Below are 131,393 nucleotides of genomic sequence, written 5' to 3' on the forward strand. Positions count from 1 at the left end.
TATAGGGCAGGGCAGCTCCAACCAACATCACCAATCTCATCTAATTGATTGGACTCGAGCTGACTCCTGACTCCAATTAGCTTTAGGAAAAATCATTAGCCTAGGGCTTCACATACTTTTTCTAACCTACACAGTGAATGTTTAAATTATGTATTCAATATAGACAAGAAAAATACAATAATTTGTGAATTATTAGTTTAAGCACACTGTGCTTGTCTATTGTTGTGACTTAGATGAAGATCAGATCAAATTTTCTGACTAATTCATGCAGAAATCCAGGTATTTCCAAATGGTTCACATACTTTTTCTTGCCACTGTAAGTCAGTGTCACAGATTGAAGTTCATCTAGGATGAAGATACATCTGCTTCAAATGATGATATATATGATATACAAATGATGATATACAAACACAACTCAATATCACTTTTTAAATACAACAAATAGCCTATGAACTTTTTCGACAAGTTAACTTCTTCGGGATTGGTGTCTCTTCCACGGGACCGTTGAGCTAATGTAGGCTAAAACGATCTCCTCACAAGTACTTAACAATTGATAAGTTGGATTCACATCTCCAACTGACCAAATATAAAAGTTAAAGAATGGAATTAAGCCAGTGGCTCAGATGGAACTATCCCAGCAGTAGAAACATCTCCTTTAAATGTTGATATTTGGTTGTGTTGTCAACCAAACACAATTCAACCTTACTTTTGTAGTACAGTAAATAGCCTTAATTGTAGGCTCTTACATACTAATGTAACATTTAACTTAAATTATACAACGGGTGGGTCTAATGCTGAATGCTGGTTGGTTAAAACCTCATTCCAGCCGGTGTCTATTCCACAAGTTACTACCGTCTAACTCTATGATATTAAAATGCCTATTTACTGTGTTCCATCTGACTGCACAATCCACTGTCTCATCAGTTTATGGATGTGTCACTGCAACCTTAAAGGTCCTAAAAGATGTCACCATTGCCCTTGATTCAAAGCAATGATGTTCTGCTATTTTTATTTACTGGCAAAGCTTTTGATACGGTAGACCATTCCATTCTTGTGGGCTGGCTAAGGAGTATTGGTGTCTCTGAGGGGTCTTTGGCCTAGTTTGCTAACTACCTCTCTCAAAGACTGCAGTGTATAAAGTCAGAACATCTGCTGTCTCAGCCACTGCCTGTCACCAAGAGAATACCCCAAGGCTGGATCCTAGGCCCCATGCTCTTCTCAATTTACATCAACAACATAGCTCAGGCAGTAGGAAACTCTCTCATCCATTTATATGCAGAAGTTATAGTCTTATACTCAGCTAGCCTCTCCCCGGATTTTGTGTTAAACAATCTACAACAAAGCTTTCTTAGTGTCCAACAAGTTTTCTCTGCACTTAACCTTGTTCTGAACATCTCCAAAACAAAGGTAATATGGTTTGGTAAGAAGAAGGGTTTGGAGTTTGAGGTAGTCACCTCATACAAGTACTTCGGAGAATGGCTAGACGGTACACTATCCTTCTCTCAGCACATATCAAAGCTTCAGGCTAAGGTTAAATCTAGACTTGGTTTCCTTTATCGTAATCGCTCCTCTTTCACCCCAGCTGCCAAACTAACCCTGATTCCGATGACCATTCTGCACGTGCTAGATTACGGAGATGTAAATTATAGATTGGCAGGTAAGGGTACTCTCGAGCAGCAAGATGTTTTTTTACCATTCAGCCATCAGATTTGCCACCAATGCTCCTTGTAGGACACATCACTGCACTTAATACTCCTCTGTAAACTGGTCATCTCTGTATACCCATCGCAAGACCCACTGGTTGATGCATATATATAAAACCCTCTCTGGCCTCACTCCCCCCATCCTCCACATACAACACCCGTTCTGCCAGTCACATTCTGTTAAAGGTCCCCAAAGCACACACATCCCTGGTAACTCCTCTTTTCAGTTCGCTGCAGCTAGCGACTGGAACGAGCTGCAAAAAACACTCAAACTGGACAGTTATTATCTCTTCATTCAAAGACTCAATCATGGACACTCTTACTGACAGTTGTGGCTGCTTTGCATGATATATTGTTGTCTCTATCTTCTTGTGCTGTTGTCTGTGCCCAATAATGTTTGTAAACGGTTTTGTGAGTCTACCATGTTGTGCTGCTGCCATGTTGTGTTTCTACCATGTTGTTGTCATGTTGTGTTGCTACCATGCTGTGTCCCATAGTAATGAATGTGTTAGGAGTTGGGACAAGATAGACAGGCAGGCATCATTTCTCAGCCAGTCAAAATCATGAATCAGCTGGCATAATTTTTATGGATATATACAAAGAAATGTCAATTGAAAAAAGGTAAAACGAAACGAAGTGCAGCTAGTTTGCAATCTTTCCAGCAATCTTTCCAGTTTGTGTCACGACTTCCGCCGAAGTCGGCTCCTCTCCTTGTTCGGGCGGCGTTCAGCGGTCGACATCACCGGATTTCTAGCCATCGCCGCTCCATTTTTCATGTATCCATTTGTTTTGTCTTGTTCCCTGCACACCTGGTTTTCATTCCCCAATCACACTACATGTATTTATTCCTCTGTTCCCCCTCATGTCTTTGTGTAAGATTGTTTGTGTGTTACGTGTCTTTGTACACACTAGGCTTGCGTGCGTTTTTCCCGTGTTATTTCACATAGCCTGTTTGTATACATTTGATGGGTTGTGACTATTTTGCGCGTTTTACACTTTGCCTTGTTGGTTGGAGGTTTTTGGACGCAGCTGCGTCCGTCTGTATATTCTCTCCTGCCGAAATAAAGTGTGCGCCTGTTCACAATTCTCTGCTCTCCTGCACCTGACTTCAGCACAAGTACACACACGCCTGACAGTTTGAAGTGATTGTGTTAGCTGTGTTGTTGGCTAGCTCCACTGAAAAACAGTGTCCTGACGAGTGAGCACAGTTTCTATGCCAGGCGAAATTGCGCCTCATTGTTATGGATGTATCCAAATAAATGTCACTTGAAAACAATTAAGCAAATGCAAAAGCAGCTACTTTGCTGTTATTCTGGCTGCACTTTTTGACGTGACCGTAAGTAAGCCGTAGTTGGCTAGCTAGCAAGCAAGGGATAAGAACGTTGCCAGCCAGTAGAATGAACGACTGGGTCGCGTCCGTAGATACAGAACAAAAGACTGAACAACTGGGTCGGGTCTCTCTCCAATAGAACGAACTCTCAGCCAGCTTGGGTAGCAACCCTACATTTTTGACGGGACTTTATCTTGTGGAAGGATGAAATAGTAGGAATAAATTAAATAACCTTTTGAATGAAATGTCAATCATTATTTGAATATGTTGGTAACCCGTTGTGTAAAAGTGATAATGCCCTCGAAGCTGATGTTTGGAGGATATATTGGCATGGTTTCGGGCCTAACAACACCTGTGCCAATATATCCTCCAAACAGCGGCTTCTCTGACATTATCACTTACAGTGGCTTGCGAAAGCATTCACCCCCTTGGCATTTTTCCTATTTTGTTGCCTTACAACATGGAATTAAAATAGATTTTTGGGGAGTTCGTATCATTTGATTTACACAACATGCCTACCACTTTGAAGATGCAAAATATTTTTTATTGTGAAACATACAAGAAATAAGACAAAGTTAATACTTTGTAGAGCCACCTTTTGCAGCAATTACAGCTGCAAGTCTCTTGGGGTACAGTGGGGAGAACAAGTATTTGATACACTGCCGATTTTGCAGGTTTTCCTACTTACAAAGCATGTAGAGGTCTGTAATTTTTTATCATGGGTACACTTCAACTGTGAGAGACGGAATCTAAACAAAAATCCAGAAAATCACATTGTATGATTTTTAAGTAATTCATTTGCATTTTATTGCATGACATAAGTATTTGATCACCTACCAACCAGTAAGAATTCCAGCTCTCACAGACCTGTTAGTTTTTCTTTAAGAAGCCCTCCTGTTCTCCACTCATTACCTGTATTAACTGCACCTGTTTGAACTCGTTACCTGTATAAAACACACCTATCCACACACTCAATCAAACAGACTCTCCACAATGGCCAAGACCAGAGAGCTGTTTAAGGACATTAGGGATAAAATTGTAGACCTGCCCATGGCTGGGATGGGCTACAGGACAATAGGCAAGCAGCTTGGTGAGAAGTCAACAACTGATGGCGCAATTATTAGAAAATGTAAGAAGTTCAAGATGACGGTCAATCACCCTCGGTCTGGGGCTCCATGCAAGATCTCACCTCGTGGGGCATCAATGATCATGAGGAAGGTGAGGGATCAGCCCAGAACTACACGACAAGACCTGGTCAATGACCTGAAGAGAGCTGGGACCACAGTCTCTAAGAAAACCATTAGTAACACACTACGCCGTCATGGATTAAAATCCTGCAGCGCACGCAAGGTCCCCCTGCTCAAGCCAGCGCATGTCCAGGCCCGTCTGAAGTTTGCCAATGACCATCTGGATGATCCAGAGGAGGAATGGGAGAAGGTCATGTGGTCTGATGAGACAAAAATAGAGCTTTTTCGTCTAAACTCCACTCGCCGTGTTTGGAGGAAGAAGAAGGATGAGTACAACCCCAAGAACACCATCCCAACCGTGAAGCATGGAGGTGGAAACATCATTCTTTGGGGATGCTTTTCTGCAAAGGGGACAGGACGACTGCACCGTATTGAGGGGAGGATGGATTGGGCCATGTATCGCAAGATCTTGGCCAACAACCTCCTTCCCTCAGTAAGAGCATTGAAGATGGGTCGTGGCTGGGTCTTCCAGCATGACAACGACCCGAAACACACAGCCAGGGCAACTAAGGAGTGGCTCCGTAAGAAGCATATCAAGGTCCTGGAGTGGCCTAGCCAGTCTCCAGACCTGAACCCAATATAAAATCTTTGGAGGGAGCTGAAAGTCCGTATTGCCCAGCGACAGCCCCGAAACCTGAAGGATCTGGAGAAGGTCTGTATGGAGGAGTGGGCCAAAATCCCTGCTGCAGTGTGTGCAAACCTGGTCAAGAACTACAGGAAACGTATGATCTCTTTAATTGCAAACAAAGGTTTCTGTACCAAATATTAAGTTCTGCTTTTCTGATGTATCAAATACTTATGTCATGCAATAAAATGCAAATGAATTACTTAAAAATCATACAATGTGATTTTCTGGATTTTTGTTTAGATTCCGTCTCTCACAGTTGAAGTGTACCTATGTGTAACGGCTGTCTGAGGAAGAAGTGGACCAAAATGCGGCGGAGTTAGGGTTCGTCATATTTAATACACGAACACTATGCAATTCACAAAAAAACAACAAAACTGACAGCCAACACAGTCCTGTCAGGTGCAACCACAATGACAAGAACAATTACCCACGAAACACAAAGGAAACGTAGGCAACTTATGTGTGACTCCCAATCAACCACAACCCTCTACAGCTGTGCCTGATTGGAAGTCACACGGCCAAAATCAATGAAACAATAAAACACACACTCCCTTCTGCCATTTCCTGACCCAACTACACTCTCTACTGGTCAGGACGTGACACTATGATAAAAATTATAGACCTCTACATGCTTTGTAAGTAGGAAAACCTGTAAAATCGGCAGTGTATCAAATACTTGTTCTCCCCACTGTATGTCTCTATAAGCTTGGCACATCTAGCCACTGGGATTTTTGCCCATTCTTCAAGGCAAAACTGCTCCAGCTCCTTCAAGTTGGATGGATTCCGCTGGTGTACAGCAATCTTTAAGTCATACCACAGATTCTCAATTGGATTGAAGTCTGGGCTTTGACTAGGCCATTCCAAGACATTTTTAAATGTTTCCCATTAAACTACTTGAGTGTTGCTTTAGCAGTATGCTTAGTGTCATTGTCCTGCTGGAAGGTGAACCTCTGTCCCAGTCTCAAATCTCTGGAAGACTGAAACAGGTTTCCCTCAAGAATTACCCTGTATTTAGCGCCATCCATCATTCCTTCAAATCTGACCAGTTTCCCAGTCCCTGCCGATGGAAAAACATCCCCACAGCATGATGCTGCCATCACCATGCTCCACTGTGGGGATGCTGTTCTCGGGGTGATGAGAGGTGTTGGGTTTGCGCCAGACATAGCGTTTTCCTTGATGGCTAAAAAGCTCAATTTTAGTCTCATCTGACCAGAGTACATTGGATATTTTTTATAACCCAACCCTGATCTGTACTTCTCCACAATTTTGTCCCTAACCTGTTTGGAGAGCTCCTTGGTCTTCATAGTGCCGCTTGCTTGGTGGTGCCTCTTGCTTAGTGGTGCTGCAGACTCTGGGGCATTTCAGAACAGGCGTATATATACTGAGATCATGTGACAGATCATGTGACACTTAGATTGCACACAGGTGGACTTTATTTAACTAATTATGTGACTTCTGAAGTTAATTGGTTGCACCAGATCTTATTTAGGAGCTTCATAGCAAAACGGGTGAATACATATGCATGCACCACTTTTACATTTTAAAATGTTTTGAATTTTTTGAAACAAGTAATTTGTTTCATTTCACTTCACCAATTTGGACTATTTTGTGTATGTCCATTACATGAAATCCAAATAAAATTAAATTTAAATTACAGGTTGTAATGCAACAAAATGGAAAAACACCAAGGGGGTGAATAACTTTGCAAGGCACTGTAAATGAGTAACACATCTATGGTCATATTTTGAGGTTACTGTAACTATACATTTATTCCTATGTAATCATATAGGTCGTCACAGGTCTGTGGAGATCTTCACAATTTATGTAATAATCTGCACAGAATCTTAAATGGTATTAATCACTTGCACCATATACTTTTAATGTAATCTTAACTGCAGTCCAGGTTATTTGGTTCTGATATTCGATGAAGCACAACGATAACAACTTATTCTGAGATGAAAATATGTGTTGTAATATCATTGTCTCAACCAAAACTTACACAATTATCCATGTTGAAATAGTGTGGTGTACCCAGTGGATATGATACAATGATATATATACTGTCTTTCAATTTTGTCACTCCAGTCTCCGCTTGGCTCATGAAGAGTTCATCAAAGGGACATAAATGTCATACCCTTGGTCATCATGGGGTGTAACCATGGAAATGGACAATATAAACAGTCAAAATTGGGTATATCATAAACATTTATGAAATATTTATTTGGCTTTTTGGTCTTAATTTAAGGTTAGAGTTAGGCATAAGGTTAGGTTTAAAATCGGATTTTAAGAAGATAATTGTAGAAATAGCCGGGGTTTATGAATTTGATGTGCCAGCTAGTGACGACCACCGCCCAGGGCTTCATCTGGTAGAGAACACCAGAGCCCTGAGGATGTGGCCTCAACAACAGAAGTAAAAATGTAAAAATGTATACTGAACATAAATATAAACTTAACATGTAAAGTGCGTTTTGCGTCACATGATGCATTTTGGAAAACATTTTGGGACTGTATCAACAGTGGACTAATGAAAAAAATACCAAAGGATAGTTTGAGTGGGTTATTCCTTTCGGACATTGAATAGTGTGAAAACTCAGAAGAATACCCATGTAGTGACCACATAAGACCTACAGCATTGTGTGTATTAGAAACATAATATTTCCAATACTTTACGGATATAAATATTGTCATATATACTATGGATAATATTTTATGTTGCTTTAAGCCCTGAATGAGCATAAATTACAGTTTTTCTCAATTGCGTACAATAACTTTCTGGATCTGTGTTTAAACGTATCTATAGTAGAACAGCAATGATCAAATGCTCAAATACATTTAGAGAACTTCTGATCATTTTCTTGCCTTAGTTCCTGACTTACATATCTTTTACAAAACGTTAAATACAAATGGCATCAGTGTAAATAAAATTCACTGTTAATTAATAATTGATCCTCTTGGAGTTCCCCTAGGATAGGGGGCGCCACAGCGCATTTTGAAAAAAATTCGTGTCCATTTTAAACGGCCTACTACTCAAACTCAGAAGCTAGGATATGCATATAATTAATACTTGTGGATAGAAAACACCCTAAAGTTTCTAAAACTGTTTGGATGGTGTCTGTGAGTATAACAGAACTCATATGGCAGTCAAAACCCCGAGACAGATCAAAATAGGAAGTGGAATTCTGAATTGCGGACTCAACTTCATCACGTTGCCTATTAATCACACCGTGAGCTATGGTTCATTGAGCACTTCCTATTGCTTCCACTAGATGTCCCCAGTCTTTACAAAGTGGTTTGAGCCTTCTACTGTGGAAACTGACAGAATGACACGCTGTTGAAATTGGTCACAGGAGGAGGGCCATCACCATTATGACGCTGGCGGCCCTGTCTACCCCCTCCTTTTGAAACGTTTTGAAACACAATACAATCGTCCCCCTCGAATCTTATTGGCTCTCTTGTTGAAACAGGCCCTGAAGATTTATGTTATACAACGTTTGACATGTTTGAACGAACCTAAATGGGGAAAAAATGTTTTTTTTTTCGAAATTGCTGTCCCGCGCCCGACTGAGCATTTGGATTAGCCTTCAGACGCGCTAACAACAGCAAGCTAATGGAACATTAAGGATGGACTTTTTCGAACGAAAATACATTTGTTGTGGACCTGGGATTCCTGGAAGTGCTTTCTGATGAAGACAACCAAAGGTAATGGATTATTGACAATAGTATACAAGATTAGATGTGATATGCGATTGTTCCAAGATGGTGCAGAGCTGTATTTACTAGGTAATTTTCTGAGTATCGCATCCCCTTTTATCGCAAAGTGTGATTACCCAGTAAAGTTATTTTTAAATCTGGTATTACAGGTGCTTTCAAGAGATATTCATCTATAAATCTTAGAATGACAATATTACATTTTAAAAATGTTTTCGAATAGTAATTGAGTAAATTGGAGCACTGTTTCCCGGGATGCATTTGAGGGAAAATAGTTAGTCAACGTTACGTGCCGATGTAAAATGCTGTTTTTATATATAAATATGAACTTTATCGAACAAAAGAATGCATGCATTGTGTAACATGATGTCCTAGGTGTGTCATCTGATGAAGTTTGTAAAAGGTTAGTGCTGCATTTTGCTGTGTTTTGGTTATTTGTGATGCATGTGGTTGGTCGGAAAATGGCTATGTGGCTACTTTTACGATGTACTCCTCTAACATAATCTAATGTTTTGCTTTTCCTGTAAAACCTTTTTGAAATCGGACAACGTGGGTCGAGTCAGGAGAGGTGTATCTATAAAACGATATGAGACAGTCCTATATTTGAAAAAAATATATATTACATTTCGTTATGCTAATGTCGATAGGAGTTTTTCGCTGGAGCTTCAAGAGTAAGTGTTGTTTCACAGAATATTAACACATAGTTTTCTTCAGAAGAGAAATTGTGTTCTCTGTTTCCGGCAATCCATTCTAGGCAATGGGGACTGTCTAATTGTTATCATGAGTTGGGTTGCTTCTAAGTAACTTTGGGTTGCTCCTAAGTCATAATCTTTGACATTGTGACCTTTCATTATAGAGCTTTGCTTCGGTGTAGTTTGAGGCCTATACATTCATATCAGTTGTGCGCCTTTATTGTATTCACCTTATTTCGATTGTATTTTTATGCTCCAATGGAAAGTCGACAAAACTATGAGCAAACCAGCCTTTGTATTGAATACATGGAATTAAATTGTGATGATACCATTGTATGAATCCGACACAAAATGTGATTTTTCTTTATTGTATTTTTTATCAGGAATAGTATTTGATTTGATGTGTATGAAATTGTTTGCTGAAATATGCATAAAAGGAGAGTAATTGTCAATAATTCTGCACCTTTGGATAGTAGTATTTACATTTTGATAATCACGATTTAGTGACTGCAAAGAAAACGTATTGATCTACTTGGACTCAAGAGATATGGCTGCGTTAATCTTTTTGCAGGCAGTCGTGTTCTTTTGATTAATGTATTTGCTATTTTGACAGTATAGTTTTGATGAATGTATTTGTTTCGTGAAAGCAAATTCATTTTGAAAACACATGTACTGTTTTGCAAAAACCCACAGAGTTCTGTCTTAAATGTTTACATTTACATTTTAGTTGTAGCAGATGCTCTTATCCAGAGCGACTTACAGTAAGTGCATTCATCCTAAGAGAGCTAGGAGGGACAAGCACATATCTCAGCCATAGTAAGTATATTCTTCCTCAATGAAGTAGCTATCAGCAAATTCAGTGCTAGTAGGTGCTGAAAAAGTCAAGTGTCAACTTAATACATTTTCTTTGGGGGAGGTGAGGATGGGGGGTGCTGTGGGATTATTTAAGACACTCTTTGAAGAGGTAGGGTTTCAGATGTTTTTGGAAGATGGGTAGGGACTCTGCTGTCCTTGCTTCAGGCGGAAGCTTGTTCAACCATTGGGGTTCCAGGAGAGACAAGAGCTTTGACTGGGCTTAGTGGGAGCTTCCCTCTCGTAGGGGTGGGAGGGCCAAGGGACCAAAGGTGGCAGAACACAGTACTCAGGTTGGGGTGTAGGGTCTGAGCATATCCTGAAGGTAGGGAAGTTCCGTTTTTCTTGCTACTCTGTAGGCAAGTACCATCTTGTGGATTCTGTTTGGAAAATCGACAACACTGTTTAAAAAAAATGTTTTTACACAAGAGAAAAACTGTAATGGAGCATGTATTAGTAGTCTGCTGATGTAAAGAAAAGCTAGAGGAAGGAGAACAGAGCAGACAAAGACCTTGGTTAAATTATCCATCGTCAAGCTGTGAGCATCAGTGATGACTCCCATGGTATCTAGCAAAGTGGGCTGGGAGTGTCAGAGCACCTGTGGGGTTCTTAAAAGGTAAGTAAATAAGAATAACAACATAATGATAATATTGATAACAATTATAATTGGGGGGAGGGTCAGTAAGTCAGTTAGTATGACACTGGAGAAGTTGGCTACAGTACCGACATAGACACAGTACAGTAACTATGCAAGGCACACACAAGCTGAGTCCCAAATGGCACCCTATTCCCTATACAGTGCTCTACTTTTGACCAGGGCCATATGGGCCCTGGTCCTAAGAAGTGCACTACAAAGGGAATAGTGTGCCATTTTGGGATGCACACCCAGACTGGGGAGTTGGGGCTCTGGCACCAGCTGTGAGTCTTCAGTAAAGGTGTTTAAAGATGCTGTTCAAGTGCGGGTTGTAAAGCCCAGAGGAAGGTCTTTCATCACTGCTAAGGGGATCCATCCTCATCCAGACAAGCCCAGACAGGCTTGGTGCTGCTACTGCTAAGGTCATGGGACAGGGAGCTGACAGCCTCACACACCCATACATCCCATGAGGGTGCTTGCGGTTGGCAGGGAAGGGGAGAGACTGGTTCGGCAGGCTGGTTCGACAGGTCCCTGTATACCATGCACAGTATGATGAGAAGAGATCACTGATCCATGGATAAAGTGTAAAGTATAATGAACAATCTATAATCGCAACATGTAAAGTGTTGTTCCCATTTTTCATGAGCTGAAATAAAAGATCCCAGAAATTTGACAAATGCAAAGAAAAGCTCCTTTCTCTCAATTTTTTGGGCACAAATTTGCTTACATCCCTGTTAGTGAGCATTTCTTCTTTGCCAAGATAATCCATCCACCTGACAGGTGTGGCATATCAAGAAGCTGATTTAACAGCAATATCATTACACAGGTGCATGTTGTGCTGGGGACAATAAAAGGCCACTCTAAAATGTGCAGTATTGTCACACAATACAATGCCACAGACGTCTCAAGTTTTGAGGGAGCGTGCAATTGGCATGTTGACTGCAGGAATGTCCAACAGAGCCGTTGCCAGATAATTAAATGTTAATTTCTCTACCATGAATCTTTCTGCGTAGCCCTGTCTCATTCTGGTTGTAATTTAATAATTTCTGATTGTTTCCGAGAGGGGGAACAAAACTCCCTTATCTGTTACTTGAAAAAAACTATGTTAATGTATTTTAAGTTAGTTCATGGAAAATGTTTTTTATTTTTGTTTTAGAGAATTTGGCAGTACAAATTTGGCAGCACATCCAACCGGCCTCACAACCGCAGACCACGTGTAACCACGTCAGCCCAAGACCACTTCATCCGGCCTCTCAACCTGTGGAATCGTCTTAGGGGGGGTGCTGAGGAGTATTTCTGTCTTTAATAAATCTCTTTCGTGGGGAAAAAATAATTCTGATTGGCTGGGCCCACCCATGGCTGTGGCCCTGCCCAGTCATGTGAAATCCATAGATTAGGGCCTAATGGATTTATTTAAATTGACTGATTTTCGTCTATGAACTGTAACTCAGTAAAATCTTTTAAATTGTTGCATGTTGCGTTTATATTTTTGTTCAGTATAGTTTATGATGTGTGAGATTCTTAGAATGGCCTTATTATTCATTCTTGGAACAAGGGTTAACATGATTTGTAATATGTGTTCAGGACTATGTCATAAGATCTTTACAGACCCCTCCTGAACATGTGACAGGAGAGCTGATGGAGTGTCTAGTAATTGGTGCTGGCTATTAAAGGCTCCATGATCAGAAATGGAGGGGGAACGTAGAGGCCATTGTTGAGAGCAGGGAGGAGAAGAAAGGGAGTAATCACTGCTATTTTATGTAACAAAAGAGCTCTCGTAGGTCTCAATTAGCTACCATTTGGCAGACTAGCAGACTGGACTGTACTGTAGGGGTGTGTCCCAAATGTTACCCTATTCCCTATGTAGTGACCAGAACCCCATAGGGCTCTGGTCAAAAGTAGTGCACTATGTAGGAAATACATGTGTGCCATATGGGATGTAGCCAAGGCCTAAGTATTTTCTTGAAAGCTCAGAATGTGATTGTGTCTTTTCAAATACAGTCAGGTCAATAGTTATTGGCACCCTTGATAAAGAAGAGCAAAAAATACTGTATAAAATGAATAATGCAAAAACTGAGCTATGTTGTATGCTCCAAAAAAAAAATATACTAAAAATATTTTATACTAATACAATTGCTCAGAGAAAGATATTTTGTTTAACATGTACTTTTTAAAATCTCAGAACGATAGGGATCAATATTATTGGCACCCCATGTTTCAATACTCGAGTACCCTCCCCTTGCGAGGATAATGACACTGAGAATTACATTTAAAAAAAAATGAGACTGGAGAACACTTTGGGAGGGATCTTAGACCATTCTTCCATATATAATCTTTCCAGATCCTTGATATCCTTTGTCTGCTCTTATGGACTGCCCTCCTCAATTCAAACCACAGGTTTTCATTGGGGTTCAAGTCGGGAGACTAAGATGACTATTGCAAAATGTTGATGTTGTGGTCAATTAACCATTTCTTTGTGGATTTTGATTAGTGCTTGGGGTTATTGTCTTGCTGGAAGATCCACTTGTGGCCAAGTTTCAGCCTCCTGGCAGAAGCAACCAGGTTTTTGGCTATAATGTCCAGGTACTTGGTGAAGTTCACATTGTTGAACCTTAACAAGGGGTCCAGGAACAGTGGAAGCAAAATAGCCCCATCACATCAAAGATCCACCACCATATTTGACCAAATGTATGAGGTACTTTTCTGCATACTGTATGCTTCTGTTTTTCAACGCCACACCCACTAGTGGTGTGCGTTTCCAAAGAGCTCTATTTTTATGTCATCTGAACTTAGCACCGGTTCCAATCCAAGTTTCTCAAACTCCAGGCGGTGCTATGGTCAGATGACATGAAAATCGAGCATTTTGGAAACGCACACCACAGCTGGGTTTGGAATCGGAAAACGGATTTGACTACAAAGCCTGTGCGTTAGGACATTTCATGGTACATCTTTGGATATTTCAGGGTGTGTCTTGAAACACTACTGTAAACAACGCTATGCCCTGGTCAGAAGACAAGGGAGCATTTGTAGTGGCTTGAACAAAACACATCAGTAAATTAAGTGAAATTCAAATGTTCTCCTTGAACTGTGTATTTAACTCACCATTTGAAAATAATAATTCCATGCCTAATTCAATTCCAATTCAACATCAAGAGTTATTAAGGCCTGTCTATAGACATCTTCCTTTTGATACCTCAAGACAGTTGGTAGAGCATCGTGCTTGTAATGTCAGGATTGTGGGTTCGATTCACGGTGCCACTCATATGAAAACAATTCTGCACGCATGACAAGCGTCTGCTTATTTACATATATTGTTATTATGTTATGACTTTGTTTAGGATGACATCTTCACAGTGATGGCTAGGTATGTACAGTGAGGGGAAAAAAGTATTTGATCCCCTGCTGATTTTGTACATTTGCCCATGGACAAAGAAATGATCAGTCTATAATTTTAATGGTAGGTTTATTTGAACAGTGAGAGACAGAATAACAACAAAAAATCCAGAAAAACGCATGTCAAAAATGTTATAAAATTATTTGCATTTTAATGAGGGAAATAAGTATTTGACCCTCTCTGCAAAACATGACTTAGTACTTGGTGGCAAAACCCTTGTTGGCAATCACAGAGGTCAGACGTTTCTTGTAGTTGGCCACCAGGTTTGCACACATCTCAGGAGGGATTTTGTCCCACTCCTCTTTGCAGATCTTCTCCAAGTCATTAAGGTTTCGAGGCTGACGTTTGGCAACTCGAACCTTCAGCTCCCTCCACATATTCTCTATGGGATTAAGGTCTGGAGACTGGCGAGGCCACTCCAGGACCTTAATGTGCTTCTACTTGAGCCACTCCTTTGTTGCCTTGTGTTTTGGGCCATTGTCATGCTGGAATACCCATCCACGACCCATTTTCAATGCCCTGGCTGAGGGAAGGAGGTTCTCACCCAAGATTGGACGGCGCATAGCCCCGTCCATCATCCCTTTTATAAGGTGAAGTTGTCCTGTCCCCTTAGCAGAAAAACACCCCCAAAGCATAATGTTTCCACCTCCATGTTTGACGATGGGGATGGTGTTCTTGGAGTCATAGGCAGCATTCCTCCTCCTCCAAACACGGCGAGTTGAGTTGATGCCAAAGAGCTCCATTTTGGTCTCATCTGACCACAACACTTCACCCGGTTGTCCTCTGAATCATTCAGATGTTCATTGGCAAACTTCAGACGGGCATGTATATGTGCTTTCTTGAGCAGGGGGACCTTGCAGGCGCTGCAGGATTTCAGTCCTTCATGTCGTAGTGTGTTACCAATTGTTTTCTTGGTGACTATGGTCCCAGCTGCCTTGAGATCATTGACAAGATCCTCCCGTGTAGTTCTGGGCTGATTCCTCACTGTTCTCATGATCATTGCAAGTCCACGAGGTGAGATCTTGCATAGAGCCCCAGGCCGAGGGACATTGACAGATCTTTTGTTTCTTCCATTTGCGAATAATCGCACCAACTGTTGTCACCTTCTCACCAAGCTGCATGGCGATGGTCTTGTAGCCCATTCCAGCCTTGTTTAGGTCTACAATCTTGTCCCTGACATCCTTGGAGAGCTCTTTGGTCTTGGCCATGGTGGAGAGTTTGGAATCTGATTGATTGATTGCTTCTGTGGACAGGTGTCTTTTATACAGGTAACAAGCTGAGATTAGGAACACTCCCTTTAAGAGGGCAAATCATTTTATAACATTTTTGACATGCGTTTTTCTGTATTTTTTTGTTGTTATTCTGTCTCTCACTGTTCAAATAAACCTACCATTAAAATTATAGACTGATCATATCTTTGTCAGTGGGCAAACGTACAAAATCAGCAGGGGATCAAATACTTTTTTCCCTCATTGTAAAGAATGCATGGTTCTGTATCCTGTCCTGTACATATTAATAATATTCTACTTCTTATAGAGAGGAAGTTATCATTTCTAGGTACAGTAGTAATCCGTCTTTACTCTAAGGCTCCTCAGGCTACTCTCTATGCTTGTACTCGCAAGATATGCTGATGGCTTCTGTCTAGGTCTTACCAGGACACGGAGCCAAGTCCATGACGCACCGGCAAATCCTTACACAATCCTCTTTATTTAATTACTGACCCGCCTAATCACATTGGGTCCAATGATTCTCCCTATCAAATCTCACTTATCAGATAATTTCTCTCTCTCCACAGTCAGCTCTATCTCCGAGGGGTCATTGTGTGAGCAAAAAAATCATCCAAATAGATTTACCCTTTCTAGCCACAAATCACATGCCAAATATAGCACACACACAACAACAAAGTGCATAGATGTGATATACACAGACTAGAATGAATTAATGAGAGCAAGTCAGTTCTAGTTAAGCTTTTAACAAGGATGAAATATGATAACTGATTTATAACACCTGTTATAAATATGCATTAACTATTAACCTATTTTTATGTTTTCCATTGAACCAAACATATAAAGTACCAGTCAAATGTTTGGACAGACCTACTCATTCAAGGGTTTTTCTTTATTTTGACTATTTTCTACCTTGTAGAATAATAGTGAAGACATCACAACTATGAAATAACACATATAGAATCATGTAGTAACCAAAAAAGTGTTAAACAAATCAAAATATATTTTAGATTTTAGATTCTTCCCTTTGCCAGCTTTGCACACTCTTGGCATTCTCTCAAGCAGCTTCACCTGAAATGCTTTTCCAACAGTCTTGAAGGAGTTTCCACATATGCTGAGCACTTGATGGTTGCTTTTCCTTAACTCTGCGGCCCAACTCATCTCAAACCATCTCAATTGGGTTGAGGTCGGGGGATTGTGGAGTCCAGGTCATCTCATGCAGCACTCCATCACTCTCCTTCTTGATCAAATAGCCCTTAAACAGCCTGGAGGTGTGTTGGGTTATTATCATATTGAAAAACAAATGATAGTATCACTAAGCACAAACCAAATGGGATGGTGTATTGCTGCGGAATGCTGTGGTAGCCATGCTGGTTAAGTGTGCCTTGAATACTAAATAAATCACTGACAGTGTCAGACCTCCTCCATGCTTCACGGTGGGAACCACACATGCGGAGATCATCCGTTCACCTACATTGTCTCTCAAAGACACAGCGGTTGGAACCAAAAATCTCAAATTTTGAATCATCAGACCAAAGGACTGATTTCCACCAGTGTAATATTCATTGCACGTGTTTCTTGGCCCAAGCAAATGTCTTCTTCTTATTAGTGTCCTTTAGTATTGGTTTCTTTGCAGCAATTCGACCATGAAGGCCTGATTCACGCAGTCTCCTCTGAACAGTTGATGTTGAAATTTGTCTGTTACTTGAACACTGTGAAGCATTTATTTGGGCTGCAATCTGCGGTGCAATTAACTCTAATGAACTTATCTTCTGCAGCAGAGGTAACTCTGGGTCTTCCTTTCCTGTGGCGGTCATGAGAGCCAGTTTCATCATAGCGCTTGATGGTTTTTGCGATTGCACTTGAAGAAACTTTCAAAGTTCTATTTATTTTCTGGAATGACTGACCTTTATGTCTTAAAGTAATGATGGACTGTCGTTTTTCTTTGCTTATTAGAGCTGTTCTTGCCATAATATGGACTTGGTCTTTTACCAAATAGGGCTATCTTCTGTATACCACCACTACCTTGTCACAACACAACTGATTGGCTCAAACTCATTAAGAAGGAAAGAAATTCCACTAATACATTTTTATCAAGGCACACCTGTTAATTGAAATGAATTCCAGGTGACTACCTCATGAAGCTGGTTGAAAGAATGCCAAGAGTGTGCAAAGCAGTCATCAAGGCAAAGGGTGGCTACTTTGAAGAATATAAAATATAAAATATATTTTGATTTGTTTAACCCTTTTTTGGTTAATACATGATTCCATATGTGTTATTTTATAGTTTTGATGTCTTCACTATTATTCTACAATGTAGAAAAATAGTAAAAATGAAGAAAAACCCTGGATTGATTAGGTGTTCCAAACTTTTGACTGGTCCTGTAAATCAAACTGATACTACAGCACAACAGGATTGGAGAAAGATACTGTAAATAGGTTTACAACATATCACATTCATACCTGTACATTTTCCTCTTACTTTCAGCCACTTTTTGTTTATCTGCTTTCGAAGGTGATCAGATTATTAAGTGGCACTCTGGCACCATTAACTGACATGATCTGGCTGCCAAAAATATCTTCTGAATATCAACACCACTGGAGTGGAAAATTAGGAAATAGCCCAGAGAAAAATAGAGACACAGGTCATACTGACATAGAACAGCATAACTCAAAAACAGGCCCTGTCATTCTCCAACTGTTACTGTTGTTAATGAATTACCACGAAACCAATGACAACACTTCATGACTTCATCTTCTCCCTCTAAAGCATAGCACTTGCTGTGATATGATCTACAGGCAGACGCCATGCTCTGATTCTTGTCATGCTGAAATAACAATATAAATATACCATTTAGCAGACACTTTTATCCAAAGCGATTTACAGGCATGCGTGCATAAAGCCACAGTGGGAATCAAATTATCCTTGGCACTGTAAGCACCATGGCTCTACCAACTGAGCCACATGAGACACCTGTAGGTAAGAGCCGGCGTCAAAAATGAATCAATTGGATGGGCATTTGATTTATATAGGCGGCCCGTTTATTTCACACATTTTCGTCACAAATTCTGTTAATGGGTGTTATAATAAAGACCATAGGCAGCTCAGGAGTTTCAAGTTTGGCTAAACTTACAATTGATTCGACCATTTCTACCTATCTGCGTACCATTTCTGATTATTTTTATATGCACATGTTTATGGAAGTTTAATTTCAATAATAACTTTTTTGTTTTTAAAAAGTATTGTCATGTGGTTAAAATGATAAAAGTTAAAATTCCACTAATGCAAGAGCACCAGCCTTTTCCATATGGACATATTGATACACTATTGGCGGCTAAAGAAATTAGCGCATGGAACTCAGAGATAGCATATAGGCCAATGCAGCGGTATGCCTATAACTTATATCATCAACTCAGTTAAATACATAGACCTAAAGCCGACAAATAAAAACAGTAGTAAAATATAGTAAAAAAAAAAGAAAAGTTCAATATCTTGATGAAAATTCTAGTTCTTTCAATCACAAGAATCTCTCTACTCTGCCTGTCTGTCTCCCTTTCTATCTGTCTTGATTTGAGCTATCTCTAGTGAAGTGCAACATTGTATCAACTCAGCTGGTTGGTGTGCTCAGGTGCACGCGCTCCCTCAACATTATCAGAACAGAGAAACAACACACATGCTCATTGCTCACGTGGAGCCCTCCAAACAAAAGACAATGATAACATTTACAAAACGCCTAAATGATGGTTATGAACAATGTTCCCTCTAAGCTGCGAGCGTGCCCGGGCGCTCATCTCCCCTGGACTGCCACAGAGAAGCTTGAGATTTAACTTTCTAGTTAACACTATCAACGTTTCCCTCTAATTGCCAATGTTAGCCACTTTCAATGCAACATACCAAAACAAAACTAACTATGCAAGATTTAGTATGCAAAACAAACTATGCAAGACATTTTCTTGCAGGCTTCTATTGCATTGACAGGCTCATTGACAGGCTCAGCCTGTACTCTACAGACCAGTGCGGCATAACCAATCAGAGCTGCAGTATCCCTATATGCAAATAGACTGTTGCCATTTATGGATCTGTGCCATTCCTTTGAAATGGACTGTGTTTACATCATGAGTGGTTGGGAGTAGATGCGCTTGTTTGAGATCAAGGTGAGAGCTGCAAGTAGCCACGTGTGCACGTGTTCACATTATTTTCTAATAAATGAGTTATTAGCCCAGTTATAGCTAATTTCTTAGTTACAATCTTGTCTCATCGCTGCAACTCCCGTACAGACTCGGGAGAGGCGAAGGTTGAGACCCACGCGTCCTCCAAAACACAACCCAACCAAGCTACACTGCTTCTTGACACAATGCCCACTTATCCCGGAAGCCAGCCACACCAATGTGTCAGAGGAAACACCGTACACCTGGTGACCGTGTCACCATACACTGCGCCCGGCCCACCGCAGGAGTCGCTATTGCGCGATGGGACAAGGGTATCCCTGCCGGACAAACCCTCCCCTAACCCAGACGACGATGGGCCAATTGTGCGCCGCCCCATGGGTCTCCCGGTCGAGGCCGGCTGCGACAGAACCTGGACTCGAACGCAGAATCTCTAGTGGCACAGCTAACACCGCGATGCAGTGCCTTAGATCACTGCGCCACTCGGGAGGCCCCCAGTTATAGCTAATTTCTAGTCAGCAATGGGTGAGTGGTTGCTTCCTACAAGAGCACAAAATGTGTGCATTTCTTACCATCTTTGAAAAGCGAGTCAGGTAAAGAGCTTTTTTCTGTCTTAAAAAGGCAGTGTTGTATATTGAAACAGGCTTGAATAAGCGAAGTAGCCAATAAGCAGAGGGTAGCATAATTCCTGTAATAATGGTATGGGAATAATAATTAACTTTATTTTGTAAAGTGGTTTCTTGCATCAAACAACACATTTTCAGTCACCTTGTCTGAAGGACAATTGGATAAACAGGTTAATGTCAAGTCTCACGGAATGTAGGTCTACACTGAACACCACACATTGACTGCTACTGTAGGCTGAATGATAGAACAGCTATTTCCATGTTAAAATGTTATGGGATGCATTTTCTCCATTGTTTTTGATGGTAGGCCACTCTGATAGGCCTACATTATGATCAAATAGCCACAGTAACCTACTTGGCCACTGTTGTAACTGTAACTTAAAGCAGGTACAGCCTCAGTGTTCACAATAAACATGTGCCAGAAGTTGAACAGAATCTTCACTGACATTTGTTGTGCCGACATTCCTTTCTGGGAACACTGGTTATGAAATAAGCCAAAATGTATTTCTCACAAGTGTAGCAGGTTGTGAACTCCAAGAATGAGAACGGTAAATGAGTAATACATGCATTAAGAGAAATGTATATAACCAAATGACAGGGATTAATGGTACATTTACTAGGCCTACTGGTTACATATGTAATGGGGAATTTATAAAAAATAAAGAATCAAAGGGAAAACAATTCTCACAATGAAACAATGAATGTGCAAGAATTGGCAGGAGACAGCAGAGCACATTCTGGAGAGCTGAGTGCATGGTTTCGGGAGAGAGATGCCCTTATCTTTGCCACACACCCCTCCCCTTCTTCTTGTCTCAACATTTTAAATTATACTCAAGACACATTATCTTCACACATTTGAGATGCTTTTCACTGACAGCCTTAACTCAATAATCAGTTAGGCCTACAGCCATGCGCGCTGCCCAAATTGCTGGCTTCCCAAATAGGCATAGGCCTAGGCACTTTTTGAAACAATCCACAGCTATTTTTTTTAAATAAGCTAATGATCCTCTGTGGCTAAGTACAGCTCTCTGGTAAAGTATTTTGAATAATTTAATTTAGAAAAGAGTAATTGAAAAATGTTGGCGAAACATCAATTTACTTTAGGGGAAGCCAGCATCCAAACCGTACACTGTGCAACCGTTTAATTTGCAAGTGGCTGAAAACAGAGATCTGTATATAATGAGGAGATGCTCATGTCTCCACCCTAACAATGCGAGTCATTGTCCCATGGCAGGAATGCAGGCGACAAGCTTAGGTCGGCATATTATGCCCATTAAAACGCATTGGGTTTACGGCTCATGTACATTATTATGTAGTAAATTACTGCGTGCTGGTCCGGCCGCCCAGAGTGGCTCGCTTGTAGGTGTGCTAGCAGCACGTTAGATTGTGCGTCAAGAATTCAGCATAGCAAGTATGTATGAAGGTCTGTTTATTAAACGGGTAAATAGTTTAATCCATTCCCCGTTTAATGAATATATTCACAGGTAAATAGTAATACGCTCTAAACCGCATCTAAAGACTCTCAGACCATTACAAACAATATTATCTGGTCTGATGAAACCAAAATTAAACTCTTTGGCCTGAATCCCAAGCGTCATGCCTGTTGGAAACCTGGCACCATCTCTACGGTGAAGCATGGTGGTGGCAGCATCATGCTGTGGGGATTTTTTTCAGCGGCAGGAACTGGGAGACTAGACAGGATCAAGGGAAATATGAATGGAGCAAAGTACAGAGAGATCCTTGATGAAAACCTGCTCCAGAGCGCTCGAGACCTCAGACTTGGGCGAAGGTTCACCTTCCAACAGGACAACGACCCTAAGCACACAGCCAAGACAACGCAGGATTGGCTTCGGGACAAGTCTCTGAATGTGCTTGAGCGGCCCAGCCAGAGCCCGGACTTGAACTCGATTGATCATCTCTGGAGAGACCTGAAAATAGCTGTGCAGCAACTCTCCCCATCCAATTTGACAGAGCTTGAGAGGATCTGCAGAGAAGAATGGGAGAAACTCCACAAATACAGGTGTGCCAAGCTTGTAGCGTCATACCCAAGAAGACTCGAGGCTGTAATCACTGCCAAACGTGCTTCAACAAAGTATTTAGTAAAGGGTCTGAATTCTTATGTAAATGTGATATTTCAGCACTGTATATCAGCTGTGTCGGTGAACCCCTCTCGCATCTGAACTGGCTACATAGAGTGCACAACATGATCAGACGTGAGAGGTCACTTGGTTGGGTCAACAGGAAGTATTATTTAAAATATAGAGATGTAGTAGTCCCAGAGTTAATGATCCAAGATCAGTTTTGCATTTCACCTCCTGATGATTATGATGACTGACAGTGCTAGAATAAAAAGAAACACAAGGCTTAATCATGCTCTCTCTCTCTCTCTCTCCATATGTCTCATCTTTAGCTGTGTTTCGATAAGAGAGAAGCATCGTCGGCATCGAGTAATTGTCTCTGTCCCCCTCCCAGTTAGGGGGAGTGATGAGCTCTACAGCAGAGTCTCACAACTCAATGGCTGGTTGAAAACTGTTTTCTGCCCCTCCCAAAAGATAGAATTTGTAGATAATTGGCCCTCTTTCTGGGACTCACCCACAAACAGGACCAAGCCTGGCCTGTTGAGGAGTGACGGACTCCATCCTAGCTGGAGGCCTGCCAACTTAGTGGAGTCTGCCACTAGCACAGTCAGTGTAGTCAGCTCAGCTATCCCCATTGAGACCGTGTCTGTGCCTCGACCTAGGTTGGGCAAAACTAAACATGGCGGTGTTCGCCTTAGCAATCTCACTAGAATAAAGACCTCCTCCATTCCTGCCATTATTGAAAGAGATTGTGATACCTCACATCTCAAAATACAGCTACTTAATGTTAGATCCCTCATTTCCAAGGCAGTTATAGTCATTGAACTAATCACTGATCATAATCTTGATGTGATTGTCCTGACTGAAACATGGCTTAAGCCTGATGAATTTACTGTGTTAAATGAGGCCTCACCTCCTGGTTACACTAGTGACCATATCCCCCGTGCATCCCGCAAAGGCGGAGGTGTTGCTAACATTTACGATAGCAAATTTCAATTTACAAAAAAAACAACGTTTTCGTCTTTTGAGCTTCTAGTCATGAAATCTATGCAGCCTACTCAACCACTTTTTATAGCTACTGTTTACAGGCCTCCTGGGCCATATACAGCGTTCCTCACTGAGTTCCCTGAATTCCTATCGGACCTTGTAGTCATAGCAGATAATATTCTAATTTTTGGTGACTTTAATATTCACATGGAAAAGTTCACAGAGCCACTCCAAAAGGCTTTCGGAGACATCATTGACTCATTGGTTTGATCCAACATGTCTCCGGACCTACTCACTGCAAAAGTCATACTCTGGACCTAGTTTTGTCCCATTGTCATAGGCATCGTAAGGGACAGACCAAGGCGCAGTGGGTATAGTGCTCATCTTCTTGCTTTATTTAGAGAGAACACTCAAACAAAATAAACAAATGACGAAACAGTTCCGTAAGGCACATAGGCTATACCGAAAACAACCACCCACAAACCCAAAGGAAAAAACAGGCTGCCTAAGTATGGCTTCCAATCAGAGACAACGAAAGACACCTGCCTCTGATTGGAAACCATACTCGGCCACACATAGAAAATGAACATAGAAAATGAAAACTAGAGCCAATCCCCTCTAAACAAACCAACCCCAAAACACACAAAAACAACACCCCCTGCCACGCCCTGACCATACTACAATGACAAATTTACTGGTCAGGACGTGACAGTACCCCACCCCCAAAGGTGCAGACCCCGACTGCACCTCAAAACAAAAAACCCCACAAAAACAACCCCAAACCTAAAGGGAGGGAAGGGAGGGTGGCCACCGTCAACGACGGTTCCTGTGCTACACCCCCCCTTCGCCAATCCTCCCACTACGGAGGTGGCTCTGGCTCTGGGCGTAGCTCCCGTTCTGAAGACTCTGGGCTGCAGATCACCGCCGATGGCTCTTGGCTGTAGACCACCGCCGAAGGCCCCTGGCTGCAGACCACCGCTGAAGGCTTGGCTGCAGACCACCGCTGAAGGCTCCTGGCTGCAGACCACCGCTGAAGGCTCCTGGCTGCAGACCACCACTGAAAGCTCCTGGCTGCAGACCACTGCCGAAGGCTCTTGGCTGCAGACCACCGCTGAAGGCTCCTGGCTGCAGACCACCGCTGAAGGCCCCAGACCACCGCCGAAGGCCCCGGGCCGCTGACCACCGCCGAAGGCTCTGGGCCGCAGACCACCGCCAAAGGCTCCGGGTTGCAGACCACTGCTGGAGGCTCCAGACTGGGAGGCGTCGCTGGAGGCTCCGGGCTGAGGAGCGTCGCTGGAGGCTCCTGACTGTGAGCGTCGCTTGAGGCTCCAGGCTGAGGAGCGTCGCTGGAGGCTCCGGGCTAAAAAGCGTCGCTGGAGGCTCCGGGCTGAGGAGCGTCGCTGGAGGCTCCGGGCTGAGGAGCGTCGCTGGAGGCCTCCTGCATGGAGTTGGGACCGGTCTCCCCGGACTGACTTACAGGAGACTTGGTGCGCAGAGCAGGAACGGGGCACATTGGGCCGTGGAGGCGCATCAGCGGTCTGGAGCTCAGGGCTGGTACTTGGCTGAATGGTCACTGTAGCCCAGCACGGGCGGAGCGCTGGCACAGGGCAAACTGGGCTGTGCTGGAGAGTGAGGGCTGCCGTGCATAGAGTAGGTGCAAGGTAAGCTGGACCGAGGAGACGTACTGGTGGCCAGATGCGCTGCGCCGGCACACTTCTCCCTGGCTGCCGGCCAACTCTCGCCCGGCAACGCTGCGGAGCCCGTACTGACCGCACCGGACTGTGCGTGTGTATGGGCGATACCGTGAGCATTTCCGCATAGCTCGGTGCTCTCCTCATCACCCGCTCCCCACAGTAAGCCCGTGTACCCCCCCCAAACATTTTTTGGGGGGGCTGCCTCTCGCACTTGCCTCTTGGCTTATACAGCGCCTCATAGTAGCACCGCTCTGCCTTCGCTGCCTCCAGTTCCTCCTTCGGTCGACGATACTCCCCAGCCTGCCTCCAGGGTCCTTTCCCGTCTAAAACCTCCTCCCACGTTCACGACTCCAAATACTTCTCCTGCTCCTTACCCCGCTGCTTGGTCTTCTTTCGGTGGGTGGTTCTGTCATATGTGTCGAAATGAGTAGACCAAGGCGTAGCGGGTATAGTGCTCATCTTCTTACTTTATTTAGAGAGAACACTCAAACAAAATAAACAAACGACCAACCAGTTCCATAAGGCACATAGGCTATACCGAAAACAACGTACTCGGCCACACATAGAAAATGAAAACTAGAACCAATCCCCTCTAAACAAACCAACCCCAAAACACACAAAAACACCACCCCCTGACCATACTACAATGACAAATGACCCCTTTTACTGGTCAGGACGTGACACCCATGGAATAAATGTTGTGGATCTTAATGTTTTTCCTCATAATCCTGGACTATCGGACCACCATTTTATTACGTTTGCATTTGCCACAAATAATCTGCTCATTCCCCAACCAAGGAGCATCAAAAGTCATGCTATAAATTCTCAGACAACCCAAAGATTCCTTGATGCCCTTCCAGACTCCCTCTGCCTACCCAAGGACGTCAGAGGACAAAAATCAGTTAACGACCTAACTGAGGAACTCAATTTAACCTTGCACAATACCCTAGATGCAGTTCCACCCCTAAAAACTAAAAACATTTGTCATAAGAAACTAGCTCCCTGGTATACAGAAAATAACAGAGCGCTGAAGCAAGCTTCCAGAAAATTGGAACGGAAATGGCGCCACACCAAACTGGAAGTCTTCTGACTAGTTTGGAAAGACATTACCGTGCAGTATCGAAGAGCCCTCACTGCTGGTCGATCATCCTATTTTTCCAACCTAATTGAGGAAAATAAGAACAATCCAAAATTTATTTTTGATACTGTCTCAAAGCTAACTAAAAAGCAGCATTCCCCAAGAGAGGATGGCTTTCACTTCAGCAGTAATAAATTCATGAAATTCTTTGAGGAAAAGATCATGATCATTAGAAAGCAAATTACGGACTACTCTTTAAATCTGCGTATTCCTCCAAAGCTCAGTTGTCCTGAGTCTGCACAACTCTGCCAGGACCTAGGATCAAGGGAGACACTCAAGTGTTTTAGTACTATATCTCTTGACACAATGATGAAAATAATCATGGTCTTTAAACCTTCAAGCTGCACACTGGATCCTATTCCAACTAAACTACTGAAAGAGCTGCTTCCTGTGCTTGGCCCTCCTATGTTGAACATAATAAATGGCTCTCTATCCACCGGATGTGTACCTGTCACGGCTGTTCAAAGGATCGGACCAAAATGCAGCGTGTTCGTAGTTCCACATATTTTATTTACCAGTGAAACTAATTGCAATACACTAAATACTTGAATACACAGAAACAACAAACCGTGACGCAAAGAGGAAAACACACTACTCAAAAATTATAATCACCCACAAAACCCAGGAAGAAAAACCCCTACTTAAATATGATCTCCAATCAGAGGTAACGAGGACCAGCTGCCTCCAATTGGAGATCAACCCCCCCCCCAAAAAAACCATAGAAATAGAAAAACCATAACCTAAACGTAGAAATAGAAAACATAGAAAAACACAAAACACCCCCTGTCACTCCCTGACCTACTCTACCATAGGAAATCACATCTTGCAAGGGTCAGGACGTGACAGTACCAAACTCACTAAAGTGGCAGTAATAAAGCCTCTCTTGAAAAGCCAAACCTTGACCCAGAAAATATAAAAAACTATCGGCCTATATCGAATCTACCATTCCTCTCAAAAAAAATTGAAAAAGCTGTTGCGCTTTAACTCACTGCCTTCCTGAAGACAAACAATGTATACGAAATGCTTCAGTCTGGTTTTAGACCCCATCATAGCACTGAGACTGCACTTGTGAAGGTGGTAAATTACCTTTTAATGACATCAGACCGAGGCTCTGCATCTGTCCTCGTGCTCCTAGACCTTAGTGCTGCTTTTGATACCATCGATCACCACATTCTTTTGGAGAGATTGGAAACCCAAATTGGTCAACACGGACAAGTTCTGGCCTGGTTTCGATCTTATCTGTCGGATAGATATCAGTTTGTTTCTGTGAATGTTTTGTACTCTGACAAATCAACTGTAAATTCCGGTGTTCCTCAAGCTTCCGTTTTAAGACCACTATTGTTTTCACTATATATTTTACCACTTGGGGATGTCATTCGAAAACATAATGTTAACTTTCACTGCTATGCAGATGACACACAGCTGTACTTTCTACTTTTAAACTCGGACAAAACAGAGATGCTTGTTCTAGGTCCCACGAAACAAAGAGATCTTCTGTTGAATCTGACAATTAATCTTGATGGTTGTACAGTCGTCTCAAATAAAACTGTGAAGGACCTTGGCGTTACTCTGGACCCTGATCTCTCTTTTGACGAACATATTGTCACGACTTCCGCCGAAGTCGGGTCCTCTCCTTGTTCGGGTGGCACTCGGCGGTCGGCGTTGCCGGTCTTCTAGCCATCATCGATCCACTTTTCATTTTCCATTTGTTTTGTCTTGTTTTCCTCACACCTGGTTTCAATCCCCGCAATCACTTGTTGTGTACTTAACCCTCTGTTCCCCCCATGTCCTTGTGTGGGATTGTTTATTGCTTCATGTATGCGCACGTTAGACTGGTTGCGCTGGGTTATGTCAACCCGTATTGTATTTCGTGTTCGTTGTGCCGTGTGTTTTTGGTTCACCTAAATAAAAGGCTCCATTTGCTACCCAATATCTGCTCTCCTGCTCCCTTACAGCCATTTACGCATACCTAACACATATCAAGATTGTTTCAAGGACAGCTTTTTTCCATCTGCGTAACATTGCAGAAATCAAACATTTTCTGTCCAAAATTGATGCAGAAAAATTCCTCCATGCTTTTGTTACTTCTAGGTTAGATTACTGCAATGCTCTACTTTCCGGCTACCCGGATAAAGCAATAAATAAACTTCAGTTAGTGCTAAATACGGCTGCTAGAATCTTGACTAGAACCCCCAAAATGTATCATATTACTCCAGTGCTACACTGGCTTCCTGTTAAGGCAAGGGCTGATTTCAAGGTTTTATTGCTAACCTACAAAGCATTACATGGGCTTGCTCCTACCTATCTTTCCGATTTGGTCCTGCCGTACATACCTACACGTACGCTACGGTCACAAGACGCAGGCCTCCTAATTGTCCCTAGAATTTCTAAGCAAACAGCTGGAGGCAGGGCTTTCTCCTTTAGAGCTCCATTTTTATGGAATGGTCTGCCTACCCATGTGAGAGACGCAGACTCGGTCTCAACCTTTAAGTCTTTATTGAAGACTCATCTCTTCAGTAGGTCCTATGATTGAGTGTAGTCTGGCCCAGGAGTGTGAAGGTGAACGGAAAAGCACTGGAGCAACGAACGAACTGCCCTTGCTGTCTCTGCCTAGCCGGTTCCCCTCTCTCCACTGGGATTGTCTGCCTCTAACCCTATTACAGGGGCAGAGTCACTGGCTTACTGGTGCTCTTCCATGCTGTCCCTAGGAGGGGTGCATCACTTGAGTGGGTTGAGTCACTGACATGGTCTTCCTGTCTGGGTTGGCGCCCCCCCCTTGGGTTGTGCGATGGCGGAGATTTTTGTGGGCTATACTCGGCCTTGTCTCAGGATGGTAAGTTGGTGGTTGAAGATATCCCTCTAGTGGTGTGGGTGCTGTGCTTTGGCAAAGTGTGTGGGGTTATATCCTGCCTGTTTGGCCCTGTTCGGCGGTATCATCGGATGGGGCCACAGTGTCTCCTGACCCCTCCTGTCTCAGCCTCCAGTATTTATGCTGCAGTAGTTTAGGTGTCGGGGGTCTAGGGTCAGTCTGTTATGTCTGGAGTATTTCTCCTGTCTTATCCGGTGTCCTGTGTGAATTTAAGTATGCTCTCTTTAATTCTTTCTTTCTTTCTCGGAGGACCTGAGCCCTAGGACCATGCCTCAGGACTACCTGGCATGATGACTCCTTGTTGTCCCCAGTCCATCTGGCCGTGCTGCTGCTCCAGTTTCAACTGTTCTGCCTGCGGCTATGGAACCCTGACCTGTTCACTGTGATTACTATTATTTGACCATGCTGGCCATTTATGAACACTTGAACATCTTGGCCATGTAGTGTTATAATCTCCACCCGGCACAGCCAGAAGAGGACTGGCCACCCCTCATAGCCTGGTTCCTCTCTAGGTTTCTTCCTAGGTTTTGGCCTTTCTAGGGAGTTTTTCCTAGCCACCGTGCTTCTGCACCTGCATTGCTTGCTGTGTGGGGTTTTAGGCTGGGTTTCTGTACAGCACTTTGATATATCAGCTGATGTAAGAAGGGCTATATAAATACATTTGATTTATTATGTAATTGTGATGAACTGAGAGAATATTCAGTTTAGTAGCACTGTAATTCATTAATCATATGATGTGCATTGAAGTACAGACTGAACTTGTATTTATAATATATTACAATTATAATATTTATAATGCATGTATTATGTATTTATAACACTTGGATAAATAACTTCTTTCAATACCGCGTTTCACATTCTCTTCTGGTTGAAATTAACCTGTTTTAGAGTATTTACATGATTCATAGGAAGTGTAGGGTATTGTTTTTTAAATTCTGTTTCTATATATATGAATTACAAATTAGCCTTTAACGAGTTAAATCATGTTATTAGTCTATTGCATAGTTACAATGTGTAACCATTGATGTCCCAGGATCAGGATTGGTAAACACTGTTGAAGTGTCTAATTGTAATATATACATGCAGACACAGCATCATTCAAAGACTAGAGTTTGATTCTCCTGATATTGGATATGATTGGATATATTGGATATGATTGGATATATCCATAAGCATACAGGCATTTTTATCCTCATACAAAACAATAAGCAAGAAGATAGTTATCTAGCTACGTTACTTCAGCTGCATTGCATGGTAAATATCAGCAAGGCAAGGTTACAAAATTGTACATTCAATTTGTAGTAAATGCTTTAGCAAGCTAGATTCTTTAATTCCACAAGATGCCAGTGTCACGGTTGTCTAAAGGATCGGACCAAAGTGCAGCATGGTTGTAGTTCCACATATTTATTTATTCCGTGAAACGTTGCAATACACAAACAACTTGAATAACAAAAACAACAAACCGCGACGCAGAGTGAAATAAACACCACTCAAAAGATAACAACCCACAAACACAAGTGGAAAAAACCCTACTTAAATATGATCTCCAATTAGAGACGAGGACCGGCTGCCTCTAATTGGAGATCATCCCAAAAAACCCAACATAGAAATAGAAACCTAGAATAACCACATAGAAATAGATAACATAGAAAACCACCCAAAAACACCCCCTGTCACGCCCTGACCTACTCTACTATAGAAAATGACATCTTACAAGGGTCAGGACGTGACAGACAGCCTGGTTTGCTGGTTTTCTCAGGAGACCCTAAAACATTGAACACATTACAATTTCATAATGATGTCACAACGCCCATAAAGCTAGCTAGCTAGCTGGCTAATGTTAGCTAGCCTGCATATTCCTCTCAACTGTACATTTTTTACATGATTCGTTATGATGTTATAATTATTTACATTTGCTTCCATCCCAGTATTTCGTCTGCCATCTTCGATGAAGAAAGTCTCCAGCGTTTGCTCGCATAGTGTCAAATTCTTCATGGGAACCTGGTGATTTGCATAAAGGTGAGAAATGCTGAACTTTTTCACCGCCTCCCATGCCACGTTCGCGCCACCCAACGGTTCTCACCGCTTTCCTTCCGTTGAAAATGAATGGGAAGCGGTGATTCACCACGTGGCACCGCATGCTAGTGTACGCAAAGGGTTATTCAGGACAGATTTTTGTGAGAGTTTTCCTCTTCCTCTCTGCTAAAACTAATGAGAACAACAGCACCTCTCTGTCTTACTTTAGTAGCCCATGTATCTGATACTGTCTGGACAGAAAAAGTATGACATGTCATACTCCGTTTGTCTAGACAGCATCAGATACATGGTCTATACATACGGAGGCAGAGGGGTGCAGTTTAGCACGCTCTGATGCTTTATCCGAGATTGATGCATCTTTCTGTCCGCGTGCGTCTCGGTCAAATAAATTATCAATAATTCTATATTTAATTTGGACGAACAATGAGGTACGGTAGAGCGGTCCAGGCACCCTAGGGCCTGCTAATAACGCAGGCCCTGCCATAGGTCATGTTGCATTGCCATGCGACTTTTTCTGTTCTCTTTCTCTGCTACGATGAGATCTATAGTCAAACGGATTTATCCTATTGCCTGCTCTGCTGTGTCTTTGAATCTGTGACAGCTGGATAGACTATAGACAGTACATCCCCATACTTAAACCAGGTCTGCCTAATTGTAGATGCAAATATTAGGATTCTGAACTCTAAAATGAGCCTGAGAGACACAGCGTAACAGTGTTCTCTTCTCTCAGCCACTGTGTCTGTGCCCCATTAGAGCGATAGATTGAGACATCATCAAATGTGATTATGGAGGAGCTAAATGTGATCTCAGACCAAGGTCTTGACACAAATTGAGCCTCTTTTTCAGAATCTCCTGCTAGACAGATTGTAGATCTCTTTAATCCTGGTAATATTTTTTTTTCTTCAGTTTTGCAGCCTTTTAACATCATTAACATACTAAGAACAATTTTGACATTTTGGAAATATATGCAGATGCAGAAGGCAGATGGTTCGAGTCTCAGAGATGTATTATATACAAGGGGTAGGCAAATGGCAGGTCCAGGACAGTCAGAGATCAATAATCCTAATGAGAGTCAGGCAGGTGTAGAACGGCAGACAGGCTCAGGGTCAGGGCAGGCAAAAACAAGTCGGAACCAGGAGGAGTAGACCACAAACTAGAGTGTAGGAAAACCATGCTTGGGACAGCTTGATGAGACAAGATGAACTGGCAACAGACAGAAAACACAGGTATAAATACACAGGGGATAATGGGGAAAATTGGAGACACCTGGTGGGGGGTGGAGACAAGCACAAGACAGGTGAAAAAGATCAGGTGTGACAGGAGATAGTACTCAGCGGTGTTCTCAATTTGCTCTTGTTTGACAAAAAACTCCAGTGTCTACACACTATTTTAGTAAGATTTTACTTGTGTTATGACTTTTCACATAAGATATTTTTCAGAGCTGATCTGATTGGGCAAAATACCAATTTGTGAAAAAAGTATCAGAATTGGGTTGCCTGTGTAAATGCAGCCTTATACATGGCAGACAAGGTGTGAACTGTGGCTAATTGCTCATGTCTTGTCAAAAGTATTATGGTGTATTTGAATGCAAATCAGAAGTTGGTCTTCTTATGCATGATCTAAAAATAACACCCAGCCTGTGGCAGCAAGACCAGCTTGTTCTCTGTATTTTCTCTGGCAGTGCTTTTTGACCAATGTGAGCGTTCTTTCGTGTGATCATACATGTGGGTGTGCCAGCACCCAATGTCTTTGTTGCTTCCAGAGACTTGGGGGTTCAGTCAGTGGCATAATGAAGAAAGTGTGATTTACATCCATAAAACACCATAAGGCTTACAAGGATAACGTGGCAGTGGCATGCGTCACCAATCTGATTCAATGTGCTAAAATGCATATAAAGTGAGAAGTTGTATTGAGGGGGGTGATCGAAACCTCCTCCTCTCAAAGTTCTTGACTGGCCCTTTGAACAAGTACCTGATAGGTCAACGACCAAAACTCCTAAAAGAGGGGACAACATGCAGCTCAAAGCCACAGTGATGTTTGTCTCCCATCACAGTCCCCTCCTCCCCATTTCATATTTTCATTTCATAGAAGATTGTGTGAAATATTACATTTACAGACTTTCTTTTCATTGCTCTTTCCTTAAAAAGCGGGCATACTATGCTATAATAATAATATTATATGCTATAATAATAATAACAGTAATATTAATAATTGTGTTTGTATTGCACTTTTCAATACAAGTAACAAAGTGCTTCACATCATAAAACAAAATAGAATTACTAACAAAGAAACAAAGACAGGAGGAAAGAGAATGAATAAAGATAGCAAATTAAAATTTTACATCTTTATAAAAGTGTATCTTTAGCAGGGATTTAAAAAGAGGCACAGAATCTGCAAACCAGATCTCTGGCAATTTTTCATCTTATATTTCCTTTTGTTTTCAACCAAGACTTAGGAAGAGTCAACAATGCCCTGCCAGAGGATCTCAGGCTACATCATGACTCTTAGGGAGAAATAAGATCCGAGATATAGGATGGGGCTAGACTAGCCTTAAATGTGACTAATAAAATGTTAAAATCTATTCTAGAAGTGACTGGTAGTGTAGAGGAGCAAAAATACAGTTGAAATTGGAAGTTTACATACACTTAGGTTTTAGTCATTCAAATTCGTTTTTCAACCACTCCACAAATTTCTTGATAAACTATAGTTTTGGCAAGTCGGTTAGGAAATGTACTTTGTGCATGACACAAGTAGTTTTTCCAACAATTGTTTATTTCACTTATAATTCACTGTATAACAATTCCAGTGGGTCAGAAGTTTACATACACTAAAGTGACTGTGTCTTTAAACAGCTTGGAAAATTCCAGAAAATGATGTCATAGCTTTAGAAGCTTCTGATAGGCTAATTGACATCATTTGAGTCAATTGGAGGTGTACCTGTGGATGTATTTCAAGGCATACCTTAAAACTCAGAGCCTCTTTGCTTGACATCATGGGAAAATCAAAAGAAATTAGCCAAGACCTCAGAAACAAATTGTAGACCTCCACAAGTCTGGTTCATCCTTGGGAGCAGTTTCCAAATGCCTGAAGGTACCACGTTCATCTGTACAAACAATATTACGCAAGTATAAACACCATGGGACCACGCAGCCGTCATACCGCTCTATCTCCTAGAGATGAACGTACTTTGGTGCGAAAAGTGCAAATCAATCCCAGAACAACAGCAAAGGACCCTGTGAAGATGCTGGAGGAAACAGGAACAAAAGTATCTATATTCACAGTAAAACGAGTCCTATATCAACATAACCTGAAAGGCCGCTCAGCAAGGAAGAAGCCACTGCTCCAAAACCGCCATCAGAAAGCCAGACTATGGTTTGCAACTGCACATGGGGACAAAGATTGTACTTTTTGGAGAAAGGTCCTCTGGTCTGATGAAACAAAAATAGAGCTGTTTGGCCATAATGACCATCGTTATGTTTGAAGGAAAAAGGGCTACGCTTGCAAGCTGAAGAATACCATCCCAACCGTGAAGCACGGGGGTGGAAGCATCATGTTGCGGGTGTGCTTTGCTGCAGGAGGGACTGGTGCACTTCACAAAATAAAAGGTATCATGAGGCAGGAAAATGATGTGGATATATTGAAGCAACATCTCAAGACATCAGCCAGGAAGTTAAAGCTTGGTCACAAATGGGTCTTCCAAATGGACAATGACCTCAAGCATACTTCCAAAGTTGTGGCAAAATGGCTTAAGGACAACAAAGTCAAGGTATTGGAGTGGCCATAACAAAGCCCTGACCTCAATCCCATAGAAGATTTGTGGGCAGAACTGAAAAAGCGTGTGCAAGCAAGGAGGCCTACAAACCTGACTCAGTTACACCAGCTCTGTCAGGAAGAATGGGCCAAAATTCACCCAACTTATTGTGGGAAGCCTGTGGAAGGCTACCCGAAATGTTTGACCCAAGTTAAACAATTTAAAGGCAATGCTACCAAATACTAATTGAGTGTATGTAAACTTCTGACCCACTGGGAATGTGATGAAAGAAATAAAAGCTGAAATAAATCATTCTCTCTACTATTATTCTGACATTTCACATTCTTAAAATAAAGTGGCAATCCTAACTGACCTAAGACAGGGGATTTTTAATAGGATTAAATGTCAGGAATTGTGAAAAACTGAGTTTAAATGTATTTGGCTAAGGTGTATGTTAACTTCCGACTTCAACTGTAGGTGTGATATGGTTACATTTTCAGCCTTTTAAAAGCTGAGATGCAGCATTTTAAACTAACTGTAGACGTTGGAGTGATTTCTGACTGAGACATGTATACAAAGCAGTGGAGGCTGCTGAGGGGAGGACGGCTCATAATAATGGCTGGAATGGAGGCAATAGAGTGGTATCAGCCATATGGAAACAACATCTTTAATGTGTTTGATACAATTCCATTGACTCCATTCCAGCCATTATTATGAGCCATCCTCCCCTCAGCAGCCTCCACTGATACAAAAAGTTACCATAATCTAGGCCTGAGTAAATAAAAGCATGCATAACTTTGTCCAGATCAGTGACTAAAATAAAATACTTGACTTTAGCTATATATCTTAGATAATAAAAGCAGTATTGGACAACTTTCTTTACATGCAGCTCAAGGTTTAGGTCAGGGTCAAAGAAGACACCAAGGTTTTTGGCTGTAGGCTTTATATTGGTGGACAAATGACCAAGATTATTTACAATCTGGATTCTAGCCAGGTGGGGGCCAAATAAAACAACCTCTGATTTGTTATCATTGAGCTGTAAAAAATTGTCAGACATCCAACATTTGATGTCAGCAAGACAGTTGTGAAGGGTAGCTACGCTAGCTTGGTCACTGGGTCTGATTAGTAAATAAAGCTGTGTGTCATCCGCATAGCAGTGAAATGGAACGTTATGATTGCGGATGATGTCACCAAGGGGAAGCATGTATAGGGAAATAGGATGGGGCCCAGAATTGACCCCTGAGGGATACTATAGTGAATATGTGCTGGGGACGATACTGAACCACCCACGCTCTACAAAACGCTGGGTTAAAAGCAATTTGGTTAAATATTGGACAGAACACATGTTGTGCTATTTTTACCTTGCCAGTTGGTTTACAAACAACCCAATGTTTTCTTTCAGTTGGGTTTTTGATGCCGGGTTTTTGAGCTATGATCCACCGGGTCAGATCAGAAGACTGGAGGCTTGGCTTAGTAGGGAAGTGGCTTTCAGATAGTTAGCAACTCATTTTTAGCAAGCACCATTAGCTACAAAAGTGTCAGTGCTCAACCATAACATGTACTGACAATAGAACAGAACAGGTGAACCAGAATGACATTTACTCCCCCCCTCCCCCTACTAAGCCATACCTCTAGTCTTCTGATCTGACCTGGTGGATTATAGCTCCATAAGCCAACTAAGTGAACCAACTGGCTGGGTCAAAAATAACCCAATGTATGTTCTGTCCACTATTTACACAGCTCTAAATATGACCTGAACCAGTTGAGGGCAACGCTGGAGATTCCCACCCACCTCTCCAGCCAGTCAACAAGGATGTTATGATCAATAGTATCAAACGCGGGGAGCTGGCAGGCCTCTCTTTGCTAATTTAAGACAATGGCATGACTGGGAGATTCAGCCGACTGGCATGAAAGCACCATTGTCTGTGTGAGGGAGAGAACCAGACCTGGAATGAATGTTCTCAATCAGCCACCCCACCAACCAGGCCTCACGGCCGCAACAACATTCCTCTCAAAAAGGAGTGGAGAAGTTCCAATGTTATTAGACAGAAAGGGAACAGAGGAGTGAAGGAGATGTCATGAAGAGAAGGAAAGGAAATATCTGGTCTCAATTGAAAAAAGAAAGAAGAGGGGAAGAAGGGACTCTTGGGAGTCTGATGGCAGAAAAAGCAGGAGAGGGGAAGAGACAGAAGAGAGGAGGAAGAGGAGGATGGATAGTCATCTGTTTCCCATTTCCAGCCCAGATATCATATTCCAGTGTCTCCTTCTCTAGGGCCTGTCATCATACAGAATTTCTAGATTTGTATTGATTAAATATTGTCCTTTTCTTTAAGGGGTGAAATAATTAAGAATGCAATTTAGGGCAACAACAAGAACCTGTGAAAGAGTTGCAGTCGAGAGTGGGATGGTGTGACAACAGTACAATATGACCATGGGTAAGATGGGTGACTCTTTGCATCCTTACATTGAACTACATCAGTCATCTTTCCATACCGCCTAAAATCTTTCAGCTAAATATTATTTAACCAATTGACAGGCCAGAAGTCAAGTTTCACATCATGCAATTCATCTTTCTCCACTCTCAAATATTTCCTCTCTAGCTGTTTCTGCTGTCCAGCTCAATGTAAGGAGAACAACCCATATGTTGAATCCAAATCATTACAATACACCTACTATAGTTTGGATAAAAAAAGTCATTTTAAACATACTACAACTTTCAGATGGTCAGTGTTATTTTAGGACAGTCTTTGCTCAGAAGCAGAGAACCAGACACAGTGCAGATTTCCAGATCAGATCAGATATGTCCAGTCTGCTGTATGGGTGGTCAGAGAGGAGAGTCAGTCATACAGTTTTACACTGAAAAAATATATAAACGCAACAAGTAAAGTGTTGGTCCCATGTTTCTTGAGCTGAAATAAAATATCCGAAAAATGTTCCATCTGCAAAAAAAGCATACGGTGCATTCGGAAAGTATTCAGACCCCTTCCCTTTTTCGAAATGTTGTTACGTTACAACCTTATTCTAAAATTTAACAACACATTCCCCCTCATAAATCTACACAAATGTATAAAAAAATTTAAATACTGAATTATCACATTAACATAAGTAACCCTTTACTCAGCACTTTGTTGAAGCACTTTTGGCAGCGATTACAGCCTCCGGTTATTGAGCATTTCTCCTTCGCCAAGATAATCCATCCACCTGACAGGTGTGGCCTATCAAGAAGCTGATTAAACAGCAATATCATTACACAGGTGCACCTTGTGCTGGGGACAAAAGGCCACTCTAAAATGGACAGTTTTGTCACACAACACAATGCCACAGATGTCTCAAGTTTTGAGGGAGCATACAATTGGCATGCTGACTGCAGGAATATCCACCAGAGCTGTTGCCAGAGAATTTAATGTTATTTTCTCTACCATAAACTGCCTCCAATGTCATTTTTAGAGAATTTGGCAGTACGTCCAACCGCCCTCTCAACTGCAGACCACGTGTAACCACGCCAGCCCAGGACCGGCTTCTTCAAACTGCGTGATTGTTTGAGACCAGCCACCCGGACAGCTGATGAAACTGAGGGTTTGCACAACCTGACAACTGTCCAAAAAAGTATTTGGGAAGCTCATCTGTGTCCTCGTTGTCTTCACCAGGGTCTTGACCTGACTGCAGTTCGGTGTCCTTATATGGTTCCTTATATGAATTGTAACTTAGTAAAATCTTTCACATGTATATTTTTGTTCAGTGTAATAATGAAGATATTGTCGTGTTGACAGTTTTAGAACACGTGAGGTCTGTGCGTATGTACATGTGTGTTTCAGGAGGAGTGTGTGTTTCAGGAAGAGTGAACTCTAACTTCTTGGGAGTTAACAGCTCTTCATTTCTTCTTGGGTAAGGAAACACAGAGGCCCTTTCACTCACCGAGACGAGCGCCGACAGAAAGACGCATCAGTCTCAGATTAAGCATCCGAACGAGCGAAACAGCGCCCCTCTGCTTCCATATTTGTAGACTATGAATCTGATGCTGTCTGGACAAACGGAGTATGGCATGTCATACTTTTTCTGTCCAGACAGAATCAGATACATGGGCTACATGTTGTAAAACAGTGGGACGCCGATTCGCTCGCTAGTTTCAGCAGAGAGGAAGTGGCTAACTCTAGCGAAAATCTGTCCTGAATAAGCCAAATGTGTTTCTATGGGCATGATATGCAGACCTAAGCTTGTCGCATGGATTCCCGCCTTTGGGACATCGACTCGCATTGTTAGGATGGACACATGACCATATCGTCATTATACACAGATCTCTGGTTTCAGCCACAGGCAAATTAAAAAGGAAAGTTGAGAGGTGCACGGTTCGGATGTTGGCTTCCCCTAAAGTAAATTGATGTTTTGACAACATTATACAATTACTCCTGTCTAAATAAAACCATTCAAAATACTTTACCAGAGAGGAAGACTAATCAGCGAGGCCAACTGCGAGCATGGCAGTAGGCTAGCTGATTACTGAGTTAAGGCTGTCAGTGAAAAGCTTCTAAAATGTGTAAAGATAATTTGTATTGAGTATAATTTAAAATGTTGAGACAAGAAGAAGGTGCGTTGCGAAGATATGGGAGTCTCTCCACAATGTGCTCCGCTGTCTCCCGCCAATCCTTGCACATTCATTGTTTCATTGTCTGAATTGTTTTCCCTTTGATTGTTATTTTTTGTATAAATTCCCCATTACATATGTAACCAGTAGGCCTAGTAAATGTACCATTAATCCATGTCATTTGGTTATATACCTTTATCTTAATGCATGTGTTACAGTCATTTCCTGTTCTCATTCTCGGAGTGGAAACATTGTTTGCAGAGTTCACCACCCACTACACTTGTGAGAAATAAGTTTGGGTTCATTTCATAACCACCATTTAGGAGTTTTGTAAATTTTTTCAGTCTTTCTGTTTGGAGTGCTCAATGTGAGCAATGAGCATGTGTGTGGTTTCTCTGTCCTGATAACGTCGAAGGAGGGCGCAAGCCTGAGCACGCCAACCTGCTGAGTTGACACAATGTTGCACTTCACTAGAGATAGCTCAAATCAAGACAGATAGAAAGGGAGTCAGACAGGTGGAGTGGAGAGATTAATGCGATTGTAAGAACCTGCATTTTCATCAGGATATTTTCTACTGTTTTTATTTGTTCATTTTAGGCCGATGTATATGAATTAGTTGACGATGGAAGTTATAGACTTACTGATGCATTGGCCTGTAGGCTATCTCTGAGTTCCATGCACTAATTTCTTTAGCCGCCAATGGAGCATCAATGTGTCATTTTAACTCAGATTGTTATGATTAACCACGTGACAACACGTTTGAGAAACGAAAACGTTATTATTATCATAACTGGCACGCAGATAGGCAAAAATGGTGAAATAAATTGTAAGCTTCACAAACTTGAAACTCATGAGCTGCCTATGGTCTTTATTATAACACCCATTAACAAATGCATGCACAAGCACACAACAGGTCCCGTGAACAAAACGGGCCTGCCTATAGAAGTCAAATTCCCGTCCAACTGATTAATTTTGGTGTACTAAACCATGTACTAAACAGCATGTTGACATACAGTATATTATATAGAATATAGCATAAGATTAGAAAGGGAGAGATACAATCTAAAGATCGTGTACACTAAGCATTTAATGGATAATACTGGCTAGTTTCCCAGGACCAGATTAAACCTTCTCCTGGACTAGAAAGCATGGTCAGTGGAGGATCTCCATTGAAAGTGCTTTTTAGTCCAGTAATATGCTTAACCTGGGTCCAGGAAACTGCCTGAAAAAAATATCTAATTTATGGTACACATACTGTGTACTATATTCATGGATGTGTTAATATAACTTGCTATTTCTTCTTACCCTATGCATCCCCATCCATCTATGTCCTTCACAGCTGTCCACACCTCAGTGACAGCAGTGAATTGATATCTTTACAGAACGATGGTAATTCAGTTAGTGGGTTGTCATGACAATCGAGGTAAAATTGAAGGGGCCATGTACACAAAACGTTACTTGGAGCAAAGGGTTACTAACCAAAAGTGTAAAAAGTGGGCCACTTATTTCCTTAGGGAATGCTCAGTGAGGAAAAACCCTTGTGTCTTGTACCACCGATCTAAAAACAGATATATGTGTGATATACTTAAGCAATAAGGCCCTAGGGGGTGTGGTATATGGACAATATACCATGGCTAAGGGCTGTTCTTAAATCAAGATGCAACACTGAGTGTCTGGACACAGCCCTTAGCCGTGGTATATTGTCCATATACCACACCCCCTAAGGCCTTAGTGGTATATTGGCTGTATATCAAACACCCGAGGTGCCTTATTGCAAAACTGGTTACCAACGTAATTAGACCTGTAACAATAAATGTTTTGCCATATCCATTACTGTTTTGTCATACACTTAGAAGACACACAGTGAATTTATAGAGCCTTCGCTTAGTGTGACTTACCTTACTGAGCCTTAAGGCTAAGAATTTGATTGATAGATCTAGAGCTATACTAGAAATAGAAGATAACCAAATGTGTAGCCAATGTGTTCTACACACTGTGTTCCAATGGTATGCCCCAAGACAGAACATTATCTTTATCAAGACTGGGGTAGATGAATCGTCTCTCAAATTTACTCAAGTGGTATTAGGAGATCTGTATCTGGGTCAAGCAAGGGTCAAAGGCAGGCGGATCCAAACCCAACCCCTTACCGGTGTCTGGTGTTACGAGATGTTGCCTACTGAGTACAGTAGATGGCGCTGCTGTTATGTGTAGCTTGGTTTGGTACTCTGTTGTATGAGTGAGCCAAGTAAGGTGTTCGAGCTGATCAATTTGCCTTTCAAAGTGTGTTGCATTATGGTTATAAATAGTCAGATTTGCGACTACATGTTGACTGCATGAACTCTACAAAAATCATGTGATCAAAGGTCATGCAGTTTTTGATGAAGTCGCATTCAAGTCGCTGCAGTTGCTTCTCACCAACCGCCTGCATTGTGGGAGGCAATATTTGTCGACCAACTATTACGGTGTTTTTGTTTGACCCTCACCAAAGACGTGACAGAAACAGGAACCAACTTTGCCGCTATTCTTAAGCTACAAGTGCCACCAATGAAAGTGATATGAGACCTCTCTAACCATTTAATTGTACACACATTATGTTTTCAGTTCCTGTGTGTGTGATATGAGGGTATAGAAAAGTGTTCCACATTTATACAGAAAAACGTTTATAAACGATAGCAGCTATGTTGACACTGCCATGTTGATCTGAGGCTTGTGGTTGGAAAACCACCACAATGTCCGACTTTCGGCAGAAGCACCTCCCCCGACTTCACTCACCTGACTTTCGTCTACAGTCGCTTATACCCTGACTACACTGCTCGCGTCGCATGCGCAAGCGTTGCAAAATACATTTAGGAATATATGTTATTCAATTATTGCACCCACACTGCTCGCGCGCACCAACGACTGTCTGCGTTAACAAGGGCTAAAATAGAAGTAATTCCTATTTCTGACGCAGATCGCGCTGCAAGTCCTGCCTCTCCCATCTCCTCATTGGTTTATAGAGGCAGGTACCCATGTGCCATCTCCTCATTGGTTATACCCACGTGGGTGATTGAAAGACTAACTGTTTTGCCGGTTGTCATGGTAATACTATGAAAGTGTAGATGCCTATCACCATATAAGTTCAAAGATGAAAAAGCCTGGAAGGAGGAGAGATGACTAGAAACGATTCGGTTGACCGTTTTATGTGTGGATTAATTGTCGGAATTGAGGACCTTGTGCATTTCAGGTAAAATAACAACTAAATGTTTATATCCCAGGACAAAATAGCTAGCAACAGCAAGCTAGCTAAATAGGACAAATTAGCTAGCAAGTGCAAGCTAACTAGTTAAATTGCCATACATGTTTAATGCTTTTTGACCTGTCCCCAAATTAATGTAATTGGTTCAGAGTTTGTTTTGATATTTTAAACTGCGTGTCGTGATTGCGTTTGGTGTAGGGGGACAAAATAAATGTATGCACGATAGCGCACGATGGCGTACCCGCGCAGCCGGTTTGGGTTCCATGGGGTTGGCAGGTTTACGGTCATGAAATATTGTGCGGATGAAGGGCAGGTGGGTGGCGGCAGGTTGAATAAAGAGAAAACAATACATAATAAAATTCATTCATGTATAATTCTTGTACACTTTATATCTCTATAGGTTACATTGAGATTTTGCTTTCATTATTTTTACTCTATCTGGCCTTAGTATGCAAGCCTAAGTTTTAGGGCCTAACTGTAGCCTACGCGAACCAAGTAGTCTAAACGCCAAACGCCATATGCTTTTCGGAACTACAGAAAAAGTTCATGTGGATCCACTGAGGAAAAAATGTCAGTTTAATTCAAGAGAAAATCTGCGAAGTAGAGTGATGAAAATAAAGAGAAGGGAGGGCCAGAAATGTAATGTTTGGGAAAGATTTGGTGAAGTGGTAAAATAGGATGTTATGTGTGGTGATTGTGAGGCTAATTTTTGTATTTTTTATTTAACCAGGTAGGATAGTTGTGAACAAGTTCTCATTTACAACTGCGACCTGGCCAAGATAAAGCAAAGCAGTTCGACACATACCGTACAACAACACAGAGTTACACATGGAATAAACAAACATACAGTCAATAATACAATAGAAAAAGTCTATATACAGTGTGTGCAAATGAGGTAGGATATGGGAGGTAAGGCAATAAATAGGCCATGGTGGCGAAATAATTACAATATAGCAATTAAACACTGGAGTGATAGATGTGCAGAAGATTAGTGGAATCTGTGTGGGTAGCTGGACAGGTAGGACGACTGACAGTGAGGGTGAACAGGTGGTCACGGGTCAGGTGACAGAGGAATGGATGAGACTGAGGCAGGAATTCCTTTAACCATAAAGTGGTATATTTACGGAGTAGTCTGTGCTGCATAACAAAGGAAACAGAATAACATGTATCCAATCAAATTCATAATCACGAAGATCAAATCATAATAATCATTCATTATTAACATAATTTAGGGAATTCAACAATCCAGTTCATTAATAAGTCAATAGGAATCATCGGTGAGTAATTTAGGCTCATAACCATTTATCATAAATCATGAAAGAATAATACAAACAGTGATCGGTTATTCAATCTATAATCGCCATTAGTTGGATATCAGAGTCGATCAGGTCAACAAACAATGACTTTCTTATTTCACCCTTTCAAGTGTCTTCATGTGTACATGTAATTTCATTACATATTAACCATATCGATTGCATAATTGGCCTATTATAATCCGTAGGGCCGTGATCATTGACCATTCACATTACACAATATGTTTGGAGCGTGCGCTCCAAGCCGCGCTCCGCGGTAATAACTCTAAACAACAACTGATGGCCCACTCTCCCGATCGCAACAGATACCTTTCATCTGAACTAACAGATTCGGTGGACTTACATGGATTCATGGATGCACAGAACTTCTGGATTAGACAGAGTGAAGGAAGAGAAAGCAGGCGATGGCGATTTCCTCCTTTTATGGAGTGGAGATCTGTCGGACATTTCCACCTGACCTAATTAAAGCACCCCTGGCCCAGCTGAGTAAGCGGCAATGAATTAAAGGATTATTCCACCAACTCCATGGGCCTTTTCTACAATGAGTGTGCAAGTAGAGATACTGGGATGCAAAGGAGCTAAATAAATAAAATAAATACAGTATTGGGATGAGGTAGTTATTTACAGATGGGCTATGTACAGGTGCAGTAATCTGTGAGCTGCTCTGACAGCTGGTGCTTAAAGCTAGTGAGGGAGATATGAGTCTCCAACTTCAGTAATTTTTGCAGTTTGTTCCAGTCATTGGCAGCAGAGAACTGTAAGGAAAGGCGGCCGAAGGAGGAATTGGTTTTGGGGGTGAACAGTGAAATATACCTGCTGGAGCGCGTGCTACGGGTGGGTGCTGGTATGGTGATCAGTGAGCTGAGATAAGGTGGGGCTTTACCTAGCAAAGACTTATAGATGACCTGGAGCCAGTGGGTTTGGCGACGAATCTGAAGCGAGGGCCAGCCAACGAGAGCATACAGGTCGCAATGGTGGGTAGTATATGGGGCTTTGGTGACAAAACAGATGGCACTGTGATAGACTGCATCCAATTTGCTGAGTAGAGTGTTGGAGGCTGTTTTGTAAATGACATCGCCGATAGTCAGTTTTACGAGGGTATGTTTGGCAGCATGAGCGAAGGCTGCTTTGTTGCGAAATAGGAAGCCGATTTTAGATTTAATTTTGGATTGGAGATGTTAATGCGAGTCTGGAAGGAGAGTTTACAGTCTAACCAGACACCTAGGTATTTGTAGATGTCCACATATTCTAAGTCAGAACCGTCCAGAGTAGTGATGCTGGACGGGCAGGCAGGTGTGGGCAGCAATCGGTTGAAGAGCATGCATTTAGTTTTACTTGCATTTAAGAGCAGTTGGAGGCCACGGTTGTATGGCATTGAAGCTCATCTGGAGGTTGGTTAACCTCTCTTGGGCAGGTGGGATGCCACCCACGGTTCACATTATTCAACAGCCAGTGAAAAATCAGAGCGCCAAATTCAAAACCACAAAATGTCATAATTCAAAGTTCTCAAATATACGACTATTTTACACCATTTTAAAGGTACACGTCTCCTTAATGTAACCACATTGTCCGATTTCAAAAAGGCTTTATGGCGAAAGCATAAAGTTAGATTATGTTAGGACAGTTACAACACTAGAAAAAGCACACAGCCATTTTCCTAGCAAGGACAGGCGTCACAAAAACCAGAAAACCAGCTAAAATGATGCACTAACCTTTGACGATCTTCATCAGATGACACTCCTAGGACATCATGTTACACAATACATGCATTTTTTGTTCGATAAAGTTCATATTTATATCCATAAACCCCGTTTTACATTGGCGCGTGATGTTCAGAAAATATTTTGCCTCCAATACTGCCGGTGAATCAGCACAACAATTTACAAAAATACTCACCATAAACGTTGATAAAATATTAAACTGTTATTCAAAGAATTATAGATAAACATCTCCTTTATGCAAACGCTGTGACAGATTTCAAAAAAGCTTCACGAGGAAAGCACACTTTGCAATAATCTGAGTACTGCGCTCAGAAAAATACACTAGGCAATACAGATACCCGCCATTTTGGAGTCATCTAAAATCATAAGTAGCATTAGAAATATTCACTTACCTTTGATGATCTTCATCAGAAGGCACTTCCAGGTCCACAATAAATGTTGTTTTGTTTGATAAAGTCCATAATTTATGTCCAAATAACTCCATGTTGTTTCCGCGTTCAGTTAGCTACTCCAAATGTAGGAAGCACGCGGAAAATGTCACGACGAAAAGTAAAAAAAGTTATATTTACGTTCGTTCAAACATGTAAAAACGTTGTATAGCATCAAACTTTAGGGCCTTTTTCACTTAGAACTTCAATAATATTCCAACCGGACGATTGCAATGTCTTGAAAAACGTTTTGGAACACAGCTAACTCTCACGTGGATGCGCGCCAATGAACGCCAGTACTTTCCTGAGTCAACAACTTCCTCTGTTCGCTCTCTGTTCACCATAGACGCCTCAAACAACTTTCTAAAGACTGTTGACATCTATTGGAAGCCTTAGGAAGTGCAAAATGAACCCTAAGCCACTGTGTGTTCGATAGGCAATGACTTGAAAGGACTACAAGCACCAGAATTCCCACTTTCTGGTTAGATTTTTCTCAGGTTTTTGCCTGCCATATGAGTTCTGTTATACTCACGGACATCGTTCAAACAGTTTTAGAAACTTCAGAGTGTTTTCTATCCAAATCTACTAATAATATGCATATTCTAGTTCCTGGGCCCGAGTAGTAGGCCATTTAATTTGGGTACGTTTTTCATCTGGCCGTGAAAATACTGCCCCCTACCCTAGAAAGGTTAGCACAGTGTCCAAAGAAGGGCCAGAATTGTGTCGTCTGCGTAGAGGTGGATCAGAGAATCACCAGCAGGAAGAGAGACACCATTGATGTATACAGAGAGAAGAGTCGGCTCGAGGGTTGAACCCGGTGGCACCCCCATAGAGACTGCCAGAGGTCCGGACAACAGGTCCTTTGACACACTGAACTGTGTCTGAGAAGTAGTTGGTGAACCAGGGGAGGCAGTCATTTGAGAAACCAAGGCTATTGAGTCTGCCGATAAGAATGTGGTGATTGACAGAGTCGAAAGCCTTGGCCAGGTCGATTAATACAGCTGCACAGTATTGTCTCTTATCGATGGCAGTTATGATATCGTTTAGGACCTTGAGCGTGGCTGAGGTGCACCCATGGACAGCTCGGAGACCAGATTGCATCGCAGAGAAGGTACGGTGGGATTCGAAATGGTCGGTGATCTGATTGTTAACTTGTCTTTCGAAGACCTTAGAAAGGCAGGGTAGGATAGATATAGGTCTGTAGGAGGTTGGGTCTAGAGTGTCTCCCCCTTTGAAGAGGGGGATGACCGCGGCAGCTTTTCAATCTTTGGGGATCTCAGATGATACGGAAGAGAGGTTGAACAGGCTAGCAATAGGGGTTGCAACAATTTTGGCAGATCATTTTACAAAGAGAGGGTCCAGATTGTCTAGCCTGGCTGATTTGTAGGGGTCCAGATTTTGCAGCTCTTTCAAAACCTCAGCTATCTGGATTTGGATGAAAGAGAAATGGGGGAGGCTTGGGCAAGTTGCTGTGGGGGGTGCAGGGCTGTTGACCGGGGTAGGGTTAGCCAGGTGGAAAGCATGGTCAGCCGTAGAAAAAATCTTATTGAAATTCTCAATTATAGTGGATTTATCAGTGGTAACAGTGTTTCCTAGCCTCAGTGCAGTGGGCAGCTGGGAGGAGGTGCTTTTATTCTCTATGGACTTTACAGTGTCCCAGAACTTTTTGGAGTTTGTGCTACAGGATGCAAATTTCTGTTTGAAAAAGCTAGCCTTTGCTTTCCTAACTGCCTGTGTATATTGGTTCCTAACTTCCCTGAAAAGTTGCATATCACGGGGGCTATTCGATGCTAATGCAGTACGCAACAGGATGTTTTTGTGCTGGTCAAGGGCAGTCAGGTCTGGAGTGAACCAAGGGCTATATCTGTTCCTGGTTCCACATTTTTTTGAATGGGGCATGCTTATTTAAGATGGTGAGGAAAGCACTTTGAAAGAATACCAGGTATCCTCTACTGACGCAATGAGGTCAATATATATCCAGGATACCCGGGCCAGGTTGCTTAGAAAGGTGTTTTGGGGAGTGTTTGACAGAGATGAGGGTTGGTCATTTGACCGCAGACCCATTACGGACACCGGCAATGAGGCTGAGATCCTGGTTGGAGACAGCAGAGGTGTATTTGGAGGGCAGGTTCGTTCGGATGATATCTATGAGGGTGCCCGTGTTTACGGATTTGGGGTTGTACCTGGTAGGTTCATTGACCATTTGTGTGAGATTGAGGGCATCAAACTTAGATTGTAGGATTGCCGGGGTGTTAAGCATGTCCCAGTTTAGGTCACCTAACAGCACAAGCTCTGAAGATAGATGGGGGGCAATCAATTCACATATGGTGTCCAGGGCACAGCTGGGGGCAGAAGGTGGTCTATAGCAAGCGGCAATGGTGAGAGACTTGTTTCTGGAAAGGTGGATTTTTAAAAGTAGAAGCTAAAATTGTTTGGGCACAGATCTGGATAGTAAGACAGAACTCTGCAGGCTATCTCTGCAGTAGTTTGCAACTCTGCCCCCTTTGGCAGTTCTATCTTGTCAGAAGATGTTGTAGTTAGGGATGGAAATTTCAGGGTTTTTAGTGGTCTTCCTTTGCACACTCTTGGCATTCTGTCAACCAGCTTCACCTGGAATGCATTCCAAAAGTCTTGAAGAAGTTCCCACATATGCTGAGCCATGCTGGTTAAGTGTGCCTTGAATTCTACATAAATCACTGACAGTGTCACCAGAAAAGCACCTACACACCATCATACCTCCTCCTCCATGCTTCAAGGTGGGAACCACACATGCAGAGATAATCCGTTCACCTAATCTGCGTCTCACAAAGACATGGCGGTTGGAACCAAAAATTTCAAATTTGGACTCATCAGACGAAAGGACAGATTTCCACCAGTCTAATGTCCATTGCTTGTGTTTCTTGGCCCAAGCAAGTCTCTTCTTATTATTGGTGTCCTTTAGCAGTGGTTTCTTTGCAGCAATTCGACCATGAAGGCCTGATTCACGCAGTCTCCTCTGAACAGTTGATGTTGAGATGTGTCTGTTACTTGAACTCTGTGAAGCATTTATTTGGGCTGCATTTTCTGAGGCTGGTAACTCTAATGAACGTATCCTCTGCAGCAGAGGTAACTCTGGTTCTTCCTTTCCTGTGGCGGTCCTCATGAGAGCCAGTTTCATCATAACGTTTGATGGTTTTTGTGACTGCACTTGAAGAAACTTTTACAAGTTTTTCTTCATTGACTGACCTTCATGATCTTACCCTTCTTTTCAATTTCCACTTAAAATGACATACCCAAATCTAACTGCCTGTAGCTCAGGACCTGAAGCAAGGATATGCATATTCTTGATACTATTTGAAAGGAAACACTCGGAAGTTTGTGGAAATGTGAAATTAATGTAGGAGAATATAACATATTAGATCAGGTAAAAGATAATACAAACCAAAAAACATGGATTTTCTATACTTTTTTTGCATTATTATAATGGGACCCTCAGGATGACAAATCAGAGCAAGATAACTGAATGTATGTACATGATTTACCTTCAGAGGTAAATGTATCAAACCATTTGTCGTGATAAAAGTGTTTTGTTGTTGTGCGCTATCCTCAAACATTAGCATGGCATTTTTTTGCTGTAATAGCTATTGTAAATTGGACACAGCAGTTAGATTAACAATAATTTAAGCTTTCTGCCCATATAAGACATGTCTATGTCCTGGAAAGTTGGCTGTTGTTTACGACATCATTCTAGTCACAAGATGGCGTAACAGTAAGACGTGTTTGTTTTTGCCCGTTGTACAGACTCAGGTTTTACTAATTTTTTGGGGTATACATTTCAATATCTTTAATCCATTTTCGGATTAAATATACCTTCCTGCAATCCGCCTCATCCAATGTTGTACGGATCTGCTATTTTTTATACCTTATAACTGGAACCTCCATCAGCAGCTAGCCAGCTAATTAACTACTAGCTATTTATTCATTGTTAGCCACTGCTAGCGGTCTTTACCTTTAGCTCAGACACCAGCCGCTTTAGCCCGAATAATACTTGCCAGTCTGCGATATCCGCCCTGAACATATCAGACTGCTTTTTCCCACTACATCACCAGATTCCTGCCGCACGCTCTGGACCATTACACCGGATCATCGCAGTGAGCTAGCTGCTACCGAGTGGCTATTGTGGCTAATGCCCTTGTCCAGAAGCAAGCACCAGTTAGCCTCGAGCTGGCCTCGAGCTAGGCCCATCTCCCGGCTAGCAAACAAAGTACACCAACTACAATACCTCTCTTGCCAATTGGCCTGGACCCTTTGTCGACACGGAGCCCTGCCGATCCATCACGACTGGTCTGCTGGTCTGCTGACATAATTCGGCCGATGTGCTCTCAACCGGCCTCTGCGTCGTGGATGTCAATGAAGACCCATCTGCTAGCCCCGGCCCACTAGCTTTCTGAATGCCGTGTCTCCCGCTCACCTAGCGTAGTAACGACTACTGAATGGCTCCCTGTTTCATCAATTACTGCTCATTGGACCTATGATCACTCGGCTACACAGCTGATGCCTGCTGGACTATTCATAGCCTGGTTCCTCTCTAGGTTTCTTCCTAGGTTTTTGGCCTTTCTAGGGAGTTTTTCCTAGGGAGTTTTTCCTAGCCACCGTGCTTCTTTCACATGCATTGCTTGCTGTTTGGGGTTTTAGGCTGGGTTTCTGTACAGCACTTTGAGATATCAGCTGATGTACGAAGGGCTATATAAATAAATTTGATTTGATTTGATTCATTAACACGGTACTTCATTTTGTTAATCTGTCGGCCCCAGCCTCGAACTCAGGCCCTGTGTGTAGCTAGCTGACCCTCTCTGCCCATTCATCGCCATTTACCCGTTGTTGTTGTCTTAGCTGTTTACCCGTTGTTGTCTTAGCTCTCCCAATCAACACCTGTGATTGCTTTATGCCTCTCTCTAATATCAATATGCCTTGTATACTGTTGTTTAGGGTAGCTCTCATTGTTTTATTTTACTGCGGAGCCCCTAGTCCCGCTCAACATGCCTCAGATATCTCCTTTGTCCCACCCCCCACACATGCGGAGACCACACCTAGCTTAACTGGCGCCTCCAGAGATGCAACCTCTCTCATCATCACTCAATGCCTAGGTTTACCTCCACTGTACTCACACCCTACCATACCCTTGTCTGTACATTATGCCCTGAATCTATCCTACCATGCCCAGAAGTCTGCTCCTTTTATTCTCTGTTCCCAACGCACTAGACAACCAGTTCTTATAGCCTTTAGCCGTATCCTCATCCTACTCCTCCTCTGTTCCTCTGGTGATGTAGAGGTTAACCGAGACCATGTGTGTCCCCAGGCGCTCTCATTTGTTGACTTCTGTAACCGTAAAAGCCTTTGGTTCATGCATGTTAACATCAGAAGCCTCCTCCCTAAGTTTGCTTTATTCACTGCTTTAGCACACTCCGCCAACCCTGATGTCCTAGATGTGTCTGAATCCTGGCTTAGGAAGGCCACCAAATATTCTGAAATTTCCATCCCCAATTAAAAAAATCCTGTCAAGCTAGAGCTGCTAAAGGAGGCGGAGTTGCAATCTACTGTAGAGATAGCCTGCAGAGTTCTGTCATACCATCCAGGTCTATGCCCAAACAGTTCGAGCTTCTACTTTTAAAAATCCATATCTCCAGAAATAAGTCCCACACTGTTGCCGCTTGTTATAGACCCCCCTCAGCTCCCAGCTGTGCCCTGGACACCATATGTGAATTGATTTCCCCCATCTATCGTCACAGTTCGTACTGTTAGGTGACCTAAACTGGGATATGCTTAATAACACCCCAGCCGTCCTACAATCTAAGATAGATGCCCTCAATCTCACACAAATTATCAAGGAACCTACAAGGTAAAACCCCAAATCCGTAAACATGGGCACCCTCTTAGATATCATCCTGACCAACTTGCCATCTAAATACACCTTTGCTGTTTTCAACCAGGATCTCAGCGATCACTGCCTCATTGCCTGCATCCGTTATGGGTCCGCGGTCAAACGACCACCCCTCATCACTGTCAAACGCTCCCTAAAACACTTCTGCGAGCAGGCCTTTCTAATCGACCTGGCCCGGTATCCTGGAAGGATATTGACCTCACCCCATCTGTAGATAACCTTGTTGTTCTTTAAAAGTGCTTTCCTCACCATCTTAAATAAGCATGCCCCTTTCAAAAAATGTAGAACTAAGAACAGATATAGCCCATAGTTCACTCCAGGCCTGACTGCCCTTGACCAGCACAAAAACATCCTGCTGAATACTGCACTAACATCGAATAGTCCCCGCGATATGCAACTTTTCAGGGAAGTCAGGAACCAATACATACAGTCAGTTAGGAAAATAAAGGCTAGCTTTTTCAAACAGAAATGTCCATCCTGCAGCACTAATTCCCCCCAAAATTGGGGACACTGTAAAGTCCATGGAGATTAAGAGCCCCTCCTCCCAGCTGCCCACTGCACTGAGGCTAGGAAACACTGTCACCACCAATAAATCCACGATAATTGAGAATTTCAATAAGCACTTCTCTACGGCTGGCCATGCTTTCCACCTGGCTACCCCAACCCCGACCAACAGCTCTGCACCCCCGCAGCAACTGGCCCAAGCCCCCCCCCCCCGCTTCTCCTTCACCCAAATCCAGACAGCTGATGTTCTGATTGAGCTGCAAAATATGGATCCCTACAAATCAGCTGAGCTAGACAATCTGGACCCTCTCTTCCTAAAATTATCCACCGCCATTGTTGCAACCCCTATTACTAGTCTGTTCAACCTCTCTTTCCTATCGTCTGAGATTCCTAAAGATTGGAAAGCAACCGCGGTCATCTCCCTCTCCAAAGGGGGAGACACTCTAGACCCAAACTGTTACAGACCTATATCCATCCTGCCCTGCCTTTCTAAAGTCTTCGAAAGCCAAGTGAACAAACAGATCACCAACCATTTCGAATCCCACCGTACCTTCTCCGCAATGCAATACGGTTTCCAAGCTGGTCACAGGTGCACCTCAGCCACGCTTAAGGTCCTAAACGATATCATAACCACCGTCGATAAAAGACAGTACTGTGCAGCTGTCTTCGTCGACCTGGCCAAGGCTTTCGACTCTGTCAATCACGTATTCTTATCGACAGACTCATTAGCCTTGGTTTCTCTAATGACTGCCTCGCCCGGTTCACTAATTTAATCTCAGATAGAGTTCCGTGTGTCAAATCGGAGGGCCTGTTGTCCGGACCTCTGGCAGTCTCTATGGGGGTGCCACAGGGTTCAATTCTCGGGCCGACTCTTTTCTCTGTATATATCAACAATGTCGCTCTTGCTGCGGGTGATTCTTTGATCCACCTCTAAGCAGACGACACCATTCTGTATACATCTGGCCCTTCTTTGGACACTGTGTTAACAAACCTCCAAACAAGCTTCAATGCCATACAACTCTCCTTCCGTGGCCTCCAACTGCTCTTAAATGCTAGTAAAACTAAATGCATCCTCTTCAACCGATCACTGCCCGTACACGCCCGACCGACTAGCATCACTACTCTTGACGGTTCTGACTTAGAATATGTGGACAACTACAAATACCTAGCTGTCTGGTTAGACTGTAAACTCTCCTCCCAGACTCACATCAAGCATCTCCAATCCAAAATGAAATATAGAATCGGCTTCCTATTTCACAACAAAGTCTCCTTCACTCATGCTGCCAAACATACCCTCGTAAAACTGACTATCCTACCAATCCTTGACTTCGGCGATGTCATTTACAAAATAGCCTCCAACACTCTACTCAGCAAATTAGATGTAGTCTATAACATTGCCATCCGTTTTGTCACCAAAGCCCCATATACTACCCACCACTGCTACCTGTACGCTCATTGGCTGGTCCTGGCTACATATTAGTGGCCAAACCCACTGGCTCCAGGTCATCTATAAGTCTATGCTAGGTAAAGCTCTGCCTTATCTCAGCTCACTGGTCACCATAGCAACACCCACCCGTAGCACGCGTTCCAACGGGTATATTTCACTGGTCATCCCCAAAGCCAACACCTGCTTTGGCCGCCTTTCCTTCCAGTTCTCTGCTGCCAATGACTGGAACGAATTGCAAAAATCACTGAAGTTGGAGACTTATATCTCCCTCACTAACTTTAAGCATCAGCTGTCAGAGCAGCTTACCGATCGCTGCAGCTGTACACAGCCCATCTGTAAATAGCCTATCCATCCAACCAACCACCTACCTCATCCCATTTTTGCTTTTCTTTTGCACACCAGTATTTCTACTTGCACATCCTCATCTGCACTTCTATCACTCCAGTGTAAATTTCTAAATTGTAATTACTTTGCCACTATGGCCTATTTATTGCCTTACCTCCTTACTTCATTTTCACACACTGTATACAGATATTTCTATTGTGTATTGACTGTACGTTTGTTAATCCCATGTGTAACTCGGTGTTGTTTTTGTCGCACTGCTTTGCTTTATCTTGGCCAGGTCGCAGTTGTAAATGAGAACTTGTTCTCAACTAACCTACCTGGTGAAATAAAGGTGAAAAAAAACAAAAACATTATCGCATATTGAGCAACAGCTGGCCCGATTTCGGGACACCGATCCAGTAGTAATGATAGACTGTAATTTCTCTTTGCTTATTTGAGCTGTTCTCCATAATATGGACTTGGTCTTTTATGAAATAGGGCTATCTTCTGTATACCGTAGCAACCCTACCTTGTTACAACACAATTGATTGGCTCAAACACATTAAGAAGGAAATCAATTCCAAAAGTGTACTTTTAGCAAGGAAAGGAAAGGAAAGCGAGGATACCTAGTCAGTTGTACAACTGAATGCCTTCAACTGAAATGTGTATTCAGCATTTAACCTCTGAATCAGAGAGGTGCGGGGGGCTGCCTTAATCGACATCCACGTCTTCTGCGCCCGGGGAACAGTGGGTTAATGCCTTGCTCAGGGGCAGAACGACAGGTTTTTACCTTGTCACCTCAGGTTTTGAACACCTGTTAATTGAAATGCATTCCAGGTGACTACCTCCTGAAGCTGGATGAAAGAATGCCAAGAGTGTGCAAAGCTGTCATCAAGGCAAAGGGTGGCTACTTTGAAGATTCTCAAATATAAAATATATCTTGATTTGTTTAACACTTTTTTGGTTACTACATGATTCAATGTGTTATTTCCTAGTTTTGATGTCTTCACTATTATTGTACATTGTAGAATATAGTAAAAATAAAGAAAAACCCTGGATGAGTAGGTGTGTCCAAACTTTTGAGTGGTACTGCATATAGCCTATCATAATTGATCTAATAGGCCTATATTTAGATCATTGACTGTTTCAAGAGAGGGAGAATCCACCCATGAATATATTCAAACAGTGCCTCAGATCAGCTGCTTTGCGCATGCAGGAGTTTTTTCTGAGTTGCCTCTCTTCCCACCCCTTCTCCATTGTTTATTCCTACGCGGCCGTTGTTTATGCCTATAATTTACTTTCACTTGCCCACTGTGCAATGTACGATTAGCCTACAGGTTAGGGTACTCAATCTAATGTGCCGCTATAAGTTTATAATGGGCTGCAAAATAGCGGTGTTGTAGCAAATTTGGAGAGCAGTTTGACATGGAGAGCAGGATGCCAAGATAATTCATTTTATTGGGTGTGCTCACGCAGCCTACTAGCCTATAGTCGTTAGAAGGATAGTTGCAATAAGACTGAAATACTACTGTTGATAAAACACCATGGATAAGGTCGTTAATAGTTGCCATTATGCACAGATTTTTTCGCCTAGGCTACGCAGCAGAACGTTGTATGGCGAATTCGGAGGCAGACTGAAAGGGACTTAACCCCAGTTCTTTTCGCATTCAGTGACAGTGACCAAAACAATTTTTGTTTGTGCTCTTAACCCACCATCGCCGTTAGAAGAGTTTATGCCTTTAGTCTGACATTAACAGGGTTAAACTTGGTGTATGCGTGCGTGTACATGCCAGTTATTGGATCATTAGATTGATAAGCGTGAGTGGACAGTGATGCCTGTTTGAACGAGTGTATTAGATAATTAGATTGATGTCCATTAGTTTTATATTGCCCTACTTTCAGCCTGGTCTCATACACTAGACGTAATATAGTAAATGTAAATCAGAAATACTGAAATTAGTATAATATGTTACGTTTTGTATGGTTACATAAGACAGATGGTTATTTCATGCAAAACAAAAGTAGGGTGGTTGGTCAGGTGTACCAAAAGTTTGCGAGTTCGAATCTCATCATGGACAACTTCAGCATTTTTTGCTAACTAGCAACTTTTCAACTACTTTTTATTTATTTCACCTTTATTTAACCAGGTAGGCAAGTTGAGAACAAGTTCTCATTTACAATTGCGACCTGGCCAAGATAAAGCAAAGCAGTTCGACACATAGAACAACACAGAGTTACAATAAGTCTATATAGAATGTGAGAAAATGAGGTGAGATAAGGGAGGTAAAGGCAAAAAAGGCCATGGTGGCAAAGTAAATACAATATAGCAAGTAAAACACTGGAATGGTAGATTTGTAGTCCAGCCAACAAGAGCGTACAGGTCTCAGTGGTGGGTAGTATATGGGGCTTTGGTGATAAAACGGATGGCACTGTGATAGACTGCACCCAGTTTATTGAGTAGGGTATTGGAGGCTATTTTGTAAATGACATCGCCGAAGTCGAGGATCGGTAGGATAGTCAGTTTTACAAGGGTATGTTTGGCAGCATGAGTGAAGGATGCTTTGTTGCGAAATAGGAAGCAAATTCTAGATTTAACTTTGGATTGGAGATGTTTGATGTGAGTCTGGAAGGAGAGCTTACAGTCTAACCAGACACCTAGGTATTTGTAGTTGTCCACATATTCTAAGTCAGAACCGTCCAGAGTAGTGATGCTGGACGGGCGGGCAGGTGCGGGCAGCGATCGGTTGAAGAGCATGCATTTAGTTTTACTTGTACTTAAGAGCAGTTGGAGGCCACGGAAGGAGAGTTGTATGGCATTGAAGCTTGTCTGGAGGGTTGTTAAGTAACCTTCTGTCTTATGTAACCATACCAAACGTAACATATTATATACATTGGATTGTCGTGGATTTACCTTTACTATGTTACGTCTAGTCTGAGACCAGGCTGTTCGTTTTTTCCTTAAATAACATTTTGTCTCATGTAACCATACCATATGTAACATACTAAATTGGTTGTTCCGGATTTAAATGTACTGTGTTACGTCTAGTCTATGAGACCAAGCTGCAACCGCAGTAGGCAAACAGAAACCAACCCTCATTCTGCTGCTCACAGAATAATTGTGTTCAAGCCGACGTCGTCGTCACTCACTTCGAAGCCAAGGAATGTTGCTCTGGTCGCTGCATTGGGACAGAGGTGTTTTCAGTTTCCCGTTAACTCCAGAACGCGGACCGCTTTGCCTATAGTAACTGAGCGAGTTTGACATATTGGATATTTTTTTTTCGATAAACGAGAGCTGTACCGACGGTGGGCACTTTATTGAAGTCTTGTTGCTCTGCTCTTTATCAATTACATTGAACTTTGAAATCCACCTCTCACCTACACGTTTGGGATCACGTTGAGGAATTGAAACGTAAGATTTTTGAAAACTTTCCCTTGCGTTACAAGAATAGAATAGAATGCTCGACACAATGTATGTTTGCTTCGAAATTAAGTGCCTATGGTGCCGAGATGAAAGGAATTAGGAAATATCTATGAACACACGGACATCTATGCCTGAGCGGTAATTATGTTTATATTTAGAAACTTTTGTTATGGAAATAAACACTGCAGACTTGTCAGGCCATTACATTCTAAAAATAGCCTTGATTGCCTTGGGTTATTATTAGTAGGCTATGGCTTAGCACGTCTGCATTTTAAAGCTTATATGCAGTATTGTAATTATGTAGGAAGCTATTATAATTATTACCTATGTCAATAATTACAAGTATGTATTGTTAAAATGAATCACCCGTTGAAATTAAGGGCACATTAACAAAGTCAAGAGTTGCCACTTGCATTATTTAATAGCACTGTAAGTCTTAGCCCAAATTGTAAAGATGTTTTGCAATTGTGAGGTTCATAGTTTATGATCCCTTAATCTGATGTTATTTCCCATGGGGTACTAACCTTCATGTATCCAGTGACAGTATAGTTGTTTTTCCTGTCTGTACCTCAAATCCAACTCTCTCTCTCGGTCTCTCTCTCCCTCACTCGGTCTCTCTTTCTCTCCCTCTCACTCGGTCTGTCTTTCTCTCCCCCTCACTCGGTCTCTCTCTTGTCTTGCTCCCTCGGTCTTTCTCTATCTCTCCCTGTCTTTCTCTCTCTCTCCATCGGTCTTTCTCTCTCTCCCTCTCTCTCTCACCAGGGGTCATCGTACAGAGAAGAGGCTGGATGAGGAACACTGCTGGTGCTAGCCTGGACATTATTCATCAACAACAGAGCTGCTGATAAAAGCAAACAACTTCTGTGGGATAAAAATAAAAAAAACATTTTTTTGGGTCATCGTTGTTGCTGGTCACTGAGATACTGAGATATGGGTTCTAGCCTGACATGTGCGGGCGTGGTGTGGGCTCTGCTCTCCTTCCTGTGTGCGGCGGCCTCCTGTGTGGGTTTCTTTATGCCATACTGGCTCCTAGGGTCCCAGATGGGTAAACCGGTCTCCTTTGGGACCTTCCGGCGGTGCTCGTACCCGGTGCGTGATGAGGTTCACCAGGCCACGGTGATGCTGGAGCAGTGCGGGCGTTACGCCTCGTTTCAGGGTATCCCCAGTCTGGAGTGGAGGATCTGTACGGTGGTGACAGGGGTGGGCTGTGGCCTGCTGCTCCTGGTGTCCCTCACGGCCCTGATGGGCTGCTGTGTGTCTGACCTCATCTCCAGGACCATTGGACGGGTGGCCGGAGGCATCCAGTTTGTAGGGGGTAAGTTAAAATCATTGCGCTGTTTGGTTTTTAAGTGATTTGAAGATTGGATGGGTGGAAGGATGGATTGATGGATGGATAGATACAATAATGAGTAGACTGACTCCTCCACCAATGGGTGTAGAATGTTATCTTTGAATGATTTAATAGAATGAAGCTGGGCTGAACAGCGACTCCACAACGTTATTCTTGGTTTCACTGTTTGTCTTATTTTTCGGACCTTGGGGGTCTGAGGAGAGAGAAATGAGGTGGTGATGGTGGGGACTTCCTGATCCAGATGCAACACACTCAACATGTGTTGTGTGTCCTCTAAAGAAAAATGCCTCTTATAGAGGAAAGGCCTCAGCATTAAATCAGAGCATACTGCTTCTCTTCCCCCTCATGCACTCATCCCCCTCTCCTCCATCTGTATAAAGACTTTGACCGCTATTTTCATTCAGCCAGTGTGGGGGACTGGGGTTGATTAAGTGTGACCTCTTCATGCTTGCGTATCAGGGCCTCGGATCCTCGCTCTGTCTCTCTCAAATTCGGTATGCTTTAATGGCATGAATGACGAGGGCAATGTTGCCAAAGCGATACACATAAAAAGTATGAAAACAACATGGACAAGAATGAGAATATTAGCTATAATACTAAATATACAGGCATCTGCCAAATAATGGAAACCCCTACATGAAGTGTCTTAATAGGGTGTTGGGCCGCCACAAGCCAGAACAGCAATGTGCCTTGGCATAGATTTTACAAGTGTCTGGAACTCCATTGGAGGTATTGTTAGCAATTTATGTTATTCTTTAATAACACAGACCACAAGGCAAATCAGGGGGAGGAAAATAGGTGTATTCAAAAAGGACAAATCATGCTTGGAAGTAGATGGTCATGCTCCCCTGTCCTCAGTGATGCTCTTAGTGATTCTCTCCAGTGGTTCTCTCCAGTGATTCTCTCCCCAGAACAAAGGGACAACATGTAGTTTTATAACCCAGCCCTAGCCTGTGGTTGACCAATAAGAATTCCTTGCAATAAAACTAGCCAATGGTCAAATAACAAGTATCCTATTTCAGAAGACATATTCCTCCCATGTTTCTGAACCATTGCTCATTAATCCCCTATTACAGAAAAAACACTTTCCATTGATCGTTATTACTCTTGACTTCTCGTCCTTTTGACCTTTCGTCCTTTTGACCTCTAGTCCTCTGTCTCTGCGTTGTGTATTTATCTTCAACATATTCTTACAGTATGTTACACCATTCTTCCACCAGAAATTCCATCATTTGGTGTTTTTTTTTATGGTGGTGGAAAATGCTGTCCAGAATCTCCCATAAGTGTTCAGTTGGGTTGAGACAGAGAGGAAGAGGCCAAGTGAGAGGTTTTACTCCACCCTAAATTTGTCCACAAAAATAAGCCCATGAAGTGAGGAATTTTTGTATGGAGGTCAATGAGGAAGTGTTGAATTTGGTCAACAAAAAAATGTAATTGCCAATTTGCTACATAAAGCTTATTTGATCGAATAGACATTTTGTAATGGTTAAGTTATAAAAGCACTGATATATTACTGGATGCACGTGGTGTTTCGGCGACGTTAAATACAACTTATCTGGGAGTTATGCCTTCTGTCATAGAGATAGAGGAATCATCATGGATTTAACCAGTGGCAATTTTTAGCATGTAAATCTTGGGGGGCAAAAAAAAAATATTGTGGGATGCATGCCAGCAAAGCCACTACACAATACATTAATTGCACTATAATGGCGACAAACGGTGCCCATAAACTGTTAGGGCCTACATAAAGCTGTCCCAACAGCAGAGTACCAACAGCAGTCCCAACGGCAGCAACCACTGCTACACCTGGCTATCAGCGGAGCCTTGTCTGGCAGCAAAATAGTTCATTCAGCCTTTAAAAAAAACATAGCTGATATGGCTGACTTGCTTACACAAATATGGTTTCTACTGACAATCGCGGTGTACAAAATATGGCATAAGGGGACAACAAGCGGATAAGAGACATTGAGCGAGCTAAGACGGACGTAGTCAATATAAATTTGTTCAGCACTTTTGAAATGTACACCAACAGAATTCAGAACATGGGCTGTTCTTAGTCTTCTACCTGTACACCAAGTCAGAACTGTAGGATAAATAAAGGGGGCATATAAACAGACAATGAAAGCTCTTACAATGTTCGATGATTACATTTCTCAAAAACAGTCTATAGGCTACATGTACACCACCAAGTCAGAACAGTAGGTGAAATTAAGAGGTGAAAATAGACCAAATTATTAGGGTGAGGCACATGGGCTACTAACAGCTTACTACACAACATACACTTATTATTACTTTCTTAGCTACAGTATACATATCTCCCTGGCATATTACATAATTTATGCAGCATCATACAAGACATTTTTGGACTCACCTTGTTGTGCTGTGCTCACTTGAAGGTGGCGCGGCGGTCCTTCGTGGGCAAACTTTGTCATCAAAGTCTGGCATTCTGTGAAGGTATGGTGCTTTCAAGACAACTGGGAACTCGGGGGGGGGGGGGGGGGGGGGGGTGTAGAATCATGATGATGTCAGTGATCTTCAGGTCGTAGATCTAGAAAGGAGCCCGAGTTCCGAATTTACAATTCTCAGTTGAATGAAAGTTTTCCCAAGTGCCCAGTTGTCTTGAACTCACTGATGTCAGATTTTGCAGTTCTGAGTTAAGTTGTTGTTTTGAGCGCGGCACAAATCATGCTTCATTGACAGCATGGCCAATGTTCAATGTGGAAAAAAAATTTAAACTAGGAAAAGAGACCCTTTAATCTTAGACTTGTGACCACACTGCTAATCCACTAAATAGCAGGCTAGTGATTGCTTTGCAAGCCACTGATTCCTTCCAAACCACTCATTGTTGAATTCGCGATTTCCAACTTGTTGTTTATGGCCGATGAGCACCGATGCGTTTTATCTATCATTTCTTCATTATTTCTCTTCATATGACAAGGATTAAAAAGGATTTGCCAGGAGATTGTCGACTTGATTCATGATGATCAATATCTCAGCAAGCAGTTAAGTATGATATTGACATGATCAGTACAATCAAAGCCACTAGATATAACGTGATTTGACATAATTTTATCTGTGGCCAATGACCTTGTGCCTTCTTGGATGGGCACTTCTAATGTAGCTCTACCCTTAGACTTGGCGGTGATGTACTGTCCCCATGAGTGACAGAACACTGAGCCAATCATGTCGCAACGCTCTGTATTTTCTGCTGGCTTGCATCACCACCACCACCACAGAAAGCACTGAGATAGCTGCCTTACTCAAGAAAACAAAAAAAGAGACCATGTTTGTATGTGGCTTTATTAACTCAATGATATATATATTTTGTTCTACATTGTTTACAAACTAATATGTGACACGTATTAATGCCAAAATAACATGCAAAACCGGGAAAGCCCCCCCCCCCAATGAAATGTGGCCCACCTGCCCTGAATGACGGGTCGCCACTGGATATAATCGGTTTACCATGCACATTGCCATTGAGGGCTTCCACCATTTTTTAAAGTTGTCAACTGGGTGGGGATTCCTATGAGTTGGTAGCAATCAGCCAATGAAGAAGAAAATGGACTAAGCCTCAATGGTGCTGCCCATGCTGTCACAGACACCATTGTGGCACAGATACAAACATGGCCTGTTGTTCACACACGTATCTGTCCTTTCATTGGCTAGAATGGTCCCACCTGATCTCTCCTCCTCTTGCCTGCCTTCTATCTTTGAGGACATCTATTTCCATTGTTAGAGCTGTCTTGTCAATATAATAGACAATCTTTGGTTGAGATCTGGTGACTGAGATGGCCATGGCATATGGTTTACATCGTTGTCATGCTCATCAAACAATTTGTGACAACTCGTGCCCTGTGGATGGGGCATTGTCATCCCATGGAGGCATAGCCATGGTACAGTGGGGGAAAAAAGTATTTGATCCCCTGCTGATTTTGTACGTTTGCCCACTGACAAAGAAAGGATCAGTCTATAATTTTAATGGTAGGTTTATTTGAACAGTGACAGACAGAATAACAACAAAAAAATCCAGAAAAACGCATGTTAAAAATGTTATAAATTGATTTGCATTTTAATGAGGGAAATAAGTATTTGACCCCCTCTCAATCAGAAAGATTTCTGGCTCCCAGGTGTCTTTTTATACAAGTAACGAGCTGAGATTAGGAGCACACTCTTAAAGGGAGTGCTCCTAACCGCAGCTTGTTACCTGTAAAAAAGACACCTGTCCACTGAAGCAATCAATCAGATTCCAAACTCTCCACCATGGCCAAGACCAAAGAGCTCTCCAAGGATGTCAGGGACAAGATTGTAGACCTACACAAGGCTGGAATGGGCGACAAGACCATCGCCAAGCAGCTTGGTGAGAAGTTGACAACATTTGGTGCGATTATTTGCAAATGGAAGAAACACAAAAGAACTGTCAATATCCCTCGGCCTGGGGCTCCATGCAAGATCTCACCTCGTGGAGTTGCAATGATCATGAGAACGGTAAGGAATCAGCCCAGAACTACACGGGAGGATCTTGTCAATGATCTCAAGGCAGCTGGGACCATAGTCACCAAGAAAACAATTGGTAACACACTACGCCGTGAAGGACTGAAATCCTGCAGCGCCCGCAAGGTCCCCCTGCTCAAGAATACATATACATGCCCGTCTGAAGTTTGCCAATGAACATCTGAATGATTCAGAGGACAACTGGGTGAAAGTGTTGTGGTCAGATGAGACCAAAATGGAGCTCTTTGGCATCAACTCAACACGCCGTGTTTGAAGGAGGAGGAATGCTGCCTATGACCCCAAGAACACCATCTCCACCGTCAAACATGGAGGTGGAAACATTATGCTTTGGGGGTTCGATTCCCACGGGGGGCCAGTACAAAAAAATAAATAAAAAAAAGGCATGAAATGGTATGACGTATGTATTCACTACTGTAAGTCGCTCTGGATAAGAGCGTCTGCTAAATGACTGAAATGTAAATGTAAAATGTTTTGCAGAGGGGTCAAATACTTATTTCCCTCATTAAGGGCCTTGGTCACCTCCCTGACCAAGGCCCTTCTCCCCTGATGATTGCTGAGTTTGTCTGGGCAGTTCCAAACTTCTTCCATTTAGACGTTTGGTAGCCTAGTGGTTAGAGCGTTGGGACAGTAACCAAATGGTTGCTAGATTGAATCCCCGAGCTGACAAGGTAAAAATATGTTGTTCTGCCCCTGAAGAAGGCAGTTAACCCACTGTTCCTAGGCCGTCATTGAAAATAAAAATGTGTTCTTAACTCAATTGCCTAGTTAAATTAAAAAAGAATGATGGAGGCCACTGTGTTCTTGTGGACCTTCAATGCTGCAGAAATGTTTTGGTACCCTTCCCCAGATCTGTGCCTCAAACACAATCCTGTCTTGGAGCAATCCCTTTGACCTAATGGCTTGTTTTTTGCTCTGACATGCACTGTCAACTGTGGGACCTTATATGGACAGGTGTGTGCCTTTCCAAATCATGTCCAATCAATTGAATTTACCACAGGTGGACTCCAATCAAGTTGTAAAAACATCTTAAGGATGATCAATGGAGACAGGATGCACCTCAGCTCAAATTCGAGTCTCATAGCATATTTGTGTAAATACGTTTTTTTTGTTTAAAAATGTTAATACATTAGCAAAAATTTCTAAATAACGTTTTTTGTTTTGTCGTTATGGGCTATTGAGTGTAGATTGATGAGAGAAAAAATGTACCTAATCAATTTTTGAAGGCTGTAATGTAACAAAATATGGAAAAAGTCAAGGGGTCTGAATACTTACCGGGTTTCTAGGATGATTGCGGCACGGTAGTGGGTTGAGCTAAAGGAGCGAGCAAGCTAATAATTCTACCCTAGGTCTGGGCGATATGGCCAAAATAACATATCACAATATTTTTCACATTTTGGCCAGTATGCTGGTATTTTATGTTTTCGAATAACATAAGTTAAACATTATGAGGTGTGCATGACCCTAGGGTGGCAAGACATACAGTACCAGTCAAAAGTTTGAACACACCTACCCATTCCAGGGTTTTTCTTTAGTTTGACTATTTTTTTTCTACATGTAGAATAATAGTGAAGACATCAAAACTATGAAATAACACATGGAATCATGTAGTAACCAAAAAAGTGTATATTTGATGAGATTTTAGCCACTCTTTGCCTTGATGACAGCATTGCACACTCTGTTTACTGCCACGTTGAGCTGCACGATATGGGCAAAAAATGTTGGCCTTGTTGTTTACCAAATATTGTAATTGCGATTTGACTTGCGATTTAGATCAACACTTTTGGGTGAACTGTTGGAATCAAGGAAATAGAATGATTTTTGTCATTCTTAATCAATTCAATGTTTATTGGTCGTGTACACAGTTTTGCAGATGTTATCACAGGTGCAGCAAATTGCTTATGTTTCTAGCTCCAACAATGCAACATTCTATAGTTCAAATGTAATAGAGGGCACTTTGAATACAGTGTTGTTTGACATGAAACAGCCAAGAGGCTGGGAATTAGAATACTAGCTAATAGGATCTCATTTGAGGCATTATTGTGACAGGGTAGGAACAAAAGTGTTGGTCAGTGTTTCCAGGGGAGTAGGACCATATAATCTTTGGCTACAATAAATGTTTCCTCTTTCTTCATGTAGCTAACATATTCATGCTTCACCTATTCCTCTCTGATTTAGAAGATACCATTGCACAAACAACATGCTGGCCTACACCAGCACTTGTGTGAGGCTGTATTGACTCAGTACATTTATTAGCTAGCTAGCTAAATTAATAGCAATTAACATAAGCAGCTAACACAATTTATTTTAGCAACTTGATAAGAATAGACAAACTAGCTGTTTGCAGACAGTAAGATACACAAACTAATAGTATAATTATGGAACACTTGAGGATTTATATTAGGAAGCAAAGTGGAAAGCTGCATTGTTGTCATCAACATATTGTTGCATCTGCTGTAATCATGCAGACTAAAGAGTGAACGGTCAGCAAATGATCTCGTGGTCGAGCAACAACAACTGCGCTCATTGAGTGACAGTGGGTGGGGCTTGATGAGAGAAGGAGAGAGCCGATGCAAGTAGCACAGTAAACTATAAAAACGGAGTGGTGTATCACTTTAATAGGGCTATATGTTCTGTTCTGTTTTGCATGCTTGAAATCCTAGTATGAAGGATGAGGTTCAGATGGAGCCTTGCATAGGTAATATTTCACTGTTTCAGACGATTTACGAGTTATCCAGAAACCAACAGCAAAAGCTAAACCAAAGCTGTGAAATTGATCCTATTCGCTTAAGAAGCTATATCATATATTATTGTATGGTAAAGCACAAAATATGTGCTCTTGGAAGTATTTCTCTTCTTGGAAGTGAGAGAGAAGGAACAAAAAAGTCATATTCTGTCTGTTTATTTTCATGCTTCTCACCGTCTGTCTGTTCGGTCACTCTGTCTATCAGTTCTTCTATCAATCTACTGCATCATACATATCCACAGGTGCCAGGTGGTACTTGTCTGCTCATCTCCCACCAAATCCCTCTTGTTTCTCTTTCCTTCTCCCTGGTCTCAACTCGGTTTTTTGAAGTATAACACTGTTCTCTCTGCAATCAATCTCCCATTCATTTCCCACAAAGGGCCCCATACCTCCAGTCTCCCTTATGTATGGCCCGGCAGTTCATCAAAAGAGGGAGAGATAGGTAGTGGAGGGGAGTAGAGAGGGGAGGAAAGAGACAGAAGGACAGAGAGAGGGAGGTAGAGAGAGAAAGAAATGGAGAGAGAGAGCATGAAGGAATAGCAGTAGAGTAAATCAGTGACCTGAAGACAGCATGGACTGGGTTGGCTCAAAGTTTGGTTCCACAAATAGAGACTGAACGTGCTGCTGTGGAAATTATACCCTTCTCAACTGGAGACTCACTCATGTAAATATGTCAATTATCCTCCAAGAGAGGTCATCCTGTCAAAACAAAGGGAGATTTGAAGGAAAACACATTCATTAATTGCTAAAACAACAAACAAGTTTCTTTCCCAGAAACCAGATCTGTGGCTTGTTTTGTCCAAACTGATCAGGCAAAAGCCACATATATATATATATATATACATATACATACATACATACATGCATGCATACACACACACACACACACACACACACACACACACACACACACACACACACACACTACCGTTCAAAAGTTTGGGGTCACTTAGAAATGTCCTTGTTTTTGAAAGAAAGGCAAAAAAAATTAACATTAAAATAACATCAAATTGATCAGAAATACAGTGTAGACATAAATAACGTAAATAACGATTGTACCTGGAAACGGCAGATTTTTTTATGGAATATCTAAATAGGCGTACAGAGGCCCACACCAGTCTCAACGTCAACAGTGAAGAGGCGACTCCGGGATGCTGGCCTTCTAGGCAGAGTTGCAAAGAAAAAGCCATATCTCAGACTGGCCAATAAAAATAAAAGATTAAGATGGGCAAAAGAACACAGACACTGGACAGAGGAACTCTGCCTAGAAGGCCAGCATCCCGGAGTCGCCTCTTCACTGTTGACGTTGAGACTTGTGTTTTGCGGGTATAATTTAATGAAGTTGCCAGTTGAGGACTTGTGAGGCATCTGTTTCTAGACACTATTGTACTTATCCTCTTGCTCAATTGTGCACCGGGGCCTCCCACTCCTCTTTCTAGTCTGGTTAGAACCAGTTTGCACTGTTCTGTGAAGGGAGTAGTACACAGCGTTGTCAGAGATCTTCAGTTTCTTGGAAATGTCTCACATGGAATAGCCTTCATTTCTCAAAACAAGAATAGACTGACGAGTTTCAGAAGAAAGTTATTTGTTTTCTGACCATTTTGAGCCTGTAATCGATCCCGCCTATGCTGACGCTCCAGATACTCAACCAGTCTAAAGAAGGACAGTTTTTAATTTTTTTTATTTAATCAGAACAACAGTTTTCAGCTGTGCTAACATAATTGCAAAAGGGTTTTCTAATGATCAATGTGGAAAAAGTAAAGGGATCTGAATACTTTCCGTATGCGTGTGTGTCATGGTGTCACTGTCCATTCCATTCTTGTGGGTTTTGGAGAGCGTGTCAGGGGCCTCTGAGTCTGCCTACGGAATGTTTGGAATGCCTTGGAATTCACATAGAATGTCAGAGTGCAGGACTTTCTAAACCCTCCCCGCCACCCCCCACCGTCTCACCACTCCAGAATATAAAGCCGCCTACAGCTGCCACTTTCCATGGCCACATAATAGGTTATGCTGCCTTGCTATGTGGCTGTGAGGGCAGGCCATGCTCCAGTGCTTAGGGTGGGCTTCTGTATACTGTTTTGGTTGGCTGCTGCCTGCAACTGCTCTCATTTTCACTATCAGACATTAGATCTTCTCAATTCATTTATGTGTGCAGCGAAAGCTGATATCTATGGGTACACTCACAATACCGCATCCGCAAATGATTTAGCTTTGCAGTTTTTAGCAATCAGTTGGCAAGAAGAAACGGATCTGTTGTGCTGATAAGATCTTCCATTATAGGTTTTTATATCCTCGTGATTTTTGCCATGTTTTTCACTTTGAGTGTTTCCCTGCCTCATTCTGGTTCTGTTTAATCTGAACATATCCCCCAGACAACATCTTGTGTTTGCTAATACTGTCATTCCTGGGCTGAATTACTGTAGCAGCAGGCAGACTCTGTGAAAGTCTGAAGATATAAGATATATAATCACTACGCAAACACCCAAGGTTTAGACAGAGATTCCAATCCACCCTTTTATCAACAGTCTTTATAGGAATACATTAGCAATGAGGCCAACTTGTAGCAATTATGGAAATGTGAGATTCAGAGAATTTTTTTTTAGATATATTGCGTCATCACCCTTTGCTTAAATTCCAGTTATTGCCAATTTTTTTTAAAATTATACAAACATCACCAATTGGGACGTTTTAGAACCATCTTAACAAGTAAAAGACACAGTAAAAGGGTTCAGTCCAGAGAGAATGGCAAATGTATTGGGACCAGTCTGTTTAGGCACAGTAGGGCTACTGGCACGCTGGATGCAGCCCAGAGGGAGATCTTTGAAAGCTACACAGTCTCCTTTGTTCTCCAGCCTCATGGACGTGCCAGTGACATTATGCCTCCTCTGACCAACCACCTTCAATGGAAAATCTATTAGCTTTCATTATGTTATAGCCTGTAAATACAGACAACTTTACTTCAGTTGATCCCTTTCTCTCTATAGCTGTCAAGGTTAGTCTCAGACAAGGAGGTAAGTCTCAGACGTTGTTCGGAATCCTGACCCCATATGCACGCAGGCAAGCGAACCAGACAAACACACACACACACACACACCACAGTACAGTCATTTAGACATCCAATATGGAGTAAATCACTGCCTCTCAGGCAGGTTGTTAAATATGCAGAGTGGTTGCGTTGCATAATTAACAGCTGTAAATTGCCTCGTGACCAACTTTCTCATTTCCCCTCATTTGAAAACCATGCTGCCTGGCGGACACTGTCTGTCTGCCTGTCTGTCAACACTGCTGCTGCACACACTGTCCTGCTTTTAGAAGCCAATCACAGTAGATGTTTTATTCTCCTTGGTTATAACAGTTTGGTTGGTGACTGTCTGAAGTTCTTTACTCTGTGGTCAGTGTTCTGTAAGGGTTCTAGAAGGCTAAATGGAATGGTGCTGGGCTGGTTGACTGCTATTCTTACTGTGTGGTCAGGGACAGAGTAGGGGTGGGTTGGTTGATTGCTGTGCTGTTCTGACTGTGTGGCCAATGGTCAGGGTAGGTGGGTTGTTCAGCTAATACATTTTGTACAGTTTGCGTCCCTTTGATATTTTAAGAAGAAATTGTACACCAATATTGCGTTTTAAAAGCCTGTTATATTAGATGAAGTGCCCTTTAGTATAGACTACATGGAAAATTAAATAAATCAGATTTTTTATTTCAATAAAGACTTGCTAAAGTGCCAAAAATCTCAATTTTAACATGTCCCTTGTCATGTTTTTACGACTTCTAGGAAGGTTTTAACCCACTTAACCCCCAAATTTCTCCATGTTTTCACCATCATTGTAAAGGGATGTTCTTGCTTTGACAAGTCATTTCTGAATAATTTTTTTGATTTCAAGTGATTAGTGATTCATTTACAGCTGTCCCTCAATACTGTTACGTGAACTGAATTCTAGTTTTAATAAGGTGAAACGCTTCCTTTAATAAACAAATTAGGCACATTTGGGCAGTCTTGAAATTTTTAAGAGAAATGCAATGGTTTATTGGATCAGTCTAAAACTTTGCACATACGCTGCTGCCATCTAGTGGCCAAAATCTAAATTGCACCTGGGCTGGAATAATACATTATGGCCTTTCTCTTGCATTTCAAATATGTTAATATTGCATTTCAAAAGAACGGTTGTTTTATTTCTTTGTATTATCTTTTACCAGATCTATTGTGTTATATTCTCCTACATTTCTTTCACATTTCCACAAACTTCAAAGTGTTTCCTTTCAAATGGTACCAAGAATATGCATATCCTTGCTTCAGGGCCTGAGCTATAGGCAGTTAGATTTGGGGATGTCATTTTAGGCAAAAATTGAAAGAAAGGGGTCGATTCTTAAGAGTCATCCGCATACATAGGTTCGGTTTGCGCCCAGCAGAACTTGGCTAGGTGAAGCGACTGTATGTGCTCGCATACTCCCTAAAGACCTTTGCTTGAAAAACTTGAAAGAAAACGGCAATATTGCTGCTGTTAATTGCTCTTGAGCCACCGTGCAACAACATAACTAGTAATGCTTCCTCAAAATTATCAGAATTGATCTAAGATAAATCAAGAGATCTGTAATGTTTACATTTTTGCAGAGGATGTCTTAGTTCCACAATTTTACATCTAGCTAAGATACTTGGTGCAGTACTTCATGAAATCTAGTAGGGCGTAGCTGCTGCTGTGCTCTCGTTCAATGACAACAAACACTTAATGGAAGAATCCCGTCCAAAGTTCCCATCCCCTACTGTTGACCAATCACCTATGAAAGGTCGTAGACTTTGGCTACCGAACTTCGACTTTCCTCAAGAAAAAATGTTGTGTGCGCGAACAGCCGGGAAAAAAACCCCTGCCTGACATCAAAACGAACTAAAATGTCATCATAATACACTGCTCAAAAAAATAAAGTGAACACTTAAACAACACAATGTAACTCCAAGTCAATCACACTTCTGTGAAATCAAACTGTTCACTTAGGAAGCAACACTGATTGACAATATAAATTTCACATGCTGTTGTGCAAATGGAATAGACAACAGGTGGAAATTATAGGCAATAAGCAAGACACACCCAATAAAGGAGTGGTTCTGCAGGTGGAGACCACAGACCACTTCTCAGTTCCTATGCTTCCTGGCTGATGTTTTGGTCACTTTTGAATGCTGGCGGTGCTTTCACTCTAGTGGTAGCATGAGACGGAGTCTACAATCCACACAAGTGGCTCAGGTAGTGCAGCTCATCCAGGATGGCACATCAATGCGAGCTGTGGCAAGAAGGTTTGCTGTGTCTGTCAGCGTAGTGTCCAGAGCATGGAGGCGCTACCAGGAGACGGGCCAGTACATCAGGAGACGTGGAGGAGGCCGTAGGAGGGAATCAACCCAGCAGCAGGACCGCTACCTCCGCCTTTGTGCAAGGAGGAGCAGGAGAAGCACTGCCAGAGCCCTGCAAAATGACCTCCAGCAGGCCACAAATGTGCATGTGTCTGCTCAAACGGTCAGAAACAGACTCCATGAGGGTGGTATGAGGGCCCGACGTCCACAGGTGGGGGTTGTGCTTACAGCCCAACACCGTGCAGGACGTTTGGCATTTGCCAGAGAACACCAAGATTGGCAAATTCGCCACTGGCGCCCTGTACTCTTCACAGATGAAAGCAGGTTCACACTGAGCACATGTGACAGAGTCTGGAGACGCCGTGGAGAACGTTCTGCTGCCTGCAACATCCTCCAGCATGACCGGTTTGGCGGTGGGTCAGTCATGGTGTGGGGTGGCATTTCTTTGGGGGGCCAGAGGTAGCCTGACTGCCATTAGGTACCGAGATGAGATCCTCAGACCCCTTGTGAGACCATATGCTGGTGCGGTTGGCCCTGGGTTCCTCCTAATGCAAGACAATGCTAGACCTCATGTGGCGGGAGTGTGTCAGCAGTTCCTGCAAGAGGAAGGCATTGATGCTGTCCAGGAGTTGGTGGATGCTTTAGTCCAGGTTTGGGAGGAGATCCCTCAGGAGACCATCCGCCACCTCACCAGGAGCATGCCCAGGCGTTGTAGGGAGGTCATACAGGCACTTGGAGGCCACACACACTACTGAGCCTCATTTTGACTTGTTTTAAGGACATTACATCAAAGTTGGATCAGCCTGTAGTGTGGTTTTCCACTTTAATTTTGAGTGTGACTCCAAATCCAGACCTCCATGGGTTGATAAATTGGATTTCCATTGATTATTTTTGTGTAATTTTGTGTTCAGCACATTCAACTATGTAAAGAAAAAAGTATTTAATAAGATTATTTCTTTCATTCAGATCTAGGATGTGTTGTTTAAGTGTTCCCTTTTATTTTTTTGAGCAGTGTATATGCTCAAACTGTTTCGACTGGGATGCATGCGACAGGCTTTACACAAACGTAGCCCACGTTTGCTGTTTTTCTTCCTACCGTTTCTTCTCCCACTTCTGATTTCTCTAAAGCTCATCCTTTGCAGTCTTTTTAATCCTACAATAATTTATATCCCTCTCTCTCTCTTAAACCCACAACCATAAGTCTATATTGCTAACTTTATCTTACTCTCACCTCCTTAAAGGCCCATTGGAGTCAAAAACATGATTTCTCCTGCGTTTTCTATACGGTGAGTATACCAAACATTAGGAACACTTTCATATTGCTGAGTTGCACCTCCCCCCCCCCCATTTGCAGAGTGGTAGGCCATCATTGTAAATAAGAATTTGTTCTTAACTGACTTGCCTAGTTAAATAAAGGTTAAATACATTATTCCATTTTTTTTTTATTGTCCAGAGATGGACTCTAAAAGGTGTGGAAAGCGTTCCACTGTGATGCTGGCCCATGTTGAATGAAATGATTCCCACATTTGTGTCAAGTTGGCTGGGTGTCCTTTGGTTGGTGGCCCATTCTTTATACACACGGGAAACTGTTGAGCGTGAGAAACCCAGCAGCATTGCAGTTCTTGAAACAAACCGGTGTGCCTGGCACCTACTACCATACCTCGTTCAAATGCACTTACAATAAATCTTTTGAAGGTCACACATACACAATCCATGTCTCAACTGCAGCTAGCGACTGGAACAAGCTGCAACAAACACTCAAACTGGACAGTTTTATCTCCATCTCTTCATTCAGACTCAATGATGGACACTCTTACTGACAGTTGTGGCTGCTTTGCGTATGTATTGTTGTCTCTACCTTTTTGCCTTTTGTGCTGTTGTCTGTGCCCAATGTTAGTACCATGTTTTGTGCTGCCACCATGTTGGGCTGCTGCCATGTTGTGTTGCTACCATGCTGTGTTGTCATGTGTTGCTGCAATGCTATGTTCTTTTCTTAGGTCTCTCTTTATGTAGTGTTGTGGTGTCTCTTGTCGTGATGTGTGTTTTGTCCTATATTTTGATTACATTTTCTATCCCAGCCCCCGTCCCCGCAGGAGGCCTTTTGCCATTTGGTAGGTCGTCATTGTAAATAAGAATTTGTTCTTAAATGACTTGCCTAGTTAAATGAAGGTTATATAAATGAAATAAAAAAATGGTTTCAAGGCTTAAAAATCTTTCTTTAACCTATCTCCTCCCCTTCATCCACACTGTTTGAAGTGGATTTAACATATCACATCAATAAGGGATCATAGCTTTCACCTGGTCAGTCTATGTCATGGAAAGAGCAGGTGTCCTAAATGTTTCATATACTCAGTGTATATTTCCACACGATAAGGTTGGAATAATACTGTGAAATTTGAAAAGAAATATGACCGTGCCCTTTTAGTGTCAGGGCTGTTTGAAAAGACCAACTGAAATGTCAGCCTTTTTTGACATCACCATGCAGTAAATTAGTTAATATAGCAATAAGAAAGAGATTTACAAACTTCTCGGACAATTTTTTTCCCTAACCACTAAGACGAGTCCCTAGCAAAATTCTTGCTTGAGAAATTGATCTTAGCTAAGAAGCTATTTTTGTTTCTTTTTGGCCATTTTAACTGAAAACAATCACAGTAAGATACTTAATTGTTACCCAGAAATTATTATATTGAGATAAAAATGGCTGCATTGGACCTTTTTTAAAGTGTGCCATGCTTGTGCAGCTCAAGACTTTCTCTTCCAAGCCAAATTATGACAAACTTAAAGTTGATCTTACACTGACTAGGATACAGTGAATAAATCAACATATGAAGCTGTAACTTACTTGGCACATTCCTGCCTACCTAAAGGCAGGCCATTTTTATATTGATCAAAAATAATTTTGGGGTATTACCTTACTGTAGGGGAGAGTTGGGTAAGTTGAGCCACCCTTGTTTCTAGGAAACCATACACAGAATGAATCATGTGACCAAATATTTAGGAAGTGGCCATCATTTCATGGAGTTTGTGAAGGAAGACGCCACATGGACAAAGTGGTAAGCAGGTTAGGTCCAAAAAACATATTTTTACGAAGTTAAATTAATTTGTGTTAGAGGTTTCATGATGCTTTTATCTAAACCAAAGTAGATAATTGTAAGACTATTCTATACATCAGTTAGGGTCTCTATAAGATTAAATATTAGGTCCTAAACCTAGCATGAAAGTGCATCCTTGAAACTGTGTTGGCTAATATAGTCAAAATGTTTGCCTTTGGGTGAGTTGAGCCAATGGTTGAGCAAGTGGCAAGTTGAGAAAATGTAATTGTTTTCTTCCCAGGCGTAATGCATGGCATTACCGATGAGATATGATGCAACAACAGGGCCTGGCCTACAGTGGGGGAAAGAAGTATTTGATCCCCGGCTGATTTTGTACGTTTGCCCACTTACAAAGAAATGATCAGTCTATAATTTTAATGGTAGGTTTATATGAACAGTGAGAGACAGAATAACAACAACAAAATCCAGAATAACAACAACAAAATCCAGAAAAACGCATGTCAAAAATTTTATAAATTATTTGCATTTTAATGAGGGAAATAAATATTTGACCCCTCTGCAAAACATGACTTAGTACTTGGTGGCAAAACCCTTGTTGGCAATCACAGAGGTCAGACGTTTCTTGTAGTTGGCCACCAGGTTTGCACACATCTCAGGAGGGATTTTGTCCCACTCCTCTTTGCAGATCTTCTCCAAGTCATTAATGTTTTGAGGCAGATGTTTGGCAACTCGAACCTTCAGCTCCCTCCACAGATTTTCTATGGGATTAAGGTCTGGAGACTGGCTAGGCCACTCCAGGACCTTAATGTCCTTTTTCTTGAGCCACTCCTTTGTTGCCTTGGCTGTGTGTTTTGGGTCATTGTCATGCTGGAATACCCATCCACGACCCATTTTCAATTCCCTGGCTGAGGGAAGGAGGTTCTCACCCAAGATTTGACAGTACATGGCCCCGTCAAATGATGCGGTGAAGTTGTCCTGTCCCCTTAGCAGAAAAACACCCCCAAAGCATAATGTTTCCACCTCCATGTTTGACGGTGGAGATGGTGTTCTTGGGGTCATAGGCAGCATTCCTCCTCCTCCAAACACGACGAGTTGAGTTGATGCCAAAGAGCTCCATTTTGGTCTCATCTGACCACAACACTTTCACCAGATGTCCTCTGAATCATTTAGATGTATTCTTGAGCAGGGGGACCTTGCGGGCGCTGCAGGATTTCAGTCCTTCACGGCGTAGTGTGTTACTAATTGTTTTCTTGGTGACTATGGTCCCAGCTGCCTTGAGATCATTGACAAGATCCTCCCGTGTATTTCTGGGCTGATTCCTCACCATTCTCATGATCATTGCAACTCCACAAGGTGAGATCTTGCATGGAGCCCCAGGCCGAGGGATATTGACAGTTCTTTTGTGTTTCTTCCATTTGCAAATAATCGCACCAAATGTTGTCACCTTCTCACCAAGCTGCTTGGCGATGGTCTTGTAACCCATTCCAGCCTTGTGTAGGTCTACAATCTTGTCCCTGACATCCTTGGAGAGCTCTTTGGTCTTGGCCATGGTGGAGAGTTTGGAATCTGATTGATTGCTTCTGTGGACAGGTGTCTTTTATACAGGTAACAAGCTGCGGTTAGGAGCACTCCCTTTAAGAGTGTGCTCCTAATCTCAGCTCGTTACCTGTATAAAAGACACCTGGGAGCCAGAAATCTTTCTGATTGAGAGGGGGTCAAATACATATTGACCTCCATTAAAATGCAAATCAATTTATAAAATTTTTGACATGCGTTTTTCTGGATATTTTTGTTGTTATTCTGTCTGTCACTTTTCAAATAAACCTACCATTAAAATTATAGACTGATCCTTTCTTTGTCAGTGGGCAAACGTACAAAATCAGCAGGGGATCAAATACTTTTTTCCCCCACTGTATGTTAAAAGTGTTAAAAAAGTACAAAGTATTTGTTAGGTGTTAAGCCTGTGTTAAAATATGTGTGTGATTTAAAAAAGTGATTAAAAGTTATTAGAAGTCATTTGTAATTTAATTCATTACAGACATTTGTAGGTGGCTTAACTTACACTGTCCCACGTCTCAATGTAGGCCTACCCCATACCCGAGACAACTTTGTTTTGGACAAGCTATGTTTTCAAACTGTAATGTTTACCTGAATTCTTTATCTCCAGGGATACACAACATCCTGAATTATATGTAGATATCCTTGTTAGAAAGAATTCTATATTTCCCTTGACAGATTGATGCTGATTGTTAAAAAATGGCTCAATTTACCCCAACGTGCCCTACTGCTTTTTGTCTAAACTTTAAGTTCCGGCCTTCACCCAAAGTGTTTAAGGAAATGTGATTTCTAGTTCGCTTGACTGCAAAGGAGCTACAGTATGCAACATACCAGGATAACCTCTGCTTCAAGCCCAAACTTGGAATGAACTAAACATCCCAATCAGACACAATGTTTGTAATTGTATTATCTGCAAGTGCAGTAACTCAGTTCTGGAATGTCCAAAGCATTTGATACATCTAGGATCACAAGAATGCTGTATATACAATATGTTCCAAATCAGAAATGTACAGTATGTCCACTGTAAACCAGTATAGACATTGTTTACTTGATGGATATCCTGTGTTGTAGCAACACTATCTAATGTTGTAAATATGTTGAACCATCCTCCACGGTATGATATGAGATCTCTCACAATCATCTAGGATTGTTATTCCCATAAAGCTCTCCTTCGTCAAGCATTTCGCAGCTTTGAAATGAATTCATGAACATGCTTGAACACACACGTGCGCTCTCACCGTCACCCACACATACTATTGTCTCAATCTGAGCTCAGTGGAGTGATTTGAGAAGACTCAGTGCCTCTGTCTCTCTGACTGGCCTTATTGGGGCCTGCTGACAACCGTGAAGTCTCTCCCCCATTGCGGAGAGAGGCACCGCAATGGGGGAGAGAGGCACCGCAATGGGGGAGAGAGGCACCGCAAATGTGGAGAAAGGTACTACAATGGGGGAGACTAGACGTAACACAGTAAATGTAAATGCAGGACATTAGTATAATATTTAACTTTTGGAATGGTTACATAAGACAGATGGTTACTTAAGGCAAAAATGTAAGTAGGGTGGTTGGTTGGTGGGTATATAACGCAAACGTCTAGCAACCCAAAGGTTGCGAGTTAGAATCTCATCATGGACAACTTTAGCATTTTAGCTCATTTGCAACTTTTCAACTACTTACTACTTTTTAGCTACTTTGCAACTATTTAGCATGTTAGCTAACCCTTCCAACATATCAGAATGAGTTTTTCCCCACAAAAGGGCTTTATTACAGACCGAAATACTCAGTTTCATCACCTGTCCGGGTGGCTGGTCTCAGATGATCCCGCAGGTGAAGTCCTGGGCTGGCGTGGTTACACGTGGTCTGCGGTTGTGAGGCCGGTTGGACGTAGTGCCAAATTATCTAAAACAATGTTGGAGGTGGCAAATGGAAGAGAAATGAACATTTCATTATCTGGCAACAGCTCTGGTGGACATTCCTGCAGTCAGCATGCCAATTGCACGCTCCCTCAAAATTTGGCATTGTGTTGTTTGACAAAACGACATTTCTTTAGAGTAGGCTTTTATTGTCCCCAGCAGAAGGTGCACCTGTGTAAACTTCATTCTGTTTAATCAGCTTTTTGATATGCCATACGTGTCAGGTGGATGGATTACCTTGGCAAAGGAGAAAGGCTCACTAACAGGGATGTACAAAACACATTTGTGAAAAACGTTTGATAGAAATAAGCATAAACAAAAAAATAATCAGCTCATGAAACATGGGACCAACACTTTACATGTTGTATTTATATTTTTGTTCGTAAGAAATGGGTGACGGACATCCACAAATGAATACATACCATATGAAACGTAACATATCATACTAAACGTAGTGTTTCAGATTTGTGTACAGAATAATACGAAATGCTCTGAGACAACGTTGGGGAGAGAGGCACTGCAAAGGAGATGTCATTTCAGACCAGGGGGAAGAAACCCAATTACACCCTACGGTCATGGTTTGAAGATTGGAGATGCTCTATCCAAATCACACTCCCTATGTGGCTTGGAAACTTCTGCTCTTCCAACATCAGACTGGAGTTGATACCAGTTGAAACAGTCTCCCTCTTTTTTTTCTTCTTCTCCATGTAAAGAGCTGAGCTTTACAACACAACAACCTCTGACAAAAAAACAGGCAAAAGCAAGACGGCTCCCTACTTTCATCTGAGCAGCAGACTGACAATTTCAGAATACAACTTCAAAGACTCGCCGAAGGGTGTGAAAAAGAAACCAGAAAGAAAGAAAGAATGAATATGTATGAGTCATGGTGGTGAGACATCTAGAGGCACAATAATTAAGAATCCTCGCAGGGGGTGTCCTGATTTAAAACAGAACTGTGCGGGCTAAATGAGAGTACCTCAACATTGTTTTGGCAGACGAGAGGAGTTATGGCTACCTGACTGATTGAAGGACATCCGCTCAGTATTAAACCAGCAACTACATGTTATTCAGTGTTTGGCATTTAGGTCGGGATACAATCCCATCATGCCGTGTTACGCACTTGACATTGGATTGAATCCTGCCCTTAGTGTTTGTGTTGTGTATACAGTACCCATAACCGAAGTGAGACGAGATGAAGAGAGAATGTTATTGCTTTAGTTAAAAGGATGCCATCCCCATAAGATAGTGTAAGAAGTCTTATACGGTGCCGGATGTAAACACAGAATTTTCTCCTGGCACCTATTCTGCCGGTGTGTTGTGGCCTATGGCACTTCAGAGGTTTGTAAGAAGACATCGACCCATGCTGTGCTCTGTAGTGCTGCCGCTACTGCTCAGTTCAGTCAGCCAGTCTTGACCTAATTTTCCCACTCACACGTATCTATTCCCAGCCTCTATAACCATAGTCACAGACTCACTGTATACCGTCACACTATATTTCCTTCCAGCTTCATTGCACCCCCGTGTCTCTCTCTCTCTCTCTCTCACACACACTCTCACTCTTTCACTCTCTCACACACACACCTCCTAATCTACGAACACTTCATTATCAGTACATACTGAAGTTATCTTCTCCCACTCGTTCACAATCTCCTCCTCACTCCTTTCTCTGGCACGTTGTTCTGATCTTTTCCAATGGACACAGTCAAACTCCTTCCCAGTTAGTTTTTTCACCAAAATATCAACATTTTAGTTTGGAAGTTAAACTGTTTACATACACTGGGATCAAATTAATATGACAGAAAATAAATAGTGCTATAAAATACGCGGACTATACTGTAGATGTCTGCAATAGTGAAATTTGATCAGAGGAATCATGCCCTTCTCTGCTCCTTTCTCTTCCCAGCATTATGCAGATCTGCAGTAGAGAGCCCGAGTGTTATAATCTCTGGTATGTGGTGTTTTAGATGTTGAAGTCGTGAGTCTCTGGGACTATCCCAAATAAAAACCTATTCCCTATTATAGTGCACTACTTTTGATGAAAAGTGGTGCACTATAAAGAGAATAGGGTGCCATTTCAAACAAAATCGAATGTTATTTGTCACATGCTTCGTAAACAACAGGTGTAGACTAACAGGGAAATGCTTTCAGGCTCTTCCTAACAATGCAGAGAGAGACAAATAGAAATAATAGAAAAATAACACAAGAAATAAATACACAACGATAACTTGGCTATATACATTGGGTACCGGTAACCGAGTAGATGTGCTGGGGTATGAGGTAATATGTAAATATAGGAAGGGATAAAGTGACTAGGCAACAGTATAAATAATAAACAGTAGCAGCAGTATACAGTATGTGATGAGCCAAAAGTTGCTGTTCAGTAGCAGAGAGAACAGTCTATGACTTGTGTGGCTGGAGTCTGACAATTTTTTGGGGCCTTCCTCTGACACCCCTTGGTATAGAGGTCCTGGATGGCAGGGAGCTCGGCCCAGTACATCACTACGCACTACCCTCTGCAGCGTCTTGCGGTCGGATGCCAAGCAGTTGCCATACCAAGCAGTGATGCAGCCAGTCAAGATGCTCTCAATGGTTCAACTGTAAAACTTTTTGAGCATCTGAAGGCCCATGCCAAATCTTTTCAGCCTGCTGAGGGGGAAGAGGTGTTGTCGTGCCTTCTTCATGACTGTGTTGGTGTGTGTGTGTGAACCATGATAATTCCTTAGTGATGTGGTCAACGAGGAACTTCAGGCTCTCGCATTTTTCAATGAATTCTATAAAACAATGCAAATGCTAATTCCGTCAGATAAGTATTACCTTGTGTTATATCCTGAAGCTGCCCAGGCTGGCCTTATCATGACCATTGCATTGGCCTGTATTTGGCCTGCATAGCTCTGCCCTGCCTAAAGGTGGCTTTGCACTCCAGACTAGAACTCATCAAAGCCAACTGCAGGGCCAGGAGGGGTGAAATGGCTGGAGACCTTCCAACTATCGCAGACCAACTGTACTTCACCCACTGTTGGTCTGCCTACATCACCACCAGCATCTTCAGAGGGACCTATGACTTCAGAGGGACAGTTGTCTCCTTTTGAAATACATTGCTATTGCTACAGCTACATACATAATCAACAACACTGTCTCCAAGTGAGTGTCAGGGGTGACGTGATTGGCTGCCGGTGTGGTGATACTGATGATTTGTCTCCACAGATGGTTTGTTTACATAGCAGGTTAGGATAATTAACGTGGTAGATTAGGTGAATTAACATAGGAGGTTAAGAGAATGAGGTTAATGTTAGGAAAAGGGTTAGGCTTAGCTACAATGCTACAGATAGATAGATAGATAGAGCTGTTGTAGGCCTAGCTTCTCCATCTAGCCACAATGGTAGAAGCATAAACAAACCTTCTGTCATCAGTTATCATAACACCAGGACAGGCAACTTGTATCAACAAATAACTATTAGAAAATGTTTTGTGTGGTAATAATTTATTTATTTTCTGTTTTATTCACGTTTTCAAGTACTGTTGACTAATCAAAAATTTTGATTCTTGCATAGATTGTAATGGACACGTGTGTACAGTACTTTTTTGAAGGTTGTACTGATTTATGATGAGCTACTGCTAAGCTATTTGCCAGCTATGTGTGAAGCCATGTTTGTTGACATCATTCAATGCATTCTGGGTGTCACGTAAATGTCTGTCAGACCAAAGATGTTATAGCCAAATGAGGTTTAGGGATGGTTCACTCGTCTTTCAAGCAAACTTCCAGAAATTAAGGATGGGAAGTGAATGAAGGTAGACGACACACCCCCTTCGCCTTCAACATGCATTCTGCAAACAAACCCAACTAATCTTCTCATCTTAGATTGATGAAGAAAAACAATCATGGCGGCGTGCATAAACTACCCACCATAATTTTACTCAATTATTTCGATCACTGGTGAGCTCACCCATGATGTGATGAATTGTAAATAGTAATTGCTATACGCTAATTCATATTATGGTTTCTATCACCCAAGAGTTGGCTAAATATGACCGCTTGTGTTATCTCACTCTTTACTCGGTTGCAGTCTACATTTTTTTCAGATTTGGTTGAGAATTGTGTTATGCTGTTGCTACTTCTGTGAATGTCTGAACATCTGCATCCAAAAATAAACTGTTCACATTGAGGACACAATGTTGTAAAGACTGAGTTTGTGCAAAATGTTTCTTTGAAAAAACAGTGTGGCGAGCTCAAACGCTGACTGTTTCGTCAATCATAACTAGACGTTTTAGTGAAGTGTTCTAATCACACCGGTTTGAGCGTACACTGCAGGGACCACTGCAGAATGATCACACCGTGTGTTCGTACGTGTCAAAGGATTAAAGGTCTTACTCACATCGGAGGTCGCAGCTGAATTTCTTATCATTTCTTATAATCCGTTTTGTCACCAAAGCCCCATATACTACCCACCACTGCGACCTGTACGCTCTCGTTGGCTGGCCTTCGCTTCATAATCGTCGCTAAACCCACTGGCTCCAGGTCATCCACAAGACCCTGCTAGGTAAAGTCCCCCCTTATCTCCGCTCACTGGTCACCATAGCAGCACCCACCTGTAGCACGCGCTCCAGCAGGTATATCTCTCTGGTCACCCCCAAAGCCAATTCCTCCTTTGGCCGTCTCTCCTTCCAGTTCTCTGCTGCCAATGACTGGAACTATAAAAATCTACAAAAATCTCTGAAACTAGAAACACTTATCTCCCTCACTAGCTTTAAGCACCAGCTGTCAGAGCAGCTCACAGATCACTGCACCTGTACATAGCCCATCTATAATTTAGCCCAAACAACTACCTCTTCCCCTACTGTATTTATTTATTTAGTTTATTTTGCTCCTTTGCACCCCATTATTTCTACTTTGCACTTTCTTCTACTACAAATCTACCATTCCAGTGTTTTACTTGCTATATTGTATTTACTTTGCCACCATGGCCTTTTTTGCCTTTACCTCCCTTATCTCACCTCATTTGCTCACATTGTATATAGACTTATTTTCTACTGTATTATTGACTGTATGTTTGTTTTACTCCATGTGTAACTCTGTGTTGTTGTATGTTGTCGAACTGCTTTGCTTTATCTTGGCCAGGTCGCAATTGTAAATGAGAACTTGTTCTCAACTTGCCTACCTGGTTAAATAAAGGTGAAATAAAATAAATAAATAAAATAAATAAGCATCCGGATTAGTGTCCCGCTCCTTGAAAGCGGCAACTCTAGCCTTTAGCTCAGTGCGGATGTTGCCTGTAATCCATGGCTTCTGGTTGAGATATGTACGTACAGTCACTGGGGGGACATCGTCGTCGATGCACTTATTAATGAAGCCGGTGACTGAGGTGGTAAAAATCCTCAATGTTATCGGATGAATCCCAAAACATATTCCAGCCTGTGTTAGTGAAACAGTCCTGTAGCTTAGTATCCGCTTCATCGGACCACTTCCATTTTAAGCACATCACTGGCAATTCCTGTTTTTGAGTTTATGCTTGTAAAAAGGAATTAGAAGGACAGAGTTTTGGTCAGATTAGCCAAATGGAGGGCAAGGGAGAGCTATGTATGCGTTTCTGTGTGGGGTAAAGGTGATCTAGTTTTTTCGGATGCATTTGGGATGCATCCTCGACAGGCTCTGGCTGGCTGGATATTCTTCTGTGACCATATGGCCTGCCAGCTCCCCTGCTGTCTGCTTCATGCCTCAATAGGGGGGATGAATATTATCTTATCTGAGCCTGTCTCTTTCCCCCGGTCCTCTGCTTCCACTGCTCAGTCAGGCCAGCAGGGTTAGGATCTGGGGGCTGCAGCCACAGACAGGAGAGTCATTGCATGTCACTTCAGCAAGGCATTACACCCACCATCACAGAATGTTCCGAAATTATTTATGTAGTTAGAAACCGGTAAGATTGGCATTCTTTAAACATTATTTTGTGAAAATTGAATTTCATCTCAGAGAAATTAAGCTAATTGATTGCACCCAAATTGTCCATTTTCATTTATAGGATTCAGATCATTTTAAATAAATATAGTACCGAACATCTGATTTGGATTCACCTTCTTCCTACCAATGAGTAAGACATGAGGAATTCCCCCAAAAATGTAAAAACCACCCACGGACCCCCCACGTCAATCCCAACCTAACAACCAGTATACAGTATCAGTTCTCTGTTTGACAAGTAGTATGTCATTTCTGTTCATTATGTTAAGTGTACATACTGCATTTAATTTAGCAGATTTTTTTATTTTGCACATTCTAGAATATTCAGATTATTTATTACATATTATAATAATTTATACAACCAAATTGCATATTAAGGTATACCACCTTGTTGCATCACAACAATGGGATTTACATAGGCTTTTAGGGAACGTCATTGAAGCTCAACCTTAGTTCAACCTTAACATGTGATAACTATACAACAGAACAGATTAACAGGATTGACATTTACCCCTACTAAACAATACCTTCAGTCTTTTGATCTGACCCACTGAGTCATATCTCAATAACCAAGCACCAATAACCCAGCATCAATAACCCAAGCAGGTCAGTCTACGAAAATGGTGGTTTTCCATATTTAAGTGTTTTATTATTAATAAAACATATGTAAGACAGTTATATTGCAAAAAATGTTTTTATATATTGTAGAGCACGCAATTTACAAGTAATAGCTGTCCCTCAATTTCATGTCACTTGTGTTAAAATGTATGAAAATGCAACATCCTTACCAAGTTCTTCCTGGGTCAAAGGTTAATTGGAGATGGGACTGTTTTGAAAAGCACATGGTGAGTGTGCACTCTCTCTTCATATGTCAACAATTTCATGTGGGGACTTAAGATGTGTCACTTGTGTTATACAGTTTATAGTAAGGGGAAAGGATATTGGATTCAAATTATTGATAAAATTGCATGATTAAGTCATTTATTTACAATTTAAGAAGTGTGATTTGAGCCACAGTGGCCACAATCTTAGATATGCCATCTTGTCTGCAGATTTGTCACTGGTGTTATCGTCACTGTTCTTGCTGGTAACCCTAGTGACGATAACGCCAGTGACAATCAATAACAGCACAAACTTTTTTCTCAACGTAATGTTTTATAAAACCCTCAACAATTATATAAAAAAAATACTTTGCATTTTATAACTGTTTCAATATTCTAATCACACATCACTTGCAAGTATGATTCAGAGATCCAGTCAGTTCACTTCGGGGTCACACAAGCAAGTGACGCTCCACACTGGTGTCCTCTATGTGGCAGAGGAGCCCCCGATCTCCTTCTGCACCATCTCACCCAGCAGAAGGCATTATCCAGCAACCATATGGGCTCACCTGGACCCCATTCTGGACATGATAAAACACAAGTCGGTTAGGACATCTACTTTGTGCATGACACAAGTAATTTTTCCAACAATTGTTTACAGACAGATTATTTAACTTGGAATTCACTGTATTACAATTCCAGTGGGTCAGAAGTTTACATACACTAAATTGACTGTGCCTTTAAACAGCATGGAAAATTCCAGGAAATTATGTCATGGCTTTAGAAGCTTCTGATAGGCTAATTGACATAATTTGAGTCAATTGGAGGTGTACCTGTGGATGTATTTCAAGGCTTACCTTCAAACTCAGTGCCTCTTTCCTTGACATTACGGGAAAATCAAAAGAAATAGCCAAGATCTTAGAAAAAAAAGTGTGATTAATCCTTGGGAGCAATTTCCAAACGCCTGAAGGTACCACGTTCATCTGTACAAACAATAGTATGCAAGTATAAACACCATGGGACCACACAGCCGTCATACCGCTCAGGAAGGAGTCGGGTTCTGTCTCCTAGAGATGAACGTACTTTGGTGCGAAAAGTGCAAATCAATCCCAGAACAACAGCAAAGGACCTTGTGAAGATGGTGGAGGAAACAGGTACAAAAGTATCTATATCCACAGTAAAATGAGTCCTATATCGACATAACCTGAAAGGCCCTCAGCAAGGAAGAAGCCACTGCTCCAAAACTGCCATAAAAAAGCCAGACTACGGTTTGCAAATGCACATGGGGACAAAGATTGTACTTTTTGGAGAAATGTCCTCTGGTCTGATGAAACAAAAGTAGAACTGTTTGGCCATTGTTATGTTTTGAGGAAAAGGGGGAGGCTTGCAAGCCGAAGAACACCATCCCAACTGTGAAACACGGGGGTGGCAGCATCATGTTGTAGAGGTGCTTTGCTGCATGAGGGACTGGTGCACTTCACAAAATAGATGGCATCATGAGGCAGGAAAATTATGTGGATATATATTGAAGCAACATCTCAAGACATCAGTCAGGAAGTTAAAGCTTGGTTGCAAATGGGTCTTCCAAATGGACAATGACCCCAAAGTGGCAAAATGGCTTAAGGACAACAAAGTCAAGGTATTGGAGTGGCCATCACAAAGCCCTGACCTCAATCCTGTAGAAAATGTGTGGCCAGAACTGAAAAAGCGTGTGCAAGCAAGGAGGCCTAGAAACCTGACTCCGTTACACCAGCTCTGTCAGGAGGAATGGGCCAAAATTCACCCAACTTATTTTGGGAAGCTTGTGGAAGGCTACCTGTAACATTTGACCCAAGTTAAACAATTTAAAGGCAATGCTACCAAATACTAATTGAGTGTATGTAAACTTCTGACCCACTGGGAATGTGATGAAAGAAATAAAAGCTGAAATAAATCATTCTCTCTGCTATTATTCTGCCATTTCACATTCTTAAAATAAAGTGGTGATCCTAACTGACCTAAGACATGGAATTTTTACTAGGATTAAATATCAGGAATTGTGAAAAACAGAGTTTAAATGTATTTGGCTAAGGTGTATGTAAACTTCCGACTTCAACTGTAAATAGAAGGGCAACTTTTGCATAGTTTACACAGATCCTTACATGAAGGGCTTCCAGGGGACTACGTGGAACTTTTTTGACGCCAGTCACGGAAAAGGTGCTCCGGGTGGAGTGGGGGGTTCATTGAAGAGGTCAGCCGACTTCTTGGTCGGCCACGGGAGAGACATAACGGATGCAATGTCTTTCTACCAGGAGTTGAGGGACTCTGGCAGTCAAATACAGTTGCATTATGTCAGCGAGGAAGAGGTGGAAAGAAAGGCACAGAGGAAGTATCTCTGGTTACCATAAAAGGAACCATGCGAATGCACCAGGTTGTAAGTAATCACTGCTGGCATCCTAAAATATAGAAACATAAGTTGTCTCTGCCAAGCATGTGGGACTGCCCATGTTACGGACTCCAAGAAGTCACCCTCCCGACAATGACGGCTAATGGCCATGATCTCTCACCTCCACAACAACCAGATGTCATTGACCTGGATACCTCAGCTCTACTTCGTCCACATGTCATCGAGTCTCACCACAGTGGACAGTGGCGTATCGTGAACTACGATGAACAACCATACCCTTGCATTGTACTGGAGGTTGAAGAACATAATGTCAAAGTAAAGTGCATGCACAGGAATGGTGTCAACAAGTTCTACTGGCCAAGCCCAAGAGATAATATAAACTGGTATGGGGATGACCAGATTGTTTGTCTGATGCCAAAGCCACTGCAAGTGAACAAAAGATCAGTTCAAATTTGTCACAGTATCTGGAAGTACTTGGAAGAGCACCTGACTGTGTGAAAGTGGCATATGTGAACTGGCTACTAGTGAAGAAGCCGTCAGTAGCTAGAAAGCAATGGAGATGATAAGAGATGGATGTGACACAATAACTTGGCAAAGACAAACGTGTCTGAAGTAAAAGTGAAGAACAATACAGGAAAAATTCCATGAACATGTTTTACTGCATACAAAATGTTTATCAGTGTGGTTAGGAAACCAGTTTTAGTTTATGTAAAAAATGTTGTGTTTCTAATGTTCTAGTGGACATGTTTTATATGATGACAATGTTGTGTTATGAAAGACACATTTTAGTCAATAGGCTTCATCTTTTGATCTTAATCTTTGAACAATAACCCTCATTTTATTGTTCATATTAAATCAACCCATCTTATGAAATCTGAAATGATTTGTAATTAAAAATATTACTAATGAATTGATAACATTTGTTTCAAATAATCTTATGTTTGCCATTGGTTTCACATTGTGTTACTGGTGTTACCTTGCGTCACTGGTATTGCGTATTGGTGTTCTGGCATCAGAGTGGCCCAATTGAATATGGTTTTTGTATCTACCTAACTGTTGCTACATTCATTAGTAAACATTTTAAGGATATGATAATTCAATTTTGATGACTCAACATCAATTATTTCTAATGTTACCAACAACAAAAATCAATGGTATAAATGACAAAATGTCAGACAATATAACTTTACACATGCATGTTGACAATGCTTATGCAGTTCTACTACGCAATATATTATTTACAAAATGCTGCGTTAGACAGGATTACCTACACATACTGACCAGCTCAAGTAGACAGAAGCATGCTACATGGCAGACCAATCCGAACTCATCTCTCAGCATATCTAGCCCACTTATTATCTCAGCCAATCATGGCTAATGGGAAGATTGCCACCTTTTTCTGTGGCTAAACCAACTACGCTCGTAATATAACAATTGTTTAGTATTTACAGATTGCATACAAGTTTGTTATTAAGGCACATGAAAGTTCATATGTTCCAGAAGGCATTTCTGCCCAAAAACGCATTTTGATGAAAAAAGTTTATGTTGAAATGGTCTCCTGTAAAGTAGTGACACGCGACATACGCCTGGTTTCCTGAAACGCGTCACATATACAAAAGTATGTGGACATCTCTTCAAACTAGTAGATTCGGCTATTTCAGCCACACCCGTTGCTGACAGGTGTATAAAATCGAGCACACAGCCATGCAATCTCCATAGACAGCAGCAGCAGCGTAGCCTAGTGGTTAGAGTGTTGGACTAGTAACTGAAAGGTTGAGTTCAAATCCCCGAGCTGACAAGGTACAAATCTGTCGTTCTACCCCTGAACAAGGCAGTTAACCCACTGTTCCTAGGCCGTCATTGAAAATAAGAATTTGTTCTTAAATGACTTGCCTAGTTAAATAAAGGTAAAAAAATATTTTTTAAATAGACAAACATTGGCAGTAGAATGGCTTTACTGAAGAGCTCAGTCACTTTCAACGTGGCACTGTCATAGGATGCCACCTTTCCAACAAGTCAGTTTGTCAAATTTCTGCCATGCTAGAGCTGGTCCGGTCAATTGTATGTGCTGTTATTGTGAAGCAGTAACGTCTAGGAGCAAGAACAGCTCAGCCGCGAAGTGGTAGGCCACACAAACTCACAGAACGGGACCGCCTAGTGCTGAAGAGCATAGTGCTTAACGGTTGCAACACTCAATATCGAGTACCAAACTGCTTCCTGAAGCAACGTCAGCACAAGAACTGTTTGTCGGGAGCTTCATGAAGTGGATTTCCATGGCCGAGCAGCCGCACACAAGCCTAAAATCACCATGCGTAATGCCAATGCATCGGCTGGAGTGGTGTAAAGCTCGCTGCCATTGGGCTTTGGAGCAGTGGAAACTCGTTTTCTGGAGTGATGAATCACGCTTCACGATCTGGCAGTCCGACGGACAAATCTAGGTTTGGCAGATGCCAGGAGAATGTTATCTGCACGAATGCATAGTGCCAACTGTAAAGTTTGGTGGAGGAGGAATAATGGCCTGGGGCTGTTTTTCATGGTTGGGGCTAGGTCCCTTAGTTCCAAGTGAAGGGAAATCTTAACGCTACTGCATACGATGAAATCCTAAGCGATTCTGTGCTTCCAACTTTATGGCAACAGTTTGGGGAAGGCCTTTTCCTGTTTCAGCATGACAGTGCCCCGATGCACAAATCCAGGTCCACACAGAAATGGTGTCGAGATCGGTGTGGAAGAACTTTACTGGCCTCCACAGAACCCTGATCTCAACCCCATCAAACACCTTTGGGATGAATTGGAACACCGACTGCAAGCCAGGCCTAATCGCCCAACATCAGTGCCCGACCTCACTAATGCTCTTGTGGCTGAATGGAAGCAAGTCCCTGTAACAATGTTCCAACATCTAGTGGAAAGCCTTCCCAGACAAGTGGAGGCTGTTATAGCAGCAAAGGGGGGACCAACTCCATATCAATGCACATGATTTTGGAATGAGATGTTCGACAAGCAGGTGTCCACATACACTACATGACCAAAAGTTTGTCAGCATCTGCTTCTTTGAGTCCTGTAATCAGTGAGACTTTTCTTACAACTGCAGGCTTCCCCACTCTTCACCTTTTACCAATGTGTTTCTAGTTGTGGTGCTTTTGGCTGCACTAGCTATATTGTGTTAAGTTAGAGCTTGAGTGTGTCCAGATGTTTCAGATGGGTTTTTTAAGAGAAAGAGAGCACTGTCCCCCATACAAAGAAGGCCAAGCTACTTTCTAGGTGTGGTACTTTTGGCTGCACCACCTCATGTGTTGGAGCTCAAGTATGTCCAGATGTGGGTTTCTATTGGTACAAGTGGTGAATTAAAACATTGTCCCCTATCATATTCCTGTACCAGAGATCCTGGCTGTAAGGATCCTTCATGTCTAGTATGGGAAACTCTATCTGCTGCTCAGTGCTCACTGGAGACATACTGTAAACTGAGTTTACAAAACATTAAGAACACCTTCCTAATATTGATTTGCACCCATTTTTGCCCTCAGAACAACCTCAATTAGTCCATGCATGGACTCTACAAGGTGTCGAAATCGTTCCACAGGGATGTTGGCCCATCTTAATTATATCAAGGCTTTAAAATCCTTCTTTAACCTGTCTCTTCCTCTTCATTTACACTGACTGAAGTGGATTTAACAAGTGGCATCAATAAGGGATCATTGCTTTCATCTTAGCTTTCACCTGGATTCACCTGGTCAGTCTCTGTGTATGTCTCTCTGTGAAGTCTGTATACACTCAGTGTATACAGACTTCACAGAGAGACATACAAAGATGTCAGAAAGACTGCGTTCTGTTCACGGAGGCCGTCAACATCTGTCTGGGGAATCTCTTTAAGGCTCAAGTCTACTTTACAGCTGAGTTCTATTTGTGTCATATTCCGTTTCTGAGAGGAAAGCTTTATTTCTGTGGTATTCTAAGGGAGAGAGTGAGTGGTCTTCTGCGAAATCATTTTAATCACAGCATTTTTGTGGTGGGCTACTTTATGCTTCTCTCTCACACACTCACCTCATTATGCAGGCATAGCTACAGTACTGTCTATATTTACAGAAATATACACAGAAGGTGCTTACACTCAATTTCAGGGGGAGGCAGTTGGTGGATTATGTAAAATCCTGACTTGGTTTAAAACTGCAAAGCAGCAGTGAATTTATCACAATCTTTTTCCTCGCTATCCTTACTTTACATGTCAGCAATGTCAGGATTTTTAAGATAGAAGCAGGGAAGATTGTGATATCCAAGTCATGACAAACATAAATGCGCTTTCACTACGTTTTATTATCAAGACTGTTCTTTAAAAGGGATAGTGGTCTGTTTTTTTTTAATCAAGCCCTTTTTCTATTTACCCGGCTCCTTAAAAGGTCATTATACATGACTGTTGGGAGTGCGGTGCCATACCTTTAGATCCCAGGTGAAGCAGAGCTGACACGAAGTTGTGGCAGATGTCTTGACCACCCTCCGACTGTTCTCTAGACAGCGATAGAGCTGAAGGCGTCCCAGGCACTGTTTGTGGCCACGTCACCTCCCTCAGAACCAGTGAAGATCTCCAGGTTCTTACAGTGGAGCATCAGCATAATCTATAGAGAGGGCAAAACAATACAGAAGATGGAATTAGATTTAGCATGGAATCGAAGTCCCAACTTGGACAATCCATTAACATTGGTAAAAAGATAAACAAAAGAAGGGTACGGGAGTTTGTGGAAGATGGAGCGATACATATGTGCTGAGTTGTGTAGGGCATAAGTTGAGTTGGTGACTCACTGGTCCAAACTTGAGATCCTCTGCCTCATTCGTGTAGTGGTCCAGGGTGATGAAGTAGAAGCCTGACTCCACCTGGTCAAATGTGTTCTCTACACACACTGACCTGTCTCCTGAGAACAGCTGGAGTGAACGAGAGAGAGGAAATAAGATGACAGGAAATGTCGCAAACAGAGTTCAATTAGAGTTAAAATGTTTTAACATCTTAAAGTTGCATTCAAGGTAACAGTCCATTTTAAGACAGCTGTGGCTGTATCAAAAGAGGCAAATATTGCTAATCATTTAGCCAAATAAGTGATAACACACTGTGGGACTGAGCTGTAGGGCAATTACATGTTAATAGAGTGATCCCTCAGATTTGTACTTTAAAATGTATGTCAAACAAAAAACTCTGATTTCAAAATGTAACAAACCATACAACTCTATGAACTGTTAACAATTTGCAATTATTGGTTTGTTTGACATACATTTTAAAGTGGAAAAACCTGAGTCTCAGCATCACTCTCTTTCCATGGAATTACCCTGTTCCAATCCACGCCACTTGTCAGTCAACAAGGCTCAGTATTAAACAGCCTGCTGTAATTTCATGCCCAACCTACCTTGTGGAGAGCTTCATCCCTTACCTACATTCCACATATTGTTGAGCAATGACTATCCTATACATTCAGTATAGAACCATACTCTGTATAGTACCATCTTTCTAACCAATAGACAGCAGCTGGTCATCATTATCATCATCTATACATAACAAATGTCCTATATACGATGCCGTCATACACCGTCAAAGTAATTAGAGGAACTCTCAGTACCACTAATGATTAAGTTATGAGGGTGATTGGTGGGTGGCGTGGTTACCTGCAGGAAATCTCCAGAGTGCTGTGCATAGAGGAGGGCCAATGTAACCTACTTGGAACAGAATGGACTTCTGTATCTCCTATCTCTGTCAGCTAAGCAGAGAAAAACTTCACTACCACATATTAGTGACAGTGGACCTGGATGGAGAGATAAATGGTTTGACTTCATTTATTGTAACTGCACAAAAACTGACAGACTAAAAGTTATCAAATCTTTATTTGGTTTGGCACTTGACCTCTCTTGGCTCCCCCTCGTCAATCAGTGCCTTAGACCGCTGCGCCACTCGGGAGCCCTAGCCTTAGCTACAATGCTTTTAGTTAAACCAAAGACGGTATAGAAAACGAAACCACCTTGGCTTTGGTTAAACCACAGGGTTAAACCTTAACTAGTTAGCTAACGTTAGTTAGCTTCCTAGCTAACTGACGTTAACCTAGCTTGCCTCATCAATTGCTTTCTTTAAGAACAAGGACCAAATAGCTATCTACTTAAATTTCAATATTGTAATCCTAGTTGGTTAACTAGCTAGTTCGTTGTTTAGCTAGTTTCTCTACTAAAAATGAGCAAACTTACCTCTTTGTCAGCCATCATTCACCTTTCACCATCCCCATTCATCTGTGATTAAAGAAAAGGGCAGTAAAGCCGGATTGGTCCAAAACCTGACCAATTGCGTTTCAGTTGACTGCTACAGGCTATGTTCATTGGCTAGAATTTTCCCCTGATATAAAATTATAGTAAGCAGTTGAGAGCAAAATGGATTTTGGAGAACAAATTGGAAAATTGGTGTGAGAGGGAGAGGAGACATTGTTTGGGAATCTGGTGTATTCGGGAGAGTTCAGCAATTTCTGAGTCTTGACAAAAACAAAAATCGCTCCTCCAATGAATTTACTACATGCAGCAATGCAGTTCTGCTCACTCAAAGTCCCACTCACAAGCTCTGAAGTTTAATTTGCGTGCACCACGCTGGCCTGCGCTCGCTGGACCATCCTTTGCTTGCTCTACCACATTTCTTTTCTCTCAACTCAAGTATTTGCTCTGGCAATGATGTTACATCTTGCTCGCATGCGCCATCTCGCTTCCGTTAGATTTTTTTATCGGATTTGACTCCATACACTTGCACTAGTCTTACTGTATTTGGAAAAAAGTACACTTGAGGTGCAGTATGCCCTTGCTCTTTAAGGAATGACTTTGCATTTTCTCTCTCCTTGTGGAGGTCGTGGACCTGTCCTGTTTATTGAGGAATCCCGAAACTTTAGACATTTTTTGAAGTGCATCAGGTTTAAATAAAATAAACTTTGACAAGCCTAAGGTGTCGCCTCTCCCTTAATAGTATTTGTTTTAATGCAGCCATCTGCAGCAGCTTGTATACGTGAGCCAGGATTTCACCGGCGTCTGGTAATGAATAATGAGCAGAGAAGGGTAGCAGGACACAAGACTCCCTAGCATGTTGAAAGGAGTCATATTAAAAAGTAACAGAAAACTAAACACGAAAGGGATTGGAGCCAGTAGGACTGATACTACTTCAACTTTTTTTTTTACACTTTGTGTCTTTGGCTGATTGAGTTAGCCCAGTGGTATTCAGCAAGGACCCCATTTTTTTCCGCCAGAATTTCTGGGGACCCCATTTTTTTTCACAATAATTTCTCACAACCCCACCCCAAAACTAATGACACAACCTTAAAATTGTGAATTTCGATTTTTACATCAACAGATAAACTTCAATCCATTACATTTTCAAAATGAAAAGAAAACGAATACATTTACTCTAACATTTTATTTTTCAAAATGATCTTTCACAAAAACGTTTGTATATTGTCCCATACAATAATCTGTACTCTTATTTTTTGGTTTAAAAAAAGCCTCAGCTTTGTCATAGAAAGTTGATGGATGATGTTTGTCTATTGCCTAAGAAGGGAAAGGCTCTAAAAAGGGTAGAAGAAGAGAGATGTTTTTCTGTTACCGCTTTGACCGGAGGCTCTATATTCACTCCAATATAGAAATGGGTAAAACAATCACTTCAACATAACAAAGACAAGGAATTGTAGGTCAGTGGCACTAGAATTCCACACTGGACCTTTTCAGCAGAAAGGCATTTCTGTTGTGACGTGAGCAAGCAGGTGTGGAGTTGAGGCCTCACCTATCTAATCTAAAGGGTGTGTGTTCTGCTCTGTGACTGGAACAAATTATGTTTTTGCGGCTGACAATAGATCTCCCTCCCTCATCCCCCCTCCCTCTCCCAATGGGGTGAGGTCACCAGGTTCTGATACAATAGCAAGGTAGGAAGTGAGCTGTTTTGACTGTTCCAGGTCAGCTTGAGGTTAAGGCTGGGTAACAGTGAAGGGTTGCTGCAGCTCCTCTGTGCCCCATTTTAATGACTTCATGCGCTGTTGGGCAGTTCAGTTAGCACAAACACTAAGGTTATCGTAGGTTAGCCACCTGAAGTGAGCTGCATTAACAATATGTTGTTATTGTGAATTCGGAGAGAACACTATTGTGTTGTTTTTGTGAAAGTCACCTCAGTTCTGCTGAATATATAGAATGTCACTAATCAAAACAGGCTGGAATTGGAATCCCCAAAGGGAGTTGCTAAGCAGTTAAAATACACTAATAATGTCACTGTGTATCTTATTCCATTAAGACAAGGTCCTTTTCCTGTATCCAAAAATAGCACTTGGCAGCTTCATAAAAGGGCAACATCAGAGTAGCTATGACGGCATATCAGTTCTTTATTTAAGCTGATTCATACAGTAAGCAGATGGCTGTCAGAGAAATGTTATAGCCAAACTACAGTAGTGCCGTTAGGGGGCCTCTGGGTTCTGTATGAGCAATATTGTGCACTTGTTCTGTAATAATTTTGTCAAGATTCGCTTAAGCAGCTGCATGATCTATTTCAGGGAAGCAAAATCTTCAAAGTGGTTCCATTGGCACTGGCATACCTAACAGATCTTATCTGTTACAGCCTGATAAATTGCCAGTAAAGTTGAGGATTTTGTATGCATTTGGCATATTCATATCAGGTCGAGGAAATAATGAAAAGGGTTCTCCTTTGAAGATTATTTCCTACCAAATTTGGAGCACTATCCTTTTCCAACCATTATAAACTCAGCAAAAAAAGAAACGTCCTCTCACTGTCAACTGCATTTATTTTCAGCGAACTTAACGTGTAAATATTTGTATGAACATAAGATTCTACAACTGAGACATAAACTGAACAAGTTCCACAGACATGTGACTAACAGAAATTGAATAATGTGTCCCTGAACGAAGGGGGGTTCAAAATTAAAAGTAACAGTCAGTATCTGGTGTGGCCACCAGCTGCATTAAGTACTGAAGTGCATCTCCTCCTCATGGACTGCACCATATTTGCCAGTTCTTGCTGTGAGATGTTACCCCACTCTTCCACCAAGGCACCTGCAAGTTCCCGGAAATTTCGGGGGGGAATGGCCCTAACCCTCACTCTCCAATCCAACAGGTCCCAGACGTGCTCAATGGGAATGAGATCAGGTCTCTTCGCTGGTCATGGTACAACACTGACATTCCTGTCTTGCAGGAAATCACACACAGAACGAGCAGTATGGCTGGTGGCATTGTCATGCTGGAGGGTCATGTCAGGATGAGGCTGCAGGAAGGGTACCACATGAGGGAGGAGGATGTCTTGCCTGTAATGCACAGCGTTGAGATTGCCTGCAATGACAACAAGCTCAGTCTGATGATGCTGTGACACACCGCCCCAGATCATGATGGACCCTCCACCACCAAATCCATTCCGCTCCAGAGTACAGGCCTCTGTGTAACGCTCATTCTTCGACGATAAACGCAAATCCGACCATCACCCCTGGTGAGACAAAACCACGACTCGTCAGTGAAGAGCACTTTTTGCCAGTCCTGTCTGGTCCAGCCAGTCCTGTCTGGGTTTGCCAGTCCTGTCTGGGTTTGTGCCCATAGGCGACGTTGTTGCCAGTGATGTCTGGTGAGGACCTGCCTTACAACAGTCCTGCTTCTCTCAGCCTATTGCGGAAAGTCTGAGCACTGATGGAGGGATTGTGCATTCCTGGTGTAACTCGGGCTGTTGTTGTTACCATCCTCTACCTGTCCCGCAGGTGTGATGTTCGGATGTACCGATCCTGTGCAGGTGTTGTTACACGTGGTCTGCCACTGCGAGGACGATCAGCTGTCCGTCCTGTCTCCCTGTAGCGCTGTCTTAGGCGTCTCACAGTACGGACATTGCAATTTATTGCCCTGGCCACATCTACATTCCTAAGGCACGTTCAAGCAGATGAGCAGGGACCCTGGGCATCTTTCTTTTGGTGTTTTTCAGAGTCAGTAGAAAGGCCTCTGTAGTGTCCTAAGTTTTCATAACTGTGACCTTAATTGCCTACCGTCTGTAAGCTGTAAGTGTCTTAACGACCGTTCCACAGGTGCATGTTCATTAATTGTTTATGGTTCATTGAACAAGCATGGGAACAGTGTTTAAACCCTTTACAATGAAGATCTGTGAAGTTATTTGGAGTTTTACGAATTATCTTTGAAAGACAAGGGCCCTGAAAAAGAGACGTTTCTTTTTTTGCTGAGTTTAGAATCCATATTGCTTTTGATGTTCAGCTAAACTATTTTTCCCCAGACAGAATTGTGGGGGTTGTGTTTTCCTTCCCTACTTTCCAGCCCTTGGCCCAACCTCATTCCATGTCTCCCCATGGTCTCTTTTCCTAGAGTGAAAAGAAGGTCGTGGGAAACACTATAATACACTCGTTGCTGCAGGCAATGCCAATAGACAATGACAATTGACCTTTAATTAGTATTTTAGAAAGTCTTCAAAGATGAAGTCTTCAAAAATGAATCAGACAACGATAGATTGGTTGTGGGAAATTACTTTTGCAGCGATGTAGCAAAGCTGAAATGTGTCAGACACTGAGGATGGAAAAGTCTTACCATAATCACAGTAAGTTAGCCCAACTATTGTTATCCTTATCCCTCTAGCTAATTTCCTCATTGTTCTCCCCCACATGCTCTCAAAGGCATATCCTTGGTTTGTTATTATCATTCACATAGCTGTGCTTAATGCAAACACTGTATCATTCCCTTATCTTTGAGAGGGCTAAAGAAGAATATAGAAAGTTGAGTCAGAGTTCATGCTGGATGAAAATATTATCTTGTTATATGGTGAAAAAGTTAGCTTGTGTCAAGTTATTAATAGTTCAAGTTGTACAGTGTATTGAGTAAGAAAGTATGATCTTTCCCCACTCTGCATTGCTCACTGCATACTATGCATACAATTAGTCTTGTGAGTGGAGTAGGCCTGTTTGGGTGAGTTTTATGAGAGGAGGGCGGTGTGAAAGATGCTTCTACATCTGCTTCTACATGTGAGCAAGACAAAGGAGCTGATTGTGGACTATAGGAAAAGGAGGGCAAAACAGGCCCCCATTAATATTGATGGGCATGTTTGGCCCCCGGACCATGACCCGTATAGCGGGTCAAGAGTTTCATGTTCCTTATCCATACCACCAACAAACTATCCAAACACACCAAGACAGTTGTGAAGAGGGCACAACAACACCTTTTCCACCTCAGGAGACTGAAAAGATTTGGCATTGATCCCCAGATCCTCAAAAAGTTCTACAGCTGCACCATCGAGAGCATCCTGACAGGCTGCGTTACCGCCTGGTATGGCAACTGCTCGGCATCTGACTGTAAGGCGCTACAGAGGGTAGTGCGTACGGCCCAGTACATCACTGGGGCCAAGCTTCCTGACATCCAGGACCTATATAGTGTCAGAGGAAGGCCCAAACAATTGTCAGACTCCAGTCACCCAAGTCATAAACTGTTCTCTCTGCTACCGCATGGCAAGCGGTACCGGAGCGCCAAGTCTAGGACCAAAAGGCTCCTCAACAGCTTCTACCCCCAAGCCATGAGACTGCTGAACAACTAAACTAATAAACACCCCCACCCACTCGCTGTTTATTATCTATGCATAGTCACTTTACAAATGACCTCGATTAACCTGTACCCCCGCACATTGACTCAGTACCGTAACCCCCTGTATATAGCCTCGTTATTGTTATGCACATTTCTTGTGTTCGTTTTTGACTTTAGTTTATTTAGTAAATATTTAATTAAATCTATTTCTTGAACTGCGTAGTTGGTTAAGGGCTTGTTAGTCAACATTTCACGGTAAGGTCGGCGCATGTGACATAACATTTGATTTGATTTTATGTGTACTTGCTGTTTGGGGTTTTAGGCTGAGTTTCTGTATAGCACTTTGTGACATATTCTAATGTAAAAGGGCTTTATAAATAAATGTGACTGATTGATTGAAAGTACATAGTTCTAGCATTCACACAGAGATGTCCTGCATGGTTTCTTTAAAGTATTGAGAGACGGGATTCTCTAGTGATGACCTGAAGGTCTTGTGCTGAATACTCTGCAAGTATCAGGTGGAGTCGGTGGTCTACGGTAGTGTTTTAAACAACACACAGTTGTCATTCCAGCTGTCTCTATGTTGTTTGGGGCTCTTGTGTTGAGTGAACAGTTTTAAGGTCCTGTCAAGCTAGTCTTCGACTGCAGAGCCTCTTGACGGTGCGGTGCACCACCTGTTTCTGTAGAGACGTCAAGTTTAGTGAACAGTTTTAAGGTTTGGTTGTGCTGTCGAGCGACTCCGACAGAGGGCTGCCGACAGCATGCCACCTGTTCTGTAGTGAGATCAGAGAGCTGTCGGTAGGAACTCTCTCTGGGACACAACAACGGCTCGACGTTTGAACACACTCACTGCAGAGAGGGCAGCTGTTCTCGTGGGTCATCAGGCAGTTCTCCTTCCAAGACTATTTAAAATGTTTTATTTAACCTTTATTTAACTAGGCAAGTCAGTTAACTAGGCAAGACTATTCTAAGGGGTGCACAGATAATGACTCAACTAAAAGGAATGAACTTGCCAGTCGTGAGGATTGGAAGGAAAATCTGCGGTGAAAATCTGGTCAATGTTTCTTCTAAGAGCTAACATAGAGCTCTTGGAAATCTTAGTCTGAGAGACAAAATGTTGAAGTGTGTGTGTGTGTGTGCGTGCGTGTGTGCTCTCCTAAAGAGTGGTAGAGCTCAGGACTCTGGCTGGAGTTCTTCACTGTAGTATGCATTTCACCATCCTGATAAGTTCGGAGCTGTAGATAAATGTTTACCAAATCACTCAAGAGTCAGTATAATGTTAATTAGGCGTGACTCACTTTTCCCTAAACCTTCACACTATGCAGACACCATTTAAAGGGACACCACTACTTTTTAACTTCCTATCATCTCAAGCACCATACCATTGTCTACATAAGTAAAAACGTTTTCTATGTTTTGTAGTCCAAAAGATAAGAAAAGGTCCTAAGAAAATTATTGTTTAATTAAAATAGTGAAGTGTCGCTTTTAATATTCTGTGATTGTTATCTGTTCTATTTTGTTCTATTTTTCACCCTCTTTGTTTTTCCCACTTTGGTTTTGTTATCTGTATTATCTGATAACGTTCACAGACGGACCCAACCTCTATTGTATCACCTTGTTCCTTTATGGCATCCCTCAGGGCATAATAACCTATAGGTCATGTTCAGGGTGTGGTTTATTCCCAGACAGGCATTTCTCTCCTACTACTCTCTCCTGCTCTCATATACTGCAGTCAGTAGTCTGTGGACATTTCACAAAGCCTTTTAACCCAGATGAAAATGCCTTGAATGATTTGGGATTCGATTGTAAAGAGTCTAAAATGACACATACTGGATTTTCTGGGGTTGTATTCATAAAAAATGGAGGGAGACACTTAGGCATGTGTGGAATGTCTATAGAAAGGATTCGATGCATACAGACAATAGGGGCTTAGAGAAGACACGATGATATAGTGGGCCTGGGCTGGCAGCAAACTAAGAGGATGATTTGAATACAAGACATTGCAATGTATCTATCTATGCATGTGAGTGGTTTCTACTTGTGTCAGCTGGCTGAGTTATATTCGAAAAGTTCTTCAGAGGGCTCTTGAATAAAATACCTCTCCCTAAGCTCCCAATGAATTTGCTTTTCAATAAGAGCAAAACATAAATTCTTCTTCTCAGGTCAGGGTTTCTGAATATTCAGAATAATTGCCATTCCCATAACGATATACTTTGTTAGATATAGCCTACTGCTGGTGACACTGCATTCATGCTTTCATCTGTAACTTCTTACAACCTCCCGAAAGAAACAGACAGACAGTCAAAGACAAACAGCATATCACCATGCAGACTATCTGTGGTGTTTCTGTATTTGACTCCAGGTTATAAACCCAGACCACAGTGTCTGTGTGCGTCCCAAATGGCACCCTATTCTCTATAGAGTGCAATACTTTTAAACCAGAGTACTATGGGCCCTGATCAAAAGTAGTGCACTATATAAGGAATAGGGTGCTATTTGGGACACAGCCCCAAGTCCTCCTGCCACATGCTCCAGTTGCTTGGACCTCCACTATCATCTCACCCACATACTCACATCACACCTTCAAATCAACACTTTCAGTCGGGTTTAGCTACTACCATCACCGTTAAAAAATACACAGTCAGTTAGAGGGACATTTACTGCACATAAAGTGAGATACAGTGGTGTCCAACTTTTCACACAGTTTGAAAAGGAAGTAGCTATAGCATTTCACAAAAACAATCCTGACACCTTTTCATGTGGTAAAGCAATAAGCTACAGCTGGCAGGATCATGCACAGTGCCTTCAGTTCAGTGCCTTCAGAAAGTATCCACATCCCTTGACCTATTTCCAAATGTTGTTGTGTTACAGCCTGAATTTAAAATGGATTAAATTGAGATGTCTTTGTCACTGGCCTACACACAAAATAGTGGAATTATATTTTAGGATTTTTTTTAAAACAAATTATTTAAAAATGAAAAGCTGAAATGTCTTGAGTCAATAAGTATTCAACCCCTTTGTTATGGCAAGCCTAAATACGTTCAGGAGTAACAATTTGCGTAACAAGTCACATAATAAGGTGCATGGACTCACTCTGTGTGCAATAACAGTTCATATTATGATTTTCGAATAACTACCTCATCTCTGTACCTCACACACAATTATCTGTAAAGTCGAGCAGTGAACGAAGGACACCTATTTGTAGATGGTTTAAAAAATAAAAAAAACAGACATTGAATATCCCATTGAGCATGGTGAAGTTATTAATGACATTTTGGATAGTGTATCTATAAATCCAGTCACTACAAAGATACAGGCGTCCTTCCTAACTCAGTTGCCGGAGGGGAAGGAAACCGCTCATGGATTTCACCATGAGGCCAATGGTGACTTTAAGACAGTTACAGAGTTCAACGACTGTGATAGGAGAAAACTGAGGATGGATGAACAAGATTGTAGTTACTCTACAATACTAACCTAATTGAGAGAGTGAAAAGAAGGAAGCTTGTACAGAACAAAAATATTCCAAAATATGCATCCGGTTTGCAAAAAGGCACTAAAGTAACGCTGGATACAATGTGGCAAAGAATTAACATTTTGTCCAGAATACAAATTGTTATGTTTAGAGCAAAACCTAATACAACACATTACTGAATACAACTCACACTATTTTCAAGCATAGGGATGGCTGCATCATGTTATGGGTATGCTTGTAATTGTTAAGGACTGAGTAGTTTTCCAGGATAAAAAAGAAATGGAATGGAGCTAAGCACAGGCAAAATCCTAGAGGAAAACTTGTTTCAGTTTGCTTTCCACTAGACACTGGCAGATGATTTCACCTTTCAACAGTACAATAACCTAAAACACAAGGCCAAATCTACACTGGAGATGCTTACCAAGACTGTGAATGAATTAAATTTGCTTTGAAATCTATGGCAAGACTTAAATGTCTGTCTAGCAATGATCAACAACCACTTTGACAAATATTATACAATCCAGGTGTGCAAAGCTCTAAGAGATTTACCCAGAAAGACTCGCAGCTGTAATCGCTACCAAAGGTGATTCTAACATGTATTAACTCAGGGGGTTGAATACTTATGTAAATAAGATACTTATAGGTATTTTATTTTCATGAATGTTTTACATATGTTAGAATTTCTCTTCCACTTTGACATAACTATGTTTTTGTGTAGATCGTTGACAAAAAATTACAATTAAATAAGTTTTAATCACACCTTGTAACACAACAAAATGTTGAAAAGGTCGAGGGGTGTACTTTCTGAAGGCACTGTGTGTATTTCACACTACAGTGGTTCCTCCTTTAAAAGTTGCAGCACACCTTGCGGGCTGCTGCAGCATTCTGTGGCACGTTATCTATTTGTCAGCCATTTCTTTTGTTAATGCAAGTTATTGCTAGTTTGACCACCAGAGGGCATCTTTGAGAAGCATTTGATAGTCTTCCATATTGCAGGCATGCAGGAGACAGGGGCTCAATCCCCCAACGGAGAGGAAGGAGTAGGCTGTCCTTGTAAATAAGAATTAGTTCTTAATTCTTAGGGATAGCCCCCTTTTTATCCAATTTTCACCTAAAATGACATACCCAAATCTAACTGCCTGTAGCTCAGGCCCTGAAGCAAGGATATGCATATTCTTGGTACCATTTCAAAGGAAACACTTTGAAGTTTGTGGAAAGGTGAATTGAATGTAGGAGAATATAGCACAATAGATCTGGTAGAAGAAAATACAAAGAAAAACAACAACTGTTTTTTTGTATTTTTTCAACCACCATCTTTGAAATGCAACAGAAAGGTCCCAAATCTAGCCATCACTTTGGTTGTAATTCCGATGGTGTCCACAAGTGGGCAGCAGTGTATGTGCAAAGTTTCAGATTGATAACTTGAAGTATGAGCAAGCTACATGACATTTAGTGTGAAGTCACCCAGGTACATTTGGGCAAATCGTGAATGACACATTTACATTACATTTTTCTGCAAGAATATCGTCAAATCTGTATACTTGGAATTGTTTTAGCTTTTCCAGTATTAGTAGCCATATTGTAAGTTCAACATTTGCAAAACACCCAGTTGTCATAACTTCATAACTCTCCATATTTTAAGCAGTTTTTGTCCAAAAGGAAAAGGCTTGCAGTCGCACAAGGTTAGCAGCAAAATTGTGTGACAGATACAGGGTTCCGCATACTCCGGTAAAGCCCAGCTCATTGCCTATCTAGCCAGCTTTGTTTGACCCCGATTGGTGCTTATTTGACAAAGTTATGTCAATCAAAGTGAAGACCACCCGTATCATCGGCGCGCCATGAAGGCGTCGCACTCTGACCAGATTTGGTGTCCTATAGGATATACTACACTCCTAATGATATAGTGAAGTCTGGTTACATTCTAGCATCTCTGAGGAATAAATACGAATGTAATTTGACTGGTTGAAACAACATTTAAGGTTAGATTTTCACAGATTCCTTTCTTTGAAAATTAGACGAGTGAAAATACAAAATCGATCGTGTATGCTATATGGACCTTTTTAGGATAGGAAAAATGATTTTATCTAACAAAACAACACTTCATGTTATCTCTGGGACCCTTGGGATGATAAATCAGAGCAAGATTTCAGAATGTAAGTACACATTTCACCTTCAGAGGTGAATTTATCAAACCTATCGTGGTGAAAAAAGTGTTTTGTTGTTAGGAGCTCTCCTCAAATAATAGCATGACATGGCTACTGTGAATTGGACAGTGCAGTTATATTAACAACAATTTATGCTTTCAGCTGATATAAGACACTTATGTACCGACATTTGTTGTTTCTCTAAAATCTGCAATCGTGACACACGGCGCTGGATGATTTACAACTGCCCCGTTGACTGAATGCCTATTCCTAAGAAGTTTTTAACTGATTCCATATGTGTTATTTCATAGTTGTGATGTCTTCACTATTATTCTACAATGTAGAAAATAGTAAAAATATAGAAAAATCCTGGAATGAGTAGGTGTGTCCAAACTGACTGATACTTTCTTAATTCATTTGATTCATATTATGGTATTTCTATTCCATGAAAAATGAAAAAACCTCGAGTTTCTGGATGAAACTGAAAATATGGTGCTGTACAACATGACGGTCGGCAGTACAGTACTGGGCTATTTAGCTGAAGAATCCCTGTGTCGTGCGGACCGGATGGGAGACCAGGGTTCAATTCCCCCTCTGGGTAAATTCAGACCATTTCGCTCTCGGACGTTCAGGCCGAGGAGCATTCTGGCCTTACAATGGCAGTCAAGCACCCAAGCTAACATTAGCTAGCTTGCTAGCTACTTCCAGACACAAATGAGACCACTCTGACCATTTTACTCACCCTAGCAGAGCTGGTTAGGCAGTTTTCGTGTTAACCAGAGCGTTGGTCACTGTAACTGTACTGCTGGAAACAATTTAATTATGCTTTTTTGCCTACGTTTATTGACACCGGCCATATTCAACGTGTGTTGAGCGCTCCTAAATGTATTATTCTGCGCTCTGGTAAACTGACGAAAGTGCTCTGAAATCGGAGTAGATAGCCAGAGCGAATTTACGAAGGCACCCGAATGTCCATTGAGAACTCACAACGACTATACCATTTAGCTAAGCTAAGAATGACGGTAATAATCAAGTCAATAAACGTTGGGTAGTTAGATAGTCTATAGTTAATATCCTGTCAAGTTTGATGTATAACTACTAACGTTAGGTGGATAGCTAACATACCGGTACATACTGCTGTAATGATATGCTATGTAGTTCGTAACGACAGCGTAGCTAACAAATTGTCAGCCAACATAAACGTGTAAGGTAACGTATTTGAAAAGTCATTACTTTATTACATTGAGTAGCAAGCTACCGCGAGGACGCGCTCTATTGACTTTGCGGCTTGAGCATGCTTTTGGTGCACTGTCGATAGCGCGCTGGACTTCAGGCAAGAAGGTTGAGGGTTAGAAACCTGCTCCCTGCTTGTTTCATTTCAAGTCCTGCACATTTATCAGTTGATTATGTGGTTTATATTGCCCATTCATTGTCAGTTAGAGACACAGTAGTGCATTGGGACCCAAAAGTATAATCAATGCTCTAACTCCCCCATGGTCGTTAGGGAAAATCTGGTCTATGATAGGACGGGTTTTTTTCACACCTAGCTCGGCTATTCTTTAGTAAATGTTGAATAGTCTATTGTTCCGCTATTAGCACCCCTCTCCAACTTGCAACAAATTAATGTATTTTTGTCGAGAGCAAAACTTTTTTATTTTCAAGTCACAAATAATTGTTCTGAAAGCAAAAACGAGGCTTCAAAGTGAAAACATTTTTTGCAGTCAAATATTTTGTAATAGAGAGCAAAAGTTTATGCATTTTATTCCCCCAAAATATTTTCAGAACAAAAAATGTATTTGAAAACAAAACTCGCTATCTACCGTCCTCCATTTTGGCCATTTTTTTGAGTGTCAGTTTGGCTACAACCAATACTGTTCAGCTTTTCTTTCCGACACAAAGGAAGTCATAGCGGACACCTACGAAGAAGGACTGTGTGGTGATGGCATCTCAGGTAAGCAGCACTGGGCGTTCTTCTGTCCAACTTTTACATAGCTAGTAGTTAGCTCCTACCATTCAGTGTCAGTTCATAACATTGTACTATATTACATACATACCGTATAATGATAAATCATGCAATTATTAAACTAACCAAAAGCATTTAGCTACGAATGCCTGTTCTCACCATTTTCAGTTGAATTAATCAAACTTTCTTTCATGGCAACTCATAAGCAGGCCATGTCCTATTTGTTTTATAGTCGATAGATAATCATATTTCATGACAGTGTAACGGTTAGCTTTTTTTACAGAAGGATGAAAGAACACAATATGTCTGTCAGGGAATGCTATTCTGATATGTCAGATGAAGAGTTAGACCAGAAAGTCAGCACCATTAAGGCAAGGATGCCCCATCCCCATGCTGCACCCCTGTCTCTCATCCACATTGATACAAATCATAAATTGATAAGGTATTAAGATGTATAATGTCTCCATCAAATCTAAGAAGTTATTTTAACTTTTTTATTCTTACTTATTCCTAGACAAATTTTCAATGATGTATGAAATTGGAATTGTTCTTCATCAACTGGTAATACATAAATAATGAAGCAGGTTAATAGGTTAAACATTTCACTTTTATTCTAATGCTTTTTTTCACGATACAACAGGTAAGTATATTATTTTGTATACATATTGCATATTTCCCATCACCTATTGAACAACCACAATACCAGTCTGGTGTTAAGCTTTCTGTGCTGTATTGACGCATCCTGAAAATGGCATCTGCTGCTTTAGATTGAACATCATATCTCAGTTATTGTTTTCATATCTACAAAAAATAAGATATTTTCTTTACTTTCAGAGTGCCGAGCTGATAAAGGAGTCGAAAATGTAGATTTTTCCAAACGTTCACTGTCCGAGGAACAGGCCATGGAAGCTTTATTGCTGGCAAAAGTGTCCATAACCAGAGGTAATTAAACTGTTCTGTGTACTTTTTCTCTCTTCCTCTCTGCCTGTCTTGTTGTACATGGTACCTGTCTCACATGCATAGTTTAGAGGAAGAAGGATACCTTGACCTGTCGAATTCTATCCACCTCTTATGTGTGGGATATGTGTTCCTACCTCGTCTGCGGGCAGATCTGCAGCATTTCACAGAGAGTTGGAATAATCACCCTTTAAGTACAGAGGCGAACCTGACGCCTCACCAGCTGTGGCATATCGGAATGCTCCAAACATCTGGCACATTTTGGTTTTTGCCTTAACACTACACAGCTGATTCAAATGATCAAGTCATCACCAAGCTTAAAGTGGTATTTATGTCTAATAATGACATTATCTTCTATTGTTTGTCCTCATGTGTCTGTTTTTCAGCATAAAGTACTCTGTAGCCACTTAGTGTGGACACCAGGTGAGACCACGCACACACACACACACACACACACACACACACACACACACACACAATAACAGTCTCTCTCCTTCACTTCATCCCTCTCCCCCTTCTCCCTAAATCCTCTAGGTTATATCAGCTGTGTTGGTGAACCCCTCCCGCATCTGAACTGGCTGACACAAAGGGCACAGCATGATCATAAGTGAGAGGTCAGGTCAACAGGAAGTATTATTAAAGAGATGCTTTACCTTGAAATAGAGATGTAGTAGTCCCAAAGTTAATGTTCCAAGGTCAGTTTTGCGTTTCACCTCCTGATGATTATGATGACTGACCGTGTTAGAATAAAAACAAGGCTTAATCGTGCCCTCTCTCTATTCATCTGTCTCTTGTCTGCAGGTATGTTTTGATGTGAGAGAGGAAGCCAGTCCCGTCATCGCCACCTCACCCGCTCTTAAGATAACCTTCGGGCCAACTGGGGGCCCAAGGCTGGTTAGGAGACACCGCTAGAGACACTGTAATTGTGATGAACTGAGAGAATATTTAGGTAGCACTGTAATTCATTAATCATATGCTGTCTGCCTCTGTTCTTACCTCTTTCCCTTTCTGTCTTCTACACCGTCTTTCTTCCTCGTTTTATAATGCACACCATATGTGCATTGAAGTACAGATTGAACTTGTATTTATAATATTACAATTATCATAAGTAGAATGCATGTATTATATATAACACCTGGATAATTAACTTCTTTCAATAAAGAGTTTCGCATTCTCCACTGGTTGAAATGAAGTATCTCATTGAAATACTATCCAGTGTCCTCAGATTAATTCAGATGAAGGGAGTTAGATATGCATAGTTTTGTTTCTGTATATATGAATTACAAATCAGCCTTTACTTAAATCATGTTTCAAGTCTACTGCATAGTTACAGCATCATTGAAATGAATGGAGTTTGATACACCTGCTGTTGGATATGACTGAAAAAGAATGTCTCACAGAGATTCATACCTGAACCACACCTTTATTTGCCAAGGAAGAGTACATGATCAGTGAATGTATTCAATGTACAGGCTACAATGTGGGGATCTCATGTGTGGTAATAACTACAGTACATGTATATAGAACTTGCTTCCTTGGCACAATCAAGTTATTATATTCTACTCAATCCATAGGCTTCAATAATGCCATTCAGACTTGAAGTTACATTTAAGTAATTTAGCAGACTCTCTTATCCAGAGCGACTTACAAATTGGTGGATTCACCTTATGATATCCAGTGGAACAACCACTTTACAATAGTACATCTATATATTTTAAGTGGGGGGGGGGGGGGGTTAGAAGGATTACTTTATCCTATCCTAGGTATTCCTTAAAGAGGTGGGGTTTCAGGTGTCTCCGGAAGGTGGTGATTGACTCCGCTGTCCTGGCGTCGTGAGGGAGCTTGTTCCACCATTGGGGTGCCAGAGCAGCGAACAGTTTTGACTGGGCTTAGCGGGAACTGTGCTTCCTCAGAGGTAGGGAGGCGAGCAGGCCAGAGGTGGATGAACGCAGTGCCCTTGTTTGGGTGTAGGGCCTGATCAGAGCCTGAAGGTACGGAGGTACCGTTCCCCTCACAGCTCCGTAGGCAAGCCCCATGGTCTTGTAGCGGATGCGAGCTTCAACAGGAAGCCAGTGGAGAGAGCGGAGGAGCGGGGTGACGTGAGAGAACTTGGGAAGGTTGAACACCAGACGGGCTGCGGCGTTCTGGATGAGTTGTAGGGGTTTAATGGCACAGGCAGGGAGCCCAGCCAACAGCGAGTTGCAGTAATCCAGACGGGAGATGACAAGTGCCTGGATTAGGACCTGCGCCGCTTCCTGTGTGAGGCAGGGTCGTACTCTGCGAATGTTGTAGAGCATGAACCTACAGGATCGGGTCACCGCCCTGATGTTAGTAGAGAACGACAAGGTGTTGTCCAGGGTCACGCCAAGGTTCTTAGCACTCTGGGAGGAGGACACAATGGAAGTTGATACAACAACTATGATAGCTGTAGCTAGCTACACATGCATACTGTAGCTAGCTACACATGCATAGGCATACAGTTATTTGTATCCTCCACTACACAATAACAAGTAAATAGTTAGCTAGCTATGTTACTTCAGTTGCATTGCATGGCACGGTAAGCTTACACAATGGTACATTCTATTTGCAGTAAATGCTTTGGCTAGCTAGATTCTTTACATCCTCTGTTTCCCGAGACGACAGCCTGGTTTGCTGGTTTTCTCAGGAGTCCCTAAAACATAGCCAGATTATGCTGCATATGATTTTGAGCAGTGACGCTGTAGGTGTGATCGAGGCATAAGTGTCACTTTATTCGTGTCTAACTAGCTAACATTAAAAATAGGCACTAGTTGGTTACTAGTCCAACGCTCTAACCACTAGGCTACCTGCCGCCCTGTGCAATTCACTATCTACAAGCAAACACCTTATGATTTGTATTTGTAAATCGAGGGCCTTAAGTAAAATGACTGCCATAAAGATTTGCACATAGGAGAGATATGCGCAAACATGACAGATATGGCAAACCTGCAACTTTATGTTTGGAAGCGCTTAGGTCACCGCACTTTTGGCAGGGATTTAACGACAAGAAAAAGACAAGAAGTTCTCACACGTAGACAAGAAGTTCTCACACATAGAAAACAAGTTCTCACGGTAGAAAGCGATTTGTAGTCATAGAAAAAAGGTTTGTACCCATAGAAAGCGATTTCTATAAACTGCTGGCAGCCTCTCGTTCGGCCATTTTGATGCCTGCCTTTCAAGGCTGCATAAATTATATTATTGTAACCATAATATTGTCACGTCCTGACCATAGTGAGTGTTATTTTCTATGGTAGAATAGGTCAGGGGGTGTTTGTCTGGGTTTTGTATGTCTATGTTTTGGTTCTAGGTTTGCATTTCTATGTTGGTGGTGTTTGGCATGAACTCCAATTAGAGGCAGCAGGTTGTCGTTGTCTCTAATTGGAGGTCCTATTTAAGTTAGGTTTGTCCCACAGGTGTTTGTGGGTGATTGTTCTTCGTGAGGTTTTTGTTCCTCCAGCGTCACGGTTTGTTGTTTTATATATACTTGTAATGTTTAATGGTTGCATTCGGTTTCACTGTGTCACGTCCTGACCAGTTAAGGGGTTATTTGTTATTGTAGTTTGGTCAGGACGTGGCAGGGGGTGTTTGTTTTATGTGGTTCGGGGTTTGTTAGTATATGTGTTTATGTAGAGGGGTGTTGGTTTAGAGTATTCCGGGGTTTTTAGTTATGTTCTATGTTTTGTATTTCTAGGATCTGTCTATGTTGTGTATTTCTTTGTGTTGGCCTGATATGGCTCTCAATCAGGAACAGCTGTACATTGTTGTTGCTGATTGAGAGTCATACTTAGGTAGCCCTGTTTCACCTGTCCCTTTGTGGGAAGTTGTTGTTGCACTGCTGTGTGTTAGCCTGCAATACTGTTCGTTCGATCGTTTTCTTGTTTTGTTTGTTACGTGTTCACCACATTATTGCGGTGTACACCCATTCATCACCCAAATAGTTCAATTAGCTGGCCAGTGTGATAGCACATGTCATACATTGTAAGTGATTATAATCCATCTGCTGTCTCATGTTGCACAGACGATGAGCATTAAGGAGACATAAGTATTCCTGAGGCCTCTAACCATTTCCCCAGGAGAGGCATGTAAAAGGGAGAGGGGAGGTGTAGGATATGGGATCAGACTTTGTAACAGTATTGCTTCAGTCCCTCTCCTCGCCCCATCCTGTGCTTGAACCAGGGACCCTCTACACACATCGACAAGTCACCCTCAAAGCATCGTTACCCATTGCTCAACAACATTCCGCAGCCCTTGCAGAGCAAAGGAAACACCTACTTCATTGAAACGCTATTAGCGCACACCGCTAACTAACTAGCCATTTCACACCGGTTACACTCACCCCCTTGTTTCCGCACCAACGAGTGATCCTGGTCAACAGCATCAATAGGATCAACTTTTTTTATAGACTACAAATCGCTTTCTATACGTGCTAACTTTTTTATACGCGTGATAACTGTTTTCTACGACTACAAATCGATTTCTGCCATGAGAACGTTTTTCTAGGTATGAGAACTTCTTGTCTTTTTCTTGTCATTGAGTCCCTGACAAAAGTCCAGTGACCTAAACTCTTCCAAATATGGAGTTGCAGGTTTGCTATATCTGTCATGTTTGTGCATATCTCTCCTATGTGCATATCTTTATGGCAGTCATTTTACTTAAGGCCCTCGATTTACAAATCAAAATGTGTTTGTTTGTGGATAGTGAACAGCATTTGTGGATAGCGATTTACATTTGTTGAAAATGATTTACATTTGTGGAAAGTGATTTACATTTGTGCATTGGTGATTTACATTTGTGGAAAGTGATTTACATTTGCGAATACATTTGGCATGATATTGATCCCGTATATTATGCATTTCAAAGATGATAAAAAATAGAAAACGCATGTTTATTTCTTTGTATTATCTTTTACCAGATCTAATGGGTTATATTGTACATTAATTTCACATTTCCACAAACTTAAGTGTTTCCTTTAAAAAGGTATCAATAATATGCATATCCTTGTTTCAGGTCCTGGTGGACCATTCTTGATACACACGTGAAACTGTTAAGCGTGAAAAACCCAGCAGTGTTGCAGTTCTTGACACAAACAGGTGCGACTGGCACCTACTACAATACCCCATTAAATATCTTGTCTTACCCATTCACCCTGAATGACACACTTACACAGTCCATGTCTCAAGGCTTAAAAATCGTTCTTTAACATGTCTCCTCCCATTCATCTACACTGATTTGAAGTGGATTTAACAAGTGACATCAAAAAGGGATCATAGCTGACACCTGGTCAGTCTATGTCATGGAAAGAGCAGGTGTTCTTAATGTCTTGTAGACTCAGTGTAAATCTACACAGAGCACGTCAACATGCCTTGCCTTCTGCTGACAATTACATCATCAAAATGTGTTGTAGCCAAAATAATGTAAAGGGCTGTCTGGTAGCATCAATAAATAGACAATGATTTGTAGTCGAAGTCATTGCACTACTATATGTACATATCTACCTCAATTCCCTTGTACCCCTGCACATCGACTTGATACTGGTACCCAATGTATATAGTCAAGCTATCATTGCTCATTGTGTATTCATTCCTCGTGTTACATTTTTTTTCATTATATTTTGTTTTTACTTGACTTGAGACTTGACTTGAAAAACTTGTCTTGACTTGACTTGCCCTTAGAATGCACGACTTGGACTTGACTCAACCCATTCTACTTGGGACTCAACTTGAGACTCGGAGCTTGTGACTTGAGACTTGCTTGTGACTCGAATAATAGTGAACTGGTCCAACCCTGCTACAGACCATCAGTAACATTTCTACCTACTAACCTTAGCTCTAGCCGTAACCCTTATCCTAACCCTAAACTTAACCCTAGCACTAACCTTAACCTTAACCCTTACCATTACCCTTATTTTAAACTTAACCCTGACCTTACATATTGTGCCATGGTATTCATTTCCCAGTCACAGAGATGTGGATGTAGGAGAGAATGGATTTTTAGAGACCAATGGTACCTGGTAAGACTTATTACTACCTGACTTTTCTCTGTCTGTATTTTCTTCCCTGCAGGTACCACCAGTCTTCTCAGTAGGGTTAGGGCTACCCTGCCCTCCATGAATAGTGGCTACCTGAAGTTCACAGCACGAGTCTGTAGTTGGAGACAACTGTGTATCTGAATAAAGCATGCATTTTACTTTTGTGGCCTGATTTATTTACCCTCTAAACCTGTTCCACTGTTTCAAACCCCTCACCAAAGTTATGAATCGAATAATGACAAGGACGTGCAGTTGGCCTGTTTTTATACTTTTGTTTAATTAAACATTTAATATATTATATATCTTGCGACTCCTCAACCTCCAGGAACCCCACGTAGTGCCCACCAGGAGAGGGGAATTTGCTCCTGGTGGAACTGACAACACATGCCACAGCACCACTTGGTTGTCTGGCCCCAGCCGCTATCCTCGCATGACCCACTCCAGGCACCAGTAGGCAGGCAGAATTGTCTACAAAGAACTAACCAAATATCTGTCAGGCACCATAGATAGCAAGACATTCATGTTCCTCACCTGGTAACAGGTACTGTCTCTCCCGATACCATCATTGCCATTGATAATTGTAATATGTGGGGCTGGGGGATTTTCTAAAATGAATGGGTAGGTTTGAATGGGTGAAAATAAAAAGTGACATTCCTTCCAGTTATGCTACATCCTCCACACAAAACGTTGAATGAACATGTCTTTATACAAAGCCATGGGCTTTTCAGAAAGGTATGAGTACATCAGTATGGGAAAGTGTGTTTGGTAAGTAGCTAAATTGTTTCATTACTTTTTCACAATGTAGCTAGCTATTCGTATGGAAATGAATTAATGTAACGTTAACGTGACCTGGTGACGCAAGTCAGCTAGCTAGGTAGAACCAGTCTAGCTGGCTACTGTGGCTAGTTAGCTGGCTACTGCCAGCTAGTTACTATCACGTTTGAAGGTAAGACCCAGGTGCAGACAATGTCAAAGTAACAAAAGTGTATTAATTCGAACACAGGCAGGCAAAGGTACAGGATGGCAGGCAGGGTCAGGGCAGGTATGGGTCGGTAATCCAGAGTAGAGGGCAAAGGTACAGGACAGCAGGCAGGCTCAGGGTTAGGGCAGGCAGAAAGGACAAAACCGGGAAAAATAGAAAAACAGGAAAATAGACAAGGCAGGATCAAGGAGAACAACGCTGGTAGGTTTGAGGAACAAAATGAACTGGCAACAGACAAACAGAGAACACAGGAATAAATACACAGGGGATAACGGGGAAGATGGGCGACACCTGGAGGGGGTGGAGACAATCACAAAGACAGGTGAAACAGATCAGGGCGTTACAAGTTACGTCAAAAAAGTAATGAAATAACAAACCTCATGGACATCTGTCCTCCCGCTCCCTCTGGTCTGGGCTACTTACTACAGTTCCTCTTCAGCATGTGGAAGGTGGAAAGTATACTCTGTCAGTGTGGGGTGCAATGCTGGGGTGGGCGAGGAGGCATGCACGCTCCTCAATTTCTGTTAGCAGTCCCTGCCCTTGTACACACTCCTGACAGCAGGGGCATTCCTCCTCTGTGGCCATCACCGGGCGGAGAGGTAGCTATAGCTATAATGTTACTAGCTAGTTGTTGGTCGCTGGGAAGGGACATTCAACTCTGGAGCCTTCTAGCTAACAACAGTTAGCTAGCTAGCTACCTAGCTACAACATAAGCTAACAGAAACATATTCAATTAAAGCATTCTGATTTTAATTCAATTGTGAATATTGCTAACAATTTAACAAAATATATTTAGCGTCAATGATGTCAGAATATAACGTTATGTAGTTAGCTAGTTAGCTAATAACTTATGCTGCTAGCTACTGGTTGCTAACGGTGCCAATTAGTCTAGACAAGAGAACAACGTCACATTCCTCAACATAGACTAAATAGATTTCCAATCAAGACATTCTACATTCTCACATTAACTGAGACTGTATGATCTATAAACCTAATTGTGTCTATCTTTTCTGTTTCTCCTCCAACAAAATATAATTATTAGCTGTTAGCATTTGCCTTTCCCCATGAAATTAAGCTTTTTTAAAAAAAATAAAAATATGGAAAAGACAGCAGAGATTTTTTTTTTAATTACATCAACAACAACTTTCTCGGATATTCAAACGGAAGGCACTTCTGATATTTTATCCTTTCCTGTGATTCGAGTGTCATTTCTTAAATGTCTCCTGAGGTCTCGCTTATGGCATAATGCTAATATTTCGACCCCCCTTTTTGAAAGAAAACTAGCAAACAGACGTGGCACCATCGGCTGACCATTTAGGGAATGAAGTTCTCAGCTGAGGTGTCAAATTTTGTTCAAGAATATGGGTATTGACAGAAAAAGAGGAAGGGGAAAAACTCACTTTAGTTAAGATGCATTGGCCAATCAAAACACATCGTTGCGTCTATACTAAATTCCAAAATGACACTACATAATTTTTTTACGCCCTTTTTCTCCACAATTTTGTAATATCCAATTATGATCTTGTCTCATCGCTGCAACTCCCCAATCAAGCTCGAGAGAGGCAAAAGTCGAGTCATGCGTCCTCTGAAACATGACCTGCCAAGCCACACTGCTTCTTAACACCAGCTCGCTTAACCCCGGAAGCCAGCTGCACCAATATGTCAGAGGAAACACCGTTCAACTGACAACCGAAGTCAGCTTGCAGGCAACTGGCCTACCACAAGGAGTCGCTAGAGAGCGATGAGCAAAGCAAACCCCCTCGAGTCGCTAGAGCGCGATGAGCCAAGCAAAGCCCCCCCTGTCAAACCCTCCCCTAACTCGGACGCTGGCCTAATTGTGCGCCGTCCAATGGTAGACGCAGTCACGACCAGTTGTGACACAACCCCCAGGCTGTAGTGACGCCATAACACTGCGATGCAGTGCCTTAGACACTACATTATTTACCATTCATTGCTGTTGGGCAAACATAATCTGAAACAACCAAAATAAACTGCAAATGCATTCAACAAGTTTGTCGAGTCACAAGCTTGATGTAGTCATTGCGTGCTTAGAATATGGGACCATATGCTAAATGTAATACTATAAGTGAATTAGTCCAAATTCTTATGACACTTTCAAATGGGGGGACTAGATAAATAAAATGCATTCATTTGTAAATGGTAAAACAGATATGTATGAAAATACCCTCAACTAAAAGGTTACATTCTGTACTGGTTCCTGATATAACACATTTGATCTCAAATCCACAATGCTGGAGTAAAAGTTTTGCCTTCACTGCCCACATAAATATGTTGGGAAGTGTTCGTAGGCTCTTGATGAAAGTACCATCTCAGGAAATCATGTGACATAGTGGAACGTGTTAGCTTTTTAACTTAAGTGGTTTTGAATAATGCAAGCTGCACTATTCACTGTATGATGGGTTTGTTATGACATAGCTTAGCACATTCTCTCTCTCTCTCTCTCTCTCTCTCTCTCTCTCTGCACAGCGTTGCTGATTGGGTCGGGGTGTGCACTCTACCCTCTAGGTTGGGACAGTGAGGAAGTCCGACAGACATGCAGCAACAGATCCAACCAGTTTGTGCTTGGTACGGGTCAAACATCTACACACAGTCACATCCACACAACATCATCATATTCAAGTCACACATTGATAATTAGCAAGTCATTCAATTTGGTCTCAGCTCATATTATGCTATGTTAGCTCTGATTCTAATTCACTGTTTGTATTCTGTCTGTCTGTCTGTCTGTCTGTCTGTCTGTCTGTCTGTCTGTCTGTCTGTCTGTCTGTCTGTCTGTCTGTCTGTCTGTCTGTCTGTCTGTCTGTCTGTCTGTCTGTCTGTCTGTCTGTCTCCAGGTTCTTGTGAGATTGGCTGGGCGTTCTACTGCACAGGAGCAGGGGCAGCAGCAGCCATGATGTTATGTACCTGGATGGCCTGCTTCGCTGGGAAGAGACAGAAGCAATACCCGTACTGATGGCATCAAGGCAGGACAGCCATGATGACAACTTGAAACAACACTTGTCATCACCAAACAGTTGAGACTCAGAGCAAGGGAGAATATCAGGGGGACAGAGTCTGTAGGCTAGCTATGCACTCTGTCATAAGTGAAAAGTAAAAGAGCGGACCACCTTGTGCTGTATTTGATGCTGCAGTAGAAAGCAATACACAGCGCATGTAATGAGACACTCCATTGTTCTGCAGAGCACTTCAAAGAGTGGAGTCTACATACTTGGTTGTCATTGACAGCAAGAGCAACAACATGTGTTTCCATCTCTCTTTTCTATTTTCCATGTTTTGTTTGGTTGCTCCTCTATTCCCCCTCTAGTCTGTCGTGTTCCAGTCCCTATACTATAACTCTTCATCGTAACTGAAGTAATGGCACAACCTGTGGTAAAGAGAAATTACTCTACTTTTGATGTTACTTTGTTATTGTGAGTATTTTATATCCTGTATTTAATTAATATGTTATGTACCCCCGTGTTGGCTTAGTGTTGCCTTAAATATATAAACCTTTACTGGTAACTTGCAATAATCTTGAACTGTTATCATGTCTATTTACAGTATATCTATAAACAGGGACTATTGAAGTCCCTAACCATGTACATCTGTCAAATATGAATGATGTATGTTTTTGTGTATTATGTTTATTCTATTATAATAACATATTCACACCTTTTGTATGAAACACTATGTCTAATTTGACTTGGTTTTGTAAATACATTGTAAATAAATATTGTTACTTTGAAGTCTTAATTAACAAATAAAACGTTCAGCAGTGGAGAAGCTGTAGTTCCACTGTTGCGCCACTGTATCCGAATTGAATCACTTGGCATCAGCCTATTACTCGTTCTTAAAACTAACACCAATTTTGGTGATTATGGTGATTCATATGCTTGGTTAACCCTGGTTAAAATGACCTGTTGAGGCCAGGGGGCAGGATCTAATCCCGGTATTGGGATTCATTGTCATGTGACCATGGCGGGGAATTCAAAACTGCAAGAGTAATCATTTCAAATAATCAAATAATCAACTATTTTCCTCCATTTGAAAGATATATCTCCTAAATCTAACCACGCTGTCCGATTTTCAGAGGCATTACGGAGAATGCATAAAGTTAGGTTATGTGAGGAGAGTACATTGACAATAGCTGCGTGTAATGTTTAGCCAATTCAAAGAAGGGCATCAACAGACAGAAAACTAGCTAGAATTATGCACTTACCTTTGACAATCTGCATCAGATGACACTCATAGGACATTATGTTATACAATACATGCATTTTTAGTTCCATCAAGTTCATATTTATATCCAAAAACAGCATTTACAGTCGCGGTGAAATTCAGAATTTTTTTCGGCTCGAATGCACCCAGTGAATCCAGCATTACAAATCACGGAATTACTATTCGAAAACATTGGTAAATTATAATATTGTCATTCAAAGAATAATATATTATCATCTCGTAATTGCTACCGAATGGCCAGATCTCAAAATAACTTTACTGGGAAATCACATTTTGCATAAACTGGGTACTATGCTAACAACAATAAGCTATATGCTAAGCTAAGCTAAGCTATACCGTTAGCATTAGCATCATCTAATATCGATAATAACATTCTAAATATCCCCTTACCTTTGATTATCTCCATCAGAAGGCGCTGCCAGAGATCCCAGGTCCAGAACAAATGTGGTTTCTTTTGACAAAGTTCATAATTTATGTCCAAATAGTTAGCGTTCAGTAGGCTCCCACAAAATGAGGTGGGCAGTGTAAAGTCACGTCGAAAAGCTAAAGAAAACCTAGTAAATAATCTATTTACGTTTGTTTAAACATGTCAAACGTTGTTTAGCATTAATCTTTTGGTCCATTTTTAACGTGAAACATCAGTAAACATCGGTAATATTTTCACACAACCTATCAAGTGTCTAGAATAAACGATAATGACAAAGACACTCTTCTCAGATTCATGCGCAGGCGCAAAAAATGAAGTGATGACGTGTCAACTTGTAAGCTTTCTAATTCGGTCTGTATTCATGACAGATGCTTCCAACAACTTTCTAAAGATCGTTGACATCTAGTGGAAGCCGTAGGAGTTGCGAACTGAATCCTTTCTCACTGTGGTATCTTTAAAACAATGACACTAAATAGTACAGTCACAAAATTCTCATTTTTTTAAATCTATTTTTCACAGGTTTTTGCCTGCAATATGAGTTTTGTTATACTTACAGACACCATTCAAACTGTTTTAGAAAATTCAGAGTGTTTTCTATCCAAACCTAAACAATAATATGCATATTCTAGCTTCTGAGTTGGTGTAGGAGGCAGTTAAAAATGCGCACATATTTTTTTCCAAAATTCTCAATACTGCCCCCTAGCCCGTAGAGGTTAAAATGATCTGTCATGTTTATCTTTATTGATGATGGTCAGCTCTAACAACATTCAGTGGCTGTTATGAGCTCTGTTGGAGTTTAGGCTTTACTATGAACAGCAGGAAGAGAGGGGAATGAACCATTCAACAGATGCTGCTGGAGGTAAATCATTAGTAAGGGTTAACACACACCTCTTCACTAGTCCCACAACCCACTGCTCATGCTCTTTGCAATACACCTGGCTATTTAGTGAAAAGTCAACAGTAAATTGGGGGTTAAGTGATTTTCACAGATGGTTTGAAAAATGTTCTATATCACCAAACTGTTGTCTAGAGAGTGTGATGTCATTGGTCCACTGCCAGACCTTTAGTAAACACACCACTTCATTGAAGGGGACAGCCTGCAGCTAAAGGCAACAGAAAATCAATATAACACACGGTCAGTTCAATAAGTCTCTCAATGTCTAATTTTTCACTTCAAATGGCAATTTGGTTAATTGGTCATGTGTTATGTGACTCTCCCTTAGCCTTTTGATGGACAGGGATTACTTTCAAAGCTCACTTACAGAAAGAGAGAGTAGAGGTTGAGAAAGAGGGAGGGCACATGTGCGCTCGACGAGGGTGGCTGTGTAGTTGAGGACCTCCGGGGAACTCGACACTAAATTGATTTTGACAATGATATTTAGCAATTTTGGAGCATAATTATTCTCATGCAAGTGAGAGGCAGCTTTGTTACAACAAAAAATAAATGTATCCGGGATAGCCGTAAATCAAAGTGCGCAAAGGATTCACTGCTGACACAACCCCCCAAGTTTAGCAAGAAAATGAACGCTTCTCACAGGCCAGATAGGCCAGCCAAGCCAGATACTGCCACTGGCGAGCCCACACTGAGCATTCTTGCCTCAGAAATCAGAGCAATTTGTGTGTCCCTGCAAAATAAGAATCATCAGAAATTAAGACCAAGATGGGGAAAATGTATACACTGAGCAACCACGTTGGCGACGCAAAGGACCGTATAGCAACATTGGAAAATGACGCCATCACAGTGAAAGACCGGATAGAAGAAATCCAGAAGGAAATGCAAAAATTGATCATTTGGATAACAGAGATAATATTAAAATCTTGGGCGGTCCTGAGATGGCAGAAAACAAGGACATGATACTCCTACATACAGGAGATTCCGACCATGCTGGAACAACATGGTCAACATGCTGCGTTAGGGGAAGGAGGAGATTTTCCAGGCAGTGAGAGGAAGAGAAAGGTGACATGGCAGCCCAGCTAGCACATTTGGCTCCTTGGAAGTTGTGGGAACATACGTTTTTGGTTTCCCATTGGTTCTGGGAATGACGCCATGAGTTACCTGACGGATAAAACGTTCTGAGAACGGAAGTCAAAATTCTGCCTGTTCTGGGAACGTTAATTTATTTGTAGGCTGCAGGGAGGTTCTGAGAACATTTTACTATGCTTCCCTGAAAGTTTTCCTGGGAGATTGTATTAACATTCTCAGAACAGAAATTATAGAATATATGAAGGTAGATAAATAACATTTTGAGAACATGTTTCAACAACATTGCTAGCTTAGTTGAACTGTTTTGAAATAGGACACATGGAAACTAATTTCCTTAGGCATTAATCATGCAGTATGGAGCTAATGTGCCTTGTTTTTTAACTAATACAAAGCTGATAATCTATTCAAACAGACCCCATTTCAAAAGGAAATAAGCACCCATTAAGACCAATTAGTGGGAGCGGCCAAAACTCTTGAACACACTTAACAAGATAGAGGATAGAGAGAGTTTTGTTGATGCCGAGAACGGAATGTATATGTTTTTAAATAACGTTCTTAGAACATTCTTTGAACGTCATTAATGTTTTCTTTTGTTTTTATGAAAAGTTTTCTTAAATGTCCTGAGAACATGATTTTAAATACACTACCGGTCAAAAGTCTACTCATTCAAGGGTTGTTCTTTGTTTTGTTTTTTACATTTTCTACATTGTAGAATAATAGTGAAGACATCAAAACTATGAAATAACACATATGGAATCATGTAGTAACCACAAAAGTGTTAAACAACTCAAAGTATATTTTAGATTCTTCAAATAGCCACCCTTTGCCTTGATGACAGCTTTGCACACTCAGCTTTGCAGACCAGAGGATGGCCTTCAAACAGGTGAAAACAGATCTGAAATGGTGGGGGATTGAGTTAGTTCTGCAATACTGGATATCAAGCACAAGTTTGACTCACCAGATGAAGCATCAGCCTTCATCTAGAGATGCACCACCAGGGAGGACTGTTGAATCCAAAATTCTGTTTGAATCAGGACCATCAAGGACTGTCAGATAAGTTATTTCTTTTAGCCATTGCTATGATTATTTCTTACCATGTTGGTTTAGAATGTAGGTAGAGTTATTGGGCTACTGGAACGAGTCATCTTTTTCTTTTTTCTTTTATATCCCACTGTCACGTCCTGACCAGTAAAGGGGTTATTTGTTATTATAGTTTGGTCAGGACGTGGCAGGGGGTATTTGTTTTATATGGTTTTGAGTGTGTGTTTACTATGTAGAGGGGCGTTTTATTTATGCTTCCGGGGTTTTTGGTTTAGTTCTATGTTGTACAGTTCTATGTCTGTTTCTAGGGTGTTTATTTCTATGTTTAGTATTTGGGATTGGGGCCTTCAATTGGAGGCAGCTGGTTATCGTTGCCTCTGATTGAAGGTCCTATAATTAGGAGTTTGTTTGTTTTGGGGATTGTGGGAGATTGTGTTTTGCACTGCAGGGTTAGCCTGCAAACTGTTATGTTGTCGTCCGTTTTCTTGTTTTCTTGTTTTTGTGAAGTGTTGTGATTATTTAAAATAAACGTCAAAATGAGCACTCAACCCGCTGCGCCTTGGTCCAATTCATACAACGATCGTTACACCCACGCCTCTCTCCTAATTTAAGTTACTGGAGTTGGATTTGTGGGAGGGGGGTCTAATTTTTCAGAAATGAATATTAGACCAAAAATTCAAGCAATTGTCTGAGGATGGTGCTGGGCCATCTGTCATATATAGAACATTTGTGTTTATTTTCCTCTCCCAGTTCTCGCAGACTCATAAGAGCCGAAGAAGGAGTTTAAGCATGTCTCTGTTGAAAGATAGTATATTCATCAAGATTATTAGGGATTAAATATCTTCCAGCTAGCACATAACATTCCGAGAACCATATGTTTCTTAGAGCTTGATGAGAGTGTGGTTGACCTATGGTTATTTTGCCTACAACCTTCCCATACATTTCTGGAAATGGTGCAGGATAGTTGCTTGGTGAAATTTTCTTGGTATTTTATCACTTTAACAGAATGTTTCCTAAATGTTCAAACATGATTACATTGCATTTACATTTTGGCAATGGCCTAGGAATGTTCTCCAATCGGTTTGACATTGGTAATATTCTCAAATAGTTCAGAGAACTTTAAGAAGCAACATTCTTCTGTGGGAATTTCAGTACTTCAGCATTATGTTACCTACAGGTTTCGTCATGGTTCTATTTAAAGTAATGTTCTCAGAACGTACAGAGAATATTAAGAATCAACGTTCTGTGGGAATTTCAGTACTTTAGCATAATGTTTTCTGCAGGTTTCCTCATGGTTCTATTTTAAAGTCATATTCTCAGAACATTAAGAAAACTTTCCATAAAATCCACAAGAAAAAATCAGTAATGTTTAAAGAACTTTCTAAGAATGTTGTTTAATTAACCACTAAGGTTGATGTCCGCACCCCTGCAGAAATGTAATTAGGATATTAATTCAAAACATGAGACTCTCCCGAACATGATGGTGTTCTCTGTTTTGCTCTACTACCCCCACAAGCGTCTTGGGACTCATCTGATGTCGATACAGTCGATCTGACAACTTCTGTAAGTAGTGTCCGAATGGTTTGAGCTACACACCAATAGTGTTCGTGAGACTCTCCAAACACAACGAACACATTGTTTTGCTCTAGGATGCCCGCAGGCCTCATAAGACTTGTCTGAAGGTCCCCCGGAACCAGTTGAAAACATTTATGGAATTATACTGTATATAGAGATTGTTTAGTGCCAAACATAAGGGGTTAAATACAAAAAATGACAAACGTTTTCTGATCTTTCTTATACAGTATCTCTCAGATATAGGACAAACACTTCAGAACAAACATCCTTTAAATTGTATTTAGGACATTTGTATGGGCTAATAACAATTTGCACATTTTTCATAATTCAAGGGGTCTTCTTTAGGATCGGTGGGTCCCCTGGGTTAGGGTTAGGGACGGTTGAGCTAATGTAAGCTAATGCAATTAGCATGAGGTGGTAAGTAACAAGAACATTTCCCAGGACATAGACATCTCTGATATTAGCAGAAATCTTAAATTCTTGTTAATCTAACTGCACTGTCCAATTTACAGTAGCTATTACAGTGAAAGAATACCATGCTATTGTTTGAGGAGAGTGCACAGTTCTGAACATGAAAAGTTATTAATAAACAAATTAGGAACATTTGGGCAGTCTTTATACAACATTTTGGACACAAATGCAATGGTTCATTGGATCAGTCTACATCTTTGCACATACACTGCTGCCATTTAGCGGCCAAAATCTAAATTGCAACTGGGCTGGAATAATACATTATGGCCTTTTTCTTGCATTTCAAAATTGATGGTACAAAAAGAAACGGTTGGTTTTACCAGATCTATTATGTTATATTCTTCTACATTAATTTCAAATTTCCACAAACTTCAAAGTGTTTCCTTTCAAATGGTATTAAGAATATGCATATCCTTGCTTCAGGGCCTGAGCTGCAGGCAGTTAGATTTGGGTATGTCATTTTAGGCGAAAATTGGAAAAAAAGGGGCCGATCCTCTTGAGGACCCCTTCGAGATACAATCCCGCTAACAGGATTGGTTGGACAACAACCAGTGAGATAGCACGGCGCGATATTCAAAACAAAATAATCTCAAAATTAAAATTAAAGTATTATACGGCATTTTAAAGATACTCTACTCGTTAATCCAATCACATTGTCCGATTTCAAAAAGGCTTTACGGTGAAAGCAAAACATTACATTATTTTAGCATAGCACCTCAGCAACAAAAAAAAAGCAATTTTCCAAGCACGATAGCCATAACAAAACCAGATATACAGCTAAAATTAAGCACTAACCTTTGACAATCTTCATCAGATGACACTCCTAGGACATCATGTTAGACAATACATGCATTTTTTGTTCGATCAAGTTTATATTTATATCCAAATACCCAATTTTTACATTGGCACGTGACGTTCAGAAAATGTTTTCTCCCCATTACTATCGGTGAATAGGCACATTTAATTTACAGAAGAACTCATAAAGGTTGATAAAAATGTATAACAATTATTTAAATAATTAGAGATAATCTACTCCTTTATGCAACCACTTTGTCAGATTTCAAAATAACGTTACGGAAAAAGCACATTGTTCAATATTCTGAGTACAGAACTTAGCCTTTAATGCTAAGCTATACAGTTAGCCTACAACCACGGCGTCGACAAATCTCTAACAATATGTTCTAAATATTTACTTACCTTTGCTGATCTTCGGCGGAATGCACTCGGATGGGCACCCACTTCCACAAGAAATGTTCATTTGTTCTGCAAAGTCCATCATTTATGTCCAAACACGTCCGTTTTGTTGACATCCAGAACACTTTACAATGCCATGTGGCGTGGCTGCAAATCCATAGACGAAATGTTCCAAGTTCCATTACCGTTTGTAGAAACACGTCAAACGATGTTTACAATCAATCCTTTAGGGTATTTTTTTACGTAAAATTGCGATAATTTTACAACCGGGCAATAGGTCATCCCAGAAGAAAAATAAAAAAACGACGAAGTCACGTGCACGCGCATCATAAGACACCTCCCCTCAGACTGGCCAATGACTGACTGAGCCATAATTATCTGCCCGGTAACAGCTGACGGTTGAAAGCAGTTCCTAAAGATTGTTGACAGCCAATGGAAGAGTTAGGAGGTGCAACGTAAATCTTATGTCACTGTAGTTTTTCAAGGGATTCAAAACAAAAAATACATTTCTAATTTCTCCCACTTCCTGATTAAATTTTTCTCAGGTTTTTTGCCTGCCATATGAGTTCTGTTATACTCACAGACACCATTCAAACAGTTTTAGAAACTTCAGAGTGTTTTCTATCCAAATCTAATAATAATATGCATATTCTATTTTCTGGGCCAGAGTAGTAACCTATTTAAATTGGGTACATTTTTCATCCGATCGTGAAAATACTGCCCCCTAGCCCCAACAGGCTAATTAAAGGTTTTAAAGAAAGTTATTTAAAAACCTCCAAATAACCTTTACATTTCATTGAAACATTCACATTTAGAGAATGTTCTCTTCTCAGAACGTTAATAAAACTTCCCAGCAAAACATTTAGGAAACCATAGTAAAATGTTATCAGAACCTCCCTGCAACCTAAAAATGGACTTTCCCAGAACAGGCAAAATGTTCACTTCCATTCTCAGAACGTTTAAAAAACGTTCCGTTTTACTGGTCAGGAAATGTATGGCTTCGTTCCCAAAACCAGTGGGAAACCTAAAACTTACATAGCCACAAATTCTCCTAAATTAATTTCAAATTTCCACAATCTTCAAAGTGTTTCCTTTCAAATGTTATCAAGAATATGCATATCCTTGCTTCAGGTCCTGAGCAACAGACAGTTAGATTTGGGTATGTCATTTTAGGCGAAAATTGAACAAAATGGGCATATCCTTAAGAGGTTGGCTCTGGTCTTGTCCCATCTTATTACTGTCTGTTAATATGGTCAAGTGGAGCAAAGAAAGACCTAGCAAAGCTGCAGGTGGCTCAAAACAAAGCAACACACATTGCTCATAAATGCACATGCAGAACTAACATCACCACTTCCGGTTGAACGAGGAAGAGCTTGGTTTTGTTGTTTTGAAAAAGGTTGTTGTTTGTTGTTTTGAAAGTGTATTGGAAATGTCTTAGTAGATAGCTAACTTTTTAGTTTGGATCCCACAACGCAGTTGGCATCAGTTGCTGGGACTGGTAGTGTCTGTCCAGTGATCCTGCTGACTAAGGAGGTATTTGGGGTTTCAGCTAGCCTAGCTGCTAGCTAGCTGCTTATCAAGCTAGCTGGGTTTTCTTGAGAGCTTGAACGCAGCCCGCAACGCGGTTAGCCATTGTGGCTGGGACTGCGGATTGTCCTGGGTTGATGTCTGTCTAGATTCCTGCTGTTTGTTGTTTTCAATCTTCCATGTGACCTGCCCTGTCTGGAACCGCAAGGAGTAACACTGTAACCTACGTTGCTAGCTACCATGACAAAGGCCAAAGCCGGCGGGAGTATCATTGAGGACAGTGGTGTCTCTCTATCACACATGAAAGATCTTTTAAACGAACAGAAATAGTTCTACAAGCAGTTGTTACAACAACAAAAAAATAGCTTCAAGTGTTTTGTCCAAATACTGGCCGATTCAACTAATAAAAGAATGGACGACCTGACCAGAGAGGTACAGGACCTGAAGATCAGTTTGAAGTTCTCCCAGGGGCAGCTCGATGAGTTGAAACAGGAGAACGGCAATCTGTAAGTCATTGAGATACATCAGTTCTGTGTGTGAATCCATGATAACAATGACGGATAAATATTGAGGGACAATCAAGGCGGAGCAACATGGTTGTGGACTGAATTGCAGAATTTCCACATTAGACCTGGACGGAGTCCGAGGACAAAGTGAAGGAAATTATCTCTGATAAATTGAAGATGGACCACAAGAAGATTGAGGTGAAGCACACCCAAAGGACTGGAAAACCCACCACCGGCCCACGTGACAGGCCCAGGCCGATAGTGGTCAAGTTCCTGAGTTTTAAGGACAAAGTAGCTGTTCTGGAAAGAGCCAAGAACTTGAGAGGAACGTATATCTTCCTCAATGAGGACAATCCTGAAGCTATGTGCCAGAGGAGGAAAGAGCTGTGAGCCAGAGGAGGAAAGAACTGATCCCAGCCATGAAAGCTGCCAGAGCGCATGAGGATATTGTTTACATCCGCTATGACAGGCTCATTGTCCACCCTCCCTCCCAGAAGCCTGGAGGGGATGAGAGAGCCAATCCTATGGGTTCGTAGCTTTAACCCCGCAGCACATACACACACACCAATTGATTAATAGACTGCTGAATGTATTTTTTTCTCTTGCTTTGTTTGCTCTTTCCAGTATTATGTCTATCTCTGATAAGCTACCCAGGAAAGGGCTGAAAATAGCCCATATTAATATATGTAGCCTTTTGGAATGGGTGGCCAGTAATAAACTGGTCCTGAACATCTCTGAAACTAAGAGCACTGTATTTGGTATTAGACCTCAGCTGAATATGGTAATGAATGGTGTGGCTGCTGAGCAAGTTGAGGAGACTAAATTACTTGCCGTTACTTTAGATTGTAAACTGCCATGGTCAAAACATATCGATTCAATGGTTGTAAAGACGGGGAGAGGAGGTCTGTCCGTAATAAAGAGATGCTCTGCTTCTTTGACACCACACTCCAATAGTTCTGCAGGTTCAAGTTTTGTCTAATCTTAATTATTCTCCAGTCATGTGGTCCAGTGCTGCAAGGAAATACCTAGTTAAGCTGCAGCTGGCCCAGAACAGAGCGGCACGTTTTGCTATTCATTGTAGTCAGAGGGTTGATATAAATACTATGCATGCCAGTCTCTCTTGGCTAAGAGTTGAGGAGAGACTGACTGCATCACTTCTTTTTATAAGAAACATTAATGTGTTGAAAATACCAAATTGTTTGCATAGTCAATTTACACACAGCTCTGACACACACACTTGCAGCACCAGACATGCCACCTGGGGTCTTTTTACAGTCCCCAAATCCAAAACAAATTCAAGAAAGCATTTTATATAGAGCCATTATTATATAGAGCCATTATTGCATTATTGCAACTCCGTTCCATCTTATATTGCTCTAATAAACAGCAAACCTGGTTTCAAAAAACAGATAAAGCAACACCTCATGGCACAGCGCCTCTCCCCTATTTGATCTAGATAGTTTGTGTGTATGCATTGATATGTAGGCTACGTGTGCCTTTTTTAAGGCACAAAAATGTATGTAGTTCTGTCTTTGAGCTGTTCTTGTCTATTATTGTTCTGTATTACGTCATGTTTCATGTTTTGTGTGGACCCCAGGATGCATGCCAGTCTTTCTTGGTTGAGGGTTGACGAGAGATTAACTACTTCTCTTCTAGTTTTCATGAGATATATTACTGTGATGAAAATTCCAGATTGTCTGCATAATCAAACAACTTTCTGCTCAGACACCCATACATACACCACAAGATATGCCACCAGGGGTCTCTTCACAGTTCCCAAGTCCAAAACGAATTCACAGCAACACACACTATTATACAGAGTCCCCTTGCTGCATTAAGTACTGCAGTGCATCTCCTCATGGACTGCACCAGATGTGCCAGTTCTTGCTGTGAGATGTTACCCCACTCTTCCACCAAGGCACCTGCAAGTTCCCGGACATTTCTGGGGGGAAGGGCCCTAGCTCTCACCCTCCGATCCAGCAGGTCCCAGACGTGCTCAATGGGATTGAGATCCGGGCTCTTCGCTGGCAATGGCAGAACACTGACATTCCTGTCTTGCAGGAAATCACGCACAGAATGAGCAGTATGGCTGGTGGCATTGTCATGCTGGAGGGCCATGTCAGGATGAGCCCGCAGGAAGGGTACCACATGAGGGAGGAGGATGTCTTCCCTGTAACGCATAGCGCTGAGATTGCCTGCAATGACAAGAGCTCAGTCCGGTGATGCTGTGACACACCGCCCCAGACCATGGCGGACCCTCCACCTCCAAATCAATCCCGCTCCAGAGTACAGACCTTCGTGTAACGCTCAACCCTTCAATGATAAACGCGAATCCGACCATCACCCCTGGTGAGACAAAACCGCGACTCGTTAGTGAAGTACTTTTTGCCAGTCCTGTCTGGTCCAGCGACGGTGGGTTTGTGCCCATAGGCGACGTTGTTGCCGGTGATGTCTGGTGAGGACCTGCCTTACAACAGGCCTACAAGCCCTCAGTCCAGCCTCTCTTAGCCTATTGTGGACAGTCTGAGCACTGATGGAGGGATTGTTCGTTCCTGGTGTAACTCAGGCAGTTGTTGTTGCCATCCTGTACATGTCGCGTAGGTATGATGTTCGGATGTACCGATCCTGTGCAGATGTTGTTACACTTGGTCTGCCACTGCGAGGACGATCAGCTGTCCATCCTGTCTCCCTGTAGCTCTGTCTTAGGCGTCTCACAGTATGGATATTGCAATTTATTGCCCTGGCCACATCTGCGGTCCTCATGCCTCCTTGCAGCATGACTAAGGCATGTTCACGCAGATAAGCTGGGACCCTGGGCATCTTTCTTTTGGTGTTTTTCAGAGTCAGTAGAAAGGCCTCTTTAGTGTTATAAGTTTTCATAACTGTGACCTTAATTGCCTACCGTCTGTAAGCTGTTAGCGTCTTAATGACCATTCCACAGGTGCATGTTCATTGTTTGTTTATGGTTCATTGAACAAGCATGGGAAACAGTGTTTAAACCATTTACAGTGAAGATCTGTGAAGTTATTTGGATTTTTACAATTTATCTTTGAAAGATAGGGTCCTGAAAAAGGGACGTTTATTTTTTTGCTGACTTTATTACCTCAATTACCTCAACTAACCGGAGCCCCCGCACATTGACTCTGTACCGGTACCTCCTGTATATAGTCTCGCTATTGTTATTTTACTGCTGCCGTTTAATTATTTGTTACTTTTTTCCCTTATTTTTTACTTATCTATTTTTTACTGAACACTTATTTTTCTTAAAACTTCTTAAAGAATTGTTTGTTAAGGGCTTGTAAGTAAGCACTTTACTGTAATATCTGTTGTATTTGGCGTATGTGACAAATAACATTTGATTTAATTTGATTAAACAACATCTCATGGAACGGCGGGGACTGTGAGGGGACACACACAAACACACAGACACGCTCTTAACACACACATCATTTTTTTGTTGTATTGTTTGTTATTTTTTGTTGTGTTGTTTGTATATTGTTGTATTTGTGTATCAGTGTTTTGTTACTTGTTATGTTTTGTGTTTTTATGGTCCCCAGGAAGAGTAGATTCTGCAAAAGCTAATGGGGATCCAAATAAAGAAATTAACAAATTACTTGTCCCATAGCCAGCCTGATTGAAGAATTACTAACCAAGCCATGTCACGTCCTGACCAGTAGAGGGAGTATTTGTATTGTAATTTGGTCAGGACGTGGCAGAAGGGTATTTGTTTTATGTGGTTCGGGGTGGTGGTTTGTTTAGTAGGGTATTTGATTTATGTATTCCGGGGGGTTTTGGGGCACTGTTCTATGTTAGTGTATTTCTATGTTCTGTCTAGTATTTTGTATTTCTATGTTTTGTTAATTGGGGTTGGACTCTCAATTGGAGGCAGGTGTTTTCTAGTTGCCTCTGATTGAGAGTCCTATATATAGGTATGTGTTTGTTGAGTGCTTTGTGGGAGATTGTTCTGTGTATAGCCTTGTGCCTTACCAGCCTGTGATTAGTCATTGTGTTTTCTTTGTGTACGTGTTTGT

The 131,393-nt window shown here is 41.7% G+C and overlaps 1 protein-coding gene across 3 annotated transcripts; it reads left to right on the forward strand.

The window, feature by feature from the left end:
* Positions 1 to 57,318: 57,318 nt before the first annotated feature.
* On the forward strand, positions 57,319 to 118,217 carry LOC115154942 (LHFPL tetraspan subfamily member 6 protein). 3 transcript variants are annotated; one of them, XM_029701663.1, is made up of 4 exons: positions 57,329 to 57,797; positions 58,422 to 58,974; positions 116,886 to 116,984; positions 117,254 to 118,217. In XM_029701663.1, exons 2-4 carry the CDS (start codon positions 58,590 to 58,592, stop codon positions 117,370 to 117,372), a joined length of 603 nt encoding a protein of 200 aa, XP_029557523.1. In that variant the 5' UTR covers positions 57,329 to 57,797; positions 58,422 to 58,589; the 3' UTR covers positions 117,373 to 118,217. The 3 variants fall into 3 exon arrangements, with proteins under 3 accessions (XP_029557524.1, XP_029557523.1, XP_029557522.1); XM_029701662.1 differs by having other exon boundaries at positions 57,329 to 57,647; XM_029701664.1 differs by lacking the exons at positions 116,886 to 116,984; positions 117,254 to 118,217 and adding an exon at positions 113,451 to 114,559 and having other exon boundaries at positions 57,319 to 57,647.
* The last annotated feature ends 13,176 nt before the right edge of the window (positions 118,218 to 131,393 follow it).

Source organism: Salmo trutta, chromosome 19 (assembly GCF_901001165.1).
Source record: "Salmo trutta chromosome 19, fSalTru1.1, whole genome shotgun sequence".
NCBI classification, from domain to species: Eukaryota; Metazoa; Chordata; class Actinopteri; order Salmoniformes; family Salmonidae; genus Salmo; species Salmo trutta.

Coding starts and splice junctions, on each gene's coding strand:
- LOC115154942 (XM_029701663.1), top strand. CDS start 58,590: ATGGGTTCTAGCCTGACATGTGCGGGCGTGGTGTGGGCTCTGCTCTCC. Junction 58,975..116,885: donor AGGCATCCAGTTTGTAGGGG/GTAAGTTAAAAT, acceptor CTCTCTGCACAG/CGTTGCTGATTGGGTCGGGG. Junction 116,985..117,253: donor ATCCAACCAGTTTGTGCTTG/GTACGGGTCAAA, acceptor GTCTGTCTCCAG/GTTCTTGTGAGATTGGCTGG.